Genomic DNA, 129901 nt, shown 5'->3' on the forward strand with positions numbered 1-129901 from the left:
AAAGAATTGTCATTTTACCAATAGGAAGCGCTGCAATAATCAAAAATATGTTTTGGCTAATATCTGTCTGTTTGCCTTAAAAAAAATATTCTTGTGTCCCAAGGCCAAGACATGGCAACATGTCATGGAAATCTAATTGATGCGGCCTCCATATTGGATTTTATCGAAGGCCACAAATTTTGTCCAGTTTTCACCAAACTTCCTACAGATGATCTTCAGACCAGGCCTCACAAAAGTTATATGGATTTTAGATTTTTTTTAAACCGTTTGCACGTTATAGTTAGTGAGTTTTCAGTGGCCACAAACCTTTTCGAATCTTAACCAAATTTGGCACAGATCATCTTCAAACAAAGCCAAGAAAAGTTATCATACATTTTATTTATAAACCCATCCATCCATGTCAGCCTGTTTGAATTTGGTGGCAAACTGAGTCGAACTGAGCAATCTTTGGTCAATTGACATGAAAGTGTGAGTGCATACAGTCATGCTCTTAACACTTGGGAGTCCAAGACTCTTTAAGGTAGTCTGACATGCCTTGATGTTTTTGTATATTTCCCCCAACTAAATACATTGAGGCAAAAGAGGCATATATGATTATATTCTAGAAGACTTCCGCAATAATTACATGAGCGTAAAAAATGTAGTATACATTTTTTTTATTTAAATCAAATCTAAGCATACCCTTACAAAAACCTCAATATTTCCCACAGGGAAGCAAAGTTTCCATGGCAATGCTGGGCTGCTTGGCTCCCTCATCAATGCTTGATTTAATGTTGCACCAAGAAGAGAGTTTATCTTGGAATCATTTACAAGATAGTCAGCTAACTCATGTTTTATCAAAAGCATATCTAGTATCATTAATGAGAAGGTGGTCTCCTGTTAGTGTTGTTACAACCACACGGCTCAAAGTGGAGATAACATAATGGGGGAGACCACGCCGAGTTAAGGTTTGAATTCAAAAGATAATTTATTAAATAATCAAATCAACTACTTACAAAAAGTCAGTAAATGGGAGGCAAGAAGAAGTAAAGCTCAATGTAGATCAGATCAGCATAGTGTATGTGTAGTGCAGATCAGTGTATGTGTAGTGCAGATCAGCATAGTGTATGTGTAGTGCAGATCAGCATAGTGTATGTGTAGTGTAGATCAGTATAGTGTATGTGTAGTGCAAAAATGGCAGAAAAGGGAGCTGAAGAAAAAGGTGCTGCAGCCAGCCCCAGTAGCTGCAGGACCAGAGCGAGAAGAGAAGAGTGTGTGCTGCAGGACCAAAGCAAGCAGAGAAGAGAAGTGTGTGTGTGTGTGTGTGCTGCAGGACCAGAGCAAGCAGAGAAGAGACTGAGCTCACATCAGGAACTCTTTTTAAGTGTCCCGCCAATCGGCTGCCATCTAGCCACATTGGCCAGACCAGACAGCTCCCCCTGCAGACCGGAGGGAGAGGGACAGCTCAAAGTCTTACTATAACCAGGGTTTGAGTGAGGCAGACCATGCACGGCCAAGCCAGGCGTGACCAAAAGACTCGAGAAGAACACAAAGGAATAATGCTGAAGGTAAAAGTAGACAGCGCTGCTCAGCCATGTTGTTTTCAGTTGATAAAGTGATCTGGTAGACATTTCTGTTGAAGCAGCTTTGTCAGTGAATTTGGCTGAATTCCTAAAATACCACTACAACAATATAGAACTGCAGTACATTCTCAAGGTTGGCATACTAATGGAACAGTAGCACTACTGGTCTTAAAGCAGAGCCCTTCAAGTTGCATTAACTGTCCTCAAGATCTGACAGCCATCACAAAAACTTTAGATGGGCATTTCTGCCTATTTTTGTGCATGCCAAACAATGACGAGGGGACTCTAAGTCATCTCCTGGAAGTTAAGGTGTTGTGTACAGTATGGCGTTTCCTTTCTCTCTCGAAGTGCAGTTTATTTGTAATATTAATGTACACATTTAATTTTCTATGGGTCTGTCCTCTTGTTTCTTCATTAAATTGGAAATAACTATTCCCAAAAACAAAATTAGTCCAAGATTTCTATTTGAGGCAAATTTTTTCCAGCAGTCTTCTGATTTATTGATATCCAGTGAGGAGATCTATGTGATGAAACAACAAAACATATTTTTCAGTTAGACATTTCCCAGGAAGGAACAAAAGCTAAAAGGTAAAACAAATAGAATGCACATTCAGTAAGGATTAAAGCACTTAAACAAATTAAACAAAGATTACACCATTCATTTCAATGGGAAATGTTCACTTGTTTATCTTAAATATCTTCAAGTGTAGAAAATGTTAAATAACACAGCAGTCAGTTTGAACTAAGTTTGTTTGTGAAGCTGTTCAAGCTGAATTATTTGCAGAACTTGCGTTGTCAGTTCTCAGCTTAGCGTGTTCCTGTTTTTTTTGCGCACACGAATGCACATGAAATTATAATAGAGCATTCTCTTATCACAAACTATGTTCCATCAACAATTTTCTTGAGGAGGAAGGCAGAAGATGAAGTGTTGAGTATTAGATCTCCCTATGAACACATTTGTTTTATTCCCTCAACACACCTGACGTGTCAGATGGAGGCCCACAGCAGAGACGGCTGCATAATAGGGAAGAGTCTGCTGAGCGTTGAGTCCAGCCAGGATGAGGCCTGCCACCATGGCCACAGAGAAGCCGGAGAGCCACGGTTTAGTCTGCTCTCCAAACCTCAGAGCTGTAGACTTGATGCCCACTCTAATATCGTCTTCCTTATCCTGAAAAACACAACATGTTATGTGAAAGTGCAGTCTTTTATGCCTACATCTCAAATGTGCCCAGAGAGTTTGGTTTTGTCTAAGATTAAAAAATATCAGTATTACCTGGTGAGCATAGATGGTGTCATAGATCAGTGTCCACATCACACCGGAAAAATAGAGCGGCAAACAGATGGACCAATCACATGATCCCATCACTGCCGACCATCCTAGCAATGCCCCCCAATTGAAGGTAAGACCTGAAATAAAACAACTTGAGTCATGGCTGAGTACAACATCTGTAATACGTTATTGCTGGAACTTAATTATGTTGATGATGATGATTTTCCTACCCAGCATGAGTTGTGGCCAGTATGTTATACGCTTCAAGATCGGGTATGTGACCACTAACATCAGTGAAGCAGCTCCAAGGAATATACTGTTACAAAAGAAATCTTGATCATCTGTCTGAGATAACTAAACAAGACATAATCAGTATGTATTCTACTTCAAGAACATCATGCAGCAGTCTTGATCACGTGAGATCACCTGTAGTAGTTCAAGCAGAGGAGCACGCAGAGGGCGAGGCTGAGCTGACCTCCCAGGAACTGGAGAGCCTTGAACCGGGAGATTTCACCTGATGCAATGGGTCGGGTCGCAGTTCTAACCACCTTCAAAAGAGAGTTTGGAATGAAACACACTTTTGGCAGATCATTCATCTAGAGACACAAAACAACACCTCAATGGAGACTGGATGAGCTTGTCATTGTTTTGTTTACAGAAATAAACACAATGGGTCTACACAAGAATCACAGAGTCTCTCCCCTTCTGCCTGTGGACTTGGCATTGTTTGAACAACAATGAGGACATCCTTCATTCTTCTAGATCTTTAATGGAATCTGGAGCAAGTACCACCAGAGGAGAGAAATACTGGTGCTCCCACAGACACCATGGAATGTGAAGTCAGCTTCAAAAGGCAGCAAACATTTGGAGTACATCCAGCCTAATCCAACCCTACTAACTGACTAAGAAAGCAGTGGCGGACCGCCAGGGCTGTCTGAAGGCCAAAAAATATGAAAAAAGTCAAATAATATTTTAGTTCAAATTAAATGTAAATTTTCTATCTGTGTCTTCCCATTTTCCCCAATCACTTTCTACATGTTTTAGAGGCTGTAGGCGAGCTTAATCATTCTAAAGCAGCCAGATGACAGGTATGACTAGACCGTCGTTCTTTTCCTTTTGAGTGAGTTTAGGATACCCATGCCTTTTACCGCCATTGGAACTTACAGTTAGGAGAAAGAGCCAGTATTTTTTTACCTGTGTCAAATGAAGCGCTTGTTTTTGCCACTGATAGGCTCATACTGTTATTGTCAGTCTTGGAAACTGTAGAGAACGACCTGTTTCTACAGGCATTCGTTTACTTTACATTACAAGACATTAGTCGACCGAAAGACAAATGACTGTAGAAGCCATTTTCTTTACAGTTACTGGGGTAAACAGACACAGGTCTATCTCTGTAGGGATCAGTTAATGGGGTAAACAGACACAGGTCTATCTCTGTAGGGATCAGTTATTGAGGTACGCAGACACAGGTGTATCTCTGTAGGGATCAGTTAATGGGGTACGCAGACACAGGTCTATCTCTGTAGGGATCCACTCAATCGAAGAGGGTGGGGCTTAACCCAGCATACTTTCAGTAATAGTTGTTGAGTCAGCACTCCAGGCTGTTACTATAGATCAGAGATTGGCCAACTTGATTACAATCAGCTCCATCTGCCATCAGATTTCTGCATGTTATGGGCTCTAACATTGTTAGCAAAAGATTGTGCTTTGTTTACCTTTCTGTCAAAGTCTTTATCCCACATATCATTGATGGTGCATCCAGCCCCTCTCATGAGCAATGCCCCAGTTCCAAACAGTGCTAGCATGCTCATGTCTGGAAGGTGACCAGGATCTGCAGCCAACCCGATACTCCATGTGCAGGGCAAGAAGAGTAGCCATGTTCCTGGGGGACATGAAAAACAGCCAGTCTGTAATAATGTCACTTCTGTGTTGATACAGCATCAGTTCAGACATGGCCTTTGTCTTCTATTCTTTTATACTGCTATGAGACAAAGAAGTGTGCAATGTCTGAATAAGAGCATTATATGCATACATACAATTGAATTTAGGTTCCATTTAATAAAGTACATTTGGGCTGTCAGAGAGAACAGAACTTATACCTTGAATGTGATACCTGAATAGTAGGCATTATCTGAACCCCACATGGTGACCACACACTTTTACAGAATTTAAAATGTATGTTTAGACTGTGATCCAACCCAGGTAACAACTCCAAATGGTTATGATCATGATCAACCAGTCTGCACCAGATTATGGCAATGTCACCAATCTGAGAACGTATGAAATGTTACAGTTCAACTCAAGAAACTATGCCAGTTATATCACTGCAGTGTGAAGTGTACACACTGTAGCTTATAGCCTCCCTCGCTGGCCTTTACAGTCATGGTAATGATAAGCTATTTCTGTGCTTGACCACTTGTTTTTAATAATATAGATAAGACCCTATTCTGGCACAGACAAATTCCAGTGTCAGTTACTTTCTAAATACTAGTATGTGTGGTGTATGCACTCATGCAAGTGTCTGATATCAGTGCATGTTTTACACACTCACCAATGGGTTTGTCAAGTCGCATTAAACGAAGATATGGTTTCATAGATGATGGAGCCGAGTTCACAATAGCCGCAGCAGACAGACTGGACAGCCTTTTACGAATAGTTCTCAGCTTTATTCCAGACAGAGAACGAGTCCATAAACTATGAGCATGGAAGTCAGTCTGTTTATGACATGATACCCGTTGGAAAGGAGTTGCCAGGCTTGTTTCCTTGTTCCTGTGACTTGAAGTTGGGTATGTGCATGTGTAGAAGGCTCTGAAAGGTATCTTCCACCTGCAGTGTGATGCGTGTTTTAGGATGGCCGTCATACTGTCAGTGTAGATTTTCAAACACCTAATCTTTCACATCTGCAAATGGCAAAGAAAGAAAAAAGGACACCTGTCTGTAAAATGCAAACTACGAGCATTCTTTATTCGTCATATTATATGTGTGCCATGACAGTCCTCGCTATGTGCGAGTACGAATAAGATTACATTGATCCATGGCTCTGCTTTGGTCAAAAGAACGCCGCACTCATTCAGTATTTGCTTTGTTCTAGTCCGATATGTTGGGTACCATGCTTGCAGACTGAGGTTTTCGTTTAAGGATAAACATTAATTAACGTTATCAAAGTTTAGATAGCATTGGTTAGGTAACCAGATATAATAGCTTTCAAAACAACAGAGAAATGTTGCTACTTCCCTAGCTAGCTTCACTTAACTAGCGACAAATAACTGGTTAACGTTACACTGACCGAATAAAACACTAACACTAAAACTACTCAGCAGCAACATCAATATCAGAGTATGGTAACCTCACCTTTACAACGCCCTAAGCTAATTATCGAATTGTTTCACTTGACATGGACTACGATAAACATGTCTGTAAGTTGGCTTTTTCAAAGTTTTAAAACACTTCAGAGCTATAACAGAATTATAGAACCTCCTCTCTACAGACACTATGTTGAGCATTGGTCACTTGGTTCTCTCACTCACTACTTACTAGCCTATATTCATACAGCAAACTCACCATGTATGGACCGCTTTTAAGGCTGCACATTTCCTCTTCTTCTATAAAATTGTCTGAAGACTGGATATTTTCCAGTGTATGACTGCCACCTACTGGAGAGCCAAATCCTATGGAGGATTAAATGAGATCTTCAAATACATGTTAAAACAATCCATTCAATCAATCCCCCATCCTCCCTTCTATCTATCAACACTTCACTAAACAAACACACACATATTAGATGCAGCTAGCTATTAATACAGTAAAGGATTGTTTTGAAGGATTCATGGAATTACATGTTTGAGGGATTTCATGCTCCAAACATGCAAATTTGAGGTGGTCTTTGGGGTAACACTTTACAATACTGGTGCAGGAATAGGCATTCATTGATGCTTTAACTAATGTACGAATCATCATAAGTTGATACATAAATCACAAGGAATTAAGTTATGCTACGCAAAGTATAACTCAAAACATCAACCATTAATAAGGAGTCTGTCTGATTCACTGAGTCACATATTTTTTACTATTAATTAAATCCATCATCATGGATCATTTCCCGTCGATATCATGCATAAGTTAATACCATGAGTTCATAGGTTAATTACCACAATTCGTGAAAGCCATGGATTTCAACTTCCAGCCATCTGCAACCGGACTGAACCACTGTAGGCTTACCAGATGAACTGGGAACTCCAGGATTGAAGCGGCTGAGAACAAGCGACCAGGTACCGATACCATTTCAGTAATGGCTGTCAGTCATCTGGAATTTGCTGCTCAGATATGTGCGAGCAGCACAACTTACCCCTTACTCCTACAATGTGCAACTGTCCACCAAAACTAAACTAGTGTGGATGTGTGGCCTATCAAGCACCAAAACCCAATAACCATGACCACATAGAGGACCTACATAAGGATACAATAAGTCATGTGCCTCACCAAATAAAGTCATAAGATATTGATATATTCACAAATCATTAACTCATGATTAATACAATCAGATGATAATCATTAACTGATGATTCATAAAATCAGATGATAATCATTCATTTTAGTGCTCTGACATTTGCATGCAACACAACTTAGCCCTCCTTCAAATGTTTTCTCTGACATAGTGGTCACTGTGCAACTGTCCAACAGAACTAAAATAGTGTGGATGCTTGTCAAGCAGCAAAACTCAATAACCATAATCACATACAGACCCAAAATAGCAATGAGTTAATAGTCCATGTGCCTCACCAAATAAAGTCATAACATAATGAAACATTCACAGATCATTAGCTAATTTTTAATAATACAGATCATTGTTTTTAGATAGTAGCCTTGAAATACAATAAAAACAATAACAAAGCCAGTATATCCAACGTTTAAATAAACTCCATGAGTAAGAATCCAAGCAGTCCGATCATAATAACTTTTATTATTGACTACCAAGCAGTTTTGAAAAACGTTTTAGTTAGGTCAGTCTTTTGTAATTAACTGTATATAATATATAATATTGCTAAAGCAGAAAAAGAATGGACTACATCCTTGCTTTGCTCAAGCAAGCAGCATGTGGGGACTCCATGGTCACAGACAACTCATACTCACACCCTGCGTTATTTTTAAACCCAATCATTCACTCATAGAGATTCACTCATATGGCCCTTCACTCCATCCTCCAGCACCTGGACACCTCAGGAACCTATGCCAGGATCCTGTTTGTGGAATTCAGCTCTGCCTTTAATACTATCATCCCGGCTCTGCTACAGGACAAGCTTCTCCGGCTGAGTGTGCCTGACTCCATCTGCAGGTGGATCACAGACTTCCTGTCTGACCGGAGGCAGCACGTGCGGCTGGGAAAACATGTCTCTGACCCCCGGACCATCAGCACCGGTTCCCCTCAAGGCTGCGTTCTTTCCCCTCTTCTCTTCTCCCTGTACACCAACAGCTGCACCTCCAGTCACCAGTCCGTCAAGCTCCTCAAGTTCGCCGACGACACCACCCTCATTGGGCTCATCTCTGGTAGTGATGAGTCTGCCTACAGGTGGGAGATTGACCATCTGGTGACCTGGTGTGGACAGAACAATCTGGAGCTCAACGCGCTGAAAACAGTGGAGATGGTTATCGATTTCAGGAAGAACCCAGCCCCTCCCAACCCCATCACCCTGAGTGACGCCCCAGTTGACAGTGTGGAGTCCATCCGCTTCCTGGGCACCATCATCTCCCAGGACCTCAAGTGGGAGCTAAACATCATCTCCCTCACCAAAAAGGCACATCAGAGGATGTACTTCCTGCGGCAGCTGAAGAAATTCAACCTGCCAAAGGCAATGATGGTGAACTTTTACACCTCCATCATTGAGTCCATCCTCACCTCCTCCATCACCATCTGGTACGCTGCTGCCACTGCCAAAGACAAAAGCCTGCAGCATGTCATTCGTTCTGCGGAGAAGGTGATTGGCTGCAATTTGCCATCTCTCCAAGATTTGTATGCATCCAGGACCCTGAGGCGTGCAGGGAAGATTATGGCTGATCCATCCCACCCTGGACACAAACTCCTTGTGCCACTCCCCTCCGGCAGAAGGCTGCGGTCCATCAGGACCAAAACCTCACGCCACCTGAGCAGCTTCTTCCCGTCTGCGGTTGGCCTCATCAACAAGGCCCGGGACCCCCGCCCCCCAACACGGACTCTAATCCCTTTTTTGCACACTCCTGCTGTAACTTAATGTGTGTATTGTTTATTGTTTATTGTGTATGTTTATTGTTTGCACCAACGTACCACAACAAATTCCTCGTAGGTGAAAACCTACTTGGCAGTAAAAACCTTTCTGATTCTGATTCTGATTCTGATAGAGATTCAGAAGGGGGGGGAAGACATAATTTGCCAAAATGCTAATCTGTAACAAACAAAATGATGACCGCCATCCGTCAAGAATGTGTTTGCTTGTTTGTTTTTTTAGATAAGAAACATACCGTAGATAATTTGCTACGGCCTTCTACACACTCCTGTACTGTAGGTGGCGGTATGCACAACACGTCAGTTGCAATCAACCAATTCATTAGAAGAACACGGAATGGCTGCCTCCTATGCGTTACATGTGGCTGTAGTTGTGTAGAATATACATTTTGTTATTCAGCAGACATTGGGTTTCTACGATAGTATTTAACACGATTTGAAAAGGGGAACAACGTAAGACTAGCACAAAAATGCAGCACGACGACGTAAGTAGGGATTTGTTTTTGTATTTTTGCATTTAAGAGTAACAACAGCTAACGTTAGCTAGCTTACGTTAATGTTTCAGCAACTGTCCATATGTGTGGTTAAAGGTTTGTATTTGTTTGTGAAGGAAGTCACCCAATGTGCTGTTACATATTGTACATGTTTGTTACACATTGTACATGTTTGTTACACATACAATCTTTCCGTGTTCTTAATTAATCGTATCCATCATAGCCGCCAAGCCATAGAAGTTTGTAAGCTACCAGCTAACGTTACTTTACCAGTCAGTTACCGAACAAGTTAAGCGAATTCCATTTATCTCACTTTCCTCACTCTATTGTCCTCACAGGTGATATGGGACATAATTGGAAATACACAATTCTGCTCCTATAAAGTGAAGTAAGTTGTGTATTGTGTGGAGAGGCTTGAAATGTTACTGAGAACATGGTACTATATGCTATTAGCTACCAAGCTGCATTGATTTAAGTTATAATTTGTATTTCAGGACCAAGACACAGGGTTTCTGTCGCAACGAGTACAACATCACAGGACTTTGTAATCGAGCATCGTGTCCTCTTGCCAATAGCCAATATGCGACCATTCGAGAAGATAAAGGTAAACGGTTTTATGTTGAGAGTTTTGTGTCATCAGTTTTCTTAGGCATTTTCGTATTCGTTTTGGTCAAGTCTCATTAACACATTAGCATTTTCCTCTTCTCAGGTCAGTGTTTTCTGTACATGAAGGTGATTGAGAGGGCAGCTTTCCCCGCACGTATGTGGGAAAAGGTAGGTGAAAAATACAGAAAGGGCTTTAAACTTGCTTTTAAAAAATGCTTACATGCTCTGGATCTGCTTCCTATACTAATTTGCAACATTTTCTATGCTTTCTTGTTTGACTTTCTTATTTATTCGTTTTTATTGTCATTGTCTTGCAGGTAAAGTTAAGTAAAAACTATGAGAAGGCTCTGGAACAGATTGATGAGAACCTTATCTACTGGCCACGGTTTATCCGACACAAGTGCAAACAGCGTTTCACCAAGATCACACAGTACCTCATCCGCATTCGCAAGCTCACGCTAAAGCGACAGTGAGTTATTGAAGTAGAAGGAGAAGAAAGCCTAACAGGTTGAAATCATGAGCCAATCTCATTCACAGATTGTATTGTGAAATTCTTGTGTCCTTCTTTCATCAGGAGAAAATTGGTCCCCTTGAGTAGAAAAGTGGAGAGGAGAGAGAAGAGGAAAGAGGTAGGTGGTCGTTGATGGCGGAAATATATGTGCTTTTATTACAGAATATTCCTATTTCCAAAAATGTTGAGATAATGTTATGTTAATAGCCTGTCCAAACCTGTGGGTGCTGTAATGAACTATAGAGAATAACATGTTACACAGCTCTTAAATGGCTGATGCACTATATAAAATATAAGTTTTGTCATATGGAATGATGTACAGTGACATCTGTCACAGTAAAGCCTTGTGTCTGCGATGAGGTTTATCTCCAAAGGGTCCATAGAAAGGACAGATGATGGTTGTTGGAGCACTCAAAAAAGACAAGCTTAGATTGGTAGAAGGAGTGATTTTGTTTGTTAAGGCCATTGGTTCAGCAAACTGCTGGCAGAAGTGGTCACTACCTGGGAGGTTCTGGGAGCCATGAACATAAGTGAATACACTGTAGTCATATCTCATTACATGAAGTTATTTGTTGGATTTATTGTACCTTTGAGTACTTGGAAATTAGAAGAAAATGGTGTATGCACAGGGAATGATGGAAAGAAATATAGAAACAAATTAAGAGATTGTTCTTTCAACTGTCAATCCGAGAGAAAAAACTAGGTTAAGAGAGTGGATAACTGGTCTGGCCCCAGCATGGCGCATTGTGTTTAGTCAGATATGGACATTTAAACACGGAGAACTATTTATATCAGTAGTTCTCATGGCAGGCCCCCTCCCAACACCACAGTGCCAAGATTGAGACGCTCATATAGCTTAGTACTTGTTTTTGAATACAAAAATAAACAGATGTCCATTAGCTGTTGCATAGCTTTTCTTTAACTGAAATATTTTATTAGTAATATATATTTTGTATTCCATTTAATCAGATCCCTTGTTTAAAATGGATAATCTGGCTGGATCAAATGTATCTAGTCTAACACTGTTGACGGCATTGTGTCGTGTTCCAATACCGGTTCAAGAAATGACATTGGAAAATTGTAACACAAATAATTTTGCTTGGTAAGGATTTTTTGTTTAGTTTTGATTGTTTGTTATTTCTCTAGGAAAAAGCTCTTATTGCTGCACAACTTGACAACGCCATTGAGAAAGAACTCTTGGAAAGGCTGAAACAGGGAACGGTAAGTACAAGTACTGTTAAGTGATTGCATTTCACACATCAATCAGTTAATATTGAACTTTTTGTTTTAGTATTACTTCACTTGATTGCAAAATATGTCATCTTTAATCCAAGGAATGGGTGAATTTACACTAATGCGGATTAATGTGCATTTCTACGGGGTGTAACGCTGAAAAAATAAAATTTAATTACTTGGGATTCTCTGGTCTTTTATGAAATATATCTATTTGAAGGGTAAGCAATGCCACTTTTAGAGAATTGGCTTATTTTAATGTATTATGAAAAATTAATGTCTACATTAAGCCAATTTAAGAACTGTATCAGATTGCATCGTATCGCATTGAATCAAACCGAATTGTTCTGTATTCAAATATATCGTCCCTGAATCATATCGTAGCAAATGTATCTGGATGTGTATCAGATCGTCTAATAAGTGAAAGATGCACACCCTTAGAATTTGTTTGTCTAAAATGCTTTCATTTCAACGATGGCAAACAATGATTGTGATGTTTTTGTTTTTTTCAGTATGGCGACATTTATAACTTCCCCATCCACGCCTTTGACAAGGCTCTGGAGAAACAGGATGAGGAGACCGAGTCAGAGGAAGAGGAGGAGGAGGAAGAAGAAAAGGTAAAACACAGAAGGATTGCGTTAGATGGATACTTTTATTTATCCCAAGGGAAATTTAGGACATCCAGTAGCTTATACAACTCACACGCGTTATGCAGTATACAAAGCTTGAAGGGCCCTATGAAACTTGTTTCATTTTTGAATGTTCTCTCTAAGGTCACTGAATGTTGAGGTCCCCTCTGGTCCTGTGAGATTATTTGACTAATTGACCGGTGTGCTAATCCTAGTGTGTAATGGTAATGATGGTATCATTCATACCATAACTTTGAATTTCAGTTAGAAATTCTTTGTAATTTCATATTTACATTTGGGTCCATTATTATTATTCAGTTATTTTGATCCCATTTTCCTGTCTCACAGAAATAGGGCCCATCCTTACAGTGTTTCATTAGTGCCCTGGTCCCAAGTCTCAATATTTCTCAGTTGCACAGGACCTCCTGCATGTCAGCGCTTTGTTTTCTGGTAGTCTCACTGGCATGTGGGGCCCTCCTAATGTTACACAAGGTCATCTTAAGGTCATTTCTTGTTCTTGAATGTTTTGTGGCCTGATGTGTTTGCAGGATGTTGGCCAGAAAGAGTTTGTTGCAGAAGATGAGATTGAGGAGAGTGACCTAAGTGACTTTGAGGTAAAAGGATTGGTAGTGTTTTGAAAATGCATATCATTTGAATCTTTAATGGTATGTTCATAGGCTAATACATTTACTCTAACAATACAGGACATGGACGAGCTTAAGGGAAGCAGTGATGAGGAGGAGGAAGAGGAAGATGGTGATGAAGAGGACGATGAGGAAGACGATGGTGAGGAAGACGATGCATCCAGTGAAGAGGAGATGGACACGGGGGCAAAGGCAAAGACCAGTTCTAAAGGAAAGGCTCCACTCAAAGGACCTATGAGGAAGAAACGAGCCTATGTGGAAATTGAATATGAGGAAGAGACCACGCCCGCCTCAAAGAGCAAAGCTACATAGATATACGTAAACACCCTCTGAGCTGCATATCTCTGTCTACATGTCTGTGGTCATGTAACCCCAGTTCTTCAGCGAGGGCACAAAAACTCTGGAACTCCATATTCTATGGATTTGTCTGGCTTTGGACTGTACAGCGTATTTGTGTGTGTGATTACATCATTTTTAACCATCGATTTGGAAAGTCAATTGAAAGCAGAACATTTTTGCTTTGGATAATTGAATAATAAATATGATTTATTTGTTATGCCCCCAAAATAAATCTGATTTTGTACTCCAGCTAAACAAATGCCTTTTTCTCAAGGCAATTGTTTTGGTTTGGTTTTCCTAGGTCAGAATGGGCAATTGCTCTGTCAGTTAGCATTTTGCTATCTTTGCTGCGCTTTACTGTATGACTTGTTTTGGAGTTTTTTCACATGCAGCTTTGCGCTAAGTTGAACATTGGGGTTCCGCTGATATGCAACTAAACCTTTTGGAAACCGGAACTACGATACCCAAACTGTACAATGATCTAAGACTCTTAATGATGTCAATAACGGAGTTTGAACCACACAAATAACATGTTATTCTTATTCTTTTTTTTTTATTTTTAAACAAGTAAAGAATATATAATTGTTACATTGTCGTGTCTTTTTGTTATCACAATCTGTTCATTAGGAATCAGTATTACATAAAAATATATATATTAAGGCTACATAAAGTTTAACCGCAGTAAGCCTACTCATTTTGGGAACCTCAAATTGTACTGTAGCAGCATCAGCCAATGTAGCTTGTTTGAATGTCACATAAAAACAGCCAATAAACGAACATTAACAACAGCTCCGTTTACACTGTGGGCCAAACATGGGGCTTGAACTTAGTTCCTGGCCCAGAGAGCGTGTACGCTGTAGTGTACTTGGCTGATCAGCCCTAGCAATAAGACCAGCTCAACACTCAGGGACAGAGGTCCAGGACCTGGTTGCATTGTTTTGCATGAAAGATGCTATACAAATTAAGTTTATTACAGTGCATGAAATGCCCTATTGTTATTCCTTTGTTTCTTATACTTCTTATTCTTTGTACCGACTTCTGCGATTAATTCAGCTCGATCCGCTTAACGTAGCAACTTCGTTCAAACTTTGTTGCGTAGGTCTTGTAAACGACACTTATGCTATGCTTTTTAAGATATTAAAAGAAAAACATAATAATGTTCCCATTGACATACATTGGGCTATTATGACATCATAATAGGGTCATTAAACTGGCTTGCACCTGTGCTTCACTGACACCTGCGCCAAGGTTCCAAGGCTCCTCTACTCTCTGTCCCTCTCCATTCAACTGTATAACTAGGAATATTAAGAGACACCTTCCATACTCTAATTTGTTTTCTCTTTCCTTTCTTCTTTCCTTCTTCCACTCTTCTTTCCTTTCTTCTTTCCTTCTTCAATCTTGTTTCCTTCTTTCACTCTTCTTTCTTTTCTTCTTTCCTTCTTCTACTCTTCTTTCCTTTCTTCACTCTTCTTTCTTTTCTTCTTTCCTTCTTCTACTCTTCTTTCCTTTCTTCACTCTTCTTTCTTTTCTTCTTCCACTCTTCTTTCCTTCTTCCACTCTTCTTTCCTTTCTTTCACTCTTCTTTCTTTTCTTCTTTCCTTCTTCCACTTCTTTCACTTTCTTTTCCTCTTTCCTTTCTTCACTCTTCTTTCTTTTCTTCTTCCACTCTTCTTTCCTTCTTCTACTCTTCTTTCCTTTCTTTCACTCTTCTTTCTTTCCTTCTTTCCTTCTTCCACTCTTCCTTCCTTCTTCCACTCTTCTTTCCTTTCTTCCACTCTTCTTTCCTTCTTTTACTCTTCTTTCCTTTCTTCTTTGCTTCTTCACTCTTCTTTCTTTTCTTCTTCCTTTCTTAACTTTTGCATTTCATGCACTGGTATTTCCTTCAGGAAATGCATTTTCTAGTTATTATTATTATTACATGTCACGATAATTGATAACTATAGGGGGACATTCCATACTCTAATTTGTTTTCTCTTTCCTTTCTTCTTTCCTTCTTCCACTCTTCTTTCCTTTCTTCTTTCCTTCTTCAATCTTTTTTCCTTCTTTCACTCTTCTTTCTTTTCTTCTTTCCTTCTTCTACTCTTCTTTCCTTTCTTCACTTCTTTCTTTTCTTCTTTCCTTCTTCTACTCTTCTTTCCTTTCTTCACTCTTCTTTCTTTTCTTCTTCCACTCTTCTTTCCTTCTTCCACTCTTCTTTCCTTTCTTTCACTCCTTTCTTTTCTTCTTTCCTTCTTCCACTTCTTTCCTTCTTTCACTTTCTTTTCCTCTTTCCTTTCTTCACTCTTCTTTCTTTTCTTCTTCCACTCTTCTTTCCTTCTTCTACTCTTCTTTCCTTTCTTTCACTCTTCTTTCCTTTCTTTCACTCTTCTTTCTTTTCTTCTTTCCTTCTTCCACTCTTCCTTCCTTCTTCCACTCTTCTTTCCTTTCTTCCACTCTTCTTTCCTTCTTTTACTCTTCTTTCCTTTCTTCTTTGCTTCTTCACTCTTCTTTCTTTTCTTCTTCCTTTCTTAACTTTTGCATTTCATGCACTGGTATTTCCTTCAGGAAATGCATTTTCTAGTTATTATTATTATTACATGTCACGATAATTGATAACTATAGGGGGACATTTCCCGAACAAGGTTAGCTTCCAGCTAACATGGTACAATGCACTGTTCAACTAACGAACATCTGAAGTTTGCCAAAACTGTAGGACCAACAGTACCAAGTAAGTTTGAACCATGTTAGTATTTCGAACTTCCTTCATGACTTACTGAATGACGTAGGATAGCACGTGGACTGGCACATCTGTGCAATTTAATGAGGCAAATTACTGAGACTTGCTTCAATCTAGCATATTATTTTGATCATATAAGTTTTTCTTGTAAAATTGCTGTCTGTGTTCAGTTTAGTTTTATCGGTCTTTATGTATTTACCTTGATCAGTTGTCTATTGCGGTATTACTAAATAATCACAACAATTGCTGTCAGCTCTGTGGCCAATACGCATATCGGCTGCACCTTTGAAGCAATGGGTTTACATCCAACTTGAAATAATTATTAAGTCTGCATAATTATCCTTCTAATCCTCTGTTATTAGTATTATTCCTTCCATAAAACAGGAGAATATTAATAAAATGGGCTCCATATTATCACCTGCCTGAGCAGAGGCGCAGCATCTTGCATTATTGTTTGCAGCTGTATGAAATCAATTACATGCTCCTTTCTGCAAGTTGGCCTTTTAATCCTCTTTTGGCTTAAGGCAATTCTAAGTAGGGTTGTGTGATGGTTAACCAAATATCAACCAGGAAAGGGAGTACATTTATTTATGATTCATTTGAACACCAAAAGTGACGTCTTACGACAGGAAGTATCTGACACCAAGCTTCTAACCACAGGTCAAGAGCTGCAGTTTGCATTTTCAACTTTGCTAACGTTTGGTCAACCTATGGTTTAGGGAAACACCTGTGTCACCTAACTATGGTTCGGACTATGCATCTTATCAAAGTAGTTACCTTGATAGTTTGAAATAATATGGTTTTGGAAAAACACTTGCATCGCAACTGCATGGTTTAAACTATGAAAGTCCAAATCAATGCCAAGTACTAACACCAGAATAGATCTGTGGTGTGTTTATTGAAGGCGTCGTTAAACAGCTACCGTTGTTAAGCAATAGACGTTCATTTTGAACGCCACGGTGGCTGCTAAACAATACTTTCGCGAAATGCAGCCCAGAACTGAACATGGTTCAACATTGTGAATAAATGGTTGACTGCAGAGGCCGAATGTTCTATACCTAACACTTAACTCGCTTCCATTTAGAACCCCTACTACTCTCTGGCCCTAGGTCATTTCAGTAGATTTGAAATGATTGAGTAGTGATCTTTCCACTTTTGGTTTATATCAGGAAAATACAAATATCACAGGTATTTTGTGCAAACGACTTGTGTTTAAAAAAAAAAACACAGAAAATACACACGTTTAGAAGTAAGGATCCGACTTTATTTTTTATTTTTTTTTTAACAAAAAATGCCACATTACTTTCTAGATATTACAAAGTTATAGTTTGATTTCTATCACAACATAGACTTGATTAATGATTTTATCGTAATTAAGGATTGTCAAAAGACAAATGTAGTCCACCTGTATTGTACAGACACTGCTATAGAGTAATCCCACTAGTTGAGACCTACTAAATACATTTCTGAAGTCCTCAAAGGAGAAAACAGAAAAAAGTGCTTTTCCAGATTTACAGAGAAGCGCAGATTTAAAAATGTTAAACAGTTCCATCATTCTGGCCAGCTTTTCTGTGTTCCCAATGTGCATATATGTGCATCCCCCTCCCTGGAAGAGCACTGCTTCCCTCTGTGGTCCTCAGCAGGGCGCCACTGTGTCTGGGATCCAGTCGCAGGGTGGGGGGTCAGTTACCTTTCTGATGCACTCAAGCACAGTTTCATTCGCACAGGTGTCATCCACCTCGTTCAGGATCACCTGGAATAGAGAGAATAATTCAACAGAGTGAGAAAGAGATGTGGGATGATCATGGTAGTTTAGGTTGGATGATGGCATGACACAACCACACTCTTTGTGCCTACTTTGAGATTGCCGTGGGAGCAGTGGTCCAACATCTGGAGACAGCGAGTGGTTTTGGCCAGGAGGTCCCTTCTAACATCTGGGCTTTGTGTCTCTCTGGTGACATCACACAGCAGTCTCAACAGACTCCGTCCTAGAACAGGCATCCGGCATTCAATCCTGCCACACACAAGACATTTGAAAATGAACCAATCGGCAGTTTCCAGTAAGATACTTACCCAGCATCAGATTTATTACAATATGAGTAGTGAGAAAATGTGGAGAAGTGAATGAATATTTTGGTTTAACTTACCTTGGCCAAGCAACTTGAATTGTCTTCTCTAAGACCGCCAGGATACTTAGTCTTGTCTTTTCTTCTGGGCTATCTGATATCTCCAAGTATCCAACAATGACACTCTCCAGGCGTTTAAGATGACGAGCAATTACAATGCCCATCCTTTGAAAACAAGGAAAGTTACTAAAATCACTTAAATACATTTCAAAAAGGTGTCATTACATTGCCAGTAGGGGTGGGAATCTCTTGGCACCTCACGATTCGATTCGATTCCGATTCAGAGGTCAACGATTCGATTCTAAACCGATTATCATTCTAAACCGATTATCGATTATCAATTCTAAACCGATAAACTGATGAATCTCGATTTTTAAAACATTTGAGTGTGCTACTCAGAGTCTCAAATCTGAGTTTGCTACTCAGAGGTTGCTAATAACTTCCTACTTTGTGTTTGATAATTAAAGAAAATCAACAGATGAATTACCTTCTCTATTTTTTTATTAGAGAAAAAGCTTTTCCTTGTCACAATTATGACTTTCTATGAACAATGCAATAATCGATGCAGCTTGCATTTCAACACAAAATGGATGTAAAAATAAAAAAAAAAAAATATATATATATATATATATATATATATATATATAAAACTGTCGCCATTGTGCTTGCTCTAGGGGGGGTTCATGCCCTGGGATCTGTAAAGCGCCTTGAGACAATCGTATTGTTTTGGCACTATATAAATCAAATTGAATTGAACTGAATCATTGTATCAATGAGCTAAACTTTGGACCTGGATCTGATAAGCACTAGAGTATCCTCTGTTTTGATCATCTTACACTTTACACAATAATGAACCATGAGCTAAATTGTTACCACAAAACTGAACCAACAGTACCAAGGAGGATGTAGTGGCAGGGTAAAAACAGCACAAGTGGTTTTAAACATGTACCATGGTTTATGTTTTTCAGGTCTCAACATTATAACACCATTTCTAGTGGAATATGGAAAGATATTCCATTTGGAGACTAGCCTCACCTTTCAATGAAAGGAAGAAGAATGCTAGCGTAAAGGCGACGGACAGCAATCTTGTCCTCCATCTCCATATAGACTAGGATGTGAGACAGCACCTTATCATAGCGATTTCTCTTCCGGGGACAAGACATCTCTGCAGGGGACTTCTCCAGAACAGATAACAAGTCTAGGAGGCAGGGCAGGACCACCTAGAGGGAGACATGTATTTATTCTTGGGGGAAATATGGAGGCACTAGTGGCAGGTGCAGCAACACATCACCCATTAGAGGACCTCTTCAGAGAAATGCTGAGGGTGTGATGTACCTCTAAGAGAGGGGCCTCAGACGTGTACAGATGGTTGAAGAGTGCATGGTAGAGCACATTTGCTCGGTTGAACTGCCGTAGGTCTGCTGCAGGCTGACAGGACAGGAGAGGAGAGGAAAAAAAGGACTGTACTGATTTGCTTCTGCGTTTCAAGCAATGCATAGTGTTAACAGTTAGTATGAGAAATCTTATCGCATTAAGTATCTATTACAGTTAGTATGAGAAATCTTACCACATTAAGTATCTATTACAGTTAGTATGAGAAATCTTACCACATTAAGTATCTATTACAGTTAGTATGAGAAATCTTACCACATTAAGTATAGTATTAACAGTTAGTATGAGAAATCACATTAAGTATCTATTACAGTTAGTATGAGAAATCTTACCGCATTAAGTATAGTATTTACAGTTAGTATGAGAAATCTTACCACATTAAGTATAGCATTTACAGTTAGTATGAGAAATCTTACCACATTAAGTATCTATTACAGTTAGTATGAGAAATCTTACCACATTAAGTATCTATTACAGTTAGTATGAGAAATCTTACCACATTAAGTATAGTATTTACAGGTAGTATGAGAAATCTTACCACATTAAGTATCTATTACAGTTAGTATGAGAAATCTTACCACATTAAGTATCTATTACAGTTAGTATGAGAAATCTTACCACATTATGTATAATGTGATGCAAGCAGTGAACACCAAGGATTTTGTTTTCCATAAGGTAATCATCCGAGAACAGCAGGGATGGCGGGAAGACACTCTCTAGATAAGAGCCCAAATACGGCCTCTTAACCTGGACCAAGATCCAGGAGAAAACATGCTTCGTGGCCTGGTTCCGTTTCCAGTTTTCCCTGAGATGGAGATTAAAGTTGGAAAATTCATGTCTATGAAGAGTGTCATTCAATAATATGATTTATATCTGCCTTTATAAAAAGTAAACAATACAAAACAAACAACTGAAAAAAGTGACCTGTGGACAAAAAATGTTAAAAATATTTTTTCTATAAAATATTCTATATGAAAATGACAAAAATAACTTCTGTTCAAGATGTAATTCTGTAGGATGAAGGAATGTGTCACTGTAGGCATTGGAATTGTTTTGTCAAGCAATTATAAATCCTAATTTAAAAAATGCATGTGTTTAAAACATAACATTATAAATAGGCCTACTTTAGCATTATTTTCTTACTTTGTCAGCTCTGGCTTGAGTATATCCAGAACAGATTGGACAACTCCTGTGTGGTCATCTACAGTCTTCCCACACAACAAGCCCAGGAAAGACTCATGGCCCGCAGCCTGAGATATGGAAACGAGCAGACTCAAGGCATCTTTCTTAGAAGCTTCACTGGTCCATGGCTGGTCCTGAAGGTGAGTCACAGCAAACACAGACATACATGATGCCAGTGCATGCGTGAGTGACCTACTGCGGGTAATATGAGATAAATGCGCCTCTGTATCCCCAAGTCGGAGAAGGAGAGCCTGCATCACAGCGCTCACTTCAGAGGCGCGCCCAGGAATGTCCTTGTAGACGCTCGGGGGTAGAGTTCCACTATCCGCATCACAAAGAGGCAAAGCAGCATAACATGTCAAATATTTCACAAAGTCTATGTATAAGCTCCTTAACTCTGTGTCGGGAATGTCTGGGAAGAGCCAACTGACATCTGCATTGAGAAAAAACTGTTCAGTGGAGCCCAGTATGTAAACTCCTTGTTCAGACGCGTTTGACTTGAGCATATCCTGGATATGATGAAGTACCCTAGCTAATGGACAGTCATGATAGACAGACGGAGCACAGTTGTCTTCAGATTGCATGTGTTCCGCAGAAATCCGGACGTTGTCCAGGATCCCTGACAAATCCATTTTCGAATTATGTTTCTAACCGTCCTCAACACCAGAATTGTGCACATAAGGACTGTACATAGCGGCAAAACGCACCATACATTTGTCACCAAGACCAAATGAACGAAATATTATTTCATAAAATATATCACAACAGACACCCTTTTCTGTCTACGAAAACAACGTGAGATGCTGTTAATAGGTTCCGGTATGCAACGAGGTTCGGAGGACATGGTTCCGCCAGAGACATTTCGTTCCGTCCATAATTTCTGTTGAGTAACACCAGTGTGGATTGGAGTTGATCATGGTTCGATGTCGCAAACAAATGCTTCAGCTGATGATAAGCAAGAAAAAACGTGTTAAAACATGTGTTACGTCTATTGTTCACATTGCATTACATTTAAGGCGGGTTTGTGCAGATCAGTCGCTGCCTAGTTTGGTACAATCAGAGCTATGACGAATCGGTGCAGTTAATAACCCCAGTCATATTACCACACAGTATATTAATCCACCTAGTTAATCACCTTCAATACAAATCAGATCAGGTTACCATGAAGTTGGTATACATGCTCTGGTACCCTGTTACTCCAGGAAGTGCATTACATTTAATGGAAATGGTGGACAAAATGGGTGCCTTTTGTCTATGATTCTGTCAGTTGAATTTAATGTTTGAGTGCCTGCAATGTAAAACGCCGCTAACCAGAGGGATCCCACAACCATGAGGAATATAAATATTCCTAACCAAATCTTTAACACAGGATCTATGCAATAGTGTGTACATTCATCTGATGTTGGCCTACCAGTTCCTCCTACTAACATGTCATGGAGAACAGAGCTACCTTATCCAGAGTATACCAGAGTATTCCAAGCTACCTTACAGTATCCTAACATTAAGTCCAACTGCTGAGTAGTTTAATGTTAGCTATCATTTCTGGGGATTTTCTACATCCATTGCTTTTTGTATCTGTGTAGCCTATCTGATTAACCTGTCAATTGCTTTCATTCATGTCATTATGTTCCTTTACACTTACTCCTGAATTAATATAAGAAAGCATGTTGTTTATGCTCACCAGAAGTCCAAAACCCCTTTGAACTGATCAAATCAATGTTGTTAATGAAAAGACCAAAATAATGCAAGTGATTAATGCAAGAATAAACAAGAAAACACAAGCAGAATCAAAATGTAGATCTTTAAAATCATTTTTGGCAACAAAGTGCTGCTATTGCAATAAATACAACAAAACTTTTTTTTGTTGCCAAGATTTATTACTAAAACAGAATTCCCAATGAATAATGATATGATTGCAACATGACTTATGTGAGTGGCACAAGTAAACAATAGTATATAAGAGGCTGTAGCACGTTGAATTCAATTGAAATCAATTTACCGTTTGCCTCAACTGATATGCGTATATGTTATAAACACAAGAGACTAGCAAGGCTGCAATGGTGAAACAATAACAATGACCATTGTGTAGCAGTGGGGTCTGAACCACTTTTACCACTGTAGAATGCAAGGTGTTACATTTGGGAAGTTCTACCATGATATAACACTGACTAACACACATATAATACATGTACCTATACGAATCATTCATATGATATATGAACTTAAAAAACACATGTCTGGTGTGATTAATCCTATAATGACATTAACATGTTTTCTGGTGTGAAATGAAAACCTTCATTATTTAGTGTTAGTCACTGGTGCCATTTGTGTCACTCTTCAGTCTCCTCTTCACTGGTGTCGCAGAGAGGAAGATCTGTCCGACTCTGTGTGTCGTAACTTTTCACATACATTGGACATTCCTGGTTGATGATGGCCTGAAACACACCACAGTCACCAGCTGCTGTTAATGCTAGCAAATTAGATTCATTCATTTATGAGCTTTTTAACACAATAATAGGTCTCTATCTTTACAACGCTGGGTGGGCCAATCCCTCGGTCAGTGGATTTACTGGATTACTGAAACATCGAGAACAAGTGGATACCAAATCCGGTGGAAACTCGCCATCGATGGCCTATGCTCCACTATGGAGTGAAAAGGTGAACAACATCTGTACAACACCACCTACCATCTTCTCCTCTCTCACGGCTGGGTTTCTCAGGAACCAGCTGAGAGGGGCATACAGGATGTTGATGATGCCGATGATGACCATGAGGTAGGGAAAGCCAATGCTGTTGACTATGGCGCCTCCTGCAGATGGACCTATACATGATGGAGATCAATAGAATGGAGAGGGTATCAATTCTGTTGTGCTAAATCAATGTTTTAATACAATGTTTTTTTTTTTGCCAGTGGACAAAAATATGCTCACCAATGGCAAACCCCATGCATAATGCTACATCTGCAATGGCGTACACACTTCCATATACAGACGCATGACGAATATCCACCAGGTACCCCATGATCGCCATCATAGAGGAATCCACCATTCCTAAAAAGAGGTTATGTCACATGTTCTTTTATGTGAGTAAGCCTAATTATTCCTTTTGCAATATTCTCTTTATTTCTATCTAATGGCATGATCCATAGTTACCAATAGCAAACCCAAGACCACCATTAGGAATGATGAGGCCATAGATATTTGTTGCAAGGGGAACCTGTAAGAATGATTCATCATTATTCAGAGTCACTGTCCTTCCTGTAAGCTAGTGAGGAAAGCTACAGATGAAATGGGCAGTATGTGGTGCTCACACAGAGGAGGCTCACGCCAATCACCAGCATTCCTATCATGGAGCAGAGCCATCTGAGGACACAAGAGATAACAATGAAATCAACACTTTTATTTTTCAATGTCTCACCCATCCCAGCATCATCAAACGTTGTGGGTAATTCTGTACAGTACCTTCCCATTTTGTTGGCCAGCACACCAAACAGATTAGTTCCGATAAGGTAGGATATGCTAGCTGGAAGAAAAGCCATACCTGAAAGATTGGGGAACAGTATGACAAGTATAGGACGTGTGGTCAGTATCAGATTGGACAGTGTGGTCAGTATCAGATTGGACAGTGTGGTCAGTATCAGATTGGAGAACAGGATGACAAGTATAGGACATGTGGTCAGTATCAGGTCAAAATCAAATAGCAAACCTCTCCCAAAGCAATAATAACACCCAATTCACACACAGTTTTAAGACACAATTGGGATGCCAAGATAAAAACTAGCCTACATGTGAAAATGGCTCTACTTCTATTACATCACAGTAACAGTATGGAGCTTTTTATAATCATGATGACCATAGTTATGGCGGATGGAAAGTCACTTTTTATGCTCCCAAATTATTCTCTTAGCTGTTGCACTCACCCAGCTGCCATTTTGGTGAACACATGGTCTGCATCATCCATATGGGCAGGGTGGGTTCCAGCATGGCAACTCCCATATTGGCAAAACACAAAGACCCTGGAGAATGAAGCAGCGTGAATCACTGGTGAACACGCACCCAATGAAAGTGAACATTCTGTCCTTGTGGCACGGTATAAAAAATATATGATAAAGAGGCAGCAAAAAAAATCGATATAATGTATCTTCTGTGAGGAACATACCTGCACTGATGAGGATGTAGGGGTCTTTCAGGAGAGTCAACAGTGGGGTTCCCTCTGCACTCTGGAGAAAAGGGGAAAGGCAGCAACAATGTGTTGTGAGTCAATGTATGGGTTTGTTTAAAAAGTGGCATAATGACCAGGACTGATGCTAGGAGGACATTAACTAGACATAGCGCATAGCGGTGCATAATATGACCACCGCACAAAGAGAATGAAGGAGCATGGATGGAATTGTATTTATATAGCGCCAAAACAATCAAACTGTCTCAAGGCGCTTTACAGAGTCCAGACCCTGGACCCCCTTAGAGGAAGCACAATGGCGACAGGGCCAAGGAAAAACTCCATGTTAATCAGGAAGAAACCATAAGCAGAACCGCGGCACGTAAGGGGGGACCCATCTGCTTGAGGCCAGCCGGGTAGAGATAGAAAAAGAAGGGGGTGGTGCTTGTGGCAGAAGGGGAGGGGAAACAAATCAGGGACATCAGGGACAAAAAATCATACATGTATCATGATGAGCATGCTAGCATACATGTGGTAAATATACACAATACATACAAACATAATATGGAATATACATGATACATACAATATTGATAGAGGATAAGGTGGGGAGAGAGCATTCAAGTATTGTAGAACAGCTTAGTGGGTATACAGTGTGCTCGTAAGGGTACTATTACAAGGGTAAGTAGAGTAATGGAACAGAAAACTATGTTGATGGTGGAAATGATTTACATTGCAGGGAAATGCTAGCACGCTATGGGGTAGAATAAGTGCATGACAGTGTGGTGGTGGTGGGTAGGTGTAGGCCAAGGGTTTCTACAAGTAGATCAGGTGGAGAGACTACAGCAGCATCCCACAGTGAAGATAATCTAGACTAGGAGGGGAATAAAGAGACCGAGTGGGTAGAGTTCCGCTGCCAGTACGCATGAATGTACTTAATGGATATGGGACGAGGAACAATGTTTCCACATCCATCGGCATTTTCGAGCAAATGTCACGTTATAAGAGACAGAAAATGTGGTTAGTAGACATCAATTTGTTAAACAGATAAGGAGATCAATTTGGGAAAGCAATTAACAGTAAGTAATATGACCACTTTATCAGTATCAGTATTAGTATTACCAATATGATATAGAAGGAAGGGAGAGAGAGAGGCTTGGTGTATGGGAATTAGATTTATGTTTGGTTTTGATGAGTTATGTTTAGTTATGGTTGGCTGATGGTTGGTGCATGCGGATAGCTAGGGATACACAACAGTGCCCAAATGGCTGGCGACAGCTGCAACACACACATGCTGTATCAAGGATCTGTAAAGGCACTCCTTCACAGTACAACATGCGCTGTCTGTAGCCCAGTTTGATTGTTATTCGGAATTGTATGTGTTTAATTGTGATGAGTTCTGTTTAAAATCAAGGGCCCGTGGGCAGTTAAGGCTCCTGGGGACACACAATCCCAGGTGCACACTCACACCAGCGCACCAGTGTATTTACAACGTTTTGAGAAATATGCATGTATGTATAAAATATACAGTTATTAGTTGATGACAAGAATATATTTCAAAACAATACTAAATGTAGAGTACATTAATAACAGGACAGGGGTATACTTAATAACAAGTTTAAATATCGCTGCAAACAGCGATCATCAGGGTCAAAGGTGAATTTAATTTAGCTTGAACCTTTACATCTGGGGCATGTATTGGTTGCTGAATATTGATTGGCCGTTGGTGACCATTTTGTTGAGCAAGCCAAATGGAATGTGAGATGTCAAAATTGTAGCTTATTTTTAGTGTCAGCTGCAGCACCCCCTATGGACAACATGTGACGTGCATCCAAACAATGTGGTAGTGGGGCACCGTGTCACATTTCATGGACTTCAAAAAGATCTTCTATATCTAATATGCAAACACGACAGGACTGTGCTGCGGTGGTCATAATATTTAGGCATATTTAAGTAAAAGGAGAGAAATCACTTACTCCTGGAGATATCTTTGAGGGCTGGAGAATACAGAGTTGCAGAACTGCACAATAACAAATACATAATCAATCAGCCAGTAATATTAACAAATACATAATCAATCAGCCAGTAATATTAACATGACATCGTTTTCTGAACAGCAAAAATTGTTGTTGGCAAGTTTAATGATTCTTGTTCTTTTTTTCTCTTTTTTTTTACCTCCATCAAAAATAGCAAGGAAGGCTAGAATGAGGAATGGGGATCTTTTCCCCACAAACTCATACATCACACTGCCAAATGGGGCGCCAACTGGAAAATACAGCGTTGAGTTAGTGGCATTCAAAACAATAATGACTGTAAATGCAGAATAAAAGATGACTAATTCAGTAGATATAATGCATAAACAAAGAACATTAATAGCTTACATTTAAATTAGTGCTGTCAAAATGAACATGTCAATTGTTGTGATTAATTTGAAATATTTAATCCATTAAAAAAAATGACGCGATTAACACAGCTGCCTGGGTTTTTTTTATTGTTTCTGCATATGTAATGGTTGGAATATCTGGGGGCATCCCATGTACACCTGACACCGAGCTTAGTTGAATTCATAAGCTTGCAAGTTTATTGAGTACTTCAACTTCCAACTCACCCTACGGGCTGCCCACCACGTCCTAACTAGCGACCAGCTGAGCTAGGGTGGTTACCTTTCCTTTATTTGTCAATTCTCCCTTCCTTCCTTCTTTTCATAACATCATAATATATGGAATATATATGGAATATAGTATTCATGATTATGTTTTCATAAATGTTATTTTATTATTCATCAGCATTATTTCTTTGTCTATTATGCCAAATACTAACATCACAATTGCCAAGGTCTCCATTTCAATCCATAAACTAGGCTAAATATGTTATTACACAAATTTGAACCTAAACAGATAAAGAGCACAGTAGAATACAAGCTACAAAAGAAAAACACGATTGCACACCAGCAAGAATTATTCATATAAACCAACCTTTTAAAAATAAACTAACTCTGAATTGAATTAGGCCAACTTTATGTCGATGTCTGCGGAAACAATATTGACCTAGATAGAAGGCCTACCAACCTACAGCTTAGAGAAATGAGACATCCGTCAAAACGTCACACTTCAAATGATTCCTGGGGTACAAGCTGGAGGACCGAGGAACAAGGACAGAGGAGGCATGCGGACAGTATGGGATGCACCTTTAGTGGCTAGCTCTCTCCTAAGTATCTCCCTCCCCAAAAGTCTGTCTCTCTTCTTCTCTGCTTTTCTGCGTCTTCATCTCAATCCCCATTTCAAAATAAACGTCCCTTCACACTAATATAAGAAATATGTCTTTCAAGCTAACTAACTTTGATGGCCTCAATGGTTCTTTTTTTAAATCTGCTGTTAACAGGAGAGAATCTGTGTTTTTAAAGTTAAAAAGATGCTATTAAACTCTATAATAAACTCTACATATATAATATTATTACAAGCTTTGGTCTTAAGAAAAAAAAAGTGATAAATCCCAATTAATCACAGTACATTGTGCGATGAATTACTTAATTATTTGTAATCAATTGACAGCACTAATTTTGATATAAATATACTTGATTCGGCTGCATTACATTTTCTTATTAGCATTTGTCATTAGCTCATCATGACATTTGAAAATCAAGAAGAATCTTCTTTTAATGCCACAGGAAACTTACTTAGAACCCCCATGGCCAGTCCACCAAGTGCTACTCCCATAGCAACGCCTCTTTCATCATCATCTGTGTACACACTGGCCAGCATTCCCAATCCTAAAGTGGAAGAGTGGATGAGTATTTCTTTGATTGACTTCTTGTTTAAGGATGATGTATGGTATGACCATATAACACATAAACACTCATAGGCCCAGTACCTGCCACGGAGGAGAATGATGAGCCAATTCCTTGAAGAGATCGAGCAAAAAACAGCAAACTGTACGTCTCTGAGAAGGCAAACACTGTATACAATACAACACACACACACACACACACACATAAATACACACAACATTTACACACACACACACACAACACACATAAATACACACACACACACACAACATACACACACTAATTTGTTACATTTGCTCTGAATACAGTATTCTAGAATTTGTAAGTGACTTTATTGCATAAATTAACAATAACGTTATGCAACACAAAATGTTCACTAATAATACCGCTGAAGGATTTCAGATTTTGTGCGCTTGTGATATAAAATGGACTGTAGTTGACAGGGACATGCTGGGCTTTTAAATCCATGGCAACAGGCAGAACGGCCAGAAGATCTTAGATGTGCCCCAAATGTATCAGTTTTTGAATCCAGGTGGCTATGATTGTGCATTTACAGAGTCAGGGCTGTGTACAAACATCTGAGTGTTTTTGTGCGCACACACAGAATGGACAGCTAGAGGATAGTGAGGAGCAATTAGCTGAATTTGACAAAAAGCAAATCACGATCTCTGCCTTTTAAGTGTGTGATTGTAATTATCACCAATTATTCATCCATTTATTCGAATATTCTGGTGTTCTGGTTTTAGGAAGTAGATCGGTCCACACTTACATATTGTTGACATAAACATGATGACAAACCCTGCAAACATTGGTATGTGGTATCCAATCCTGAGAAGCAAACAGAGAAAAAAAAAGGGGGCTGGTTGGAGAATTGTCCTGTGTTATCCCCCCTCTGGACTGGTTCTAGTCTGTCATATCCTTCATATCCTCATTACATCAACATTGAAAAGGATAAAAGCACCTAGTAGTATGGCTCAAACCGTATAGTATTCACACAGTGCACAGCCATTAGAGTAAAGTATAATAATAATACAGCACATTCAGTAGTAGATGAAAATAAAAACATAGGTAGATGCCTGTTTGTCAGTGGACCCACAAATGGGTTGACTAGCAGCTGCACCAGGGCCTTGGAGGCAAACAGGAGCCCCACACGGATGTTCTCCTCTTCCAAAAACTGGCTGTCGTGTTGGCAACCCTCTAGCTGTTCTGGGCCCAGGCCCTTACTGCGGTTTTCCTCCCGGTTAGGCAGAAGGGACGGTGCTAACTCAGTGACGTTGCTGTAAGAGACTTGTAGAGAGTTGTAGGTGGTGTTGTCATACAGGGAGAGGATAGAGGATGAGGCGGATTGGCTGAGGGGTCGTAGTGTCACACTGAAAGAAGAGGAGGAGAGAGGGGAAGTGGAGAGGTTCTCTTTCTCGTGCTCCAGGGCATATAGGAAGGTGGGGATGATTGGAACTAGAAGAGATAGGAGCAGATAGGACACAAACCAGAGGGGTTAGAAAGTGATCTTTACAAAAGGGAGAGAGACATGACTGAATTAAAGTGGGGGTTTCTGTGTTTAGAAAAAAATCGATCTATTATTAACGTTGCCCACTTCAGGATTCGTGTATGAATCATTAGTTATTAGCATAGATACAAATCAGTATATCACTTTCATTTCCTGTGGTGCGTGTTTATGTGCCTGTGTGTGTGATGGGAGATATCAGGCAGGCCCAGGGGTCTCTGCTGCTGCTGCAGTCTTCAAGGGAACAGTAGGTCATCAGGGGGATACTCTGGTAAATGTCACCGTCATGGCTAGTGACTTCATGTAAAGGGTTTTACATAGATTTGCATGAATGAGACTCAGAGCTGTTGAAGTCCAGGTTGCATCGTGGTTTCTAAGAAATTCAGTCTTCTAAGCCAGACAGTATAAGAGACATGAAATGGATATTAATTTCAGTTTTGTCAAACTTGAGTAACCAAGAAATACAAAATATGAATACATCTTGCCTATACTTGCCTCTCTGCACTGGCTCCCTATCAAAAGTAGAATTGATTTCAAAGTCCTCCTTCTAACATACAAAGCTCTAAATGGCCTAGCACTAAATGACCTCAAGGAATGAATTGTCCCCTATTGCCCACCTAGACCCCTTTGTACCCGGGCTGCAGGTCATTCCAAGAGTATAAAACAGCACAGTCTGTGTCTCGCCCAGACAGGCTTTAGGAGATGTCTCGCCCAGACAGGCTTTAGGAGATGTCTCGCCCAGACAGGCTTTAGGAGATGTCTCGCCCAGACAGGCTTTAGGAGATGTCTCGCCCAGACAGGCTTTTGGAGATGTCTCGCCCAGACAGGCTTTAGGAGATGTCTCGCCCAGACAGGCTTTAGGAGATGTCTCGCCCAGACAGGCTTTTGGAGATGTCTCGCCCAGACAGGCTTTTGGAGATGTCTCGCCCAGACAGGCTTTAGGAGATGTCTCGCCCAGACAGGCTTTAGGAGATGTCTCGCCCAGACAGGCTTTAGGAGATGTCTCGCCCAGACAGGCTTTTGGAGATGTCTCGCCCAGACAGGCTTTAGGAGATGTCTCGCCCAGACAGGCTTTAGGAGATGTCTCGCCCAGACAGGCTTTTGGAGATGTCTCGCCCAGACAGGCTTTAGGAGATGTCTCGCCCAGACAGGCTTTAGGAGATGTCTCGCCCAGACAGGCTTTAGGAGATGTCTCGCCCAGACAGGCTTTAGGAGATGTCTCGCCCAGACAGGCTTTAGGAGATGTCTCGCCCAGACAGGCTTTAGGAGATGTCTCGCCCAGACAGGCTTTAGGAGATGTCTCGCCCAGACAGGCTTGCTCCTTGGCTCTCGCTCACCTGCTTTGCTCCTCTTTCTCATTCGGGAGGTCAGTGTGGTGATTAAAGCCCCATATTTACCTTTCAACAGTCGAATTAAAGAGCGGTTGGAACGCAATCTATATTAAGGCCCCGTTACACCATAACGTTCTGGTCAACGTTCTCTGAACTTTCTAATCGTTCAATTTCGAGCCTTCTAGTGCGAGGTGGACACATCTGGCGTGTGACTAACGAAGGAATAGCATAGGACTGTCGCATGACTAGCGTGGGACTGACGCATGAGGAGCGTGTAACAGCGACCAAGTGACGTGTCACTGGTGCGCGACAAACGTGTGCTGCCGTGTCACTGGAGCGCGACAAACGATAAGTCAACCTTAGACGAGCGTGTTGAGTGTGTGATTAACGTGTGAATAATGACAGAATAGCGTTTTGCTGGCGTGTGGGTTTTATGGTCAAACGGGTATAAAACGCTGGAAAATCATAGTGGATTCAGTTGATCTGAACAGTGAACATCATGCCGCCAAGACGACGAAAAGGTGTGAGGGGGGCTTCTGCTACTAGCGCTGCTGCAAGTAAAAAGATGATAAATGCTGCTGAAAGTAAGAAGAATACAAAGCCTCTTTCACTAGCAATGTCTTCAGACGAAGATTTACTGTTATTATTACTGTGATTTACGAAATAACGGGCGTTATTTCTGGGGTTTTATGTTATTAAAATTAATTATTTAAATTTGACACTGAATTTGTGTTTCTCGATGTTTATTATTAGAAAACATCAACACATCCACACACATTGTCCATGTCACAAGAGTCTTCATATCACATCCATCTGCCATGGAACAGCACCAGCTATAACAGTGCTCAGCTATGTTCAAGTTCAGTACATCTACTTCATGCTGGGCTCAAGCAAGCATATATACCCTCCACTCCGCTTTTCGCTAGATTATGCAATGACCTTGCATGACATGATAGCATGGAATATGTAGATTTATACTGCACAGAATAACGTTTGCAATGATGTAAGTTGCGTTTGTTGATCACGTATGGTTTATAACATATTAATTGTAGAAGGGACATGATAAAATCAAGATCTTCCCTTGGTGAAAAAACCTTCGCCGATATCTTCGTACGAGAGATGGGTTAGGTGCTCAAATTTCCTGGGATCAAAGAGGACGTCTCAGGATTGCTGCGCACATACTGTAAGTTATTTCGGGTGCATCAACTGTACTCAGTCTACCCTACCCAACGACTGACTACGATAGCCAAACGCGTGCAACGTTAATAAAACGTTCCACGAACGTTCTCCAGCGTTTAAATTAAACGCTAAATTAATTCTACATTACAGCACACTCTAGTTTTAGTAAACATAATAAGCCCTAATTTCATAGGGCAACAAGCACCATGAATGGGTTTTGCACATCAGCAACCACGCAGTGAGAATAGGCGGTGATACCAATATTTGCTCATTTCATTGACACAAAGCAATCAAGCATACATGGGTTGAGTGACTAGTGTATGTGGCAATGAAGTCATTCTTCATCACAGATACGGTTTGAACCAGATGAGATGAAGGGTCTTGTGTGGGAGGTCTGCCCGACCTGAAATCATTTAGAAGGTGTTGCTTTGAAGGAACTCCTTTATACTTGAAACTCCCACGTCTGTGCGCTGACACACCCTGACATTGATATTTCAAAAGAGCACTTAAACTAAAAACGAATTAGATTTACATTTCCTGAAGGAAATCCCAGTGTTTGTGTAGCAGGATGAGCGTTTCACTGTTTCACCGTTACATCCGCAGAGTGCAAGCAATGCTCAAGAAAGCAAAGTTCAGTACCTCAGGCAACCTTAAAAGATGTCCTAACTTAAAGCAAACTGTTCTGTCTAAGTACTATTTTCTTGATTTCAGTTGGCAATAGGTTTGTAGCTACTTGTATCAAAAAAGTGTGTGCTTGTGTCTTCTCAACTCACCTACAACTGTCAGTAGCATGTTATCCAGAAGGAGCGCCACACACACCACTACCAGGACCAGTCTGGGCGATCCCCTGCCATGCTTCACCCAGTCCATTGGATTAAACCAAGGCATGCTTCTTCCTTCTGCCTTAGCGCTGCCAAAGGACATGGGGATACACAGAGCAAAATCAGGTCAAGGAAAAGCTCTGATGGTTAGCACTGAATGAAAATGAATCTAGGGCACTTGACATGAATTCCAACTGAACATGTTGAGAGGGGAAAAAGCATGGAGTAAGACAAATTAAATAAGTGGCACAATAAAACCATTTAACCTCATTCATTACTTTAAAGGGATCATTTACCCAGAAATGTCAATTCTATCATTATGTATTGACATCATTACAGAAGAGTTTCTTTTTGTGGGGGAGACTAATGGAGATGAACAACTTGACATCTTGACAACAGAAGTGAATGGCTCTTTTTGGTCACTGACTTTTGTCGAGAACTCATTTTGTGTTCCACTAACAAGTACAGCCCTATATGGGTGGCTACTGACAGGATGTTAAGAAAAGAATGGTTTGAAAATCATTGAACTGTCTTATTATTCTTGTAAATGACCCCTTTCGCTTCTGACTCACTGCCATTGGTATCCGTTTTTCCCGCCGGTATCGTTCACTGATTACAAACTAAATCCTAAAACACTTTTTGTCAGCTGAGCCAACCAGCCGTTAAAGCAAGCGTGGTCAACAGGCAAGAGGCAGTGTATGTTACAGCTCCTATGGTCAACAGGTAGTGTATGTTACAGCTCCCTCGGGATCATTTGGTTTTGCTGTTTTCTTTTTCTTCAGCAATTGAATTAAATCTTCCACAAAGGCTTATCTCACGGTGTGCTGGTTTTGCAAGTATTTACAATGCTTGCAAAGCAAAGCACTGTTCTGTTCTTCCTATGCTTCTTCTTTTTTTATTATTACTTATCATTACATTATTACAGCGCACATATTGCAAAGCATCGCACTATATTGATATTCCTAGGCATTTTATTAGCGTGCCTGCAAACCAATACACTGTACTGTACTTCCTCCGTTTGTTATTATTATAGTATATTATTATATTCTTCTTCCTAGGCTTCTTATTATTCTTAATTTTCCAGGGTTTTTCTGCGAATAATTCAGCTTAACGTAGAAACTTCATTAAAACTTGATTTTGTAGGGCTCATAAATGACACTTAAATGACTATGTTATTTTCATTTTTCTACACTAAATATTAAAGCTATTTTGGATAAATAAATCAAATTTCCCATTGAAATGAATGGTGGAGTCTTCATGACTTCTATAACTGCCGATTGTAAATTGTCCTCTCTCTCTCTCCCCCTTTATCTCTCCCTATATTTGTCCTAATCAAAGACACTCTATACTTTCTCACTCTCTTTAATGAATTAGAATTACCCCCTCATATTATTATTATTATACGGCTCCTCAGAATGATCCAAAATGTCCCGTTGATTTGAATGGGCCACCCCAACATTTGGAGGTCTGATATGTAAGGGATATCATTATGGAAAAATAATCCCAACGGGATGAACAGGACCCTGACACACAGAGGAGACCTCTGAACATTGGGGTGGCCTATTCAAATCAACTGAACTTTTTGGAACACTCTGAGGAGCCGTATAATGATAACTACTTACTAACCGAGAGTGAGGTCATGCCGGGAAATATCGAATTGAGGCTTTAACGTATCGACCGTGCGATAGCGAGGTTGATACACCAAAGCCGAAGTTTGATATTTCCAGGCATGACCGAACGGTCGAGGTTAGTAAGTTGTTTATTATATGGCATTTTTCGCTCCTTTCATTTTGTAAATGAAAAGAAATGGTAATTGTAAATAGAAAACATGTCGTTTTGTTGAGCTCTCAAGTCTTCTCACGACACAGTATGTTTCAGGTGTTGCGTATCAACCAATTACTTGCTAACGTCAAGTTACAATGATCAGTAGAAAACGGACAACACGGCTCAGCTAAAATGGCTTTAATTTAAAGTAACAACACAAGTGATTTAAAATATAGTTTCTAGGCTTCATCATCACTTTCAATAACAAATCTTCGCTTCTTCTGAATTACCTCATGGCTGTAGATGTGGATAGTAAAACTCAGACTGATGGCTTTCGCTCATTTTGAAATATTCGTCGGAGGGCGCATCCGTATTGACCGGTGAGGAGGGCAATACTCGGGTGGCATGACTATGCATTAGCGAATCAGAACGCTGTCGTTGCCATATGCGTAGTCATGCCACCCGCTTGTACTGTCTACTTTTATTAACTACTTACTAACCGAGAGTGAGGTCATGCCGGGAAATATCAAACTTCGGCTTTGGCGTATCAACCTCACTATCGCTCGGTCGATACGTTAAAGCCTCAGTCTGATATTTCCCGGCATGACCTCACTCTTGGTTAGTAAGTAGTTAATATTGACCACTGCGGAAAATTAATGACCACTGTCATTGGCAATGGGTTTTGTGCTTCTAATTTATAACATCTTTCATATAATTGTGCAAGTAGTCCGGTCATTTAATGTAACGGAAAGTCATTGTGAGACAGCAAGAAATGGGTTGCTACGCAACACCTGAAACTTTAAAGTTCTATTTGCGTGATGAACAATTTTTTCTTAGCGGAAACCACGAAATGACAACACACTTGTTAAAAAGAGGTATTTTGGAGGAATGTCTCATGTCGTTTTGGCAAGTAACCATGTATAGTCTGGCGGTCATTATCATAAAAAAAATCCTTTCAGAACAAAACAAGACCCCTCCGCTGCAGGTCAATCAATCAATCAATCAATCAATCAATCAATCAATGTCAGGGTCCTGTTCGTCTCATTGGGATTTATTTTTTGATAATTACCGCCGGACTATACATTATCCCTTACCTAATTCACTGGTCTATTTGCATAACCCTTTAAATACTTTTTTAATGTTATGTACTTATTAAGTGCTCAACTGCTTTTCTTTTTCTTCTGTATTGTTTGTTGTTTTTGTGGTTTGAGGCTATCAATCAATCAGTCAATCTACAATATCTTTATATTATATTACCTCAGTAATCCCATTATAGTCAAGTCAAATGATTTTAGTTTAGGCTAAGTATAGTCACATCTCTCTCTCTCTCTCTCTCTCTCTCTCTCTCTCTCTCTCTCTCGCTCTGTCTCGCTCTCTCGCTCTCTCTCTCTCTCTCTCTCTCTCTCTCTCTCTCTCTCTCTCTTTCTCTCTCTCCCCCCCTGCAAAAAATGAGTTCAAATGACTAGGCAGTGTGACCTAGTGGAAAATCTCCCCATATGACCAAGTGATCCAGAAAACAAAAGTGATGCACGTTGTTCCTAATGCTTTTGAGTCGCATATAAAGGTAACTCCGAGAGAGCATGAAGAATGATATCAGAGGATGGGGGGTAGGGGTTGGCACAACTGAGGAGGATGGACAATTCACTGGAGAGGAAAAGAGAAGAAACACTCACTCTCTTTCCCTCCCTCTCTATCTATCTATCTTTCTAAATGTCTTCGTTTCTCTTTATCACTTTGCCCATCTCAACTGCCCTCTCACGGCTTGGCTTTTCTTACCCCCCGCCCCCTCTCTCTGCGCATTCATTAAATATCTTTTCTTTTACTTTATATTTGTTTTCGTTTTAATTTCATTTCATTTAATTTTGGTATTGATATTTCCTTCAGGAAATGCACATCTAGTTAACTCTTCAAAACTGCTAGTTTGTAACATTGGCTGCTGTACGAGTCCACATTGTGAACAGGGATGTCTTTTTGACTAATTGGTTAATACAGCTGTGTACATTTCCGTTATTGATGACAGAGCCTTGGAGTTTCAAAGAAATGATAAATTTTTCTCAAAGCATCTAACTAGTCAAACAAATAGCCTACATATTCTAAAAATACAACACTCTCAGGTGGATAAGATTCCATCTTGTCAGATTGTCACTTTGTCATGTGAATGTTTTCTTTTTGTCTCAAATGTCTTTTGAAGATCTCATTGGCATTAGGTTTCAATATTCTTCCCATCACCCGTCCAGTAAAATGTCATTTTGACCCTAATTCTGTTTCACTCGGCATTTAGCACAGAGAATAATAGCAGTTTATATTTCGTTTAATATTTTTATATCTTGTACACTTTGACGTGTATGCTTCTTCCACACACAGTGTTACATTATTATCTTACTTGCTTACATTTAAAAATAAACATTTCATCAGAACACTGTGATTTCTCCATCAAAACTGAAGACAGTTGCAGAAAGGGTTGGTCATTTAAAGAAAAAACTATCAAATTGTAAATGCTTTTATAATATTTGAAAACATATTGTAAAGTTAATATTTTAAAATATTTCTTCTAAAAAGGGAGCATGGAAAGCTTCTAAAAATGAAATGAAATAAAATAATGCTCATCTCCTGCTAACACTAACATTGCGTATCCTTACCTTCAAATGCATGCTCCGGGGGAAACCTCCACAGGTGCAGATACAGGCAAAGACTAAAGGCTATGTGCGTGTGCTAGGGCTATATATAGGATCTCTGCCAGGAACACACATAGGCTACACCAGTCATTGTTCCATTCAATCACCATTACTATCTCAAACAGACATACACACACTCGTGCGCACACACACACAAGTTCATTCACTGTTTCATTTACACATTCTGTTTCTCTTGTACAGATATATGGATAAATACTGCACAAAGCTTTTCACATACTCATGTAATCAAAAAGACATTATGAAGACACAAATATGAATCTTTTCCACCCACAAAACAACAGTCAACAGATTTATACTAATCCATACGCACAGGCACACCTTCCCTCCTTCCTCTCACAACACAGACCCCACCCCCCCACAATTCATTTGTGTATTTACGTGTGTGTGTGTGTGTGTGTGTGTGTGTGTGTGTGTGTGTGTGTGTGTGTGCGTGTGCCTGTGCCTGTGTGTGTGTGCTGCTCTTTATTGGAAAAACTGAATAAGCTGCAGGCAGCCAGCCTTCACAATGAGACTTTATCTGTGATCTGTAACTGTGGTTAACCCCTTTCCTAACACACACAAAGACAATCTGCTCTCTTACATGCTTCTCTGTTTGCTCTTTTCCCTCTTCTGTCAACAAGTCCTGGTCTCCCTGGTGCACATGTGTTGCTGAACAAGGCAATTAAATTATTTTTGAGTCAGTTTGTCCACAAAGACCTAAATAGGTCTGTCGACCAGGCATTTGAATGTTTCTTTTTTGTATGTGGTGCCTTTTGTATCCTTAAGTGTACCCTAATGTGAATAATTCTGTTTGTATCCTCAAGAGTACCCTAATGTGAGTAACTCTGTTTGTATCTTCAAGAGTACCCTAATGTGAATAATTCTGTTTGTATCCTCAAGAGTACCCTAATGTGAAGAACTCTTTATTCACACAGTGCAGGATGTTCAAAAAAACCCAGTGGGCGGCTTTTGCTATAAAAATCAAACTTCTCCTATCTAATAACCATCCTTCTTTTTGGCACTTGGACACCCTCTCTCTATCGTTACATCTAGACTTAAATCATTGCCCATTCAAATCTCATAGTAATGGTACACAGAATCTGGCACTTGCAGAGCCTCTCGTGGACAGGACTGGCTTTCTGTTTTTTTCTGTGGTTCTGGCTTGCTAGTCACGACTGGTCAGCTCCAGGCCACACTCATGATGATGGTGCATTATCCCTCAGATGCACCTCTACAGGCCTAGTCTACAGCAGACCTCCCTTATACGTCATGCTGAGTAACTCTCTCAGTTTCACAGTCACCTAGAGGTCCACACATGACCCCCTCAGTTTTTCTCAAAATAATTATCATGTATACCCATATTCCAGATATGGATATTTGGTTTTTTTGTATTGTACAGTTTTTTCACCAAATAAATGTGACAATTTGCCTGTATTTCAAAATAACAGGAAAATCATATTCAATTAAAAGAATAAACTGTTTATTTAAATGTGTTGTGATTTAACAGAAAAAAAATCAGTTTAAATGGAATACTTTAAATATCTGTTTATAAAACTAACCGTAAAAATAAAGTAGGCTATTCTTTATTGAAAAAAGTAACAGCATTTTCTGTAATTTTGGAAATAATTACTTTTGTTTTGACAATACACCCTCAAAAATTATGTGTTGAATAACAACATACTTTTTGTGTAAGCACTATTTTAACACATGGTATGTTATTTTGTGCTAAATTGCTAGAGCAAAAAAATGCCCAATTACTGTCCAATCACATTGCTGCTGTCAAGGAGGCGCCATTACTCGCCCTGAAGACCAAATTGGATGTTAGCTATGGAAATAAGGTAAGTTATGTCTTTACTTTTTTCCTTACTTCTTGTCAATATTTTAAAGTTTAAATGTTCAGAAACTTTTTGAGAAGGTTTAGGCCATATTGAGATGGTCAGCTTGTTGCCATAAAAGCATTTATTTGTCTTTGTTGTTATTTGTCTCTTTATACCCTAAAAGGATATGTAGTGATGAGTTGTTGGTTTCGAAGCATTTCGAGGCTTCATAGTCAAAATGACTACTAGTCAAGATGCCAACAAATGGCAACTCACCTGTATCCAGGAGCAGCAAGGCATCAGCATCATCAAGTGTGGCCCACACCAGAGCCAAGCAGAAGCTGCCAAGGTAAGAGTAGCATATGCTAGCCAAGGAAATGGAAACGGCTACCAGAGAAGCAGAAAAGATTAGAAGAGATGCTCAAAGTCAGTTGGAAACAGTAAGAATAGACACAGAGATGGAAATGTTAACACTACACACAGAAGTTTTAGATGAAACCAGAGATTCTGAATCAGTGAAAGCTAAACCTGAATGCACCAGTGAATATGTCCAATCTCAAACTGAGATAAGAATCGTTCCACTGCCACTTACCCATCCCACCCAGGATTACACAACAGCTTTGTAACATGGAGTCCACCTGTAAAACCACAATCGCAATCTATCAACAAGTCAAGGTATGAAAAAGCTGCTTTACCTGCTTCAAACTCCCATGATTTGACGAGAGTTGAGGCAAAGTCAGAACAGCAAACGCTACTTTGAACGTACGTGCTCAGTCATATGTTCCCCAACTTATCGCTTCAGCTATCATGCCACCTCTGGCAGAGCCTTTAGCACAGTATTTGACGTGAAGAGACCTCGTCAATTCAGGACTGTACCAATTTCATGATGAGCCCAAGAAGGACCATGCATGGTACTCCTCAGTCACTGATGCAGCTGGCAAAGTTGACCTCACAGCGATCTCATGACCTTTTACACCATCACAGTGCACAAAACAGAGGTTTCTACAGTCAATGTCGACCTTAACAAAAACTGCCTATTACTCAACAAACCCACCCTCTCAAATGTAGATCATTCAGAAACAAACCTCTCGATGACAGAAGGGACGCTGTTCCTCCTTTTCCCACTTTGCCAAAGACTGCAAGTCCTTTGTTAAGTGCTCTGAATGCGACAGCACCTATCATGATGCTGCCATGCATCCTGGCCCATCACCTCCTGCCATCAAGGCTCCTTCACTGTGACAAGAGAACGGTGGGGAGGGAGGGAGGGAGGGAGATCCTCACTCTAACACAGCTGTTGTTCAAATGTGCAGTACAGGTCAGTGGAACCGCACATGCTCAGAGATCTGCCTCGCAAAGATGTACTCTAAGGGTGCTGAGGTCATTGCCATCCAAACCTATGTCATTCTGGACAATCAGAGTGATTGCTCATTAGCCAGACCAGAACCTCTGAATTTCAGCTGTGTTTTTTTATGTTACAAACACCCAAACACTCATGTGTAGCCACTGGAAAAGGGAAATACTTGAATGTAGTGCTAAATGAATTCCTGTTTGCACCAAGGTTGTGTTAATCATTTCATATATGGAGAGAATGACTCATAATTGCATTGAAATATTGACAAGACAAGTTACACTTCAGCAGACCAAGCTAACAGTGTATGCTGCACATGTATAGACCCTGTTGTTCTCCCTTCATATTAGCCTACATCTAAGCCAGGCACTTTTAGATCGGTGCAGGCCTATTAATTGTGCATGATAAGAGTACAACCATTCTCAATAAAAAAGTATTTTAATCTCATTCAACAGGGTAAAGAAAAGCTTTGTCCACATCTTTACGTGAAGGACATTGAGCGCAAGGCTTGCATATGATATAGGAAATGTATGTATGAATTTCACAATAATTGGTCAATGACACTAAAACTGAAATTACCAATCAATTCAAAAGCCTACATTTACCGATGTCAGGTGATGTGTAAACATCCTGGTTCCTTAGTGATGAAATCAGAATTAGGGCAGTTGGCCTGATCTTCTCAGAGATATCAACTCTTGCATCTGTTTCTTTCTCCCCGTCTTCTCAGCGGGACCCTGGCCTCATTTCTCCCCTGTCCAAGCTGTTACCATCACTGGACTCCAAGTCACCATCAACAATGCATTCTACTCCTGCTGGCTACCCTGTCACCTGTGTAAAACTGTGTAAAAATGAACACAGAATCTTGATCTATTTCAGGTGCTTCCAACACCAATCCTAAAACCCTTCTTTAAATGCCTGGAAAGACACATTTCTAGATTTTTAAGAGACGGTATCGTTCATAGAGTCAAACTCCGAACCCCTCTGATACTGTTGTGGAGACGAAAACTTCTCAAATGACTTCCCAAGGCAAACAGGTCGTGGAGATAGTGAACACTTTATTTCAGAGCAGTTAACTTCTACTGAGCTGGTCCATGGAGCATCTCATACGATCTCAGCAAGTTGCAAAAGCTTACTGACTCCAGGAAGCCGATCTCTTTTATAGAGTTCTGGCTCCCCCTGACCTTTCCTGAATGTCACGGCCTTGTCTATCCAATCAGAATTGGCTATGCCCAATGGGGTTTTTGTCCCGTTTCTTCCTTGTAGCCTACAACTTTTATATCCTTCCTAGATCTTCCACCATTATCTTTGGTTAGGTCAGCCATATTGATTATTCCTGCAATAATGGTGGCCAGTCAGCCAACAATACTGACAGTTCCTGCGATAATGGTGGCTTGCCTCTCTTGGTGGAGTTTTTAGAAAAGTTTTTAGAGGGCAGCCATTTTGTCATGTTACAGCCATTTTGTTCAATGTTGCTTTGGTTTCTTTGGATGTCCATGTTCCAGCATCAGTAATTCAATAATACAGCGGTAATTTAAAATACAGCAATACCCTCTAGTATTTTTTACAAGCCCTACATTTTCTATATTATAATTACTATAATTGTTGATTTTACTGTGACCTTATATACAATACTGTCATAAGCAATTTGTTGTATTGTGTAATTGTATAATGCTTTGTTTGTTTAGTTATATTGTTTTTTCCCCAAAATTTGTTTTGTGGGTACTTTGGACAAGTGTCTGCTAAATACCATAACAATTTCGATCCTTTGTTTTAGCAGCACAGCTAATATCTAAATAATACTTGCATTTTATGAAGGCATGAGGGCTACCTGTTGATATATCCTTTTAGATAAACACAAACTGTGTGTGTGCGTGTGCATTCTGTAAATATATAAAAATGAAATGGCAATTGTATTATAGGGAAACAGTGGGCCAGTTGAATTGAGTTGACTAACTCAACTGTAATGAACAGTGTTGCAAATTCAAAACTGAGTTGGGATTATAATCATCTCCCTTTGTTCTCTTGAAGTTCATAATTTGACTTGTTCACACTAGATTACATACCTGTAGGACTACCTGGGTTCCAGTACCTTTGGTTGTCGCTAAGGTTTGTGGGTAGAGTAGTCCAGAAGTTGATGAATGAGCTGATGGACGCTGTCGTTTCCAATGCTTTCTCAGTAAACCCGTTTTTGTTCAAGACATTTCTCTGCCTCGGTTCTTTGCTGAGAGATTTAATTGTTGACATAAGTGCATCAATGAACCATATTATGTTCTGTAAAATAACCAGCATTTGCATGTTGATTAATTTAAATGTTTAACATTTTCACATCTCCCTCATCCATAACAAATTACAAGCCACTCGTGTTCAACAAATGGCTGTTGGTTGATTGTTTCAATGTCAGAAACACGCAGAAAAGTTCATAACGCAAAACAATATAACCATCTTTGTCTTTACCGTTAGCTTTCCTGGTTATCTTAGAACAGCTTACATTACCCTGGTAGCTTGTTAGTACAGCTTACTAGGTTGCGAGGCAAAGGCACTAACTTGCTCAACATTTAGACTGCATGTGTTCGTACTCACTCTTTATGGTACAAGAGAGCCACCTCAAGTCCACTCATCACAAGTGTTAACTACTAGTTGGTTGCAATGCAACTTATATGGGTTGTTTAATTAGAAACCAAATCGAGTCGTATACAAACAAGATTTCTTTACTGGCTTGTGCTACAGCAGTCTAATTTCAATCAACTTGCTTACGTAGTTTGTGGTGATCAACGCTTCCTTGTGATTTTACATAGCGTCTCATGTACTAGCCACCTTCCACCGTTTCAGAGTTAAACACCTCTGAACCGGCCAAAAAGCAGATCCTCAGCATATTGCTAGAGATAACATCCCTTTCATTTTCAATGGGTAATTAAGCACTTTTCAGTGCACTCACACAAAACATATTTGCAGTAATTTGTTAACTTTGACACCTCTTTATTGGCAGTAACTCTGGTATTTTCAAGACGACCATGAAAGACCATATAAAAACACAATTGCATGGTTCAGACTTGTGTTACCACCAAATCCAGAACAGGTGGTCTTTGCTGTTCCAGAAACTTCAGCTGTCAGTAGATCTGCACATTCAGTTACCATGCTGTATTTTCATTGGACTGCCTTCCCCAATAGTGATTTTTGAAAATTGCAATTTTGTTTGCTCCATTGGTTATTGTAGGCTTCACATTTGTACCTGCAGTGTATAGCGTAGAACAAAGAATTCTAAGGGGGGGGGTGTCACCTTCAGACATCTACATCAACTTAAAAAGTACAAAACTGACAGATTTGGAGATATTGTTATACTTTATTTTCACAAGTGAGATGCCATTGGACTGATCAGATATGACATCAAAAAGGAAATTCCAAACAGAGAAAGGTTGTGGAAAGGGATTTTCACACATTTAATGAAAAAACAAACAAAACAAAAAACCACCATACACAACTCTCAATGTTCAGAATGTAACACTTTTGACCGGGGGTATTGGAGGGACGTTTTCAAGACTAGATTGTAGACAATGTTGAGTCTACAACTGGCCACAGTCTGCGACGACTATCTTGGCACTGGTTTTGCCACTCTTGGAGCCGTAACCCTCCACTTTCCTTATAACATCCAGGCCCTCCACAACACTTCCAAACACAACATGTTTCCCATCCAGCCTGTCAAGCAGAACACAAGACAGTGTCATGGGAAGGTAAGACACAACATTTTTGGTTACATTAAAAAAAGGGGGACACTCACCAGGTGGTTTCATCAGTGCAGACGAAGAACTGGGAGCCATTGGTGTTGGGCCCAGCATTGGCCATGGAAAGAATTCCAGGACCTGTGTGCTTCAGGGTGAAGTTCTCATCTGCAAATTTGTTCCCATAGATCGACTTTCCACCGGTTCCGTTGTGGTTTGTGAAGTCACCACCCTGGAGAAATCAAGACAGATCTTCATTAAAGCAACACTACACAGAAATGTGAAACTCTTTGAGGCATGTTTTTTACAGGCAACAGGTTTTGGCGTCAGAAAATAAATTTTGATGCTGTATGGCCACCTGAAAGACCGATAAAACACCCCGGTCCTCCCCACTAGCTGTCCACGCTATGTACTAAGCAGTTCTGCACATTTCCAACTGCAATACCAAGACACCAGTTACCTTTCTTGCAAGTTTTTATCAGTGCCAACTTGGCTGTTGCTGGTTTTTGCAAGCCCTTTAAACGGGTAAGTTGCTAGTTTGATTCAAAAACACATCATTGCTGCTTTACCAAAAAAAAAAAAAAAAAAAAGATTTGGTGTTAAATTGGCCATTTAACAAGTACCCCTAGTGGGGCGACAGTGGTATAGTGGGGCGACAGTGGTATAGGAGGTAGAGAAGTCGTTTAGTAATCAAAAGGTTGCTAGTTCGATTCCCTGTCGAAGCGTCCTTGAGCAAGACACTGAACCCCTAATTGCTCCTGATGTGCAGTGTGCCATCAGTGTAAATGTAAAATGTGTATACATTGTAAGTCGCTTTGGATAAAAGCGTCTGCTAAATGACTAAATGTAAATGTAAATGTACAATACACCACCATTTTCTTGATAATCTCACAAGGTAAGCATCTACCACTTAGCATATTTTCACAAGCTGACAATTTGAAAAGGTGGTTTAAGCAAATCATTCCCTTAGAATGACTTGCATCACTGCTGGTAGAGAGTTGCCCATTTCATAATCAAGTGACCATGTCATTTCCCAAGTGATTATGTACACCTTTCAATCCAGAAGGCCATGTAGCTCACCTGGCACATGAAGTCTGGGATGACACGATGGAAGGTTGATCCCTTGTAGCCAAATCCAGGCGCTCCTGTGCACAGCTGCCTGAAGTTCTCTACACGTTTGGCCAAAACAGGAGGGGATCAGCAACAATGCATGCTTGAACTTGAAAAATGACAGTTGCAAATGAAAGGCAAATCTACCTGCTGTTTTGGGGACAACATCAGCTCTTAGCTACGGAAAGAAAAACATCTTGTGATTACACACTTAGTGCAGAATACAAAAAGGTACACATTTTAACATATATACTTCTATAACAAAGTAAGGTTTATTTATGAGCCCGACAACAAGAATTGAAATAAATAAAACACATTGTTTTGAAACTTTGATGGTGTTCAATGCTTTGAGTGCACTGGGTGTTTGCATCAAAATATTCCTTTTATAAGAGATATTACAGACCAAGTTTGTCCTTAATATTCAACTAATAGGCTAAAACATAAATAGGCTACATGCATACATAACTGTTGATGGTCAGACTCCTATTTTGCATAACCGTCATTGCTAATGTTGGCCTACTTGACTGACAAATAAATAGGACATTTCTCTGAGCTCATCTACCAAAGTTAAGGCTATTTAGTTAAGCAAACCACTAAATAAAAATGCTTTATGCAAACCCTGGGGTTCTGCATTTCGCAATGGAGCTAATATTTTCAATAGCTCCATCTAGCAAAAACTGCTCTACATGAATGGTATACCTACAATGAGATTTCATGGCATGGACACCTCAGACAATCAATGTCTATGTATCCAACAACAAGTGAACTACACAGAACCAATGCAATAACGCATTTGATTTATCATTATCGTTAGCTTGCAAGCAAGCAGACGCTGCCTGAACCTCTGGCATGTTTCATCAACAGCAAGTTAAAACACAACTATGCGGTTATTTCAGCACGTTGAACTTGCTCAGAGCCATGGACGACTTGGCTTGTCACCAGAGTGTAGCGCATGCGGTAAAGTGGTTCAGTGATGTCACCAGCATCACTAAATCTTTAAACCTAAACAGCCTTAAAAATTGAAAGCTGTACTGTTTTTATTTGTATGGTGCGATATGTCTTAAAAAGAATTAAAAAATTCCAGGGGGAAAAAATGATACTCGTTAATCATTTAGGGTGAACGCTGCATAGACCCCCCCCCCCCCATTCCTTTTGGACTCGCGAGCGCTCCCTTGGAAACCCGGAAGTGTGAGTGTGGAAGTACTCGTCCCATTACAAATTCTCTGGTACTTTCAGGGCACTTTCCGCCTTTAGGTTTCAAGTCGCCCATCACTCGCAACTTCCAGAAAATATTACAAAACAAGCATACATACATAGCATTATATCCGATCATTTGCCGACCTCAACTGATTTGAAGAGAATGGTGTGGTGAGTCAATCCCACATAAACAGGGCAATAACACAGTAGCTAACGTTACTGGTCAGTCTTTCATTCATTCATTGTGTTGCCGGAAAAAGGAGCAGAGCAAGACGAGGTCTAACCTCAGTGTAGTAATGTATGATATACAAATGTAACATCAATTACAATCATTTAAATACTCGAACTACCCATTTCAGAATATAAAATTAGGAGGCTAGAGACACTAGTCAACGTTAGACAGTTATCAAATGCCGCAGAGCCCGTTAGCTAGCTTGTCCAACCACGTTTCCGTACTTTTAAGCTGCGCGTGCGATTTGCCACACCAAGGTGCCTGCTTGGTAAAACACTGCGTGCAAAAGCTAAATTACACCGAAGTCATATACAATCTATGGTTACACAAGAACATACATGACTACGTTACTGGCCAAGTGGAGTACGTTTGCGGATAACGTAAAATAGCCCGAAGAGCTAACATTAGACCCAACATTTCATTAGCAAAGCTAATCCTCCAGCCAGCATCGGTTTGTATTACGCAATTAAGAATCACTCATCTGAAATCACAGTCTACAACTTACCTCCATTATTACTCTGCCAACTGGCTTGCCACCAGCCGTTAGGTCAAAGAAAACTTTGGGGTTTGCCATCTTTTACAAGACTAAAACTGTTGAAACAAGTGCACCGCGTGGGCCTTCCAGAAATTTGGGAATCGTGAAAGACAGACAAAAGGCGTCAGTGAAATAAGAAAGAGAATGGGGCGTCGTCCAGACTAGTCTCACCAATGACAGCTCTTGAATGTCATTTACAGGTAATGTGTTTCAAATGAGCCGCATCCATTCGTTTTTTCCAATGACCGACATTTTAATAACCAATCAGATCAGCCAGAGTCGTGTGTACAGCATTGCGTCACTCTCCGTTAACTCGATGGAATTATCCCCCCCCAATATGACGATGCATGTAGCATTTTAAATGTTCTAAGTTCAATTAAAGCAGTGGTTCTCAACAAGGGGACCAGGGCCCACAGGGGGGCCTCAGAGAGCTGGAGATGATAGGACATTATTTAAAACAATGAGTCTAATTGATCAATTATGTACAGAGAGCTTTTGTAAATGTACACTCAAACTCATTTCTATTTAAAATTAGAAGAGAATGAATCATGAAACATTTGGCAATATGGGCAACTTTCAAACATGGAAGCATTGATAAATGAGGCCCATTACAGAATGCTTCAATTACAAAACACCAAAGACCACAAACCAGAGCAGGTGGGGAACAGTAGTAACAATAGCTCAGAAACCAGAGATCAAATAACTTTGTATATTGCACAATAAGAAACCCGTGTTGGCTCAAGGGTGAGCTCAGAAGGAAGAGAAAAGAGATGGCAAGATTAAAGATTAGGATATAGGCTACTGCAAACAGACAGAAGAGATTACAATAGCCTTTAAAAAGGCTGTTTAAACTGCAACCTACTGCAATTGCAGTATTATTGTGAGGCTAAGGGTACGTTTTGAAGCCGAATCGAGGGGATTAGAATAGCCTACACTATTGAAAGGTTGTAAAACAGATCAAATGTATGTGTCGGCTGTGGCACAGTAGGCCAACTGTAAATACCAGATTTATTTGTGGATGGAGAGAGGAAGGTTCTCTGAAAGCCTACCAGAGAAGAAAGGAAGAAGAAGTACAGGGGTCCCACATTGAGCCAGACTTTCTAAGTCAGTCGGTTGAAGTCCAGTGGCGGGTTGAGCACCAAAGGCCAGTACCCCCGCTACAGCGGACGGAAGACCCAGCACACTTACACAGAATGGTGGGCATCATCATCACATGAGTTGAGACGCTTGGTCGACTTGAGATAGTCAAGGTTCCTGTGGTCAGTCCACAGAATGAAAGAGGCTCCGATCCCTATAACCAATGACTCCATTCTTCTATGGCCAGCTCGACAGCCAGACACTCCTGGTCTCCAATCCTGTAATTTCTCTTCGTTGGTGTCAAATGATGAGAGAAAAATGCACAAGCATGCACTCTATTGTCCTGGGAAGCCCTCTGGGAGACGACCACTCCCTCTCAAAAGTCTGGAGTGTCAACCTCCAACATAAACTAGGCAGACCAGTCAGGGATGCTTAGGACCGGAGCAGTTGTTCACCTCACTGTTCCAGACAAATGGATGCTTAGAGGAGGTGAGGCCCGTGAGAGGGCAGCAATCCCGCTGTAGCCTCAAATGAATCTCCAGGAAAAATGTGCAAATCCCAGAAATCATTTATCATTTATTTTTGTGCTTTCTTTCAGACCAGTTCCAAGAATACCAAGCCTGAGGCCTTATCAAGACAGTTTGCGTCTGATCCCCAGCAGGGTCCAGAGGAAACGGTTCTTCACCCTCACAGCCTGGGGAGGCAGATCTATGGCACAATCATAAGGGTGATGAGGAGGTAAAGAAGAGGCTCGAGCCTTGCTAAACACCTGGCGAAGGTCCAGGTATTCAGGAGGAACATTGAAGAGATCCATACTCTCCTCAGGGCGTGTGACTTGAGGACTGTGTTGACATAGCCAGCCAGGGGAGGCTTAAAACAAGGGGTATGTGAGCATTATCGAGGGCACAAAAATGAAATGGTCTCGACATGATTACCAGAAACCTTTAAAATAACGGCTCGGTAACGTGGGTGATGGAACAAAGCCTGGTGCCATCCAAAGCCCTGGTTACTAGGGGAGTGCATGAGTGCCCAAACTGAACAACAGATTCTGACCCAAAATATTTAAGTTTAAATAATATGTGTCTTCTTTCACACACAGGTCAGTAAGCAAAACAACAGAAAACCCTGGCTCAGGAGCCGGCCCGATCTGTGACAGAGCTATTCTTCTGCACTTACATAAAGAAGACCCCCCGCAGACACCGCTGTTTGGCGCCCCTGCTGATACAGTCAGGATGCAAAACCGCTGCACACAGGGCCCTGAATCATGAGGCTGCATAGGCTCGTGTGAGGGATTGTTATCTTGGGGTATGGTTGGAAAGGTCAGGTGGCCAGTGTGGAGAGAGAGAGAGTGTGGAAGAGAGAAGAGGAAGTTTTATTGCACTTAAATTATGAAGTAAACTAGAATCTAGTTTGTAACCTATTTCAATTATTTTAGGCCTTTTGTCAGATGAATATTACAGTCATATTCAGTGCCATTTTGATGTGACAGCAAGTTAACCCTGAGACTGCACGCTCAGCTACACCAAGTGGGCCTTAATCCTGGGGTGAGCCGTCTTGAGCCTGGTGGAGCTGGCTGGACACACAGTAATAGGTGATGGGTGGGGACCCCCAGGGCAGGGGGCGATCCTTCGGCCCTGGTCCATGGGGGACTCTGGGTACACCCGTATGGGAGTTGAACATGCAGCAGCCATATAGACCCATAAACAGAAGAACAGGACTGGAACTTTTCATGTTAGCTATAAATGTTGATTTTATCAGAAGTTACTTGCAATCTATGCTGCTTAGCAGCTCAGGTTAGCAAACATTTAAGTAAATGAAAGTTAGCAAGTAAATGGCACTGGCTTACAGCAGACCTCTTTACATTTTTTGAAATAACATTTATTTATGGATTATGAAATATACAGGGCATAACAATATCATATCAAAACGTTCTCTGTAAATACTCACCAAGCATCCATGCAACAGGTACGTCTGATTGACAGTTTTAGTGTTTTACAAAGCCTAATTTTTGCCACAACTACAAATAGAAATATATAACACTAGTCTCAATGTGCAGCTGGCTCTCAGACGAGTGTGTGTTTGGTATCTGAAGGTTGCCGTTCACAAGATAAGAGTTTGAAACTAAAGGAGATATTTAGCTGAAAAAATCATATTGTATGGTAGCAGTAGTAAATTATTTCAATAAAGACATTGAACTAACAGCCAACAACATCTTAATGTGAAGGTTTACTTAGAGGGTGTCAATCACTACAGGGAAGATTTTATGAAAAGTTAAATCACATAGTTATAGGTATGGTATGGTATAGTACAAAGCTTATTTGAAAAGAAAAACCAAAATGCATAATACACAATAGAACAACATTCAGCCAATCGACAATATAGATTATACAGAAAATAACATTGATTGCTATACTACTACTACTACTACTAATAATAACAATACAAATAATGAAATCCAAACCATAGGCATACATACATACATACACATACATTAGCATAAGACCGGAAATATGGAAATAGGATTACAGGTGACACTGAAGAATGTTAGAAGAAGAACTCAATTATGAAGTAAATCACTAAAATGCTCTTTTGACATTCTGAAGGTTGTAGTGGTTTCTCAAATAGAGTATATTACCGATTACCCATGAGATTGTGTTGAAACATATTACACTGAAACAGGAGTTATATAGGAAAGAAATTCATGAAAAATCAAATTGAATCTATACGTTTTTACAAATGCAGCAAACTATCCTAGTTCATCATTCAAATGTTCATCACACAGGTATCCCACTGTAGCCTACTGAAGATCCAAACCTACATTTGCTCAGAAGTTTTCCCCTCTAGTTCATAATACAAATGCTCATCATAAAATCAGAATGTTCAGAGGTTCATTATTTTCTGTGCCCTACTAAAATTGGATGCTGTAATTGTACCCCCCTTCCCAACTTCTGAAAATGCAACTGCACCCTTGTTTACACACACACCCTATTTAGGATAAACAACATTTGTGCTGTTGCCCAGCCAAATAATCCAGATGCCCACCCAAAGATGACATCCTAGTAACACTGCTGACAGGTATTAGAATGTATAGAGGGTATACATTGACGTCATTTCCCCCCGGAATACGCCCCCTCAGATTGATGCTGATGGGGAAACTGCGAAACCAAGAGTAAAACAAACAATTATACTTACATTATGGACTCCAGAATTATGAAATAATACTGTCCAAAGAACCAGGGGTCCATGGACACTGACATGTGGACAGGAATCGGGTTCCCTTCCATTTCTATGTACCTGATTCCAATGGGAATTGGGAATCGATGGGAAGGGAATGAACAGGACGCCGTGAGAGCCGATAGTCTGAATAATTCATGCATAAGATGGATAATTCTGTTGATTAGATGTGGATTTTTTTCCTCTTTACATGCGCATGTTGAAATCAGTACTGGAGTTTCGGGGACTACATTTTTGGTTTTTAGATATATTATATATGGTAACATGGTGGTACCAATCCTTTTTCCTTCTTTTCCCTACAGGAGTTTTGTTATTCCCTTTGGAAAATAGTTTTGAACAGGGTTAGCATTTCTCAGGGTTTCCTGTTCAGACTGCCACCATAAAATCAGATCTGTGCCACATGTAAGGGGAACCAATCAGATCTGTGCCACATGTAGGGGGAACCAATCAGATCTGTGCCACATGTAAGGGGAACCAATCAGATCTGTGCCACATGTAGGGGGAACCAATCAGATCTGTGCCACATGTAAGGGGAACCAATCAGATCTGTGCCACATGTAAGGGGAACCAATCAGATCTGTGCCACATGTAAGGGGAACCAATCAGATCTGTGCCACATGTAAGGGGAACCAATCAGATCTCTGCCACATGTAAGGGGAACCAATCAGATCTGTGCCACATGTAAGGGGAACCAATCAGATCTGTGCCACATGTAAGGGGAACCAATCAGATCTCTGCCACATGTAAGGGGAACAAATCAGATGTTTTCCTGCAGTCTGAAGTGCATCCAGTCAACGCTGCAGATCGCCTTCATTATTATGAGCCTATAATAGGCTTGGGTCGATGAGTGGTTCTATTAAACAACAACAATGATAATAATACTAATGATGAAACGAACAACCGGGTTACTGATGATTGAACAAAAAAACAAACTGAATAAGGAAGTAATTTATAGCTATACTAGATGCCCACTTGTGTGGAGGCTATATACTATGTTCACATATCTCTTTGTACTTTGTTGAGAGCATCGATCAAATTTGCGAGGTTAGTGAGTGAAAGCTGCAGCTATGAAATATATTTCTGTGGTTGCGCTGATTTTTAAATCATTATGACCAATGTGTGCCACCGGGTTTAGGCCCAGTCATCTCCTTTTTCAGTCGATACACTGATAGGCTAGCAGGTTTACCGTCATGCAGTAAGGTGGATAATACTCATTGCAAGTTAATCATATCAGATCATATCATTGACTATCACCTAGTTGATTAGTTGTTTATCACCTATCACCCTAATCAAAGAGTTGTAAACCATTTTTAGAAATTTAGAATCTAAACAATTACAAAAACTTGTACCTAAAGCTTATTATGATTGGATGATTGGATAGACCTCAAATGTAGTGTCTAAAGACCTCAAATGTAGTGTCTAAAGTCTTTGTTGCAGGTTGCATAAAAGTGTTCATTTTATAATCTACCTTGAACAATATTGGACTAATAAAAAAGTGTAAGAAAGGTGTACCCTATGATATTCCCTTTCTTCATTTCCTCATCATTTTACGATTCTTATTCGATTTGCAGATGATAGTTGTTCCTCATCACCATCCAGTACATCTACGCATACTGGCAGCCGAACTCTATCACTTTGCTTCTTTCCTCCCCTCCTTGTCTAGACTATCCTCACTGTGGGATGCTGCCCTAGTTTGATTCTATGTATGAATTATCTGCCTGCCTCATATTTTCGGTGGCCTCCAGCAGATGCCCCCCCCCCCCCTTATGTGCTGTGGTTCTGTTTAAGGTTTCTTCCTGGTTAACAGGGAGTTTTTTCTTGCCCCTGTCAAACGCAGGCTATGGCCTTCTGTCAAACGCAGGCTATGGCCTTCTGTCAAACGCAGGCTATGGCCTTCTGTCAAACGCAGGCTATGCGTTTTTATCATAAAATGATGGTTGCGCGCCTAAAATAGAGACAGACTTCAACTGGCTGACTGATGATGTAAGTAAAACTTGAAGGGGATTTATATTTTACTTTTTTTCAATCATCTTGTCATTTAATTTCTTTTCTTTCTTGCAGTCAATGTGACAACAGAATGAAGTCCTTTAAAAATGTAACACAGTATTTCATCATGGTTGTTGAACGTCTGTGTGAAAATGCTACTGAAATTTTGCAACTGGCAATTCAGTGTACAAATTGGTCATGCAATATGACAATGCATTTTGCAACTGCCAATTCAATGGGCATTATCAGCCTGAGAGAGAAACGGTTGCACCTTAGCAATGTTTCTTAGGTGATAAAAAATATTTAGATCTGAGTCAAATATGACACCTAGGTTCCTGGCCTGGTGCTTGGTGTTAAGTGCTAGTGTTTTTAAATGTGCAGATCGTTTCCCTCTTTCGGCTTTTTCACCAATGACTAATGCCTCTGTTTTATCTTGGTTGAGCTGGAGAAAGTTTTGACTGCATATCAGCAATGCAATTTACCAAGCAATAAATAAAGCTGTAGTTGGGTGTTACAGAAATATATACAGTAGCTGGGTATCATCTGCATAGCTATGATAAATGATGTTGTGCCTCCTAATGACACTACAGCTATATCACTACAGCTATATCAATGTTCATTGTCTATGTTATTAGAACTCCCCTTATGATGTTACCTAAGTACTAGATTTGAGTCTTTGCTACAGTGCAATATTAAATATGCTTGTGGATAATACAATGTAAAAATACACTCCGTTGCTTAAGAGAGGTGGCGATTCAACTGTATAATCATCTCAGGGGATGTCGTTTGTGGTGCTGTTAAACTGTATTGAATTAAACACAAATATGTATCTGTTATTTAGCCCAGCCCCACTGATTGGCATGCAGTGGTTGAAATAATAGAAACACTTGTCAGCACAACGCAATACATTTCAACAGCACTACAAACTGCAGCCTTTATAATGAACATACAGTTTTAATCAACAGCTCTCTAAATTAGTTTAAACTAATGCAGAATATTATAACCTTCATAAAGCAAAGGTTCATTGCAGGACTTGTGTATTGGACTGCACTACTTTCAGCTATAAATACTTGGTCATGTTATATCAACCCATTTCTTTCAGCTTATTTTCATGACAGGTTTTTGAAACAAAGACTTCTCAAACAAGTGCTTTGTTCATTTTGTCTGTTTTCACAGGTCTGCAGAATTGAACAGATCAGGCCTCAATGAACAACTTCAGCATACAGAAATCCTCCATCTGTAAACTGGCACCTATCTTCCTGCCATCACTTGACATTTGATTTCTCACACCAAAATGAATAATTAAAAAAAATATTATAGCATGGGCATTCCTTTTTTCTTGCAGATTGTGAATACACGCATTGCAGTGATTGCTGCAGATCACAGACAGCGTTCCACTTTAAGTAGTTTCAATTTCAACTCTCTGTTCTGGTAACCTAACAGTATCCTTTATTGTTTTTGTAAAGTTCACAGTTTTTCTTTTCTTTTCTTTTCTTTACAGGACAATGCAGCGTTTCACGCTCTCCCCATAGACACACACACGTTGTGGCGTCATCACTGGAAAGCACATAGTTGTATTAGTAGTACAACTATGTTAATGGCCTGAAGTCAAATTCAAATTTTTGATTCACTAGGAATCTACAGTGACATATGCACTCAGGAGAGTCATCTTGGCCGATGCCTTTGGGACGTTGTGTTTCCATTGCAGTGGCAACAGACAGTAACTGGTGTTTTTGTCTGCACAGCAGCAGAGGCCATAGTCAGGGATATTATCATGAGCTACTGTGTCATATTAAACTTGCTTGTCATAACTGGGGCATTGTGGTTTTCTCTCCATCTCCTCCTTTACACCTGTTAATCAATGTAAAATATATTTATTGATAGCTCTACTGATGCTGTAATGTGTCCTCAGCTCTCAGTAGGCTACATCATTTCAATGTCAGAGCAGTTAGTGTGTCACTGTCAAAGCCTATTCCACAACGTAAATAGATTTGTATCGAAGACATTCATTTGAAACATTTTGGTAATAATTTCTGTCACCAAGGTTTTCTATTTCTCTGAAAAACATTTCTTAAATAAAGGAATTTGAACATGAGATTTAGTTCTCTAATTGTTGTTAAAACAAAAATCGGGAAGTAATTTCAAGAACATTTTGCATGAGGCATACGAGGAAGTGTGCAGAGGCTTAGCATTTCTAGGCTACTGCATCGATGTGCTATATTGTTTTGTATATTTGTTACGGCCAGTAAGTGCAGCCACTTCTTGACATGAGCAACAGACGTCCAAGGTAAGTGACGTGTTGTCAAAATTAAACCCCATGTGAAATAAACAGCCAAGCCAAGAAGTCAATAATTTGACTACCAAGCTAACCTAACGCTTAGTTTATTTAGTTATAGCTTGCAACTATTAACATGGTATTTGACATGGTGTTAAAGTTCGGTTAAAAAGTCAGTTGTGTGTTTAGTCGAATTACTTCGTAAATGTTCGGTTAAGAAGTCAGTTGAGTTTTTTTTTTCTTAAACTATAATTTAAAAGTCAGGCAATCGACATTGTAGCTCAACGAAAAAGTAAAGGGCCCATATAAAAAAAAATCGTGTTTTCCGTTCCGGTCAGGTGACTGATCTTAACCACTCATCAATCTAGAATTACTTCCGGTAAGTGGATCGTAGATTCTTCCACCCATCGCTGACGGACAGATGTTATTAATTGACACACAATATTTGCATTGCTACTCACATTAAATTATAGCTTATCAGCTAAACCAAATCTGCTCCATCCCACCAAAGCATGGACTCTACCTCTGAAGGTGCTGTGAAAGGGTGAAATCTCCCCTTCTCACCGTTCGCTGTGGAATTGTGTTTGACTCACGTTGCCCGCACGAGCGGGAGACATAGAACTCACGCACACTACTCATGTCTGGATATGCATTTCACTAGCCACCTGTTCCATACTGCTAGGTACCTTCTCAATCAAGTGATGGCATGAGGGGTGTTTGACGTTAAGTGTGTTATGTATGTATATTAATAATATGTGTAAGGTGTGTCAATAATGTAATATATGGTTTGGGTGTATTGGTTAACTTGGTGGTGGGCTTATGTATATGTAAAGTCCCCAGACTATGTTATCCAGTGGACTCATGTGGGGAGGGCTCCCCCACTACAATGATTGAGTCCAAGTGATTGGACCAATTTAGCCCAAGTGGCAGCATTATTTAAAGGGTGCCTCATTCCTTCAGAGGAGGGCATGAGAGAAGGAGAACTTACCTGCTGAGAAGTTAAGTGAATACTGTTTGCCTAGTTTTTGTGAGTACATTTGGATTTTTTGTTTGTTTGTTTTGTATACATGTTTGGGGCGGCAGGAGAGATTCCACAGTAAAATAAATCATAATATATTTTTATAAGAAAGCAACCATCTCCTGCACTGTTTTTTCCCCAACTTCACCACCGACTCGTTAGCCCACATCCCAAAACGTGGGGTGGCCGCCTCAGTCCCTCACAGGTGCCCAACACCAACACATCTAGGGCCTGTAGGGTACTATTTCAAATACAAAATCAGCGGTTTACAACTACTGATCTGATTCTAATCTTTTCATTAAAGTATTTCAATAGTCCCTGGGTTTTCTCAAAATTCACAGGGGAAGGACACCCTGTCTTTGTTTATCTATATATATATATATATCGTATGTCGGTATTCAGCCTAAAATTACCAGCATATGATTTTTGGTCCATGTTGCCCAGTCCTAGGTGAGAGATTTAAATGGAATTCTAGCAGCTCCAGGGAGCGAGAGAGAAGAGGAGTTCCATGTGTCCTCTTTGGCTGAGCAAAGACCAAATGCGCTGTCGGATTCTCAATCTGGTCTCGCCCCACAGTGCAGGCAGGCCTGTTACAATTGCAATGTCTGGAGATAACCAAGATGAAATGTGGACTAAATGTGGATGGGAATTACTACAGTATTACTGCCATTTGAAATATCTAAACCAATCCAAATGCCTCCAGAATGTGGGGGTATTGAAAATCTTTTGCCGTCAGCAATAATGGAGTTTGGGGTTGGGTAAAACGGCAGCGCTTCTACTCCACAAGTTCAGAGGTCATTTTGGCCCCATGTGTTTGCTAGTACACACAAATGCGTGTTACAGTATACAATGGAACATGAGACCCAGTTGTTTGTTCTGTTTCCCATTTATTAAATTAAAAAGAATATTTTTCTTGGTTCAAGGTGGACTTCACCAATACCCACACAAGGGCATCTGGGCAAGTCCACCATACACATTGCACTTATGCAATTTTACAACTGCACTGATTTAAATGTACAATACATGTGAGAAATGAGCTCTCCACACTCACACACAGACAGGAGAGCAATACCTCAATTTGTCAGCTAAAGCTGTGAGTAAAAATTAAGCTACAAGAGGCAGTTGTACAGATATAAAACATTAAAATATTATCAGAGTTCAAAGTAGACACAGTAACACAGATATATGCCACTGTGTCAACAAACTTATTTTAAATTTTGCTTTCCCACTTTGCCAGTGAACCAACATTGTTTATCTTTATCAATATTCATTACATTCTTAGATTCTACCGTGACTTGCCAAAGTATTCAACTCCCCTGAAAGGCGTCACCATTTTCACAAATTGCAAAAGATTCTTACACATATTTTCCCAATCAGTATTTTTATTGCGAACATTTATGCTCTAGTATATTTCCAAAGGCAATTTATTTTATTTGTCTGCCAACATTAAAAATAAATAAAAATGTAAATGCTTATGAAAAGCATAAGTATTCAAACCCCTGGGCTTTTGAGTTCCAGATTAAGGTAGATGACAAATCATTCGCAAATGATAAAGAGGTGCCACTTACTTGACCGTAACTAATCATAAATAGATATCATCTATGAGTGGTTACAGTAGAGATCTCCTTCTGGATATAAAAATGACTGTCTAAGGGTTGGGAAGTAACAGAGGAAATGAAGACTAGAGAGACAGTGTGATTCGAACGCTTGTGAGGAAAATATCCAAGTGTTTTGATGTCCAATTGAGCACCACTGGAACCATAAAAATGAGGTGGAAGTTGCATCACACCACCCAGATGGTTTTGTAGAAAAGGCTGTCCATACCAAGCATCCAAGGAAGAGGCCAGCCACAATCCCGCCATTACCCTGAAAAATCTACATAGTTGATAGCACTTTGGGTGGAGGTGCAGGAGTCCACAATCTTGACAGCTTTTCAGAAAACTGGACTGTATTGGAGAGTTGCAAAGCCATTGTTTAAGAAGATCGACATTAACATACATGGAGGTTGCTTAAGCACAAATGAGACCAACATAGCTTTCTGTCCGATCCTGAAAGCACTGCACGTGGCGTAAATCTAACACCGCCAATGCCTCAAGAAACACCACATCAGTCATTTAATGTGGTGGTAACATCATGATGTGGGGATATATCTTGCCTGCTGGAACTGGGGATTTTCTTAGAATTGAAGTGAGAATTAATGGAAATAAATTCTACACAATATCATAAGAAAACCTGTTGGAGCCTGTTGTAAAAGTAAGGCTTGGGAGATGAATCAATTACCTTGCAGTAGGACAACTACCCAAGGCCCAAGGCTAACTCTAGAGTAACACTAGAGTGACACTACAGGGAACCAACTCCCACTGAGAATCTGTGGCACTGCAGTCCAGGACTTCCATCTCATCAACCCAGATGTTCTATGGAAATTCTACCAAGAAGAGTGGGGGGAAAACACTGCTGAAGAAAGTGCATACCTGCCACTGTCTCACAAAAGACTTTAGTCTGTTATTTCAGCAAAGGGGTTCTCTACCATTTATTATTAAATAGGTGTTGAATACTTATGCAAGTAGAATATTATATTGAGCCTTTAGAAATATACTATAGTACCAGTGTTCACAATTAAAATACTGATTGGAAAAATGTGTAAGTATCTTTGGTTAACCTGAAAATGGTGATGACTTTCAGGGGGATTGAATACTTTTGCCAGCCACTGTATATCTTCTTCAGGAAGCAAAGGAGAGAACCAAATATGTGTGAGCACGCATGAACACACACACGCACGCACACACACCACATTTAGGTTGGAGGACGGTTGGAAAAGACGTTAAAACAATGTGAATGAAGTCCTTTTTAGCTGCTCTCAAAAAGAGCGAGCAAATCATCATTGCTGTTGTTTGGGAGATCTGGAGGACCAAGGTATGACAGCAACTCATCTGGATTGGTCAACTCAGGGAGCAACTAGAGAAGAGAAGCAAATATATAGAAGTGAAAAGCTGTACAAGACAAAAAAAGGTCAGAGGTCAAAATATAACCATGAGAAGGGAAAGAATTCAAAGGGCCCTAGTCTTAAAGGGCAACGAACACCGCAAATGGGCTTGGTGCATCAGCAACTGTGCAGTGAAAATAGGTGGGGATACCTATATCATGACCATTCCATTGATACAAACAAGCATAAATGGGTTAAATAATTAGTGGATGTGGCACGAAGTATTCTTTATCAGCCAATCACAATGAATCGACCCTATTAACATTAGCTCAGTCATTTTTCTACAATAGAGCAAACGACACATTTCCAGTGGCGAACGGAGCGGTTTAAACCAGAGAAGACAGAAGTTGCATTATTTGCTTGCAAGCCATAGTGCGGTTATGTCATTAACCTCAGGAGCAGCCATCTGTTTTTGTTAATTTTGGTGAAATTATTTATTGGGAATTGAAGTTGAAAATGTTAGTATCAGGTTCTTTAAGTCCTTAAAGATCCAAGGTGGAGCAGACTACAGATCAGGCTTGTTGTTCCGTCACACTGGAACTGATTGAAATTTAGTGGTCGAGGAAACACCTTGACATCTTTGTCATTTTCCTCCAACCAGTTCCCAGCAATGTGTGCAATGTGGCACGGTGCTTCATTCAACTGAACGTGGCCACTGCCAAATAGAACTGCCATGTTTACATTTGTCAGTAGACATGTTCACATGGGGCCTAATATTCTGTTAATAATCCAACTATGAATCCAATCAGAATGAGACTGCCTTATGTAACCACCGTAATCAGAATGAATTGATGCAGACCTGAACAACTGGATTGAAAGAGCTGGATTAATCCTTTGATTATCTATTTGATAGAAATATATATGCGACTAATAGCTATGTAAACGTAAAATCCCAACAGAAACGTAATGAAACTGGTGGCTACAACAACTGTTCTGTTTACGAGACTTAACATTTGAACTGATATTATGAAAGAACTTTTTTGAAACATCATGATAAAAACACCCAGAAACACATCTCGAGTGTCGAGAAAACTATCCTGTGCACACCCTTGGGAACTCACATGTAAACGCACATTTGATCAGATCAGAATTCAGATATGATGTAAACAGTGAATGGAGCATTTTAATCAGAATGATTTAATTCAGAATGGAAGAAAAACCTTGCATGTAAATGTCGCTATTGCGTAAAATTCATATAAAAATGTCTGTTCATGCTAATCTGTTACGCAAGAAAAAAAGTTAATAACGGAAATGTAATCTTCTTACATCCAGAGCAGGATCTGCCATCTCGGCCCCTGAGGGCCCCCCAAATCCAAAGGAGCCCTCCTGGTTCAGCCGTGGGTTTTGGGAGCCGTGCGGAGGCAGGGGCCCTCCTGAACCCTCAGCAGTGTTGTGTACACCCTGCTGTTGTTGCTGCTGCTGCTGCCTCTGCAATGAATTGTGGGCGTCCATTCGGCCTGAATGGGCCACCTGGATGAGAGCACAAACACCTTTGCATTGATGCTGAATGGATTCCTAAAAACAGCCACATGTCAAACCACATCCATCTAGCACTGATGCAAACCTGACCTGAGAGGATGGAGCAACGCCTCCTTGCTTGTCTGCACCTCGGGGAAGGTCAGCTTGGTAGGACATGGATGGACGTCCAGTGGAAAACTCGCTCAGGGTTGGAGTTCCAGGGGAGTTCTGGAACTCTGTGAAGCCGGACTGGTTGGCGAACCCTGAACCTGTGAAATGACGTGGGGGGGGGGGGTGAGCTAACTTAAATAACACAATACTAGCATAATACACTGCCCCTCGCAAGGTGTATGGCACATATACTTCAACATGCATATGAACAGCATAACATCAAACTGTATAAATCACTACTGTACATCAGCCAGCCAGCCCAAAGCTACTCATTTTAAGTACCATTATAATAAATCCCTTTCGCTGGATATATATTCGCTGGACATACGTAATTTCTGCTCTGTGTGTCCAAGAAGCACACTTGTCGCTAGAATGTTAACTAGTTTGCCCTGGTTCATGTATCGCATCCAAAGGCAGCGTTTGAATTGTTCTATTTTTCATATCCTGTTGCACAATGAAGTTTCAGTTCATAGAGTTCAGTCTCAGTATGCATTATCTATTGTGAAGTAGGACTAAACACAAGGCCTACTCCCTTGGCTCTTTGCCCTCTGAACGCTCTTCATGCTAGGACCTCCCGTTCCACTAAACCCCAAAGGGGTGGCAGTGTAGCTATTGTGTTATCTGCTGCTGGATACCTATTGTATTTGTTCCGATTGGATACCTATTGTATTTATTCCGATTGGATACCTATTGTATTTGTTCCGATTGGATACCTATTGTATTTGTTCCGATTGGATACCTATTGTATTTATTCCGATTGGATACCTATTGTATTTGTTCCGATTGGATACCTATTGTATTTGTTCCGATTGGATACCTATTGTATTTGTTCCGATTGGATACCTATTGTATTTGTTCCGATTCCTCATCCTCGTCTTCTTCTCAAAAACACACACACAAAAACACACACACAGACTCCAAATTGGTGAAATGAGTCACGCAAGTAAAATGACTGCGTCAACTCATCAGAGGCCCTTCATCCGATCGTCATGAAATTTGGTGAACATCATCCCCAGACCATTCTGACCAAAAGTCATCATCCTGGCGAGGATGTTTTTCTGCTCTCGATACGGTTCTGTGCGCTCATATCACAGGCACGTGCATGGCTTTTATATGCCCTGTTTTTGATGCTAATAAAATGACATAGGAGTCAAAGTATCAGGGGTGATATTTGACTGGCTGTTGAGCTCAAATATCTACAGCCCTCTGCAAGAACTGCAGACTCTGCTTTCTAAAACACTTGTGTCTCAGACATTTGATTCCACTCTGTTCAATGTCTGTCATCTACCTGGAGAATTGTAGTCCTGACCCGCTCCAGTGCCCCCTGGGTATGAGGAGGGGGTAGGTCCTGAGCCTGAGTTGGGCGCCGGTCCTGAAGCAGGACCAAGGGAGACGATCATATCCATGACGCTGGGCAGGATCATGTGACTAGGGCTGACGGTGCGGCAGCGCTTCAGAATAGGCCCATCAGACTCTTCCTTGATGTGGATGTCGGGCTTGACTGGAACTGGCTTCCAGTTGCACACTGGATCTATTGTGATTTCCTCATAGTCTGAGCTGAAAGAGTGTGGTGGTTGGAGAAGGAGAGGAAGAGGGAGAAGGGTGGACAAAAAGCACAGGGAGAGGAAGGGACAGTTATGACATCATCCATGACTATGACCAGATACGCTTCAGTTAGCTCAGTTTTTTTTATCATGGGACAGAAGAACACTTACTTCTGGATGTAGATCAGAATGCCCAACATGTACTGGTCAACTTCCAACCCCTCCAGCAATGCAGTTTTACTGGGAGAAGAAAAACATGCAGAGATCGCAGTGAGCATGGAAGAAATAACTGACTAGAAACTATAAACTATAATATGCATTATGTTATACACAGGAACATTCCAACCGAGGCTTGCGTGTTCATTTGCTTTAACAACGGACTGGCATTTACAGGAGACTTGGATAATAAGAAATCGGTTATTATTTTAAATGGAAAGTAGATTTCCAGAATAAAAAACACAGACGTAGCTAGAATTAGAACACTTGTACATCTCCCACTTTACTGTTTCAACAGAGCATGAAATCTAGTGTTGAAGACTTTTCAATGCAGACTTTTACTCCTAAACACCAACTTTCAACTGTGACGCAGACTAAAAGCAATTAACCTACACACTGGTAGGTCCTAAAAAATCAGATATTTCTACACTGGTATAATGAAAGAAAAAAACGTTATGGCTTCATTTAAAAGCGCGTACCAGGGCAAACTGCCCCAACAAGAGTAACCATACAAAATGAACACCGATTGGCTTGAATATGAGCGTGATGTGTCTCCTAGTGAACCATAACCGACCTTTGCGCATGGTACATATGGATGTATGGGATTAGGGTGGAGCATTTTGAGTTGGTGATGACTCACTTGCACACAGGACAACGCCAGGTTCCTCTCTCGCAGTTCAGCTGCAGGTAGGACTCCAGATCAAAGCACTAAACAGGCAGAGCAGAACAGATCATCACTCTCAAATGGAACAAAGGCTTTTTAGAAGCATATCACCAATAATGCCTAAACCATAGACGTTCCATATGTGCCTGCAAGTACAACAGTAAACCCTGTGCCCGCTGACCTGTATGTGCCTACAGTCGTGCCCACGTGCTGGCAACTGAATGCGGCGGAATGTGATTGGGCACTGCAGGGACACCCTGATGGCCGTCTGCTCCACCCCGTCCTCTCCATTTGGCCCCACAGAGCCTGGTATCGTGCCACTGGTGAAGTTCCTCTTAACTGAAGAAACAAAGGAGAACACAGGTGTGATGCTGATATTTTACGGGATATTGTATAGTCTGGCGGTCTTTATTGAAAAATAAATCCCAGCGGAACGAACAGTTCTGAAAGGATTTACTTTACGATAATGACTGCCGAACTATACATTATCCCGCTTATTATACGACTTATACTTGCTCGCTTATTGTACGGTTTATTATTTATATTATACATGCCAAAACGACAGAAGACATTTGTAACTTACAGCTCATTTGTAACTTACGCACACACTACTACACTTAACTGGAGCTACCAAAACATTGCGCATAAAGAAGCTAACTACGAACGGTTTACACACAAATTCACTTTACTAACGATTCATACATGACACCGTAGTATGTAGTTCTCAGATGAAAAATGTATAGTGGTATCCAACAATTCCAAATGTGAGCATTCTAATGAGGAAGTGCTAGAAACTCACTCTTTGTGATGCAGTGGTCGGCAGGCAGCAGCCTCTTCTTCATCAGACCTTGAAGAACTGACTGCACTGTTGGTCTGTGAACCAGTTGCAGCACAAACAGATGGGACTGCGGAGATGTGATGTCCATGGTCAAAGAGTCAAAGAGTCACACACACACACACACACACACACACACACACACACACAAGAAAATAAGGGAAAAGAGGACACTTGTCAACACCCAAATCGTTCTCCAATGCCCTTTGAGTGGTAGTGCTAATAAATAGCCTACTAGTGCTAAACGAGTGCTCTTCTAACCTATAAACACTGAGCTAAGAGTACATACTAAGGTGTCAGTAGATGGCAGTGTTCACACAATCAATAGTTTCCTCATGTCCTCCATCAAGACCTAACTGATTGTGTATCCATCCATATTTATCTACCCAGACACAGCTGTAGCGAATGTTTGAAGAAGAAAAGAAACGGGCCATATTTCCGAAGGGTGTTTAGCCTGTGTTTTTCTGATCAAGGTCTAAGTCTTAAAACACTTGTTAGCAACATAGCTTGTAAGCACACAGCAGCGATGAGTGCACTTTCCGAGCGATGATCACCACCTGTTTTTGCTGGCCACGTCTGACTTGGCTAATCGCACAATGAGATCACTGTTCAAAAGCAGTCACCTGCGGCATGAGCACTCGTTCTATTGGCTGAGCCAGACCTGTCCGTCACAGCCTTTCAAATGCACCATGTTGGGTGAGCACAGTTGGAAGGCTAGACTGCTGTTGAGATGTTGCCAGCATGTCCAAAAATAATGAGTAAAAATTTCACTTTCGAAATTTTATATTTTCATTATTCATACATTTTCTCATCTAATAAATGTTATAAAAGTTCAGAAGACGGTAAAATGATTCTTTTGAAATTCTGTATCGTGCCTTGACATTTTTGTCATCAAACTCTTCAAGAGGATTGCTCCTATCGGCAGATATTCCCAATCCCCGTTGACTGAGCTGATCTTCTTACATCTTCTCTTTTTTCATTGTTTGCTCGTCACAGGTGACTAACATTTCAACGCTTCTTGGATAATTACCTTTTGCAAATTAGGGCCTTAGTCGTCACACCTGATCATCGTGCGATTAGCCAAGTTTGTCGCGTGTAACAGAAACACACCCTTCATAAATATGGCGCTTAATGTTTGAATACAGATGAAAAGGATCTAGTGTGGAGTCTTTTGTATTCACAAGACAAATGCTGGAACTGCATAGTTGCATTTGAGGCCAAAAATATTCGCAATCACAGGCTATTGCCTTTTGTGGTTACTTCATAATGTCTTTTTTTTTTGGTTGGCCGACTGATTGAAGAACACATTGATAAAATGATAAACGTTAAGTTGTACTCACACAACAGCAAGCAGAGACTGTGATCTGGATGGTGTTGCGCCCCGGCTGACACACCGCCTTCAGGTACAGGGGCTTATGAGAAGTCTTGTTGTCCCCTCGTTCAATGGTAAGGGGAGTAGCATTCACACTCACCTGAGAGATAAAACGCTTGTAAATGTTGCCTGGGGTATAAACTTGCACGTATTTTCACACAATTTTGAGAGAAAAAAAGTCAACAAGATTCTTACTGTGAAAAAATAGTATATAGTACAATAGTTTTTCAACAATAGGTTGAGTTCTTTGACAGGATTCCATGAGTTCATCATGGTCTCTTTTCAGGCAATGACCGGTCATGATCTTTTTCATTTTGAGACTTTGAATGTTTACCATTTTTCTATTGTAAGAAAATAAATGATCTTCATTAATATACCTGACTTTGCAGAGCAATGAGTTAATCCTTTCAATAGGTGAATGGACAAGGAATAAAATACAATGGTTATGTGGAATTTAGCCAGAATATTAAACTTGGCCGAGCCTAGGCTATTAAATACAGCTGCTCTGGCTTTAGCCTAGTTTTGAAGCTAGTGATCATCTTGGGGAAGACTTGCATTATTTCAAGTTTGCGTATACGATGTGGGTACGTGTTCTTTGAAATCTACAGAAGTAAGTAATGGACATTAAATACATTTGTACTCACGATGAGAAGCACAACTTGTAAGTTCACATTCATTAATATGGTTTTGTTGCATCTTATACACGGCATCTCTATCTGATTTAATTTCCATGTTTAACATTTTTTGATTGTAAAGTCTAGAACATTCCAATGGCTTTATCCCTAATCCAGACAGGCATGTAGACTGACCTGTACAGAGGCTGGCCAGTTAGTGTTCATCTGTCGATCCTCGTGGTGGTAGCACTTGAACTGCAGTTCTAGATCCGGTCTGAGATTGATTGAAATGTAACATTAATTAATAGAAAACAAAACTATTTACATGAAGTAAATCACATGTATGCATGCCAAAACTAGGGCTGGGTATTACCTGCCCACGTCACAATACATCTCAATATCACAAAGTATCCTGATAATACTGCTGATAGTTATTAATTACTTCAAGTTTACATAGTAATAGTATGAAATTTTTAGGACAAAACAAAGGCACCTTTAATATGATACCCCTTATGATAAGAAGACCCAAGTCTGTAATTTCATTGATCCTGCCATCTACTGGTGCTGAGTATGTACTTCATTAATATTAACAGTCTACAAAGAATCCAACCATACACAGTCGTATCAGGGCAGCTCTAGTCAAAACCAGGGCTTTGTGGTGCATTTTGTCTGGTTAACTTAGAGCCATGTTTAATCATGTTCCTGGAGGTGCAGTGCTCGATAGCTGTGACAGGTTGTTGATATTTGAGCTCCTGATGCAACGTGTTGATTGGCCTTTAAATAGTGTGTGGTTCAGTCAGAGCCTCATTGTTTCTTTCCCATTTACAGAGCCAGGGATGTGCATTATAGTGAATCAAGGAGAGCACACACTGCACTCACAGCTAGAGAAACATACAGAGAATTTGGCTGAATTTGACAAAGAGTGTGATTGACTATAATCAAGGACTCACCTTTAAGTCTGACACACCAAGTAGCCTATGTAACTGAGGCACAACAGAACAGTAGTTTAAACCCTGACCACCCACTGCTTACCTCATCATAAGGGTTTTGAAGACAGTCTCTCGGAGCTGGTAGATGTGGTTGCTCACAGCCAGGTTGTGCTCCAGACGGAACGGCTCTAACACGACACCGTCACGCACAGGGAATGTAAGCCGTAGTTCGTCTATTAGATTGGCTGCATGGGAGGTTAAAGGAGGAAGACTTAATGAGCATCTATTTCCGCCATTTTGTTTTTCAAATTGAAGTTGGCAAAACACAAGCTGAGTGAGGAGTATCAAACGCTGCTTTGTAAATCATGTCAGAGGCTCAGACAAAATGAATACAATACAGACAAATGACTTATTTTCAAATTTCAATAGTTACTGTTCAGTAATTGATCGCAAAAAGGATAATTTCACAAAGGTCATTGCACATTATGCTCTTTCTAAGAAGGCACTGCTTACTTGTCCAGCTGGTTGTGCTGATAATATTTGCAAGTTGGACTGCAGGTTTATCATGACATTTATTTAAAACCTACAGCAGATCAGTAAGGTGCTTTAGTTCCTTTACTTGAGTTTTTGAATGAGGTTTTTCCTCTTGATTTAGAGAAAATAGGCTAGACAGGGTTAGGCAGTGTCCAGCATAGGCACACTTTGCAAGCCTGTAGTGTTGGTCCTTCACCTGTAGGGGGCGGTGGTGCTGGAGGCTGCAGGGTGGCGACGTTTGGCTTGACATCAGTCAGGTAAGGGGATTTGACATCATGGCCGGGAGACATGTAAGGAGCCATGGAGCTGCCTGGAGTCATCGGAGGTGTGGGGTTTCCCGGCAGGGGTGAGCTAGGGTAATTGGGTAATGCTCTACCAGGCTAGAAGAGGAAAAAACAAATGATGTTAATTGTTGGAGAAATTATTTAACTCATTTGAAATCAGAGAGCCACTGGAAACATACAAACTACTCCGTGACTGAATAATGGCCAGTGTAACATATCTAAGTATGTAACAAAGTTATGCACAAATATGATTGCATGTTTTGCTCAAATGTACTCTACAACCATACTATCTGATTTTGTAGTCAAACGAACTTGATTATAGGTTCTTATATAGTTCACAGACATATCAAGAAAATAGAAAGGTATAAAATAATATTCAAGAAATTCTTGCACAGATGGGAATTGTATTCTGGTTTGTTAATTGATTCCGTACTGCAGGTATAGGCTACATATAGTTGAGTGGTATAAATCAAAATGTCATAAGCTTGGATTGGTATTCACTAACACCGCCCTGACTTGAGTACGCTAATAGGTCCATGTTATCAGGAAACTGCCTGAGGTCAGGTCAAAATGACACCTTACACAGGACATAAGGAGTGTCTTTGCCCAAACCAAAAGATGGGGTTTTGCAGCATATGATCAACCTGTTAATCTCTCTACCTGATCTCCTTGATACACGTAGACAGTGCAGCCCCCGAATGCACTGATTGAGTAACGATGCTTTCAGTTATTTGTAGTTGTCATGCAGCCCGAAAATATTTAGTGGAAAACTCCAAAAATAAATAAATGGCTAATACGTTTTAAATTCCACAGCCCATGGAGTAACCTTTCCCATTCAGTGAAAATCAAGTTTTAAACCTCGTTTACATGTCAATATGGTGTTTTAAACCATTTTTGGTGCTCAAAACTTTCTTGTTTTCTGGTAAGGTAGTACATTTTCATATCTTACCCCATTGACTGTGACCTGGTTAAATGTGTTGTATGGTCCTCCAGCAGGACTCCCCACTAATGTGTTCAGAGAAGTGTTGCCTGGTCCATTGAACTGCTCTGTCTGGAACACACAGACACACACACACACACACACACACACACACACACACACACACACACACACACACACACACACGATTCACTTACATTAACAATTCATTTTTCAAAGCCATTTTAAAAGGGCGTGGGGAATCTTCTTACCATCCCCTACTTGTAATTCTCAAAAGATGTTCTGGTTTGATTGGTCTGGTCTATATCTGGCTGCATGATTAACAAATTGCTATTAAGTGTCTGCCTTGCTGCATGTGATTGTGGCTGTTATCATGGTTGGACCCTACACAACCATATTATGGTTGGACCTTACTGTCATAATATAGTCTGAAACATCCTGGTTTTCAAGAGTGCTCTCCAACATCTTTCCTTGGCTCTACACTGCAGTTCCTCGCTGTGTATTCCTCTACTTACAAAATCGACAGTCACAAATAATGATAGAAAGCAAGCAAATCGCATTCAAGCCTTTTTAAATCAAGATTTGCCAATACGCTCAGCCTTGTCTACAAACACTGGTCTGGCTTTCTAAAGGGAGTTTCCTTTCTTCCCATTGCATGTTGACCCTTACCTTGTAGTACTGGCCAGGGTTGCCAGGCGCAGGTTGGTATTGTCCCATGTTGCCTTGCTGCTGGACGGAGGAGTAGGAGGGGGAGGCGGAGGCCTGAGCGGAGTACTGCATGGGCTGCCCGGGGTAAGGACCAGGGCCTGGGCCTTGACCATACGGGGGGCCGGGATATCCCTTCAACAGTGGGAGAGAAAAAGGGCATGGGTTATGTAAGGGAAACAAGGAGTGATGTATGATGATGGGAAGGATTTTTCATTTAGTTTATAAAAAAAAAACAAGGTCCTATTTCCCTCCAACTAACTCCCTTTGCCTAGCATGTGAAGTCTGAATGATTGATTGTTAAGCGTGGATCTGACCCAAACCCACCCAAACAAAGATGCAATGCATACAATTTGAATCATCGAAATACATTTACGATACAATATAGGTGATAGAAATTCTAATTAAAAAAAGAAATCACAGGTTAACTGAACAACAAATTCAAATGAAGAAATGTTACACTATACGTACACCCTATATTGTGTACATTCCCCCCTGTAGTCAATCAAACAGGCGCCACTCTTGCTGTAAACGCTCCACTGCTCTTAAATGTCTTGGTTAGTTCCATTGCTTCCATCATCACCAGCAACCAGAAACACTGGTGCCAAGATGAGATCTGATCTAAGCCTCGTCTCACACAGCGCCGTTTACATAGTACTGCCATTTTGTTTCCCCATGTGACATTCCCACAAACGGCATTAGTACTCCCAGCCTGGCCTGCTATACCTGTACATGGCTTAAACATTCAGAACTGACTTCTGTACCTCTGCATAGACCTAGCACATAGCCTAGCCTAGCACGTAGCAGCAGTCTTGGTACAGCCATGAAAAGAAGCCCTTTGTGTTGTGAAGTACTCCATGTTATTTCCACCACAGACATACCTCTGAGTTGTAGGGCCGTTTGAGGCCCTGTGGGAGTCGTTGGGGCCCCTGTTGCCCTACAGAGTATTGGGGGTGATGGGGCATCCTCTGAGCTTGGGAAAACATGGGACCCATTGAGGGTGGTCGAGAGGGGCCCATCCCAGGAGGGTATCTAGACCCAGATTGTTGAAGAAACTGGGAACTATAGGGCCCTGAGCCGCCCATCTGGGGACACAGAGAAGAGTGGGTTGAGCATGAGTCATGACACATCAAACAGTGTAACGCTGATAGAGGGATGACCAAGGGAAATATCTGACAACCCTAAAACACAAGTTACTTTTAAACTCAAAGTCCCCATGAAATGCCTTGAACAATTGTGTTATTTCATTCAGCCGAGACATATTGCAACTTAAAACGGAAAGTTTGGGTGGAAAGAGAGAATAGACCTAGAATCGATGTCGGCCTAAACTGATATTCACTAGGGCTGGGTGGTATATTGACTTGATGAAGTATACCGATGTATTTTCAAATGAGACAACACCGTTTCTACCATTTATATAGTTTGATGATGTGCTGCACAACAAGTTTCTTCTTCCTCCTTCCTTCCTTTCTTCCTTAAAGCCACGCCAGTGTTTGCCCCTCTCTCTCTCCACTGCGGGGGTTCCTCTAGACCCCATTTGGAACTGGAACTCCTGCCCTGTATAACTGATGTTTTACCTCACCTGAACATTATGTTTATATCCACTGGAACTCTAGCAATACCTGTGCTGCCAAATCTGGTGCATGTGCAATGAGTAAATCCATATTTGAATGTCTGTTACAGATCTCTTCCCATTTATTTAGATTGGAGTCTGGTCTTGTGCACACAATCGCTGCTAAATTCTTTGTCATTTAGACCTACTTTGGGACACGGGCAAGAGACAGCCTAAGACAGCCCCTCAGGGTGCACTTCACATTCCTGTGCTTTGGAAAACTGTTGTCTGAATCACGTGTTAATACAGATGAAATACTGATCACGTTCATACAATAAAGAAATGTGGATTATGGAAATATGGTCCCAATCAGCTAATCTTTGGGCATTTCATAAGCAAGTAGCTAGGAGGAGAACTAAAAACTGTGAAAACAGGCATTTTCTCTACCTGGCCATAGTTCATTTCCTGATTCTGCTTCTCTTGTATGGCGGCAACAGTTGCTGTGGCTGTGGCTGTTGCCGTGGCAGCTGCGGCGGCTACAGCAGCGGCAGCTGCAGCTTGTGTGAAGTCTGTTTGAGAGCGAGCCCCGTGGGGAGGCATTCCCATAGAGGCCCCTCCGTTTCCAGAGTAACTGACAATGGGAAAGTTACAGTCAATTATTGACAGTTTGTTCAAATGAAAACATCGGATCATATCATGTGGAATAGTATGCTACAAAGATGAACATTTTCCATGTTGCATAACGCCATTAGTCTGGGTAGGCAGTGTGTGATAACATTTTGAGAACACAGCTGTTAGTATGGCTAAATTTGACAATGACATCTACTCAAAAATATGGAATTTTCACCAGTTAAGACTGCAATTACGCAACATGTGGTATGTATTCAAATGATGTGTATTCCTTTGTGGACCCATGAAAGATTTCTCACAATTGATAACTTTTCCCCTGTCTACTTCAGTCAACGAGATTCCCCAACACCCACGTTATTCAAGTTTGGCAAGTGCTACATTAAGCAGTTTTACCCCAAGACTAAGTCCGAATTAATGTCACCTCAAGTACATGCTCCAAAACGCTTTAAGGAACCACAGCCTCTGGTTACTATGACAACTGTGGTTACCCTCAACATCTAGCCTCTTATGTACTCAGAGACCCATGTGTATCAATTGTTTGGTGTAATGATACAACTTATTTTAGGGTGATCAGCATTAAAAGTGATTCTCAACTTGTTTTTTCTTTTGTATCTATTTCAAAAAATTATTTCACAATGACAACAAACTAGAACATTCTTGATTATTATCTGTATGGGATAATGTATAGTCTGCCGGTCAGTATAGGAAAATAAATCCGGACAGGACCCTGACGCACAGCTTATTATAAGGCTAGTTGCCAAAACGATAAAAGACATTCCTCCAAAATATCTCTTTTTAAGTGATTTTGTTGCAGTTTTGTGGCTTCCGCTGAGAAAAAAAATTAGTTCTTCGTGCAAATAGAACTTTAAAAGATTCAGGTGTTGCATAGCAACATATTACTTGCCGACTTCCAAGTTACACAAAATATCCGTTAGAAAAAGTGAACAGACTACTTGAGGAATGAAGTGGAAGATGTGAATTAGAAGCACAAAACCCGTCGCCACTTGCAGCGCTCAATATTAAGAAATATCAGACCTCCGAACATTGGGGTAGAACATTCAATGGAACATTCTGCAGGATTTTGAGTGAACATGATCTGCAGGGTGTTATTTACATCCATTACAATTTGAGCCAATAGTGAGGTTAAAAAGATGTGGATGCAGACCAGCAACAATGACAAACTGTCACATTTTTAGTTATTTTTGTTGCTATTATAAGCAAACTTGTTATTATACAAAGTTATTAGCTGTTTAATTGAATAATAATGAAAAAAAAACTCAAACAAACTCATATGCGTTAACAATGCCTCTGCTGTAAGTTAGCATCTCTGTGCAGATGGAACAAACCACAAGCCACGCACACACAGACTCACCTCCCCCCATAGCCAGGTCCAGATTGGTATCCTCCCCCTCCTCTCCCATAGACACCCTGCTGCATGTAGGCCTTGTTGGCGTCAGGGTACCCCTGTTGACCCATGAACTGGGCCGAGTTCACACCGGGCCCTCCGCTGGACATCATAGCTCCACCCCCGTGATTCCCACCTGATCCGACAGGACCCTGTCAAGTCAGAACCTCTTATCACTGTTGTTGGCACAAAACATCTGTAAACATTTAGTCAATAGGTTATTACCTGACTATATATATATTATAATAGGCCATTACCTGATTTGGCGTTGGATTACTCACACCCCACACCGTGGTGACCACCGAGAGGGAGCCTGGCTGTTGATTGTTTTGTTGTTGCCAGGACGCAGGGTCATATGGGTAGGAGCTGTCACTAACAACATGCAAAAAAAGACATTGTGGTCAAACTCAATTAGACATTTATTAGGGTTTGATAATGGTTAATAGCAAACAGCGGTTTTATCATGTAGTTAAATGCCACTCTTGTTCACACCTGTAGGCTAACAGTTTAATCATTTCATGTGCAATGTGGTGAAAAGGCTCAACTATCATGGACAATTGTACTAATTAAGTATGACTGATATGATACCTGCCTAAATATCTATATATACCTATACTGAAACAATACCACAGCTAAAGCCCCAAATGGCGTGTCAAATAATGGAATAGATGACAAAACATTGAACAATTCACTGTTTTCTTTTGTGCATTCATTTTGATTGTATTGTATGTGTGTAGCTGAGCCAATGTTGTGTTTTTGGTGTGTGCTTGTTTGATAAAACCTGCCCTTTAGGGAGGATTTCATGGATCCATGTTGTAAAAGTGAAAACCAATAAACATATTAAAAAATGGGTGTCTCCAAAGTATACTTGGTTTTCTTCTGTTGCAGATGCTTCTCAGCGCACACGCTCCTCTATCTAAATAGTAATTGCTACCTACCTTAAAATACCATTGCTGGTAGTCTAAACCGTTATGATTCGCTGAAGCATGAAATAAACAAAACTCCTATTTCATTAGCAGGTCTCCTGTAGTTTTATTCCCAGGGAACAAACATACTAATGAAAGTTGTTGTGCTCCGTGGACAGTCCGTGGGGAAATTGAATCATGCGTACAGCTCGCAGACCACGTAGCGTGTATTTATCGTCTTAGGGTGTGATAACCTTTGATCTTTGGTTTGATCCGAAGTTGACCACAGACATGACCTTTAGTGAAAATTAAACTCACAAATGACTGAAACTAACATATTAACAACAACACATAAATAAACTGAAGGGGTAATAATTTCCGCTCATCTGCTATTTTAAGTTGAAATGTGTAATAGCAGCACAAGGAGGGGTGCAGCAGTTTAAAATATGTTTTTGCAGTAACAAAACACAACTTCAAATTGTAGACTAACATTACCCCTTCTAATGTTTATGTTGTTGATATGTCAGGCTATGTTCAGCATCATTTCTTAGCATTCATTTAATTCCCATCAACATGGTTGTGTTTTGTTTACCTGTGTTGTGGTGGAGGTTGTGTTTTGTTTACCTGTGTTGTGGTGGAGGCTGTGTTTTGTTTACCTGTGTTGTGGTGGAGGCTGTGTTTTGTTTACCTGTGTTGTGGTGGAGGTTGTGTTTTGTTTACCTGTGTTGTGGTGGAGGTTGTGTTTTGTTTACCTGTGTTGTGGTGGAGGCTGTGTTTTGTTTACCTGTGTTGTGGTGGAGGTTGTGTTTTGTTTACTTGTGTTGTGGTGGAGGTTGTGTTTTGTTTACCTGTGTTGTGGTGGAGGCTGTGTTTTGTTTACCTGTGTTGTGGTGGAGGTTGTGTTTTGTTTACCTGTGTTGTTTTGGAGGCTGTGTTTTGTTTACCTGTGTTGTTGTGGAGGCAGCCCAGGTTTCATGGAATTGATGGGGATCATTGGAGGAAGTGGGGGTTCACACGCCCAACTCCGCTCAACCTACAGGCTCCCTGCAAAACATGGGAAGATGTTATCCATGCTTGTGCCTATTACTCCATACACAAAGTAGGCTTATAAGATTGACTTCCATTTACAGTGACTGATAGGAACATCTCACTGATGCCTTCAGTAGAGCAGCAGTAAAGTTATGCGCATCAAGAAAATGTCTTAAGAAAAAAAAATGTTTTGCCATCTGTGGTTTGTAGCTGAACTAAACATCACAATCAGTATCCAATACAACAGAATTTTTCACACATTTCTTCTGTCTACCTACCAGCTTAACTCTGAGGTGAAGCAAATAAGACTATGGTAGTAAATGAATGAAGGCCTACTGCAGCTGCCACAGAGCTTCACTAAATGATTGCAACCCTAGACTTCTTGTCAGTAGCAGCCTCAATCATGTGGAATCATGATATCCTTGCAGTCTCAGTGTCTAGATAAATGTTTTGCTCAGTCTTTCAGGACTAAATTAAATATGACATAGGCTGTCTCCACTCATCTGTAGCCATCTACACTTAAAGATGCAGTCGGCAACTCAGTTTCACGAAAGGTTGTCAATATTTGAGCTCAACAGCCAAAGAAATTTCACTGCCTCAATTCTATGCCCCTGAAGTTGTGTGTTGATTAGCTGGGATTGTTTACGGCTCGCTCCGTTCCACTATGTTTGTTTCCCATTTACAAAGCCAGGGCTGTGTACAAACACCGTATTTTTTTTGGAGCGCATCCTATAATACTACCAAAACTATGATTTATATTTATAAAGTATCCCTTAAACAAATGAACTAATGAAGACAAATGCTGTTTAAAAAGGTGAGTTGCTGGAATAGACAGCACTAGGTCATTCAACCCCCAAGGTACTGTGAACAAAGAGACTGTGATCTCTTACTGCTGAGAGAAGGCAAAGACAACAAAAACCCATCGGAGGAGTTGTATAGAGGGAACGGAGTTCAAATATAGCATTTAAATAGGCTGGTACCAACCCAGTGGCTATCCTATAGGCAAAAGAGAGAGATTTAAATGTAATTATAGAAGCTACACGGAGCCAGTAATGAGGGACGAGGAAAGGAGTTACAACGGCCCTCTTTCTGAATAATCTGCAGTGGTCTCCCTTCCCTACACATGCAAGCAGGCACATTACAATTGCATTGCAATATTCTAGTTTAGAAATGACCGGGGTCCGCAAAAGTTGTGTTGCATATTGTGCGAGATAGGGTCTGATCTTCCAAATGTTATAGAGTGTGAACAGACAAGCACTTGAGACAGAAGGTACATGCTCAGACAAATTAAGTTGGTCATCAATCTAACACCCAAGTTTCGTGCCGTTTTAGTTGTGGTCAACGAAGAGGAACCAGGCTGGATGGTAATATTTAGTGGGGATAGCTGGTTTGGCTTAGTTTTCAAAAGACTGGTTAAGGTTCCTCATCCAAACTGACTATGCAGCTATGCACAGGCTAATGGCATATCACATGCACGACTGCATTATGACACAAAACAACTGAAAAACATCAATGTCGTCCTAATAAGCAGGGAACAAAATTGCGGCCAGCCCCCCTCTCCTATCGGTTCAGCTGGTAGCCTATCGGTTCAGCTGGTAGCCTAAAGTTTTGTTTTATGGTAGCTGGGTTGACTCAGCTGTCAGTGTCATGTCATGACATGATTAGAAAGAAAGTTGGATTGGTCAAAAAACTTGCCTCAGGTGTCATGAGTCTTTGTTGTACTACCAGACCAATACAATATAAAACTTTGGCTATCTAAGACTAGACCAGGCTAGTTTGGTGTTGCCAGCCACGGGAAAGCACAACTAAAGACCGAAATATACTTCTACGACTCCGTTACTCCGTGGTCACGCAGTTGCCTCGACGGACTCGTTTTCATTTATGGTTCTCCAACGGTTGTATTGACAGATTGACGGAGTCGGATAGTTACAAAATTTGGGACGTGCATGTCAGGCCACAGAGAGGTGCTCGGAGAGGGTTTGCAACGTCGGAGAGGGCTCTCCGTGTCTCTGTGTGTCTGTAAACGAACGACCATAAATCGGTCTTAAGCTATCACTGCTAACAGTTCAGCTGGCTACAGAGCATGCAAACTATGTTAGCAGTATGCTCTGCTTAGATCATGTTCACGTAACTAGGAGACATTTACGGACCTTGCTTTCCAGACTAGGTTGTGCTTCACATCCCTAATTGTGTTGCTTGCCTCAAGTCGCATTTGTGGGACTATAGAGTGGTATCCACGGTTACAGACAACTCTTCACTCACACCCACGGTTTGTTATGAAATTTATATAGCAGTAGCCAGCAGGTACAGCGCTACAACCTCACTCCCCGACATCTTATGAGACGGGTTTTAGCTTCTTGCTAAACGTCTCCTGCCCAAGGTTGCGAGTTCAAGTTTGGTGTGGAACTGCTTTTCTACACAACGCAGGTTACTTTGCTGACGTGAACCAGATGTAACTGGTTTAGGGGGGTGAGGGCAACGGTAGTGAGTAGGTACAGTGCTGTGCAGTGGTAAACCTCACTCCCAGACACTTTAAGTGGCGTGCTAGCGACAGTTGCTAGCACCCATGGGTTTTAGCCTCCTTGTTGACACGCCTGCCTCCCATGCCCGAGGTTGCGAGTTCGAGTCCAATGCGGGACTGTGATTGTCTACACAAAGCAGATTACACCAAGTTACAGCTCTACCACCTAAAACATGTGATTTATTCTGTGCAACAGTTGGCATAGAACTTGAACTTCAAAATACTAATCCGCAGCATACTAAATGGCGACGGTCACTATGTTCAGACTGTAGGCAAATCAGATTTATATCTCAAATCAGATCTTTTCAGACAACTGTCCACACTGTTATTTGCAAGTAATTAGATCAGATTTGTCAGTCATCACCAACCTATCTGCATGGGTTGCCGTGGTAACTATGATAGGCTCCTTCAAGCTTTGCATGTACAGAAGCCTCCCCCCAAAGTGCTAGCAGACAATTTATTTTGGCATCTGTCAACGGACATTTGTTCTCCATGTTGTCATGTCAACACTCCTCCATAGCACTCTCAAACAGTATAGAAGCAATGACTCAATCAACGGAAGTTCTTTGGCGCTCTGGTAAAAGATTTGATGTCGTCGGTGTGTGTAGGATTGTGAGTGACGCATGGGACACTTTCAAATTCCACTTGAATGGCCAGAGCGCCTGGACTGAGACACACCTGAGACACACCACCTATAAATGTGGCCCATTTCCAAAAAGCAGATATCATGTGTTTTTTTTTTGCTGTACAGACTTTTAAAAATCAATCAGAAATCAGATTTGGGCTGGCAGTGTGAACAAGGCCTTACACACTTCTTAACCGAATATGAGAACTTTGGAATTGCAATTGTCGACTCGATTGTGGAGTATCCTAACGTTATCTACAAATGATATGGTTTAACGGTCTAATGCTGTTGCTGTCACTAGAGAAATGTGCCATTATTTTGTTGTGTCATTGAGATTGAAGAGCAAAAGTATTAGGCTACGTCAACTTGTAGGTCATAGTCAGAGTGGAAAAGCAAAAGACTATGCCGTTTTGCGGTTGCCAGTTTTAGTGTTCGAACTCAATACTGGACTGATTTCAATCATTAATTGCCCCTTGTAAGAATTTGGACCAAAAAAATATCTTAAAATAGGGCATATGTGGAAAAATCCTGCAGTTTCCCTTTAAGGTGGCACTGGTTGCCAAGGTATCCTCCCTGATCGTTCCCCATTGTTGAAGTTTCTGAGTGCAACAAGCAGTAGGCTGGCTAGCTAGCTTGCTTTACAAGACAATGAACATATCGCTAGTCTGTACTCACATTGGTCAACAGTGAGTTGGAAATATTTCACCCATGTTTCCTTTTAATATAACAATTAATAGTATAATGACTATATACTATGATTGTGGATGTTGTTTCCTTGTGGATAACATTCAAATAACTCAGTCCTGACATCCTTTGTCAGTCAATGGTATCCTTAACTCCCTTTGGCAATCGCATCAATTGGATCTATTCAAACTCGGAATCCTCCCACTTTGCGGTCCGCAATTCTGACGAAAGGTTATTGATATTTGAGCTCCACAGCCAATCAAATTACACCCCTCCCATCGTGCTCCTGAATCAAGCTGTTGATTGGCTGGAATAGTTTTATGCCTGTTTCCCATAGATCAAGAACTTTACGCAAACAGCGGAGGGATTTTTTTTTGGACACATATACTGAACAGACAGCTAGATGACCGTGAGGAGCATTTAATTTCATTTTACAAAAAGTGTACTGTATTAGAATCACGGACTGCACCTTTAACTCATGGTAACAAATACAAACTTCTGCACAATTTTAACACAAGTCAGATATTTCATCCTACAAAGGCAATGAGAACTTAAGTGCGGGTTTCAAGGCTCACCAACTGACAGGCCATAAATATATTCCTCTTTTCAACTCTTAGGCCATGTGTGCCCATAGACGAACAAACTAGTGATGCCTAATTTCAGACACATTCCTATCCCACCTCCATACAACAAGCAGTGATCCAAAACCATTTTAGCAACTTAACTGGACAGATCTAAATCCCAATACAACAGAACTGAGCAGCCTGTTTTATAATCAATGTACTTGCTGATATGGTGAACAGCTGATACCTGTTTGCAAGCCTGCGTCTAAGAGGCCATGTCATCTGCAGCTATTTGTCCATAATCTTTTATTCAGGAAAACGGAAGTTACACACTTCTGCCAAAATGCTCACAAAGCTGTAATGTTAAGTTAACTACCGACAAATTTAGCCAATTGTACCAGCGGATAAATTAGCAAGATTATTCAAATAGATCCTGTCTGTGTTGTTACATTTAGCCTACGGCACACAAAATGGCACAAAAAATTATAACTTACACTGGCCATTATACAAGGGCGCGATATGGTAGGTCAAACCATGTCGGTTGAATACCTCTTGACCCGCTATCCTCTAGTCAGGCTTAAATACTCTGTTTCAATCCAGTGAGTTTGCACCTAACAATTATTGTTTTTACAAAATAATACTAGCCTGAGCTACTTAATATCTTATCTAACGTTGCTGATTGATACTGCGCTAACAATGAATCCCGTCTGGAGAAAAAACATCAAGGGAACATTTTCCTTTTCATGGTCTCACGACAATAAAATGTCCGTGCAATCACGGAGGGTGCCTGAAAACTATCGAACTGTAAGAAGAGGCTGTGAACACTAGACAATGATTTAACATTTTCTGCATGTAAAGTTATCTGTAAATCTCCGATTTATATCGCTAGCTCATCTAGCTAGCTAGCAAGCAATACAACACACGCTTCCTTAGCTTAGCAAAGGCTATTATAACCTGCTCGCTAGTTAGCTCACTAGCTACATTTGTTCTGTGTCAATGCAAAACCAAACTAACGTTAGCTATCGCTAACTAGCTACACTCAACGAGACAATGTCATGTTAAAAGCGTACCCGAGAGATCATGGGGGTTACAAACTTCGAAAAGTCAGACATGATACCAATACAAATGACAGCAGATTGTTTAACTAAATTAACGCTATAACGATAACGTCAGCAATGCATCGTACTCCAACTTCATAGCGATAGCTAACGCTGGTAAACCAGCTCATTTACGTTAACAAAGCAACCTTACCTTTGACTCCTGTCCACCGTTGATCGTGGCAATACTTGGTGTGATGAGTGGGCCGCTGCGCATATAGCTACAGTTCACTGCCACGGGTCTTAATACAGCAAAATTCTGATCCTAATAATTAGTAATCGTAACCTGGCATTGCTTTTCTTACATGTCAGATCCAGGTAGCTAGCAAGCTACCAAGCTAGCTATCCAGCTAGCGTGGGATGACTGCAGTAATGATAACGCTTGCTAGCTTTTTTATCATTGACGACAGCTAAACTTGTTCGTAAACAAATTATATCCATTTGCTTGATCCATGTCGGTTGTGGTGTTAAAAATAAGATTAAAGTGAGCATACGAAGACGCAATTCTATAACGACTGAAGTTTACAATGGTTTACGTTATTGTACATCTTCAAGGATCTTCGCGTTACAACGTCAGCTGGCCTGTGAAACCGCTATCCAAAATAGCAAGACAGCTATGACAGCTCCCACAGCCTAGGAGGTTGCAGTTGAAATCCGTGTTTTACTCCATTCCAGCATGTCCAGGCCTTTTAAGCTGGAGACTACTTCGTTCTGTTGCACAATACTGCTGTATTTTAATGATGAGACGAGAACGCTGGTGAAGTTAGCCAATGCACGGCAAAACAAAAGGTGTAGACAACGTTAAAATTGTAATGCGATTCTGTTGAACGGGTTAGGTATAATGTCGCTGGAACAAGCCTAATGACATTTGAATCGGCCAAATCAGCTTCAAACACTTCGAAACTGCAGCACAGGACGGACACTGGTCCTAAGCGTGCTGGTATTCATAACAGGTTACATAGGAGCTATGTTGGAATTAGCCTATACCCTCTTCTACATTTAGTAGACATAATAATCGAGGCCTATACAAGTTGAAGGACACTCTTCTGTTGATGTTTTTGAAGAATCTTTAAAACCTCTTGTATGATAATACTTTTTTTAAAAGGGGATATCGGAATTACTATTATAGGTATATGGTAATATTGTTTGTTAGGCCTATTATTAGTAGTATTATTGACTTTTGCAGGCCCAAGGATCTATGGGTGTTACATCCAGATCCTGACAAAAAAGAAATAGTAGTGTAGCAATCTCACAAAGTCAGGCGTATCTTTGACTTTCTTGCTGTTTGTTAACACACATGTACTTAGACATTGAATACAGAATGGCATCTGGAGCGGGCTTATGTACGCAGACACATCAGACTGACTTGGGGTGGACAAACATGCTGAAACACAGGGGAGCTCACTCTAGGGTGTTTACAAATGACATTGACTCCACATTGCTAACTAAAAAACAGGTTGACTTGAAATTGGAACACTAAAACCGAATGTACAGACATCAACAATCTACGCTGGGAGGACTGGCCCCGAGTGAGGACAGGATCTTAAGCCGGATCTCACTGCAGCAGCTCAGAACCAATGAGCTCCCATTCGCTGATCTCGCTGGTGGCTTTTGAAGACTGGAGGTCGCTGCTCACTGCTGCTGAAGACTTGGGGCCGCTGCGTACTGTCGCTGAAGACAGGAGGCTGCCGTCGGTAGGCTCTGAAGTGGCAAATCCCCAATGGCTCTCCATGGTCTACCACCTGAGAAAGCATGAGAAAGGAATCTATGCAAGTGACCTCGTTGTGATGGTGGTAATTAACGCAGAAACAATAGGAGCCATCTTTCCTCTTCACCAGGACAGCGGGTGCTGCCCACGGACTGCTGCTTGGCTCTGCCATTTCCTGTGTCTTCTGCTCGGCTGCTGCCTGCTTGGCCAGGGGCCGGCAGCAAGGGAGGAGGCGGATGGGACGTGTGTCTCTGGAGTTGATGTCATGCTGGACCAGGCTGATGCGTGTGTAGTCTTTGTCTCTGGCAGCAAACATGTCAGTGAACTGTTCCAGAAGCTCTCTGCCGTTGCTGGCTCTTTTCCAGCTGGTACAGCTCTTCAGTTGCCTTCCTGGTCTAAGCAGTCAATGGCGGTTTCAGCGTGTTGGTCACTGGAAGTGGCGCAGCTCTCTGGTGCGGCTGCTGCTGGCTGTCTCCACCTATCTTTGGTATAAAAAAAAATACCAACACTTTCAGGTCCCTGAGAAGATTTCAGTGTCAGTCAAAGCATATTTTGAGGATATTCAATTATGCTTCAACCCAAGTAACTACACCTCATCCTGGTGGCAGATTTTGGAGATTGGTATTATGGCTGGATGCACTATTTCACCATTGGCTTTCATCATGGCAATGGAGGGTATTATGAGGGCATCTAAATGGGTTGTTGGTGGTGAGACGCGGCAGAATGGCACCCGGTTACCTCCCATCCTAGCTTATATCAACAACATGACGACAGTTACAACAACTGCTTCATGTGCCCGTCGGCTGTTATCCAAGTTGAATGACAATCTGAAATGCGCAAGGATGAACGTGAAGGAGGAAATGTAGAAGTATATCTATCAGTAAGGTGAAACTGGTGGAAGGGAGCTTTTATATTGATGGTGAGGAGATTCCTTCTATTGTAGAGAAACCGGTGAAGACCTTAACCGGTGTTCAATTCCATGGTGTGGACAGGTTGCAGTGCTTAGAGAATTCAATACCATTGATAAGACGTTCTTGCCTGGTAAATTGAAATTGTGGTGCTTGCAGTTTGAGCTTTTGGCACGCACAATGGTGTAAGGTGGCCTTTGACTTGTGTATGTTGCGAAGTTGCTATTTCAGAAGTTTAAGACATTTGAAAGGATCATGAATAAGGCAGTTAATAAATGGCTTGTGGTGCCATGTTGTCTAACTAAGCATTGTATAGGAAAGAACAGGGAAGAAGTGGAATCCACAAGAAGCGGCTCAACATGCCCAAATTACAGTATAGGGATATCATAGAGCAGGGTTCAGGTTGGGGGGCAGTTAGAAAGCATGGAGTAAGGCTATATTGGGACGAGGGAAATGGTAACCAGCTTTGTTCACGAGCAAGAAGAGGAAACTAGGGCAATGGATGAACTGGCATAATGTGAAGAAGAGGGAGGAAGATCCGCTGGAGATAATTATTGGCTGTGGATGCTAATCACATTAAGTTAATTGTTGGAGCCACTTACATAGAACTCTGCAGAACCTCAGTCAGTAGGAGAGTAAAGACGGAAGCTGAAAGTTGTGTACGCCCCAGATGTTGGCTCATTAAAACATGTTCCGTCTTGTTGTAAAACTAGCTTGACCCAGGGTCACTAGCAGTGTTGCCAACTTTTCTGTGAGGAAAGTAGCTGTTAGCTCTCCCAAAAGTTGCCAGAAGTCGCTAGATGACGTAATCATCTAATTTGCATAATATGCAAATAAGCTGCGCATGCGCACATTATGCGATTATACGTACAATTTGCGCCCGAATACAAAGTTCTAATATTTTGCTGCTATCTACTAGTCAGACTGGCCGCGCAGGCGCTGTGTGAGTGGAGAGGAGACAACGACAGCCCTCTCGCTTTTTGCTAATAAAGTCGCCAAGGGGGTCTGGAAAGTCGCCAGATATAGCGAAAAAGTCGCTAAGTTGGCAACACTGGTCACTAGAGGTGGACACGTAATCATAATATTCCAATCTCCTGCCTCAGCAGTAAACAAACAAGTAAATTATTTTAGCAAATGTATTACCAATTGAGGTTATTCAATAAAAAATATGAACAAAAGCCAAAGTACAGGGAGAGGTCAAAATAACAAGAACAACAGAAAAGGCCTATTTTGAGTGGAAGAAATCTGACTTACCATAAGTCGAAAGTCAAACAGCACAAACTAATCTGCTCATCCTTGAACAGCCAGCTACCTCCAAGAAGCCGGTACTCTTCAAGGATTTTGCAAAGAAAGACGAGAATCCTGAAAAAGTAGCAAAAAAAAACTGTCTCAGGAATGCTTCTGGCACCTGGAGCTAGCACCAGATCCAGTCGGTGTGCATAGCAATCCACACATTCTGCACTTGGCTACAGCTATGGCCTTAACCTTTCAGTTCCGGCACCATCACTGCAACCCCATAATACGTCTGACCTTTGAGCTTTGAGTGGTAATGCCTGGCTCACACCGTTGCGTTGCTATGCGTTGATCTGTTAACGTTGACGGATCCCCATTCACTTTAATGGGGTGAAGTCAGCCGTTGCCAAACTGAATTGTGGCTCTGTTGCGTTCCGTTGCTTGCGGCGAAAGTATAAACATTTTCAACTTTTCGAGAGGCAACGCATGTGTCAACCAATCAAATCGCATTTCATGCAAATACGGCAGCACAGGCGCTAGCCAATCAGTTCGCGCTTATGCTCACGTCTAGAGTGCTAAGCTAAAACAAAAAAGATGGCGGACCAAACTCGGTAGATAGTCGTACTTGTACATAAAAGTTGTTTGTTTGACTTTTTTTTGCTTAGATTTTTTTAAAGTTACCGAGAAGTACTGTACAATGTAAAAAACCCTGTTATTGTAACTGAAAAATAAGTCTGAGGGAATTTACAAGGTGTCTGCGGCCAGCTATCTAATGTTAGCATGCTACAACCCCAAATCAGAAAAGGTTGGGACGATATGGAAAATGCAAATAAAAAAGAAAGCAGTGATTTATAAATTTACCTTGACTTGTATCTCATTGCATACAATATGAACACAAGATATTTCATGTTTAGTCTGGTCAATTTCATTTGATTTGTAAATATACATCAATTCCTGCCATTCAGGCCTGCAACACATTCAAAATTTGGATACCCTCTACGGTGCATAAAATAATTAAAAGATTCAAGGAATCTGGAGGAATTTCAGTGCGTAAAGGGCTAGGGCGCAAGCCTAAACTGAATGACCATGATCTCTGATCCCCTAGACGGCACTGCATCAAGAACCTTCATTCATTTATAAGCGATATAACCACATGGGCTCAGGATTACTTTGGCAAACCATTGTCAAGCACTACAATACGTAGTTACATCCACAAATGCCAGTTCAAACTTTACTGTGCCAAAAGGAAGCCTTATGTTAACCGTGTCCAGAAGCGCCGTCGACTTCTCTGGGCTCGGAGGCATCTGGGATGAACCATCACACAGTGGGAAAGTGTATTGTGGTCAGACGAATCAGTATCTCAGCTCTTTTTGGAAGAAATGGACCAATGGTGCTCTGGACCAAAGAAGTAAAGGACCATCCAGACTGTTACCAGCAACAAGTCCAAAAGCCAGGGTCTATGCGGTTGTGTCAGTGCCCTTGGCAAGGGTAACTTACACTTCTGGGATGGCACCATTAATGCCGAAAAGTACAAGACAATGTGTCAAGATGTGTCAAGACTGCCTGGCTCAAAGCAGCCCTGACATAAAATGGGTAGACCACACCGTAGCGTTCAATAATAAATAAGGTATATATATATACAGTATAGTGAGTTAAAAGGAAAATGTTGTGCAATGTGTCTGGGTAATGAAGTATCAAACTAAAGTGAAAAACACGCAAGGACGGAGGGAGCAACTGGCATGGAGCTAAGCGGTCGGAGAGGGCTCTCCCCACAGCAAAGCCACAGACTGAACGAGCAGCAAAGCAAGAGCAAGAGATGCCGTCCATGGCAAACCCCGGCATTTTATAGACCGGCCCATTATCTCCTAGGCACCACCCATGCACTCAGCACCCTGCAGGAGAGACTGACGTAGCACGAGGGGCGGGGCCCCAGGCCAGATCAGTAGGGTCGTAACACAATGCAATACCACATTCTGCACACATTTCAAAAGCATGGCTGAGGAAGAAGAGTGTGCGGGTGCTGGACTGGCCTGCCTGCAGTCCTGACTTGTCCCCAATAGAGAATGTGTGGCACATTTTGAGATGCAAAATGCAACAACGAAAACCTCTGTACCGTTGCACACCTTAAGACTTGTTTGCAGGAAGAATGGGACAAAGTTACACCTGAAACGCTTCCTCACTTCAGTCCCTAAACATCTTTAGTAATATAAAAAGAAATGGCAACAAATTAAAGTGGTAAATGCTTAACTGTGCCAACTTTTTTTTTAAAATATGTTGCAAGAATCTAAATTGAATTAAGTGTTTATTGATGAGGTAAATCATCAAATAATGTGCTGTTGTATTGTTTTCAATGTAATAGAGGTCAAAGATAATTTACAAATCACTGTTTTCAGTTTTAATTTTAATTGAACATTTACAAATCACTGTTTTCAGTTTTAATTTTAATTGCAGTATCATTACTGATACCAATATCTAGCCCTACCTAGCCTCCCATTGTACCGTACTGTATACAAAGACGCTTGCGCAAAGATCCAAAAGAAGCTGATTTCCCGCCAGCTTGTCAAGCCCCAATGTTCGTCAATGAGACCAGTCACGTCATCGAAAGTAAAATACACTCACGCCATTGGATTAAACAAGCTAGCTTGACTGTCATTCCAGAGTCATTATTGCAGGCCACCACAACAACCACAAGAGGGCAGTAGGGACAAAACCTATTTCAGACAGTGATCTTAGATAACAGTAAATGGTAACTCATTTACTAATTTGCTGTGATTAATCAGGATTAGTTTTCTAACTGAAACTTGATATTTAAATGTAAAATCACCAAATGAATGTAGAATCAACACAAAGGAAGAGTATTAAATTCAAAAACTATTGTTTAATAGCATCGTTTTAACTTTGTGCTGTGAATTACAGATAAAAAAACCTCTCAGCTTGAAAGATATATTTGTTATAAACATAGCACAAAAAGTAAGGAAATTTGTGTTTGGTAGATTATTTCTTAATAAATCTTATACCGTTGGAAAGCCTGTTTATTTCCCTTTTAAATAGTGCCACATTTGTAAGGAACATGCATTTTGGGGATGAGCAGCAGAGCTGAGTATGTGGGTTGCGCCCATGAAAAATGTGCCAAAATTGCTAAATGCTAATTGCTAATTAGTTTATTCTTATGTTGGTATTCACTCTTGTTTTGAGTTGTTTGGTGGATTGGATGATTGAACTCTCGATCAGTAACAAGGAACAAACAAGACATATTGGCAATTTTACACTTTATTCATTTAATACAGCCTCAGGAGCGGGTGGAAGATCCATTCGCAGCCACAACAGCCTGGCACCACCTCCTCATGCTGGTCACCAACCTGGTCGAACATTGCTGTGGGATGGCATTCCATTCCTCCACCAAGAGTCGTTGCAGATCAGCCATCGTGGTTGTGTTGGTCACTAACACGTACAGCACGCCCAAGCTGATACCAAAAGTTTTCAATTGGGTTGAGGTCTGGACTCATGGCAGGCCATTCCATTCTCTCCCTGATGGTGTATTAAATGAATAAAGTGTAAAATTGCCAACATTTCTTGTTTGTTCCCTGTTACTGATCGAGAGTTCAATCGTCCAATCCAACAAACAACTCAAAACATGAGTGAATACCAACAGGAGAATTTTGGCACATTTTTCATGGGCGCAACCCACATACTCAGCTGTGCTGCTCATTCCACACATGCATGTTCCTTACAAATGTGGCACCATTTAAAAGGGAAATAAACAGGCTTTCCAACGGTATAAGATTTATTGCCGTGAAGGATTGTTACAACAAAGAAATAATCTACCAAACACAAATCCTTACTTTTTGTGCTATGTTTATTAAGAGAAGAAGAGAGGCAGACTTTTGGGGAGTGACAATGCTTTGGAGGGAGCTAGCAACTAAGCACAACTAAATCAGTCAGTCAGTAGTTAGAACGTGGTGTGCAGCCCATTGGGTTAGTTGGAAGTTGAAGTGCTCAATAAACTTGTAAGCTTGTAAATTCAACTAAGCTCTGTGTCAGGTGTATGATATTTTAACCATATATATATATATATATGCACTAACAGAAATAGTTATAAACCCACAAAGCTACGTTAATTGCATTAAATGTTTATAATGCATTTAATATCTTAAATGAATCCCTAAAGAAACAAACAAGAAAGCAAGAACCAAATTAGGCAGAGTGAGAAGATAATGTTTTTATTCAATGAAGCAACATAACATGGAAATAATTAAAATATTCCATATGAAAATAAATAAATCATTTGCTCTCTCCACAGGATTTGTTTTATTGTTAACCGCTGAGCTAAAATGACATGATTTCCTTTTTCAGACTGTTGCAATTATAATTCACACACCCTTTCACCTTTTGGCACTGGAGGACAAAGTGAGCAGAAAAGTAACCAAGACCAGGTGCCCTTTACAAAATGACATTTCCATCATCTCTACTGTTGGAAGTGCACGTGTTGAGCACACACTCTTCAGTATGCCTTTCAATAGTGATCACAGTTGATCTTATATAGAAGAAAACAGAGATCAAGGCCACAAACGCAATATACAACCCCTCCGTTCCTATGGCAACTCTATTATTCTGACCCCAGGAAAAGGTGCCCACCCAAGTGCCTGTTTCCCTTATTCCATATTCCAAACTAACTCACTGTGTGATAGGGAAAGTTTACCTCTTTTAAATGCTGATTCATTGCTCCATTCTGAATGACTAGACCACTGAAAACCGTGTGTCACCATGTTACATTGACATCCCGCAGTCTGTTTCCTCAAGCAGGTAATAGTATACTCATACTGAAGCTAATACAATCAGAAGGAAAATAAAGACAATAATCACAGCACAAAATAATGTAAAGCCTTACGTTGCCTAAAAGTGGTGATGAAGATGGCGGTGGCCACAGAGAGCCAGGGGACGAAGGACACTGAACATAAGGGGATTATTTGGGGGATTTCAGCGCAAGAGAAAAAGCATGTTCAAACCTGGGGTAAAATGCTAAAACCTTGTCATTAATACATTTTCTCCTGAGGAAGTAATAACCCCATCATACAGTAGATGCAACATGATTTAGTCCATAAAGTGGGGATGCAGACACTAACACAAGAAATGTTTTGAGTTTGAGTCTAGATTGTTTCGGTTCATTTTAAAAGGAAAGGTGGTGGACACAGAATGAGACTGCATGACCACACACACATTAGACAGGGCATGGGGGGAATGCCTGATGTGTCAGAGAGAATCTACACTGTTTGGAGGTGAAATATGAACACGGGTTCAATCGTCTACAGGGCTGAGAGTCTGTTACTCGTGTTCTTTGAAGGCGTCCAAGTCGAAAGCAGTGTTCAGGAAACGAGACAACTCCAACAGATGGGCTTTCTTATTTCCAGTGGCAGGCGCTGCGGCTGACCCACGTCCAGCATACCTACGGACAGACAGACAGGCAGACAGGCAGACAGACACACCACAAAGATTGACAGGTCAGAAAGGTCCCTGCATGTGTATTGTCCATAGTTCAAATCATGCTTTAGATATTCAACAGTGAATTGATGTAAATGTATATGTATAAACAGATTGCTCTGATGACTTGTATTAAAAACTATCTATTTGTTTGCTGTGCATCCAATATCCAACGGTTGAACATGGACAAAACCAGAGACTAACATGAAGTGGTCTGAGGCCATAAAGCCCTCGCCCTCATGGGACCCTTACCAGACAGGTTTGATGCGGGCGATGGTGGTGCGCATGCGTGGCTTGACGTAGTCGTAGTAGCCCTGGTTCTTGTGCTCCTCCTGGCACCACACTATGTCAGCGTTGGGGTACTTCTCCGTCTCACTCTTCACCAGGTCAAAGGGGAATGGAGAGAGCTGAGAGAAAAACAAATGGTGACACAAATTCGTTTTTTGAGGCAGTTCATACTCAATTCTGTCCTACAGGGCCAGATGTTGTTTTAGGCTTTTATGCCTTTCACATACGGAATCTCTCTAGTGAGCTTATATATATAATCGAGGCCCATTTAGCATGATGCTCTGCAATGTAACATGTCATGTGATGCTTAAGTTTCATGCCAACACAAACACAGCAATAAAGCAAGCAAGAATCATTGGGCTACTAATATTTTCCTGGTCCATATTTCTCACTGGGGACCTTTAAGCCAAATCAATAATAGGCTCATAGTTATAAAAACTGAAACCTCAATCAAAATACCATTATGTCAAGTAGGCCAGGCAAAAGCTATGGGTAAAACCCATTCATATTTGGAAACTGTACGTGCTGGTCTCCTAGGGATGCAATGGTACAGTAAGCCCATGGTTCAGTATGCTTAATGGTTTTTGGGACACGGTTACAGTAAGGTTTCGGTACCTTCATATTTATGAAAAAATTAACTCACCCTTTAAACAATAAACTATTTATTTTGTCACTAGACAAATAAAGTGTTCTATTCAGAAACATGGCAGCATGACTGACTGGGTCTGGTTTCTGTCCCTACTACAGTAAGGTAGCTTTCACTTGCTCTGGAGGTCACACTATCAGTGGAGAGAGCTAGGTAGGGTGTCTGAGTCAATTTGTTTTGAATTTCTCTCTGTGATGTTTCATAGAGCTTTACTGCTGAAATGTGTGTGGGCGGGGACATTGTAATTTTTTCATGTCATGATCACCAAATAAGGCTTTTTCCCCCCTTGACATAATCCTGAGTCATGATCACCAAATAAGGCTTTTTTCCCCCCATGACATAATCCCGAGTCATGATCACCAAATAAGGCTTTTCCCCCCTTGACATAATCCTGAGTCATGATCACCAAATAAGGCTTTTTTCCCCCCATGACATAATCCCGAGTCATGATCACCAAATAAGGCTTTTTCCCCGATGACATAATCCCGAGTCATGATCACCAAATAAGGCTTTTTCCCCCCATGACATAATCCCGAGTCATGATCACCAAATAAGGCTTTTTCCCCCCATGACATAATCCTGAGTCATGATCACCAAATAAGGCTTTTCCCCCGATGACATAATCCCGAGTCATGATCACCAAATAAGGCTTTTTCCCCGATGACATAATCCCGAGTCATGATCACCAAATAAGGCTTTTTCCCCCCATGACATAATCCCGAGTCATGATCACCAAATAAGGCTTTTTCCCCCCATGACATAATCCTGAGTCATGATCACCAAATAAGGCTTTTTCCCCCCATGACATAATCCTGAGTCATGATCACCAAATAAGGCTTTTCCCCCGATGACATAATCCCGAGTCATGATCACCAAATAAGGCTGCATATCTTGGGCTATAGATACTCCCACTGCTTTCATTATTACCTCTGCCAAAAAGGTGTCGTTTGTTTGGTAGTTTGTCTGTGGAAGCAGGATAACGCAAAAAACGACTTGCTGGATTTCCATGAAACTTGGTGGAAAGGTGTAGCATGGGCCAAGGAAACCCGTTAAATCCTGGAGCCGATCCGACTCACGGGGCGGTTCCACAAATGTAGTCTGCGTTGTACGATGCGAGATGCGGCATTTGGCCTGGGCGGAGGTGTGTGCTCTCTAAGTGGCCTAGTTCATTTGGCCTGGGCGGAGGTGTTTGCTCTCTATGTGGCCTAGTTTCTTTGCTATTTGTCACAAAATTGTTGCTGGAAGGCAACAGCAAGAGACAGCTAGTGGCCTCTCCTTGCTCCACCTGGGATAGGGCCGAGTGTTGGCCAAATACATGAGACATGTTCGAAGTGCTTCCACTCGAGTAGCCAACAGTGACAAAACAATGCTTGCAGACTCTACTTTGGTTGTTGAAAGTCTTCTTATCCTTGTCATTGTATTGAACACTGAATCCAAAATGTTCCCACACAGCGGATTTGAAAGATGGCGGTACCTCTCCAAATTGGCTTCTCTCAGTCAAGCTAGCATCCGCCACTGTCAAGTTGGAGCTGAGATCATTTTGGTTTTAGTTTCCCCTCTCTTCCATATCTTCTATTTGCATACGGGGCGCTGATAGGATCCAGGGAAATTTGAACAGGCTCCAGAGATGTTCTGTGGATCTCAACGTACAACGTGCGTGTAGCCTACAGCACAATAAGCACTGAAAGATCCTGGAAACTGGGTGGACACACCAACTGAAAGATCTGAGTGTTGAAAACACCATTGTTGTTCTACAGTCAAGCCGGAAAGTCTGCACACCCTTTTCACCTTCTCCACATTTTATTATGTTAGACATATTCTACAATAGAGTTCATTTTTTGTCATTTTTTGTCTACAAAAAGTAGCCCATAATGACATCTGTGCTAACGTATTCAAATTCTAAATGTAAAATATCATATGTACACAAGTGTGCACATCCTTTGATATGACACCCAAAAGTGAGCTGAGGTGCATTTTGTTTCCACTGATACGGCATGAGATGTTTCTACCTCTTAATTGGCGTCCACCTGTGATCAATTCAATTGATTGGATATGATTGGGGATTGCCAACACCTGTCCCACAGTTGACAGTGCATGTCAAAGCAAACTCCAAAGCCATGGGGGTCAGAGGAATCATCTGCAGACCTCAGAAACAGGATTGTGTCAAGGCACAGATCTGGAGAAGGGTACGGAAAAATCTCTGCAGCTTCACAGGTCCCAAAGAGCACAGTGGCCACCATCAATCATAAGTGGAAGAAGTTTGGAACCACCAAGAATCTTCCTAGACCTGGCCCACCGTTCAAACTGAGCAGTCGGGGAAGACGGGCCTTGGCCAGTGAGGTGAGCAGGAACCCGAGGGTCACTCTGACAGAGCTCCAGCATATCCTTGTGGAGATGGAAGAACCTTTCAGAAGATCAACCATCCAGGCAGCTCACAACCAATCAGGCCTTTATGGTAGAGTGGCCCGACGGAAGCCCCTCCTTAGTAAAAGGCACATCACAGCCCGCTTGGGGTTTGCCAAAAGGCACCTAAACAAGATTCTCTGGTCTGATGAAACCAAAATGTAACTTTTTGGTCTGAATACCAAGCGTCACGTCTGGAGGAAATCAGGCACCGCTCATCACCTGGCTAATACCATCCCTACAGTGAAGCATGGTGGTGGCAGCATCATGATGAGGGGATGTTTTTCAGCAGCGGGACTAGTCCTGATATAGGGAAAGATGAATGCAGCTAAGTACACCAAGGTCTTGAAGACAACCTGCTCCAGAGGGCTCTGGACCTCAGACTGGGGCGAAGGTTTACCTTCCAACATGACAACGACCTGAGGCACACAGCCAAGAGAACAAAGGAGTGGCTTCGAGGAAAGTCTGTGCATGTCCTTGAGTGGCCCAGAGCCCAGACCTGAATCCATTGAACATCTATGGAGAGAGCTGAAAATGGCTGTGTACCGATGCTCCCCACCCAACCTGATGGAGCTTGCAAGGATATGCCAAGAGGAATGGGCATAAATGTCCAAAAAAAAAAAGTGCCAAGCTCGTAGCTTCCTTCCAAGACGCCTTGAAGCTGTAATCGCTGCCAAAGGTGCAGCAACCAAGTATTAGGCTATGGGTGTGTACAGATCTGATTGGTTTATTCTGCGGATTCGATGAAGCACACACAACACGAAGAAGGGGGGATGATTAAGAGATATCGTCCATAGTGTAGGGTCTCTTCTATGTTGGCCTTCAAAAGGCGGTGATGTTTCCTCAATGATGTCCCAGCATCACTCCATGCTCCGTTCTCTCACCACACGTAGTGGTCTGTGTCTCCACAAGTCTTCTGCATCATGTTCTTCTCTTCTCAGTACAGCATACACGTTACATTTCAGTTATAGGAAGGTGGAATACACAACTTAACATAATGGGTGTGTCTGGGGGCCCGGTACAAGGTGTAAGGTGGTGTGTGTTCGTGTGAAGGGGAACAGTATGGGGTCTACCTAGATATGAAAGGTGTGAAGGTCTGCAGACAGGAAAGGTCTGGCTGACCATTTGGATGTTAATGAACATGGCGTGATACATTCTTGTGGGGGAGGAATTCACATGAGTTGCAACGACTTAGAAAGTATATGAAAAAATACCAATATTCTTCAGCACGTTTTGGAAATGTAAGGGAAATGACAGGCATGGCGGTTCACGTGTGCATATTGAACCGTTAGGGGTGTACCGAACGATTCAACATTAATACGGCTTACTGTTGCCTCCCTATAGTCTACCAAGTTATGTTTTAAAATAAGACACTCTTGAGAACTATGCTTCCAAGTATTCTTTTACATTTTCACGATAGTCCATTCACTTTCAACCAAATAACTTTTTTATGATATATGACCGAGACATTCAAATCTACACAGATACATTTCATAGGCTAGTTAGGTGGATATTTTGCAGCAGAGTGGCAACCAGTTTTGATCGGAGACATCACCCCATGAGGTACATTTGCTAAAGATTTGTGTTGACAATGAGGATGCGCTATTCAAACATGTTTTGAGTCATCTGCTTTTACCCTCTGGGTTTTCCTGTATGTACTGTAAGGATGTGGTCAAAATACCTGCTCGATGCGACTGATGGCAACTGTGTTTTCCATGCCTCTGGTCTTGCGTTCACGGTTAAGCTCGTAGTAAACCTTCCCAGTGCAGAACACGATACGCTTCACATCTGCTGGGTTGTCTGCGGCGGGGCCAGCCTCGGAGATCAGTCGCTGGAAATGAGTGCCTAGTGAGGCAGACGTGTGTTACAGGGATACTGGTCAATATTTGTGTCTGCGCTACAAAAACTAAATGCAATTGTCCAATCACCAAATCTTACATTTTTATATATTTTTTTTACTGGCTAATGCATTGACGGTAGTGGTGACCAGGATGTTTTGGACTTTTATACGGTGAAAATCATTAAATCCTGTTTAACCAGTTGCTTACCATATAAATTACAATCAGAGGGAAAGATCATGAGAAGATATACAACAAAAAAATCCATTATGTATAAAATAAAATCGACTTCATACCTGGAAGCATCTCGTCAAAGTTGGACTTGGCCTCAGGATGGCGCAGAAGAGACTTTGGAGTGAATATAATGAGCTGCCAAGAGAAAGATAGGGAGCATGAAGGACAATCAGGTGTGTCCATAGAAATGAACATTGACCACATAAAGTATGTAGTAGTATAAAAAAGGTGTCCCAAGATTGAATCCAAAACTACAAGCTTTGACACCTGAGATGTCCAATTCCATCTTCATGAGTGGCTGCACATCCCTACTGCAACCTTTACGACCCAGCCCAAACTTACAAACCTCTATCATACTGGGCCTAAAAACTGCCCCAGGATTTTAGAGTTACAATAAAGCCTCCCATTCTAAGCTCCCACAAACAAGAATGCCCTCCTTGTAAGTAAGTGGTAATCAAACAGGTGTACATTTGTGGATACACATAACTGGACACTCCACTGTGACTTACAGGCTTTCTGAAGGGGTACAAGATCTGCCTCCTCAGTACATGGAAAAGGTTGGCTGGATTGGAAATGTTCACCACGATCCAGTTACAGTCAATCAGCTGCTGGACAGCGAAGTCCTCAGGCTTGATTTTCTGTGGGAGACCAGAGAGAGAGAGAGAGAGAGAGAGAGAGAGAGAGAGAGAGAGAGAGAGAGAGAGAGTGTGAGAGAGAGAGTGTGAGTGAGTGAGTGAGTGAGTGAGAGAGTGAGAGAGTGAGTGAGTGAGTGAGTGAGTGAGTGAGTGAGTGAGTGAGTGAGTGAGTGAGTGAGTGAGTGAGTGAGTGAGTGAGTACAACATTGGCTCATAAAGCCTGGAGAGGGGTGGGGGGGGGGGGTGGGGGTGTTGATGGGTTCTGTCATACCGGATAGACATCAGGATCATCGTTACACATTTGGAGGAAACGCTCAGGGCGGGCTGAAGAATGCTCAGGACCCTGTATGGCAAGGGGCAGAGGGACAGAGAACAGACCAAAGCAATAGATTGAAGATCTGGTGGACATAATGAGAATTGTGATATGTATGTATTTGATGTCCACTGTGAGAGTTGACGCATGAAGAGATAAGCCCCTCCTCTCACCATGCCCTCCATGCCATGGGGCAGCAGCAGCACGATGCCGTTCTGACGAACCCACTTGGCCTGGCCAGGGCAGATGAACTGATCGATGATGCATTGAGCCGTGTTGTGGAAGTCACCGAACTGGGCCTCCCACAAAACCAGGGCATTGGGACTTGCCATAGCAAAGCCAAGCTCAAAGCCTACGGATACACATGAAAGAGGACAGACAAGAGGAACAATAAGGTAAGGTTAGGCATATAAGCACTGTCCCCTGAAGGAGAGGAACGAGGTTACAGTTACAGTTAGTCATTTAGCAGACGCTTTTATCTAAAGCGAGTTACAAGGATGTGTACACCTGTTGTACCGGGGGCGACAGTGGTACAGGAGGTAGAGAAGTCGTTTAGTAATCAGAAGGTTGCTAGTTCGATTCCCTGTCGAAGCGTCCTTGAGCAAGACACTGAACCCCTAATTGCTCCTGATGTGCAGTGTGCCATCAGTGTAAATGTAAAATGTGTATAACTTGTAAGTCGCTTTGGATAAAAGCGTCTGCTAAATGACTAAATGTAAATGATTATTGCTATTTCAACATAGCCTACCTTTTGGTCAAAGGCCTGATCAGCTATATTTGAATGGCTTTTCATTGACCATAAACGGTTTAGTTCGAGGTAATTTATTATAATAAAGCTCAGGAACCTGAAGATGGTAATACATATAGTTTATTTGTCCAAGATCACATTCACACTAACTAAGCCTGTAAATTGGTGTTGGTGTACCATGGCAGGGATTGCCTAACACCTTGCAGTTTGTTTCTACAGACCAAAGCGTACCCGTTGTACACTTTTTTTAAATCGGGGGAATTGCCTTGTGAACTTTTATGCCAATGCATCAATGCAAATCGGTGAATCTTAACATCCCCAGTTAATAGCCTTAACGTTTGTAAATGTGCTCAGAAAAAGGTCCTTTTTATTTGTAATAATTAATGTTAGCCTACTTGACTATAAAGGTCATGCAAAATAGGAGACTGCCCATCAACAGCATGTAGCCTATTGGTTTAGGTTTTAGCGTATTATTAGCTGAACATGAGCGTCTTCATTAATGCTGTGCACACACACTAACAACACATTGTCGCCCCCTCTAGACATCCCTTTCTCCACCCTAGTTCAAGATGAAGCACCTCTATGATTGTGTGCCCACTGACCCAGCACTCCATACTCAGACAGGTGTGCCCACTGACCCAGCACTCCATACTCAGACAGGTGTGCCCACTGACCTATCACTCCATACTCAGACAGGTGCCCACTGACCTAGCACTCCATACTCAGACAGGTGCCCCTGCTATGATTGTGTGCCCACTGACCTGGCACTCCATACTCAGACAGGTGTGCCCACTATGATTGTGTGCCCACTGACCTAGCACTCCATACTCAGACAGGGAGCTGTTGCAGACGGTGTAAGGGGCTTGGTTGGGATCCATGTGGTTCATGGGGATGCAGGTTCTCTTGTCCACATTCTGGTCATGAAGAACATGGTGACGGTGGCTGGCAGAAGACACAAAACAACAACAATAATTGAGAAAACAGCTTCAAAGAACTCACAACCAGTCACATTAACTGCTGAGGAGATTTAAAATCTAAAATAAGCTTTAGCTTTGACCTCCTGATGCACTGTAAATGTACCAGGACTATATCATCAAGACCCTATCTGAGCAGACATGCATGGCAATAAATCGTTTTCCGGGAAGAGTTACAGCAGTGGTTAGCAGTAAGACCTTTGAACTCTACCGCACATTTGTTATGCACTTATTACACGGCACCATCTCTCACAGGTGAAAACATTCTTTACCATGTTGAAATCCCCTGTTGTTTCCTTCACCCTTGTCATGTGTGCAGTACACATATCTAGTCTATGCTTTGTTACCTGAAGGTGCCTCTCTCCACATCTTGGCCACTGAGTCTCACATGGATGCCCTCTTTCAGCAGGGAGCCAAACGCCATGTACTCTCCCAGAGCCCAGTCAACCGTGCGGTTACGGATCATCTCACCTCGGCTCTTCAGGACACGACTTAGACCTGACAGGAGGAGGAAGAAGAGAGTGACGGAGGTGAGACGAAGAGTGACAAAGGGCATAGTAAGCATCTGTCTGTTTAAAGGTGATGGGGTTCAAAAAAGAAGAGACATATTTGAGTTTGTGACCTCCATGGATAGTGAAGTCCTCTACAGGTACGGATGACGCCACCTGTCCAATATGTGACAGCTCTTCCTCAGTCAGACCAGTAGAGGGAGCACTCATGCTCTTGGACTGGCCATCTAGAGTGAAGAAACCTGAAAAACATGCATATACATTAACATGCATATATACATTACCAACCTACAGTATGTTACCAGCTGTCTTTCTAATAATATACATTAGCAACCTACAGTATGTTACCAGCTGTCTTTCTAATAATATACATTAGCAACCTACAGTATGTTACCAGCTGTCTTTCTAATAATATACATTAGCAACCTACAGTATGTTACCAGCAGTCTTTCTAATAATGCAGAACAAATGTCAAGGATCTGAATCCAGTATTCCCAGAGTGAGAAATGGTTTCAGCCATCGGACCCTACTTACCAGGCCAAGGGGAGTCCAGCCAGTGCTTAATGTGAAGGATCTTCTCATCTTTGGAGCGTGCATGTGCTTCCTCACAAATCTTATCATACTTAGCAATCTCCTCCTGAACAAAGGGAAAGACAAGGATATATGAAGAATATGAAGCGTCTTTTTGTCATTTCTGTGTATTCACTCATCTCAGCGTTTAATTTATTTAAAAGAGATGATTTTAATGACCACCATCACTAAAGTGTCAATCTCTCCATGGGCCATATGTAGCAACGATGTGGAACCACTCAAATTGGGCTGAGCACTTTTCTACACATAACACACGGTATTTATGAAAAGATTCTCGACAGGAAAACATGTCTACCTCTGCGTATGGTCTCAAGATGGCGTACGCATAATATTTGTAATTCGCAGATTGGCGACACCAAGAGGAACTAACGCTGATGCATGTGGGCTAAACGGTCTGTGTATCGCTGTGGTAAGGAACTGCACACAGATTGTTAATTGTGTGGATCTAATACTGCCGTGAGCACAGCCATCATGCCAATTGTATGGGAAGGTGCCACCTGTTTGACTTCAAGGTATATTTAACAGTAATGTCAGGTTTTCACAATGTAATCTGCATAATCGACTGGAAAATCATCTTTTAAATGAATATCTCATATATTCTAGACTCCACCAAGACACATTGTAGCGCGGCGGTCAGAATTTGTGAAAACCCAAGATTGCAAAATGCTTGAGGGACTGGTGTCGATCATATAAGAATAACTGTGGGAGTGGACATGAATTGACCCTGATCTGAGTCCCGTTCAGATCTATGAAGAGAATGGGCATTCATTGGGCATACGTTGTAACTGTGGGATTGTGTGCGACCTGCCGTCGAACCATGTGTACACACAAAGATTGATCCATTTCCCCCTTACCTCATACTCCTGTCTAGTTACTGAACCCCTTACCTCATACTCCTGTCTAGTTACTGAACCCCTTACCTCATACTCCTGTCTAGTCAATGAGTCCCTTACCTCATACTCCTGTCTAGTCAATGAGCCCCTTACCTCATACTCCTGTCTAGTTAATGAGCCCCTCACCTCATACTCCTGTCTAGTTACTGAGCCTCTTACCTCATACTCCTGTCTAGTCAATGAGTCCCTTACCTCATACTCCTGTCTAGTTACTGAACCCTCACCTCATACTCCTGTCTAGTTACTGAACCCTCACCTCATACTCCTGTCTAGTTACTGAACCCTCACCTCATACTCCTGTCTAGTTACTGAACCCTCACCTCATACTCCTGTCTAGTTACTGAACCCTCACCTCATACTCCTGTCTAGTCACGGAGCCCTCCTCAATGAGCCCCTCACCTCATACTCCTGTCTAGTTACTGAGCCCTCCTCGATGAGCTTCTCAGCATACTTCAGCATCACCCCCTTCTGCTTCTTGATCGTCTTGTACATGAGTGGCTGAGTGAACATGGGCTCATCCATCTCATTATGGCCGTTCCTCCTGTAACACACCTGAAGCACAGAAACACACACTGAGTCACAAACACACACTGAGTCACAAACACAACACTGAGTCACAAACACACACTGAGTCACAAACACACACTGAGTCACAAACTCACACTGAGTCACAAACACAACACTGTCTTTGAAACACACACTGAGTCACAAACACACACTGAGTCACAAACACAACACTGAGTCACAAACACAACACTGTCTTTGAAATACACACTGAGTCACAAACACACACTGAGTCACAAACACAACACTGTCCTTGAAATACACACTGAGTCACAAACACAACACTGTCTTTGAAACACACACTGAGTCACAAACACACACCGAGTCACAAACACAACACTGTCTTTGAAATACACACTGAGTCACAAACACACACTGTCTTTGAAATACACACTGAGTCACAAACTCACACTGAGTCACAAACACACACTGAGTCACAAACACAACACTGTCTTTGAAACACACACTGAGTCACAAACACACACTGAGTCACAAACACACACTGAGTCACAAACTCACACTGAGTCACAAACACAACACTGTCTTTGAAACACACACTGAGTCACAAACACACACTGAGTCACAAACACAACACTGTCTTTGAAACACACACTGAGTCACAAACACACACCGAGTCACAAACACAACACTGTCTTTGAAACACACACTGAGTCACAAACACACACCGAGTCACAAACACAACACTGTCTTTGAAACACACACTGAGTCACAAACACACACCGAGTCACAAACACAACACTGTCTTTGTGACTCAGTGTGTGTTTCAAACACAACACTGTCTTTGAAATACACACTGAGTCACAAACACAACACTGTCTTTACACGTTCCACTCTGGACATACGCAAGGCCACTCGATATTCCAGTTTCCTAAAAAGGGCCGAATGTTGGCATGCTGAAGCAGACACACACACACACTCACCAGATCCACCACTACGTCCTTGTGAAAGGTGGCCCTCCACTCAGCAGCAACCTCACAGACATAGGCCACAGCCTCAGGGTCATCTGCGTTCACGTGGAAGATAGGAGCGTTGACCACCCGGGCCACATCAGTGGGATAGGGCGAGGAGCGCGCCATTCGAGGGTCAGTGGTGAAGCCGATCTGGATAGACAGAGGGCAGATTAGTCTGACGGAGACATCCATAGGTCTCTCCTGGTAGCCTGAGAGCTAGAATGTCCACTTCAGCAAAAACACTGGGTAACTACTGTCACACAAGGTGACCAAATCTGGACTAATTGTATAGAAAGGACTTTATATGGATTTGAAAAATTGGGATTTAATCCATCTAAAACTATAATGTGGTTGATAATTTCCCCCTGTCAGTAGTGCAGCCCTGCAGTGCACACACAGTCCTGTTACAGAACTCATAGACATCCTTAAACTGAACTCTTGGTGGGAAACTGACATTCCCACCAAGAGTTTACTATACATCAGACATCAGTCCTCTGAGATGTGTGAGATGAGTCGTCCTGGGTCAGAAACCCTCTCAAGAACTTAGTTCTCAACCTACTGGTTCTGCTCGCGCCATACAATGTTAGAACTCAGCTGGCACTATGCTTTGTTTGAGATGGCGTGAATGATCAGGTACCTGGTTGTTGGCGACAACATGCACTGTGCCATGTGTGGTGTATGACGGCAGGTCACTCAAGTGGAACGTCTCGTAGACAATCCCCTGCCCAGCGAAGGCTGCATCCCCGTGCAACAGGACTGACATGACCTGAAACACACACACACATACATTCACATATTAATGTCAGAATTCCTAAACATGTAATCTCTATGTACAGGCCTTTATTAGAGCATGAACCATCTGTTGGGATCTCATTACCCTCTTGCCATCAGAGTCTCCACAGTAGAACTGCCCATCATGTTATAGTATCTCTATGTACAGGCCTTTATTACAGCATGAACCATCTGTTGGGATCTCATTACACTCTTGCCATCAGTGTCTCCACAGTAGAACTGCTCATCATTAGGGGTGGGGAAAAAAATTGATTCTTCGATTTCTCTCGATTCTCTCTAGAACGATTCTGTCTCGATTCAGAAAAGTTCATAATCGATTTTTTAATTAATCATTTTTTTTTTTTACACATCCATTTTGTGTTGAAATGCAAGCTGCATCGATTATTTGCATTGTTCATTGAAAGTCATAATTGTGACAAGGAAAAGCTTTTTCTCTAATAAAAAATAGAGAAGGTAATTCATATGTTGATTTTCTTTAATTATCAAACACAAAGTAGGAAGTGATTTGAGACTCTGAGTAGCAAACTGAAATGTTTTAAAAATCGACATGCATCGATAATCGTTTTAGAATTTATAATCGGTTTAGAAGCGATAATCGGTTTAGAATCGAATCGTTGACCACTGAATCGGAATCGAATCGTGAGGTGCCACGAGATTCCCACCCCTACTCATCATGTTCTAGTATCTCTATTTATTAGAGCATGAAACATCTCATTACCCTCTTGCCATCAGTGTCTCCACAGTAGAACTGCTCCGCCTTGCACTTGCCCTGCACCACGGGATTGACTGCCTCCAGATGAGATGGGTTGGCCACCAGAGAGAGCGTGATGTTCCGGTCAGTCACGCGATTTATTCTTCTGTGGTACATTCCCAGGTGATACTTCACATCTCCAGAGCCCTGAGAAACAGACACAAAAAGACCTGATCAGCCCCAAAGCATCGCAGTGTGTTGGCTGGTATAACTAGATGACATGGTGTCAACGGCACACTGTATGGCACTGGACTCACCTCATCCGCTGCCTCCAACTTAGAGTCAAACTGGCAGAAGATCTGCTCCAACTCTTTGCGAATGACATTGGCCAGGACATTCAGACGACCCCTTGAGAGAGAGAGAGGACAAGATCAGACACAGAAAAAGCATTTGAACATACAGTACTCATCACGCTCGAAGGAATGAGGAGCGTCGTGTTTGTGAGGACTGCCAGAGCAGAACAAGCATCCTTACTGGACGGGGGAGGGGGAACTAAGACGGGGGAGGGGGAGGGGGATGTACTACCACAGAAGACTGTATCTCAATGGAACCGTTGGTCATTGCAATACTGATCAAAGACCACAATAAATGTATAGTGTCTAATGTATGTCTGATGGAAAGTAGCAATCTGAGTCAGAGAGTACCAACAGCCATGACCAGTCTCTTGAACTTCTCTTGCTGGTGATTGTGTCAATCCCAATATCCCAATGTACTCCTCCCACTCTTTAAGGCCGTGATTCTCAACCTGAAGCCCACGCCTGCATGATCCCGAGAGGAACGCGCTATACAGCGCTGCTTGCCTCCACAATCACAGACCTGTGTAAAACCATTTACAGACACAAGCTGAGTTTAATGACAAGAGGCATTCCCATATCGACATTCTCCACTCTATTTACCTGTGAGGCATTCCCATATCGACATTCTCCACTCTATTTACCTGTGTGGCATTCCCATGACATTCCCATGGCATTCCCATGATGGCATTCCCATATCGACATTCTCCACTCTATTTACCTGTGAGGCATTCCCATGATGACATTCTCCACTCTATTTACCTGTGAGGCATTCCCATGGCATTCCCATGATGACATTCTCCACTCTATTTACCTGTGAGGCATTCCCATGGCATTCCCATGATGACATTCTCCACTCTATTTACCTGTGAGGCATTCCCATGATGACGTTCTCCACTCCGTTCTCACTGGACTTGTCGATGATGGTCTTGAGTGCAGGGATGAGTGACTCACAGCCCTCCAGCCCAAATCTCTTCTCAGATGACCACTTCCTTTGCAGGAACTCCTCAAACCTGCAACACAGCAGTACAAATGGCTTGATCTTACAATATGGTAGAAAAGGCACTGTGACATTAGGTTGGCTCAAAATCAGAAACAAATTAAAATCCCAGACTCCTCAAACAGCATCAAGATAAATATTTCCCATTTCAACGTCAATAAAACCTCCCATGAAAGAGAAAAAGTAATGAATTAGGAATGGCCGTGTTATAACCCAAGACCTCACTACAGGACATCCTGAAAATATGTCAGCCTGTAAAAGCCAAGCATGCGTGTTTGTTTCTAGTAGGAAGTCTTTTGTACCGGGTGGATCGAATCATGCGAGCCAGCAGGGTTCTCTTCTCCTCGATGGTGAAATGCCTTCCACCAGGTCTCTCAAACTTCTCCCGGATCCACTGACACTGGTCCAGGTCATTGATGAACATGAACTCAACGCCGATGTGTTGACAGTATGCCATCTAACACAAGACACATTGATGAACATGAACTCAACACCGATGTGTTGACAGTATGCCATCTAACACGCATTAGACACACATTAGGGGCTTGTGGGCAGCACAATAGAGTACTAGATTAGTAACATTTAGGGTTTACAGTTCTATGTGTGTTTATCTGTATGTTCAGCCACAGTTTGCACTTTACAGTATCTTTACGTATGCATAACACACGCTTTTGAGCATCAAACATGTGTACACATTGAACTAAATGACATTATCACAATGTAAATATGAAAACTGTGTGCATGAATGTCATTTTGAGTTGTTAGGTTATTGTTATTGAGATGTGTATGTGTAGTGTGGTGGCTAGCAGGCTAGCTAACAGAGCACGTGTGAAGTAACCAGTTGTCCTGGGTGACTCAATTCACCTCCAACCGTCTGATGATCTCCCGAAGGGGCAGTGCACTCTCCTCCCCACCGATGAAGGTGGTGGTGGGTAGGCGGAACACTTTATCCAGGTCCGATTCATCCAGACCATAGAAGCCTGAGAGCCCAGCAACCCCAGTGAGATGAGGTGGAGGGGACAGCGGAAAGGGTTACACAGGGACAGACAGACAGACAGATGGCAGGAGAGTGAGACAGAAGAGACAGTGGAGTCCGTCCACACAGGATGGAATAGAGGACACAGAAAGAGAGCAGGAACCAAAGAAAACAAGGGTGACAAACATGGGAGAAAAGAACGTTGGGTTAGATGAGAGTGCAAAATGAAGAGGTTTCATTAGGGAACACAGTGAGTTTAATAATAAAAGGCAAACGATAAAAAAGCCACGTCAAAAAGTGTTAATAATGCCAAAAGCAAACGATAAAAAGTCAAAAAGTGTTAATAATGTGATGACGGATATGCAAGGTAAATAAAAAGAGCATTGTTTGATGATAAACAGGACAAACACACAAAAGACACGCAGAAGACAAGCCCAGTTATTTTAAGGAAGAAAGGGTGAGAAATGGTGCAAAAGGGGTGAAGAATAAAGATAGTGAGAGGTAAAAACAGACAGAAAAGATACTGTTGAGTTATACAGTACAATTATGGAAATACAAGTATGCAGATACGTATGCTTCCAAAATACTCTAGTGCATTTACATGCAGAATCTTTGTACAGTACCATTGTACAGCTTATCTGATAGTAGATAGCAGCACATATACTATCCATATCTGATGGTAGTGGTAGATGTTTAGGACAGTCTAGTTATGGCTTATGTTGACTTCAACGTCTTCATGATGGTAAATTTCTCAAAAAAAAAAAAACGTACTGCCGATTACGGCAAAAATCATAATTGTGATTTTGTGGTTCTGGTGTTTTAGGGAGGGGCATAAACGCATCGCTGTAAAGAAAAAGAGTGCAGTGGATTCATCACACGAGACAAAATGAGTGCAGTGGATTCATCACACGAGACAAAATGAGTGCACTGGATTCATCACACGAGACAAAATGAGAGAATCCTTGCGAAACGGAATGCGGTACACTAATTTCTTTTTTACATTAAGTTTTATCTCCATTACATCGTTTCCACAATCGCTGGAAGCCATAATAGAAATTGAAATAGAAATGAATTGCACAGGCCTACTGCATCTTCACCAGTGTATGTCAGTTAAGCATTTTGTACTCCTCCTACTACTACTACTACTAGTACTATTTCATTAATTCATCATTCACTATTTCATTCATTATCTAAATGAAAAAAGGACCTGTAATTCAACATAGGCATAAATGAAAGAAGCACAGGCTAATGAGTGAGAATGTATTATGGATTCCCTTCAACAACAGCTTTGCGTACTATGACTTCTGCTCTGAAACATGCTTAATATTCTTGGCACTGAAACAGCTCAAGGAATGGGCAGAGCACAACTGGAATCAAACAATGGCGGGTGGTCATGGTGCATCAATAGCGGGTGACGAATGTGTGCGCACACACGCATGTGCACTGTCAGGCAGCTGCAGCAAGCTCTGTCTCCACTAACTACACACAGCCCCAAAAACACCCTTCTTCTCCCACAGCACAAACCAAACAAGATGCAGTTGTTGACTGAAATATATGATCCAAGTGATGCCAACTACTCCTGAAGACAAGCAATCAAGTCATGACCAAGCAGTGATTCTAAACAGTTTAAAAGGAGGAGGCAATACGTGTGCAACTAATGTAGAATTACAACCTACGGCTGCAGTAGTTATTAGGGGTGGGAAAAAAAAAAAAAAAATCGATTCTTCGATTTCTCTCGATTCTCTCTAGAACGATTATGTCTCGATTCAGAAAAGTTCATAACAGTTTTTTAATAAATAAAAAAAAATATATATATATATATATATATATATATATTTATTATAATTTTTTTTACTACACATCCGTTTTGTGTTGAAATGCAAGCTGCATCGATTATTGCATTGTTCATAGAAAGTCATAATTGTGACAAGGAAAAGCTTTTTCTCTAATAAAAAAAATTGAGAAGGTAATTCATCTGTTGATTTTCTTTAATTATCAAACACAAAGTAGGAAGTGATTTGAGACTGAGTAGCAAACTCAAATGTTTTAAAAATCGAGATGCATCGATACTCGTTTTATCGGTTTAGAATTGATAATCGATTTAGTATCGATAATCGGTTTAGAAGCGATAATCGGTTTCGAATCGAATCGTTGACCTCTGAATCGGAACGGAATCGAATCGTGAGGTGCCAAGAGATTCCCACCCCTAGTGGTTATGGCACCAACATCCACAGCTTCATTCCTTCTTGCCTTTGGAGACTCTACATTAACACTAATATGAATTACAACAGCCTTTTGGCAAATCATTCCCATATAGCCTCCTGCTTAATGTGGTGTAATTATAGAGCATATGGCAGGCAGCCAATGATAAAAAAGATGACATGGTTACACTAGGTAACATGGGAGCCATGCAGTATGGGAAACGCATCTTTGAGATATATTATATAGTATCTGGAGTTTTATACAAATGAGTGAAAGCCAAGCACGAAGTTGAGAAACACATTAGACAAAGGGACTACAGAAGAGAGATTTCAAATCGGTAAGATGGTGGGTGTAATCTTATGTGAGAATATCATTGTGTCTAGAAGCCTTTGCATTGGAGTGAATCGGCACATGTTCAGAATGTTTAAAAATGAATCAGAGAGATGAGTGATGAGGATAGTGAGAACAGAGAAGAGAGGATAGTGAGAACAGAGAAGAGAGGAGGAGAGAGAAGAGAGGATAGTGAGAACAGAGAAGAGAGGACAGGAGGAGGAGAGAGAGAAGAAGACTCTACGACCCTAAAGCAGGGCTAACAGTGTCAGAGGATCACAATGCAGTTCGAAAGGTTCAAGCTGGAGCCTCTGGCTCTGCCACACATCGGTACAATGTCCAAGGGCACAGGACCCCCCCAGCCCCACGCCCACCGACCCACCCACCGCAGCGTGAAGTCACAGGCACACACATGGAGCCCTCCAAGGTGCAGGTAGGCTGCAAAAAGGGTTTTATTGGCAACATAAAAGGTCAAAGGAGGATCCTTCTTGAGCAACATGCCTTCAAATACAGATAGTCAAGACAACAACAACAACTGCAAACCAGGGCCGTGTCCTGTACTGACGGCAGATCAGCATCCACAGCCCAATGCAAACCTGAACGTGTCCTTTACTGAGAGCAGATCAGCATCCACAGCCCAATGCAAAAAGGTATCCTCCAAAGCAACCTTTAATGGCGTGGTCAAAACCCAAACTCTGGATACCAGGCACAAGCTGAAAAGGCTCTAGTGTGTTTGGAGAAGGTGTTCATTACCCTGTCCCACACCATCCCTAATATAGGAGTCACAATCAGATTCTGGAAAGTGAGAAGAGGAAGTCAGTAAAGAAATAACACACACACACGCTTGTGTTTTCTGAAGAGGCCAAAGTGTAAATGTTTGATAATTAAAGTAATGATCACTCCTTGCCACTAATATTACAATCTACTTCTTAAAATCATTTAACATACGCTTTCATTGTAAATACTATGATGAGGGTCATTGCTAAAACCTTCTGTTTTAAATGCCCATTCAAATGTTCTGTGTAAACACACAAAGTGCACAGTTTACATGACTTCAGTTCAAAACTAGTGCAAAGACCAACGTTGCAGAAAATCTATTGGTAGCTAGATTGAACAGACAGTGGATGGCGGTAAGAACAAATCCACTGTGGTTCAGCTATGCCTCTAAGATGCACTACCCTATGAACCAGAAACAGGAGGGCTGGAAAGAATCCATTCCTGATTGTAGGGATCTAGACTACAACTTTTAAAAGCCACACGAAAAGCTCTGAATTGGCCAAAGCACAAGACAGACATACGACACAAGACAGATCCACGCACAAACCCCTTGGGCCTGTTGAGCCTACCTCCAACGGTTAGAACACTGAGACGCTCCTTGACAATTCTGATGTCTGGGGGGGAGGGAAGGCAGTAGAAGAAAGAAAGAGATCCAATGGGGTTAGTAACTATAGTAACCCACACACTCTCTGCTCGGGTCCTCATGAAGCTACGCAAGCAGAAGAACCGGAAACCAAACTAGTGCTTAGCACCACTGTTGCTGATAATGATAGCTCACAGCATATAACATCAGAACATCCAATATTGTAGAAACAGACTGCACACAGTATGCTACACACAAAGCTCATCAAACTATAACAGGAAGCAACAACTACTACATGCCCCCCTCCACACACACACACACACACACACACACACACACACACACACACACACACACACACACACACACACACACACACACACACACACACACACACACACACACACACACACACACACACACCATATGATATGATATCCAAATTGAGATAGATGTCTATTCTGAGGTTTGATCTAACGGCTCAAATGGACTAAACCTAGCTGAATCCATTCTGCATTCAGAACACCAAGTGGTTTCACATTCGACTTCCATGTTTGAGGAAAAATATCATGTTTTAAAATCAAGTGACTGAGAGCATGACACTTTGTGACAAGTTTAAAATACTGTGTTCTTTTTAGCCTACTAACAAGTGTCCTCTGCAACTAGAGTGGTTTCTGCTCCTCTCTTAGAGTGCACACAAACTAATGAAGAGGGGACACTGTTCCCTCGCGTCTTACAACCACTACACCCTTACTACCTATGGAATGCCACTATAGTTGATGACACGTATAGTCTATTTCCATATAGCAAGTATATTACCTGATTGCTAAACTTTTTTTTTTCTTTTTCTGTTGGTCAGCGTTCCATTCAATTGTGCCACAGATGATCTGGCGAGTCACAGAAGCAGCGATCCTAATTTGACTTTAGCACTGGAGGCTGTACGCTCCAGCAGCTTCCACACTGCACCGTGGCCCATGGTTTGAGAGAGGCTGCTTTAATAAACCTTGCTACGAAAACAGAAATTATGCTATCAAAACAGCATACACCATCATAGCACACCAACACATGTGGTAAATTATCCACATCCAACATAATATGGACCTTGCTAACAACGAGTAACTGTACATTCCAGGGAGCACAAAGCATTTCTGCAATATGTGCTTTTCCACAATAGTTTAAAGCAGCTCTAGACATTATTTACAGTATTTTAGAATCAGTCCCCATCAAACTAAAAGTTACATTGTCACATAGCCAGAATCATAGAGTGGGCTAACATTTAAAGGGGAAGGACTGATCAATGATTCTGATAACATTTAAAGGGGAAGGACTGATCAATCAGATCAGCCCTGTCTGATGATGACCCACATTTGGAAGTGTTAAGAGTCTTCTATCGGGAACAAACTGATGAGAACTGAAAAGACATATTCATCAACAAGAAAAATATTTAAAAAATTGGCAATATATAATGCTATTGCTCATGGTGTCGAAAGACAAATGTCATCTGACTTCATACTCAATATGTTCATTCCAAACTGCCATGGTCACCACAGCTGTGGCTACAATGGGAGTATGCAGCTATCTTTATAAACAATCTTGATGACGTGCCCAGGTCACTACTTTCTGTCCAGCTAGCCCTTTCAGTCACCCAAATGACACCTATTCCAAATCCACCCGTGTGTAGCAAGGCTGTTAACTAGCTACTTCAATATGTCATTGCAACTATGCCATGCCCCTGCACCTATCTGGTCATAGATATGGCAACCTGAACTGTTACGCTGATGTTAAATTATTTATTTGACTAAATCACTTCACCATCCATACACATAGAAAGAAAAAAAATCCAGAAATTCTAAGATGGCCACCAGGGGAGATTCTCATACATTGGGTGACTTTACATGGAATGATCCACAATTGCTTTTCTGCTAGGGTGTAAAACAGTTGTTGCTGTTCAGTGCCTTATATAGCTGGTCATCCATTGACATTAAATGTGTGATATGCAGGACTTGCCCTCTGTCAGCTAGTGATCTAAACTATTTCATACTCAACACTTCAAACAAGTGGAAGGCAGGTTAATCCACCCCTAGCTCCTTCCCCTCCAGGAGGACCCAAATACTTTGGTCAAGATTGGAGAGGCTAGAGGCTACATGTAGCATGGAAACATTCATATGATTGAAAGATATCTAGACGACCATTAGTGTCTCCATCAACACCTTTATATGTTGTGTTCATTTAGTAGAGGCAAATAGACCCTTGTAGATCTTTGAAGCACTAAAGCTTTTGAGCTAGATGACGGGCTAACCCTTAAATGTTAACCAATGAGCTTGAGCTAAAAGGTAGCCAGCTGGTTAATTGTGTGGCCATGCAAATTTTAGTAGATATCTTCATTATGTCATCATCATCATCATCATCATAATTTCTTCATATTGATATTTGTGACTAATTTGTAATGTTTTAAACTAAAATGACTACATATAGTCAAGGGTTGGGAAGGTTACTTCTGAAATGCAATAGGTCGCAGATTACTAATTACCCTGTTAAAAATGTAATGTAATGTAAACTTTTTTCATTACTTCAAAGTATTGTAACTTATTACATTTGATTATTTGTATTACTTTTTGAGCGGCAGATGAGAGGCGGTGCAAATTCAAACAAGAGAACCGGTCAAAAAAAAAAAACAAGCTCAAAACCATTCAAAGATTTCAGTCATATTCAACTGTTCACCAAGGTGTTTGATCCCTAAAGTATGTGCTGCTCTATGAGCAGAGGGTAGTCAGTATTTAGTACAAATGCAGTAGTATTCAGCAATATGCAAGGCAAGCAAGAAGATTAGTTCAGTCAGAGGAGTCAAAGGAGACGGGACGGCAGTCTTAACTTCTAATCTAATGTTGCCTTCTTTTGGTGTCTCTCTGTTTTCATTTTTAGCTTTTACCACTTGAAACATTTCCTCTAAACTCGCCAAGTTGAAACTGAGAGATGTGGCTTTTGGAATGTGAGCATGAAGACAGCCTTAAATAAACGTCTATGGTACTCAAAGAAACAGAGAGGTACTCAAAAGAGACTGGTTTACTGCCAGTCTGAATCCAGAAGACAGGTCATGGAAACTAGGCTACAATATCTTCAAGGGCACTGAAGCTGAAGAGACAGGCACAGAACAGGAGCTCAGGTGCCCATCTCTAGGAAAGAAAAGGGGCAAGCGTAGCCAGTAATAAGCCCTGTAATACAAAGCCTGGATACTACCTAATGGCTATTCTATGCAAGACTTGCACACGGCAGAACAAGGGAGCAGGCTCACTCTTTAGAAAGACAGGCTAAGCTTGGCCCGTAAGCAGAAGCATGAGGTATAGAGCCTCGTGTTCCCTGTGGCCATTTGATCCAGCGGTCAGAGCTGATCAGTGACTTCATGAAAGATCAGACAAATCAGTCATCTTGCTTTTGTCTCACCCAGTTTGTCGGTAGATGTAATAATGTCGGAGGGAACGCTAGAGTCCAGATCGGCGTCCATTATTCCCAAAGGATCCAGCTGAGCTACATGGTGCCCTCGAATCTACAAGAGAATAAAACCCCCAAGGTGGGGCCGGAGTGCAACAACGACCAACAAGGGGAGAGAAGGAGGAGGAGGAGGAGAGGAGGTGGAGGAGAGGAGGTGGAGAGGAGGAGGAGAGGAGGTGGTGGATAGGCAAAATGAAGGTGAGGAAAAGTAGAGGAGGTGGGAGAGAGTCACGCATCACAGACACATCAAATGTGTTTTGATGCAGACAGGAGACAGAGGTTCACGACAGGACATGGGACAGGACAAAAGTTGTGAGAAAAATGAAATGGGAATATAGGGGGCCAGAGAGGACGAGGGAGGGGGGAAAGCAACATTAACACAGGACAAGCTCATTAATGGCGTTCTGAGGAACGAAGGGAGTTGAACATTTCTCACCGACATGCTGGAACCCAGTATTTACTGGGGCATCGTCAAAATTTACACAACTGATGCCAAGGGGATCGAGTTGGGCATTGTGATGGCCCATCACCTGAAAGCAAGGTCACAGCAGTCATATGACAGCATGCACCTGGGTCATGATGTTTCACTGATCTGATTGCATTCTCCATTTTACTGAATTCTTGATTTTACTTACGGAATTCTGTAAGCTGAATTAGCTGGAAATCACTTACTTAGTCGTCAATTTTACTTTAGGGTTCCTCAAATTAAGCCAGATATATTTAAATGTACTAGGAACTTTACTGTGGAATATCCCCCTGTTCAACTGAAAACATCCTGTACACTGTTAACATCAATATTACATACACCGTCATTTAGTATGGATTCGGATTATTAATCTGCCCACTTGACTACTAACATGACATTTGACTGAGACTACAGCAGCTCATAAAGATACAACTCATAAAGCCATGTTTTCATGCTCTAACCATTACTCAACCACTAGACTACATTGGAATTATTATTTCCGTTCTAAACCCCTGAGCTGGTTGTACGGTGTGGTGGTCTAACCTGGTAGGCGCGGATGAGTGACTGCACGGCCAAGTGATCCTCCACCAGCTTCTCCACGTTGGGCTGGGCCCCCACCAGAGACTGGGCCTGAGTGAGGCTGGCCAGGCTGGTCCCCAGCGGAGGGGGGCTTTGGTGGGCTGTGCCCGGAGGAGCTCCTGCGTTGGCATTCCTGAAAAAAACATCCCAAGACTGGGAAAGGGGGGAAAGACAAATTAGGCAAGATGAGAGAGACAAAGGGAGGATACATTCAAATAAAAAGTGGAAAATGAGAGAAACAAGAGAAAGAGAGTTATCATAGAGCATGGGTCGGCAACAGGCGGCCCGCGGGCAAATTGTGGCCCGCCAGTTAATTTTTTGAGCCCGTCAAATTATTCCGATCGTAGCAGTTTTTTTTAAAGAGACAGTTTTTATACTACAACATTAATTCATGAAATAATACCCCACTAATGGTTAGATTAACATTTTACTTTTATTTTGAAACCGGAAACTGGGTTTCCTGTCATTGACTTTTCTGAAGTTTTTTATCGCTACATCTCACTACTGACAGATCGCCTGAGGAGAAACAGTGTGTTTTACAGTTATGGCTAGTAATCCTAAACGCCCGCGTCTATTCTCACTGGATGAGACAGTATTTATGTGCACCAACGATGACGAGCCACCACGTTTGGATGACTTCAAAAACGTATTAGAAATAGTAATATTATCTAGCATCCTCCTGTTTGTTCTGGCAAGGCAACCCTCTCAACCCGTAACGTCTTCGTATGGCTGTCACAGAGAAGTGTCGGTTGGTTTATAACTAGCATCTCTGAATTGACATCGCTAGATCAATGAAATTTAAATGGATTGTAAACCCATGACACTTTTATTGGGGGACTTTTGTAGGACGTTCAATAAAGCGAATTTTAACGTTACTACAAAGCAAGCACCGGTGTCAGTCAGTGAGAGCTGTTTTTGTGCACCAATAATGACAACGTGGGTAATCGGCTGTGTTTTCTGTTTGTGGAAGTCAGAAAAAACGTCTTTTAAAATTTGAATCGTCATCTCGTTTTGTAAGACTATTTTGCCAGCTAACCTGCTAGCTAGCTACCTTGTCTGAGGTAATGTTAGTCGATAGCGTGCTATTGAGTGCACCAGCCTCATCACTCCTTAAATTGAAGAGACATAGCTAGATCATTGACGTTGTACCCTTTGCAAACCACAACAACTTTGTTGCAGATGAGACACATGGGCTTTCCATTAGTGAAGCCGGGTAAGATGAAGGCAAAGTTTAATAGGCTCTGTTGTCGTTGTCAACTTTCCTCTTCAGACCTTTTGACAAAGACATTGTATGCTAATTTCTCTCTGCACGCTATTTTCCCAAACAATAAACATTGTAAGGAGGTGCGTCAACCAACTATTTCGAAATAAAAGTAGTCTAAGATGGACTCTAAGTAGTAGCCTAGGTCTAATTGGGAGGCTCAATGTTGAAAAAACTTCGTCATTTCTATTATTCACAATAGGCAAGGCTATATTGACAGGGGGTTAAGACAGAGTTCGTTAAAATAATTAAATTATTCAAACAGACAACCAATGGGCTCATTCACATGGTTTATTATCATTAGTTATTTGTAGTAGACCTATCCATTCTCCATGTAGGCCTAGTTGTTGCGAGTGCACCTATCGCAGCGTCTTAATATGCAGTAACCCAGACTTTGGCCCGCCACCTAGTGGCGAGGAAAAATACTGGCCCGCGGCCCAAGTTACTTGCCGACCCCTGTCATAGAGGTTGGTTTAGTACAGTCCTAAAAACAAATCCTGAGGTTGCTATTAAAAGGTACTTAAAATCAAAGGAAAAAAGAAAAGAAGAAAATATTTTTTCTGTTCTACAGCTTTGGAGCCAAATGTCACTTTGCTTGCAACAGAAAGACTGACAATAGAAATTGACTGCTGCATATGCACAGCCACTACAACACCTTGGGACAGATATCCCTACAGGCAGCAGAAATATAACAGACCTCACACTTCTGAGGAGAGCACAGACAGAGTGTCCTTCTCACCAAAGAGGCCTCACTACCAACCCTTTTAGCAGGCAGCTGAACCCACCCCTAATGGGACCTTCCATTACAGGCCCACAACACAGGGGTGATATCATGTCAGGAGGAAATTCCCACTAAGTTAACATGGTACCAATCGTATTGCTAATAATGTCAGGCCTTCATAACAATGTCAACAAACAGTCACATATTGAAAACATTGAGGAGGATTTTCAACAACGGCTAATGGTTGACTATGAGTGAAATGTTTGAAGCGGTTTCAGCAATATGTGTGCACCCATCTGCTTCTACTCACGCCAGCCAAGTTAAACCAGTTCAGATTGATATGCGATTATGTACAATAATGAATGTAGAAGTCACTGTTGCTGGTTAAAAGTCAAACAAAAGTCTGTTGCTTACACCATTCGTACGCGGTGAAGACACGCCTATGAAATGTGGCATCAAATGGATCAACTGGCCGGCTCAACTGAACACAATATGGATGTATATTGTATGTATACCATCACATTCAGATTGGATGATCATTAATGCCAATTTACTGCAAGGAAGGATTAGTGTGCTTTTTAACAGGCTAACGTTACTTATTTAAACAACTGAAACATTAGCTTAATATGATATCTAACAGCAAACTATGCCTATGCTGTTGGCTGGCTTATGGTAAAGTCCTGGCTTCATGCTACTGTGATATGGATTGCTAAATTAACTTCTAGTCCAGTACGTATGGAGTAGCTAGAAGCCGGTGCTCATAAACACAACTGACCTTCGGTTTTTTTTCTCTCTAACTAATTAATCTCACATTTTGAAATTCATTCATCTAGATTCATCGTGATTAAAAGTTTGTTTTCTTCTAAAGACTAAATCTTATAAATTAACGAGTAATCACTTCATTCATTATTTTAGACACTGTTGTTTAATTGTATTTTGTTCGTGCTCTCTCGCCATCAGCCAAGGAATGTATGCGAGACACAATGGTGCCCCTCGACGGTAAATCGTAAGAATTGTCCCCAAAAGCAATTCGAATCACCTCAGTCAGCCCACCGTCTTCAACTATGTTGATGGGCCGACAGTCACCCGCAACCTAAACTGCTACAGCGTTGGTAACCTTTTCACGGACTGGTCTAGTTCATTTCCTAGAGAAGTCGTGGAGTGTGGGTTGGCCACCATCTAACCTGGGACTGCTTTCTGTCGGGTGCTTTGCATTAAGGTGATAACTTAAACACGAGCTGCTTCTGTGATAGCTACATTCAGCTTGACAAATGCTACATACAACTTTAGTTTTGTCGATTGTTCTGTCATTTTGCCTCTTAAACAGAAACTTTCCGCCCAACAATCCCTCAGCTCTCTCCATCTTTAACTACCGTCTCGGTCTCTTCTATCTAACTGACTGCAGACAAGGGGCGGTTTTGTGCCACGGGTCAACGCGCACCGGAAGTAAACAAAGTTGCGTTAACTGCGTTCAAATATTTGATTGCATTAATCTCCGCCACAATAATCTCATAGAATAACGCGTTAACTTTGACAGCCCTAAAATAAATAAATTACACGCACACTACGCAACAGAACATGCATTAATTTTAATCGATGAAAAAATTATTTCATCGAGGAAATTCTTAATGATCAATTAATCGATCGTCGATTAATTATGCCCATCCCTAGTATGGAGTATGACCAGTCTATTTACATTAGGGAGGCTACATTTTGGGCATCACTTTTTTTGTTCCAAAGGCAAGTCACTGTTGCCCAAGTTATGAATAACCTTGCATTATGAGTGTAATGTTTTCGATTTTCTCTTGATCACTGAATTATTAGTGACATTAAACACACAGTGTACCAAATAAATATCCTGTTCACCATGGTCCAGATCATTGTTGCATGCCGTTATATTTTAAGTTGAAGTGTTTATTGGTCCTTGACAAAAACAACAAACGTTTACATACATGATGGGGTTTTGTTGATATAATTTCTGTCAGCATCATGAATTACAATACAAAAACAAATGGACGGATTTACAAATAATAGTAAATAATAATAATAAAAATAATAATAATAATAAAAGTAAATAACATTGGACCTCATTCTCGAACGCAGTTGAGAAGAAATTTCTTCTTAACTTTTTCTTAACTCCACTTACGAAGTTCCCGGGACAATTCTGGCATTCATGAAAGTTACTTATCTGGGATTTGTTCTTAGCTAAGAACAGGATTTAAGAACAGGGAAAAGCAGTCGTAGACAGTCCAGATTGGAGTGCACCCATGTTCTTAAGGGCTGAATTTGTGAGAAATCGTTGGTGATTGCGTTCACATCAATTCTACAGACATCCTCATATTTACATAATTATAATAATAATAAATACGAGAATATTTGTATCATTAACAATTACGTTTCACATTTATAATCATGATTCTACAAGGCATTGTGATATCCTAAAATAAATAAAAACACTACACGAACACTGCAAATGGCAGTGAATAAATAAATAGCCCTAGTGCAATAGAATGGACATATCTACTTTCTGCAACAGTACCTCCACCTCTGCACCAGTGAAGGAAGGTCTGTATTTACTGGCCGGTGCACCACCTGTGTTCGCTTTCCGTGCTGACATAACTTTGATCAGTCTCAAGTTGCTTTCGCGTTGTCTGTGGATTCTGTTTGCACGCGGCTCTATAGTTGCATGCCCTTATAAGGAGCTGACGGGGCGTTTATGTATGCAAATTAGGTGTACGAGAACGTGCGTTCAATTTAAGAATCAGTGCACAGCTAAGAACACTTTGGCGGTTTAAGAATACATTTCCACACGTTCATGAATCCGGCGGAGATCTTCCTTAGGGTTGGTCTTAAGAAGTTTGTAAGAAGATATTTAAGAAGACACTTGAGAATCAGGTCCAATACTTGCTTTACCCCATTTCATACTTGATGTATTTACTTTAAATACCTGATACATTTTACTGTAAAATAAAGTATGAGATTTTCAGTAATTATAAGCTAATAATAAATTGCCTGCCAAATACTTGTGCGTTATAACATGAAGGCAGCCATTTTGTATATAGCATTCAAAGGCCCACTACTACCTTTAGTGCACCTACAGTGCATGGATAATCCACCAGAGGGCAGAAGACATGCGTCAGATTGCATACAAACAGGTTTTCCAGGAAAGTACTGATATTAATGATGCAGATGTTTCAAACAAATCATGTCAAATTCATTTTGAAGATAGTCGAATCCATGCCAGAGGAACGGAGGAAAACAGATTGTAACTTACTTGAAGCGACACCTTATGCATGTTTTGTTTGAAACTAGATAAACAACTTCTATATGCCATTGTTAATGAGCTTTCAATATTCCATTCAGATTGGCCACACCAACATGCATTAGCTGGTGAATTATGATTGGCCATAGGTAACCATTTGGTGAGCTAGCCAAATGGAACTTAATGAGATGAGCAATTGTAGTCAAGTATAAGCATACCAAATTTCAAAACTTAAGCTTAAATCGTTCTTGAGATATTGAAATTGGTCAGTTGCAGCTACCTACGGGTTATCGTGAAATTGTAACCTTTTTAATCACAGGATACTGGCTAGAAAAGTGGCAGATTTTTGTATTTAACACAATTCACTAGGTAGCGCTACTCCAGAAATGAATCCTAAAGAGTTTGAATAATGCACATCCCATTTGGCGTGCGTCCAAAGAATGTGGTAGTGATGTAGCGTGTCGAATGGGAGAACATTTTTATTAACCTAAATCTGTTTCCTTCCAGTAAATCCGCTGGGAAAAAAAATACTTTTCAAAAAGCTCCAAACATAAATGAAATGCAACACTGCACATTTCTCAATCTATGTACAATCTAGTGTTATGTAATGTTTTGTTTGTTTGCTGTGTGCTAAAGTGTACTCTTATGCTATTATTTGCATTTATATGCCAGGGGATGGGAATGGTGAGTAATGCATGACATAGTTATAAACCACAAATAAAACTTGTATGTGTAGCAAGGTTGTAGGATAAAAACAAAAGATGAAAGGTCTGAAGTAAAGGCCATTTAACATGTGCATTGTATAAAGTCCATGTATATAATGCAATTGGTTTGGAGATTTCAGTTTATTGCCCACCAGCTCAGTGTTCAACGTCACGATCTAACTACCTACCGGCTTCATCTCAATCCAAGTTTCAAAATAAAGGTCCCTTCACACTTTGTTACAAATAAGCATTCACAGAAGAGAATCTGTGTTCAAAGTTCAAAAGATGCTATTAAAACAATAGTATCTGAATTTAAATATACTTCCCTGATGCTGATTCTACACCAATTATGTGATTTTGCATTTAAATATTAATTATTACCAGCAAGGAAAATAAGCAAAATATCATGATTATCCACAGCAAATATTGCTATTATTTAGTAAACAAAAATGTATCAATTGACAACACTTTATCTGATTTAGCCATCTAATAATAATTCTCTGAGGTCAACCGGCACTTTATGCCCTGACTTGAAACGAAAAAAGTAACCCATACTTTGATGACCGGAACTAATAAAAAGCGCAAAATATTTTTTGCACCATTTCAAAAAAACAAATGATACATGGACATGTGCACCTATGCGTAACATACTGATAATACTGTCATAAATTGTCACAACAAGGCCAACAAGTTAGAGGACTAAAATGTGTTGCATCAATAAAACATCCAACGAGATTCCTAATGTACTGAGCATTTGCACAAACTAAAAACACGGCCTTCAACAGGGTTTGTAAACCTTTGACAAACTAAAAACAAGGCATTCAACCGGGTTTGTAAACCTTTGACAAACTAAAAACACTGCCTTCAACAGGGTTTGTAAACCTTTGACAAACTAAAAACAAGGCATTCAACCGGGTTTGTAAACCTTTGACAAACTAAAAACACTGCCTTCAACAGGGTTCTTGATGGACTATACTGAGCATTTTACTAAACCGTGATTGGGTAAAAGGTCAAATCTAAGGTCAAATTCACTGCTCTGTGCAGCACACCACAACAACCACTGCAACAGGTCAAGAAAAGAACATAATTACATTGCCAAATGCTGGGGAAAAAAAAAAAAACACATCTATATTTGACAACCTCATCTCAGTAAGGACTTATTTTAGAGGCAGAGGTCCAAACTGAACCTGAAGAAACAAATTTGTATTTTTCAGCTTTTTCAGGTGAATAGTATGCAGCTACTTACCTAATATAACACTTCATCAGCATAGCTGAGCACACAAGCTACACATTAGACTACCAGAAGAGAACAGACTGCTCACGGTAACATTTGTTTCTGTAGTGTTGAGCTCAAGAACACTAATGCAATAACTTCGTTCTTAGGCAGTGAGGTAGGCCACAGAGGTAGAGTTTGTGTAACAAAGCATGCTACTTAATACAGCTGTCAATCCACTCTACATCTTTTCTTTATTACATTTTAACAGCCCATGGTTAAACAGTACACCGTGTTGGTGTGTTGTGTTTAAGTTCAATAGAAAAAGCTTAATTTGCTGCTGATAATGAGAAGTAGGGTGGGTGACGTTGTGTCTGAGGTCAACATGCTTTTCTGGCCGTGCTGCTGCATGCTATTTTTACTCAGAAGAACTCAAGCAATGTGCCCTTGTAACGAACAGGCGACGTACTGAACTTTTTAGTTTTCCAAGGTCAATTGAGCTCTACAGAGTCCGAGAAGGAAGTGTCCTTGAATGATTCAAGTTACAAGATAAACCAAGCATCCAAATCACAATCTGCACATGAAATGGTCACAAGAAAAGGCTGCAACTCTACACTCTTTGGAAAGTGAATGAAGTTCTGCATTAAGCAGCAAAGCGATTTTATAAAGTCCGCTAGCTAGTTGACTCAGTATAAGTGCAACATTATAAATTGACATTACTTATTGATAGTGTTAGTGGGGTGAAATTTACAAAACATACTAGAAGATGGTCTAAAACTAGCAAGCTAACTACCTAAAAGGCATGCCAAAACCTTGCTAAGACCAACAACAGCCAAGTCGGCACTGACAAAAGCTTACAGCACACTAAATGGTGTCTAAATGATGGTGATATCGCTCGCAACGTTGTGCTGTGAAAGTTTTTCTTACATTTTCGCAAGGTGTGCCAGATCACTGAACGATGTAGTAGCCTGGATGGCTAGTGGGAACAAGATGTGCGTTTTACCTATGCTTCACATAACCATACATCATAATGAATTTGAAGCTGATACCAAAACTAGTTGCCTCAAAAAGTGACAGATTATCCAAGAAAATTCCCAAGAGATATACAAACATCTACAATCGTACATTCTCTACTGTGAAGGTGATCATTAGTTTTGTCTAAAACTAGCAAACTAACTTGATAATTTCCAAAAGGCCTGCCTTTAACAGACCAGGACAGCTAAATCTGCATTGATAGAAACTACACAGCTTGCGAAACTGATGTTTTTCAGCAATGATTGGCGCCATCAGGTTGTAAAAGGTGTTTTTTCATAAGTTCCGACCTGGAGAACCTGGGCGAGAGGTCAGTATGACAGATATGTTTTTCTCTCATTCACATGAGATGATGCATCATAAACAGGACATTATTTTTATATAATGTTGCATTCATTTACTTTCACTGTAGAACTTTATAAACTTAACTAAAAATCTTAAATCAACAATAACCTAAATAACATAATAACAACTTAATAACCACAGTAGTAAGATGTCACCAACGCTTGGAATACAGTTTTAGGCCAAAGGCCAAAGGTAAGCTTGACACATCCAAGCACAGTGGAAAACTCCAAGACATTTTCAGAGCACGAAAGAACCCTTCTTTTGAAAATACTCTTTAAAAAACTGGAAATAGAGAGAATCCTTCATACTTGTGTAGTTCTGTGCATTAAAAGACTGCCAACGAAGAAGCTGAATTCACACAGAAGGACTACCTTGTAAAAACTAAAAAGCTTGATAATGTAACATTGATGCAAATAAGCATGTTTGTTTACATTCACCACTTGACACCAATTGTGACGATAGTCATTTTTAACAATATTTTAAAAAGCTGCAATATTTATACCCAGTGAACAGGAAATTCATTCCAGACCTTTCATTTTTTGCCATGTCCAATATAGGTATGTAGTATAGTATAGTATATAGCCTGGGTGAGCACTAACAAATGACTGGTAAGGTGCAACAAGAGGAGCTGCTGAGATTGCTGAGGTGTTCCTCCATTCCATACATCACCTACCTTATGAACACTCTTGGGATCCTCGAGCCATGCAAGGTACATTTCCTCCACATAGTTTGAACTTGTTCCATTCAGAAATGGTTCGGCAGCCACAGGTGCAGTGTAGCGCCTGATTGGCTGTAGCGTCCTGTTGATGACTGCTGGCCTCTGCTGTGATAGGCTCTGAACAGTCTGAGAGGCTGTGAGAGGCCGCAGCCGTGATGCACAAGTCCTTAAACGATGCATTGTAGTCCCCTATACAACCACCGCACTCAGCACTGCAAGTGTCGCCAACTCCTCTTCTCTTCTGCGTGCACAGGCAATGTGGTGGATGTTACTTCCGTTCCCAAAGCCCGTCTCTCAAAGGCACCTTCTTTCAGTGGGTGTGTTGGTCTGTTCTCTGAGTTTAAGAACCTGGGGGAGAGATAATATAAACTTTAGAAAGGCTCGTCATCATCATCATCGATTTCAGTTCAAGGTTGTCAATGAGATAAAAGAAAGTTTAAGTGACACACACACACACACACACACCTAGTGAAGAAACCCAAACAAGACTGCACAGCTACACATCTTGTTTACATGTAAGATTTATACTGTCATCAGTGAGATCTCATTTGACACGCAGCACTTAACTGGAACTTTGATCACTTAATTGTAAATCTGGTCAAATATTTGATGTGACATACTCTTATTAAGTTCTTATTTAAAGTGGTGAACAGCTGAGCTTGAGGCAGAGTGCCTCCGACTGGGGGGGGGACATGTAAGCCTGTGACACACCAGGCCAACGGTCAACCAATGTCGGGCCATCGGTGAGCGTCTGCAGCCCTGGTTTGTGCAGTGTCCCAAACCGTTGGCTAGTCGGGCCCTGTTGCCAACTTTTTGGCCAAATGAGCATGTTGAATTGGCGACGGAGCCCATCGGAGAGAGAGAGGATTCTGATTGGAAGTTCAACCGGTATGATGAAGAAATATTGTAGAATCATAGTATCATGTCCCTCAGACGAAAAAAATGGGCAGAATTGACATGCTTTCAATGTAATGTCCATGTTAAAAAGTAGGCATACACTATACAAGAACATGACTGGTTCCAAGACATGACACATAACACTTCAAAATCAAATAATGCTGTGTCACTTTAGAGAGTTCATGATGTTCCCGTTTGTGAATACAAATGCTCAAAGTCTGTCACACTCCCGAGTATCTAAGGAGAGAAGTAACTCGCCTTTGCACTTAAACAAAGCTGTTAATAAGCCGCTAGTTCTTTTATGTCGGTTTAGTGTGTCTCTGGCTATACATGCCAGCGTGACAAATGAAAGCGGAGAAAGAAAACGTATGGTAAAAATTGGCATTACATGAACAGTATTCTGAGAAAACGCGGTTGGAAACACCATACACCAAATGATGTACATCGATCGGCCGCAACATGGTTATGGTGCATACTTCACAGTGAAGCTTATCATTAGTAATCAAACTGAAAAGGAGAACTTGTTCAGTGTCCACAATGTTAAACCTTGTTAGTCGACTTTCTGATCTGAACAATAACGTCAACATAAAAGCGAACACAGTAACTTAAGATACAATACCACCAAATTCCTAATTACTCTATGAAACCACTCTATTCATATAGCGTTATTTTAACATGTTCTGTTTACATCACGAATTCCCACTAGCCAACTTCCTAGATGTTCTCAATGGAGGGCAAATTTAGCAATGGATAACTAGCATGTGGCACGTCAGCTTCCTACCATTGAAGTTTAATATTACACATGATTGAAATTTGTAGAGAGCAGAAAGGATTTACTGGGGTACTTAAAGAAACGCTCCCAAATAAAGGCAAACCAGAGAAACACTCACTGGCGTTTGCCTGTACGAGGACTAGGAGTCTTCCCGTCAACCCACGCCTATGTTTTGACCTTGTGTCCATGCCACAATGTTCCCCACTCCCCTTCACGTGAAGCTAGCTCTGACCTGACCCGCCCACTCGAATATCTCGCAGCTCATTGGTTCTCTATTTTCATGTCCATCTGAAAAGGAAGGCGAAAAGACACGAGAGGTGTCAATCACCGTGTCCTTTGCTAAACATGGGTCTTTTGAAAATGTTAGCGTACTAGCTAGCATAGCCCATGCCCGGGCAAAACCTCCCTTCAAGTCAAGAACACAGACGTAAAATACGTTTAAGTTTCAGCAACACAGGGCTAAATGAGACCATTTACTCAGCAACTACTGCTACTGTTAAATGTTTTTTTCACGGGCAGAGCGTCAAGTGCTGCCGTAGCTCCACAGCTATTTGATGTAACGTTACGCTAACCTGTGAGTCATGCAACAAAGATGCCTGAGAATATTTTCAAGCTACCCAAAAGAACAGAAGTCCACAAACAGAATTTGTTGCAGTTCAGTTATTTACTGACATAAACTAACTATCTCAGACTAACTGCAGACATAGCTAACTAACGTTAGCAGTTAACGCTAGCCAGCTAGAAATCACTTAGTTGTCAAACTGATATGCACATTTATCTGCTTTTAGATTAGACTGAGTCCTGATGTGACTATAATACCAGGATTACTCACAGACAAATACGCACCGATAACCTTGAAGAGTGTTCTGGTGCTCTTCCCACAACACCAAGTCCCAGCTGCCTCGGTCTCCGGCTAGATTGAAAGCAGGTGTGACACTAAACTAAAGGCACTAGGAAGAACGGGAAGCAGTGATGCCGCTTACGTCATCAAGAGAGTGCTTCTGTCAAACCGCGATAACATCTGTGCCCCTACTGCTACAACTACGGTTATGTTGTTACCGGTATGTACTATGTAGTAATATTTGGTTATGGTTATAGAATCTAACAGACGCTTTTATCCAAAGCGACCTACAAAACATGAAAAAGAGACATTAGAAAACAGAATCATAAAAAGGCTAAATACTAGCCAAAAAAAACATTAGGTAGCCTACCAATTCATGAAATTATTGTTATTGTTATTTTGTATCATTATAAAATAACAAAGTCCAAAACTATGACTATAAAGTAGGCCTCAACTGAATTAACTAATTAGACAGATGATAGTTTAAAAGGTGAGTTTAATATACCAAGGCCGTCACTGGAACGGACAGCTCTAGGCAGGTAATTCCACCACCGAGGCACCACAAACGAAAAGAGTCTCAACTGCCATCTCTTGCTGTGGAGAGACGGTAAAGACAACAAACACTCATCAGAGGAGCAAAGTGGTTGAGAGGAGGAATAGAGCTGAATCAAAGCATTTAAATAGGCAGGTGCCAATCCAGTGGCTGTCCTATAAGCCAGAGTGAGGGATTTCAATTTCATTCTAGCAGCTATACGGAGCCAGTGAAGGATGACCAGCAGAGGAGTTGCATGTGTCCTCTTTGGTTGATCAAAGACCAAACGTGCCACCACATTCTGAATCCTCTGCAACGGTCTCACTACACATGCAGGCAGGCCTGTTCAAATAGTATTGCAATAGTCTAGTTTAGTCACAACCAGGGCCTGCACAATAGGTTGTGTGGCATGTTGAGTGAAACCGGTTCTGATCCTCCGACTAGACCTCGAGACAGATACTACATGCTCAGAGAAATGAAGTTGGTCCTCAAATATAACACCCAAGTTTTGTGCATATTTAGTTGGGGTCACTGGAAGTCACTGACTCAGCCAGTCTTCCAGAGCCTCGGGGCCCTGACTGCTAATGCTCTTTCCCCCTAGTTTTCAGCCAGGCCTCTGGAACAGACAAAAGACCTCTGCCTAAGGACCTCAAAGTTCATACTGGTGCGTGCGGTACTAAGATGTCAGACATTTTAGTTTTTTTATTCGGTTTTTTTTTTATATTTATATAGTGCCAAAACAATTAAATTGTCTCAAGGCGCTTTACAGAGTCCAGGGTCTGAACCCCCTTAAAGCAATGGCGACAGGGGCAAGGGAAAACTCCCTGTCAATCAGGAAGAAACCTTCAGCAGAGGTCAGCAGAAACCCATCTGCTTGAGGTCAGCCGGCTAGAGATAGAAAATGGTGTCCGACAGCCGCAACACGTGCCACATGCACCCGGGATCCGTAAAGGCCCTCTTTCACGGTACAACATGCACAGTCTGTAGCCCACTCCTGCTTAACACAACAACATGGCTAACAATAAGAAGTGAAGAATGTTGCAATAGGTGATGATGCATTATTCATGACTATGGGATGACCTAAAGAAGAATGTCTTTAGTCTCGATTTGAATGTGGAAAGGGTGTCTGCATCTTGAGGTATGGTAGGTGTGTGTGAAGGCTACATGTGTGTTACACAACTTCCTCCAAATGAAAACTCTGGGAAGGAGTATGCCAGTCATGAAGCCCTGAGTGATTCACCAAGGTTGGGCTCCGATAACGCCAGCCGTAGAGCCATACTGCTCCTATTTCAACAAGGAGAGTGGAGAACCATGGTAGAGGAATGTGGTGTAGTGTGCACCAAACGGCTCTTTTCAGAGCAACACAAACTAAAAGCTCTTTTAATGTATTAATGTATTTTCTTTTAAATTCATACATTCCAATTATGTCATCTAAAAAGCAACATTCCTAATTAATGTCTTTATGTTTCATTGACAATATTATATAAACATACAGCCTTTTCCCTTTCAGCCCTGTTTACACTGATTTTGACAGGTTTTCACAGGAGCAAAGATACAGAAGACTTAATACAGGGTTTGTAATGTGCACAGCTAGTTCCAACTTGTACTGACGTAAGTGGAATATCATGGAGTAAGTGAAAATGTCATCCATAGGTAAATATTCATGTGATGATATTGCATGGACATACCACTGTATAACACTACAACCATAAAACGTCCATACTGTTGTTCTACATGAACCCATGAAGACAGGTCAGCCATAAGGTACTTTAAATAACTGTATTTATTAATAATTACTTTATTTAACTTTAATTTAATTTACTTTGAATAACTTGAGTGAGTGAGTGAGTGAAGTGTGTGCAGTGGTAAGTGTAAAAAGATAAGTGTAGGTCAGTATGTGTAGAAAAATGTCAAATTCAATTGTATATATGATAGATGTCATCAGCCTCCTGTTCAGCCTCAAACACAAGCTAGTACAAAAAAAAAGATCTCATCTTCATCTACCATTGGTGGTGGAGTCAATATAAAACTGGGCTTCAACCTTCTCTTGATGCAGTAACTGCTCTTCTTACCATTCTAAGAATGTACCATTCTGACCTGCCAAAATATGCAAGAACTACTTGGTACATAGTCCAAAACAGCAGTGCAAAAAGAGGGTGGTAGTGAATGTTACCACCCTGAATTAGAGAAGGGGATTGTATCCAAATTAAACAGCATCCTACCCAACTGTCTACAAACGCTAATATTGCAGTTTAATATTGATGGTCCTCCTATTTTCAAGATTTCCAAGCTTCAGTTTAATAAGGCTTCTCAACAGCTCACCCAAAACCACCCCACCTCCCCCCCGGCCCGCCCCCATGGACTGCACTCTTAACACTCCACCCTGCAACTATTGATGCACCTCAATGTATATATATATTTCTTTTTTTATTTACTCAGGGATATTT

At 41.1% G+C, this 129901-nt stretch overlaps 7 protein-coding genes across 11 annotated transcripts; 1 reads left to right on the top strand and 6 right to left on the bottom strand.

The window, feature by feature from the left end:
* Nucleotides 1-1509: 1509 nt before the first annotated feature.
* On the bottom strand, nt 1510-6483 carry coq2 (coenzyme Q2 4-hydroxybenzoate polyprenyltransferase). 2 transcript variants are annotated; one of them, XM_012835918.2, is made up of 8 exons: nt 6394-6483; nt 5384-5732; nt 4548-4714; nt 3259-3380; nt 3063-3148; nt 2836-2969; nt 2542-2730; nt 1510-2082 (listed from the first exon to the last, which is right to left on the bottom strand). In XM_012835918.2, exons 2-8 carry the CDS (start codon nt 5691-5693, stop codon nt 1942-1944), a joined length of 1149 nt encoding a protein of 382 aa, XP_012691372.1. In that variant the 5' UTR covers nt 5694-5732; nt 6394-6483; the 3' UTR covers nt 1510-1941. The 2 variants fall into 2 exon arrangements, with proteins under 2 accessions (XP_012691372.1, XP_031425930.1); XM_031570070.1 differs by lacking the exon at nt 6394-6483 and adding an exon at nt 6184-6381.
* A 2907-nt stretch (nt 6484-9390) lies between these two features.
* mak16 (MAK16 homolog (S. cerevisiae)) lies at nt 9391-14129 on the top strand. Its single transcript, XM_012835919.3, has 10 exons — nt 9391-9573; nt 9921-9970; nt 10077-10186; nt 10292-10356; nt 10506-10657; nt 10763-10817; nt 11846-11920; nt 12445-12549; nt 13110-13175; nt 13266-14129. Exons 1-10 carry the CDS (start codon nt 9559-9561, stop codon nt 13515-13517), a joined length of 945 nt encoding a protein of 314 aa, XP_012691373.1. The 5' UTR covers nt 9391-9558; the 3' UTR covers nt 13518-14129.
* Nucleotides 14130-17486: 3357 nt separating this feature from the next.
* tti2 (TELO2 interacting protein 2) lies at nt 17487-21788 on the bottom strand. Its single transcript, XM_012835947.3, has 7 exons — nt 20922-21788; nt 20397-20583; nt 19722-19814; nt 19422-19606; nt 18408-18551; nt 18118-18274; nt 17487-18013 (listed from the first exon to the last, which is right to left on the bottom strand). The coding sequence occupies exons 1-7, from the start codon at nt 21590-21592 to the stop codon at nt 17897-17899; spliced, it is 1554 nt and encodes a 517-aa protein (XP_012691401.1). The 5' UTR covers nt 21593-21788; the 3' UTR covers nt 17487-17896.
* A 1044-nt stretch (nt 21789-22832) lies between these two features.
* On the bottom strand, nt 22833-34025 carry LOC105907546 (chromaffin granule amine transporter). The gene is made up of 15 exons (XM_031569850.1): nt 33693-34025; nt 29982-30360; nt 29675-29733; nt 28989-29072; nt 28795-28887; nt 27294-27383; nt 27095-27138; nt 25119-25179; nt 24880-24975; nt 24422-24500; nt 24271-24322; nt 24113-24176; nt 23891-24010; nt 23648-23781; nt 22833-23395 (listed from the first exon to the last, which is right to left on the bottom strand). The coding sequence occupies exons 1-15, from the start codon at nt 33841-33843 to the stop codon at nt 23291-23293; spliced, it is 1611 nt and encodes a 536-aa protein (XP_031425710.1). The 5' UTR covers nt 33844-34025; the 3' UTR covers nt 22833-23290.
* A 10639-nt stretch (nt 34026-44664) lies between these two features.
* Nucleotides 44665-48274, bottom strand: ppiaa (peptidylprolyl isomerase Aa (cyclophilin A)). The gene is made up of 5 exons (XM_031570072.2): nt 48105-48274; nt 46318-46348; nt 46141-46229; nt 45120-45292; nt 44665-45037 (listed from the first exon to the last, which is right to left on the bottom strand). The coding sequence occupies exons 1-5, from the start codon at nt 48171-48173 to the stop codon at nt 44905-44907; spliced, it is 495 nt and encodes a 164-aa protein (XP_031425932.1). The 5' UTR covers nt 48174-48274; the 3' UTR covers nt 44665-44904.
* Nucleotides 48275-58594: 10320 nt separating this feature from the next.
* On the bottom strand, nt 58595-83354 carry LOC105907581 (zinc finger MIZ domain-containing protein 2-like). Its single transcript, XM_012835945.3, has 20 exons — nt 82139-83354; nt 76410-76509; nt 74818-74932; nt 74528-74712; nt 72973-73156; nt 71855-72058; nt 70938-71108; nt 70278-70379; nt 69241-69424; nt 68614-68755; nt 67777-67855; nt 66936-67067; nt 65560-65665; nt 64942-65099; nt 64737-64804; nt 64052-64120; nt 63625-63893; nt 62277-62434; nt 61974-62177; nt 58595-60679 (listed from the first exon to the last, which is right to left on the bottom strand). The coding sequence occupies exons 2-20, from the start codon at nt 76457-76459 to the stop codon at nt 60572-60574; spliced, it is 2688 nt and encodes an 895-aa protein (XP_012691399.2). The 5' UTR covers nt 76460-76509; nt 82139-83354; the 3' UTR covers nt 58595-60571.
* Nucleotides 83355-90037: 6683 nt separating this feature from the next.
* ogdha (oxoglutarate dehydrogenase a) lies at nt 90038-127061 on the bottom strand. 4 transcript variants are annotated; one of them, XM_012835923.3, is made up of 23 exons: nt 126928-127061; nt 124368-124760; nt 115121-115309; nt 114064-114166; nt 106619-106734; nt 106057-106211; nt 105621-105767; nt 104719-104809; nt 104429-104608; nt 103556-103684; nt 102889-103068; nt 101783-101935; nt 100434-100536; nt 100013-100141; nt 99738-99888; nt 99231-99358; nt 97842-98020; nt 97627-97698; nt 97230-97358; nt 96783-96855; nt 96330-96493; nt 91564-91718; nt 90038-91276 (listed from the first exon to the last, which is right to left on the bottom strand). In XM_012835923.3, the coding sequence occupies exons 2-23, from the start codon at nt 124590-124592 to the stop codon at nt 91156-91158; spliced, it is 3072 nt and encodes a 1023-aa protein (XP_012691377.1). In that variant the 5' UTR covers nt 124593-124760; nt 126928-127061; the 3' UTR covers nt 90038-91155. The 4 variants fall into 4 exon arrangements, with proteins under 4 accessions (XP_012691377.1, XP_012691378.1, XP_031425933.1 ...); XM_012835924.3 differs by lacking the exon at nt 114064-114166 and adding an exon at nt 114548-114641; XM_031570073.2 differs by having other exon boundaries at nt 126914-127031.
* Nucleotides 127062-129901: the final 2840 nt, after the last annotated feature.

The sequence above is a fragment of the Clupea harengus genome, chromosome 7 (genome assembly GCF_900700415.2).
Source record: "Clupea harengus chromosome 7, Ch_v2.0.2, whole genome shotgun sequence".
In the NCBI taxonomy this organism is placed as follows: Eukaryota; Metazoa; Chordata; class Actinopteri; order Clupeiformes; family Clupeidae; genus Clupea; species Clupea harengus.

Coding starts and splice junctions, on each gene's coding strand:
- coq2 (XM_012835918.2), bottom strand. CDS start 5,693: ATGACGGCCATCCTAAAACACGCATCACACTGCAGGTGGAAGATACCT. Junction 3,381..4,547: donor ATAAAGACTTTGACAGAAAG/GTAAACAAAGCA, acceptor TCTCTTTTGAAG/GTGGTTAGAACTGCGACCCG. Junction 2,970..3,062: donor CTGGCCACAACTCATGCTGG/GTAGGAAAATCA, acceptor GTTTTATTTCAG/GTCTTACCTTCAATTGGGGG.
- mak16 (XM_012835919.3), top strand. Junction 9,971..10,076: donor TTCTGCTCCTATAAAGTGAA/GTAAGTTGTGTA, acceptor TTTGTATTTCAG/GACCAAGACACAGGGTTTCT. Junction 10,187..10,291: donor GACCATTCGAGAAGATAAAG/GTAAACGGTTTT, acceptor TCCTCTTCTCAG/GTCAGTGTTTTCTGTACATG.
- tti2 (XM_012835947.3), bottom strand. CDS start 21,592: ATGGATTTGTCAGGGATCCTGGACAACGTCCGGATTTCTGCGGAACAC. Junction 19,607..19,721: donor CTGAGGCCCCTCTCTTAGAG/GTACATCACACC, acceptor GTCTCCCTCTAG/GTGGTCCTGCCCTGCCTCCT. Junction 18,275..18,407: donor ATTCAAGTTGCTTGGCCAAG/GTAAGTTAAACC, acceptor TGTGTGTGGCAG/GATTGAATGCCGGATGCCTG.
- LOC105907546 (XM_031569850.1), bottom strand. CDS start 33,843: ATGTCCTTTGGCAGCGCTAAGGCAGAAGGAAGAAGCATGCCTTGGTTT. Junction 27,384..28,794: donor ACTGGCCATGGGGGTTCTAA/GTAAGTTTCCTG, acceptor TGTATTTTCCAG/TTGGCGCCCCATTTGGCAGT. Junction 25,180..27,094: donor CCTCAAAGATATCTCCAGGA/GTAAGTGATTTC, acceptor CCTTTTCTCCAG/AGTGCAGAGGGAACCCCACT.
- ppiaa (XM_031570072.2), bottom strand. CDS start 48,173: ATGGCAAACCCCAAAGTTTTCTTTGACCTAACGGCTGGTGGCAAGCCA. Junction 46,230..46,317: donor TGTTGTCCCCAAAACAGCAG/GTAGATTTGCCT, acceptor CCAAACGTGTAG/AGAACTTCAGGCAGCTGTGC. Junction 45,293..46,140: donor TCCCAGACTTCATGTGCCAG/GTGAGCTACATG, acceptor TGATTTCTCCAG/GGTGGTGACTTCACAAACCA.
- LOC105907581 (XM_012835945.3), bottom strand. CDS start 76,459: ATGATCCCCATCAATTCCATGAAACCTGGGCTGCCTCCACAACAACAC. Junction 68,756..69,240: donor AGCACCACCGCCCCCTACAG/GTGAAGGACCAA, acceptor CCTCCCATGCAG/CCAATCTAATAGACGAACTA. Junction 64,121..64,736: donor TGGCGTTGTCCTGTGTGCAA/GTGAGTCATCAC, acceptor TTCTTCTCCCAG/TAAAACTGCATTGCTGGAGG.
- ogdha (XM_012835923.3), bottom strand. CDS start 124,592: ATGCATCGTTTAAGGACTTGTGCATCACGGCTGCGGCCTCTCACAGCC. Junction 106,212..106,618: donor AGATCATCAGACGGTTGGAG/GTGAATTGAGTC, acceptor GTCTTGTGTTAG/ATGGCATACTGTCAACACAT. Junction 100,142..100,433: donor GCTGGACTCCCCTTGGCCTG/GTAAGTAGGGTC, acceptor CATGTTTTTCAG/GTTTCTTCACTCTAGATGGC.